The 114,128-nt window shown below is 45.2% G+C and overlaps 1 protein-coding gene across 1 annotated transcript; it reads left to right on the plus strand.

The window, feature by feature from the left end:
- Positions 1-4,400: 4,400 nt before the first annotated feature.
- MGLL (monoglyceride lipase) lies at positions 4,401-91,845 on the plus strand. Its single transcript, XM_065408124.1, has 8 exons — positions 4,401-4,475; positions 5,019-5,157; positions 31,495-31,601; positions 72,958-73,094; positions 75,181-75,291; positions 82,000-82,089; positions 89,600-89,815; positions 91,720-91,845. Exons 1-8 carry the CDS (start codon positions 4,466-4,468, stop codon positions 91,843-91,845), a joined length of 936 nt encoding a protein of 311 aa, XP_065264196.1. The 5' UTR covers positions 4,401-4,465.
- Positions 91,846-114,128: the final 22,283 nt, after the last annotated feature.

A 114,128-nucleotide genomic window follows, 5' to 3' on the forward strand; every position in this document is an offset into this window, starting at 1 on the left:
TATGTTTTTCATGAATATGGCAAGGAGTTAATATAAATATTTTAGGGTCAAAGAAAAGCAGCTCATCCCAACCCCCTTGCCTCTCTCTGTACATGTCTTTCTTATCCTGTAATAACAGTAGTCAAGCTAAAGTAGAAAGCACAAAAGAAGTAAAGCCTGGTGACTAAACTCTGGCTAGGGAGGAATAAAGAATTGGCCAAAGAGAGTGGCAAAACTAAAACAATTATTGCAAATTGATTGCATTTGCTACTTTGTCTTCTTTGCTTTTCTCTTGCATTTTAATTTTTCTTCGTCGTCTTCTTTTCCCCCCATGTGCTCTGTTGGCGTACATTTTCTGTTGCTCTTTCCATCTGCTCTCTGTGTATTGTAACCTATGGCATATCTCATCTTTATAGTTAATTCTTTCATATCCAGATATGTCTTAGTTATGTTTTAATTCTGCTTCCCGAGATCCAATTTTCATCAATCATCATCAGTGAACCTGGCTGTTTTATGATCCTATTCAGCAGAATTGCAAATGGTTTAGCAAAATCTCCAATTAAATCCACTTCTCAAATCAGACTACTCTTTTGCAATTAACGAGGATGTGACAGTCAACTGGAACAGAAGGATCTTATAAAATCTCTTTACCTGTGCATGCTAACAGGAAATAATCCATTAAAAAGTCATTCTGTGACTGGAAGTCTAATAGCAAAGAGAAACTTATGCCCGTCTCTGCTCCAGTGTCACTTTCCCTGCCCTCCATGCGTCCCTTCCTCCATCATCCTTCTCTCCCTCCTAATGTCTTTCAGATCTTCCATCCCCTCCCCTCCATTATCCATTCCTCATTTGTATGTGATGTTTTTCTCTTTCCAGTTCTGGATTCTTTTTCTGTCATTTGCCCTATTTTAGGCCAAATCCATCTCTGTGTACTCACATATGTACAACTGGGGTCAATGGGACTGCTTGCTTCCTGATAGCAAGCAGGGTTTGGCCCTTCCTACACTAAACAACTTTTCTGGATGCACCTCGTAAATCTGAGCTGTTATCAAGTTACTGTAAAGATATAAACGAGCCTAATTCTATTTTGATTAGGAATTTGATTGCGCTTAAAATATATTTCCAAATTATGCCTCACTCTCTAGACTAGAGAAAGCAAACGATGTGACCGTCTGGCAATCACTGCACTCTCACAGCTCCCTTTGTTTTCTCACTGGAGACTAGCCTGCAATAATTGCTGAGCTGGACTCTTCCATGTTGTGTTGATCTCAAACAGGTGGATCCCTCAGTCCCAATCCATGCAATTTTCCCCGGAATAATTTTCTTATTTAGGACTCAGAAGTCAGGAGGAATATCAGACAGACAGATACAGACAGACATCATCTTCCTTTCCAAACAGATACAGACAGACAGTCAGATGCTTCTTTTAATTTCTACAGTTACATCACAAGACAGAAGGTGTGTCTACAAAAGAGAATTATCCCCAAATGCCCCCGGAGGGCCTGATCCTCCATTCCTTGCACACCCAGAGTTCCCAGTGAAGTAGTGGGAATTTGGGAGCATGCAGAGAAGGTAGGATTGGGCCCATAGTGCTGTTGAACTAAATGTCAACTGATCAGACGGTAGCCGTATATATAATAATAATTTACACTTAATGGATCTTGTGACCCAAAAGATCACAAAATGTTTATATACATAAGATTGGTTCATCCACCCCTGAAGTGGAATGCAACAGCTGCTTAACAACACACAGCAACACTTGTAGAGTAGTTGAGCTAAGAAATCATATGCTATTTGAACATACTGTTCTCCAGGCTCTGAGAAGGCCCCCGCCTCACCTGAGTCCTGAATCCTGCTCATTATAAACGTCCATGGATGGATTTCCATATATTAGCGTTTCTGGAACTATATAATTTTGCCTTTGCAGTTTGTAATGAACAAACTCCTTTAAGGGGTTTAATATAAATGACAATAAGATAAAAATGTGCTTTTGATTTCCTCTTTAATATGTATATGTTTTGGCTCAGAGATTGCTGTATTAGTAGTTGATTATATTTTTCTTTCCTTTCCTCAGCCTTTGTTCCCACTGTGGGATTTATTTGGGCATGTTGCCTAGTTTTTAAAAGATATTTTTATAGCTGCTTTTTCTTAAGATGCCAAGAGACTCTTGGACATCCATAGGCCTCCAGAAATTAAAGATTAAATGATGAAGCATAAAAGGCCTGAGTCTGCACTCTTAAGGTAGGCAATACACAAAGTACTCTATAAATGCTAAGTAGGGAGTTTTGCTAGTATTAGAACTGAAGGATCAAGCTCTTAAATTCAGTACCAGTACATTTGCCTTTAAACCCGGGAGATGATTTTCACTCAAGAGAAATTAGCTTTGACTGTTTTCCTAAGCATTTGTTATATACCATAAAGAGGTTATAATTACAGAGGAGCCAACCAAGTGGTGTTGGGATACTGATCTGGACTCCGGGCACTATTCAGGCTTTTGGGTTTGGACTGAGTGGCTCCAAATGTTTTGAGAGCGTTCAGCCCCAAATGGCAGAAATCTCACAAGAACAACTGCACATCTGAACCAGCCCAACAAACTGGGCTGCTTCTAGTTTGGGATCAGACTAGAACCAGAACCCGGGGGTGGGATCAAAGCTGGGGAAATTTAAAAGGGTATTAGATTCATTCTCTCATTTCTCTTCAGATTGTGTATCTTTCAAGTTTCCCGTGCATCTAATGTCTGTCTGCCTGTCCATACCAAGTGCATAGCTCTAGCATTAGAGCACCCATTTCTAGCTATGGAGCCTGATTCTCAGCCAGCAGTAATGGAGGACCTGGCTAATTGCGATGAAAAGCTTCCCACCGGATTTGCTTCTGGGGCAGTTGAATGTTTAAAATGAAATATACACGAGTTAAGAGGGAAGGTACTTTACATCTGGGGTCAGGCTTTGGTTATGGGGGGTACAGGTATGGTTTGCAAGGATGGAAAGATACATACATATCGCATAACCTGCATAGACCCAGATTGGGGTGCAAGGGTTTTTAAAGTGTCAGTGGATAAGTGGGCTCGAGTATGCCACCCATGTACTGAGGCGAAGGAGGTGAGCAATACACCGCGTGGGGATTGCCTCTTTCCTGGGGTTTCCCTGGCTCGCCTCGAAATGAGGTTAGTGATTATTAATTTATTATTGACTGAACGCCAGGCTGGAGGAGACACAGGCTGCCTTGCCGTCTGGATCAGCGACATGACTCAGAGCGCTGCTTGCGCCCTCGGGGAGATCCCGAGTTAAGTACCGGGGTCTGGGTCTCCTAGGACCCTGGGGCCTGGCTGCTGCGGGTCCCTGCCTGGCACTCGTGCACCGGGCAGAGCGACCTGCCCTGAGCCAGGATCCTCGCCGTGCCCGGCAGGCTGCTGCTGCTGCTCCACCCTCCTCTCGGAGCCGGCCCCAGTGCGCCTGCCCTCCTGGGCCCCTGCCAGCCGGGGTTTTCTCGGCACCACCGCTCGGCTCTAGGATTAACTCGGCAGCGGAACCGCCGCGGATGCGTGAATGGAGCGGGGCGCCGGCGCGGAGCCAGCGAGCTGCTCCCGGGGCCATTGACTCCACGGGCAGCTGCGAACACGCCGCGCTTCTCAGCCACGGGTAACGTCCCTTTAAACAGCTCCCTCGCCCTTCACGTGCCGGGAGCCCGGGGCTGGGGGGTGCAAAGGACCCTGGTGCATTGGAAGCCAGGGATGTCTGTTGCATTTGAAACCAGGGCTCCCTGATGCATTTGAAGCCCAGGGGGATTTTATTTTATTTGCCTGTGAAACCTTGGCTCTCTTTGGCATCTGAGCAGATTAAATGTCTCTGAGTTCTTCTTCCTCTGCTCGGTCTCGCTACTAGAGAGAGGCAGCTGGGGACGTTGTGTTTTTCCCCCCACTCGCGATGACTGCAGCAGGGAGCTGAGTGGAGAGCCCCACTTTCTCCCACCCCCAGCCCCCATGCCCCTTCACAGCAAGTGACAGGAAGGAAGTAAAGTTTGCAAGCAACCTGCAGCAACAGTAACTTTCTGTACAAGTCTCCCAGAGCCACACAGCTGCCTGTGCTCAAGGTGCCTTTGATGTGTGTGCAGCAGCTTCTGGAAAGTGGACTGCAGCTTTCCCATCCCCATCCCCTCCCCTCCCACCACCACCTCAGCCCACACATGCGATTTGTTTAAGAAAAGTGATGAAATGAACAAGAAGTGATGAATTACGGGCGAGTTTCCCTAAAGAGAGATTGGAACGAAGAGCTTGGGGGAGCGGATCGCAGCCAGCACAGAAGCTTGCAAGGGGAAGAGATCTCTGTTGCCCTTTTTTTTGCAACGGAAAGGAATTGATCTGGGGCTGGGGGTGCTGAATGTTTGGCTGGGTGTTAATGTATCTTAGCGGCGATATGCAAAAGGCTCTATATGCTTCTATTTGACTTGCAATGCCGGCGTCTCTCTGGGATGCAAACCCTTGCACAGGATGAAAACAGGTTTGCTGCGAATCCTCCTATATGTTTTCCTTTTCAGATGTCAGAAAGGAGCATCATAACCACACAGTGCCACCAGGCACCTCATTATTGCGCACCCTTCGCCGTTCTTTGGAGATGTTAAGAGAGATGAATCTTTTATGCAGCTGTCTCCTTGTATCCATAGTGGTGCTTTACAATTTGCACTTGATTGCAGCTAAATATTCTTTTTAAGAGCTGTTTTCCAAGACGATGTAAAATAAACACAGATGGGAGAAGGGAAAAAAAGCAGTAATGAAGCTGTGTGGTTGGGTTGTTATCTCCCCCCTCTCTAATAATGTGAACATTTTCTCTAAAAAAAATGTGTGTCTTCAGTCTCAGAGCAGTTGCAAGAAGCAGATGAGATTGAGCCCAGTTTTGTGGATCTTTGGTGGAGTGGGAGAAACATTTCCACCACTGTCAGTTGCCTTATTGACTTTCTTGAATGTGTGTACTTAGTAAACCCCTCTGCCAATACCTTTCCTGCTCCTCTTTAAAGTATGTCCTGTTTTTTCCAACACCTTATAGGTCAGTCTTCTAGAATGCCTGAGGAAAATTCCCCAAGACGGAGTCCTCAGAATATCCCTTATCAGGACCTCCCTCATATGGTCAATGCAGATGGACAATATCTTTTCTGCAGATACTGGAAACCAGCCGCAACTCCAAGGTGAGCACTTTCAAATGATGCATTTGTTCTCAATAAATAAGACTCCATTAGCGTAACTTAATTATCTATAGATTATACAGTATCATAGGTGTTCATGGCGCTTTACAGAATCAATAAAAAGGCATATCCCTGCCCCAGAGCGCTTCCAATGTAAAGATTAGAGCCTATAACTCCTTGCTCACCCGAGCAGGCCTTACTACTTGCATAAATGAGGACTACTTACTTGAGTAATGTTTTGCAAGATTTGTACTTACTTTCATTTCATGCTCAGTTGAACAGGGTGACATTTCAGTAGCCTTGGAAATATCATGCATATGATGCATTTCAGCAATAGTAGATATTTTTAATCAGATATCACCAACTTTCAGAAATGTGTGAAATACACAGGCTTTCATTGCCCAGCGTTTGTCATTATTTTTAGTGTTAATAAATCAAACACTAGAGGTCTGATGCAGCTATAACAGCGGTGCTATAAATCCCAGTGCAATGACAGGTTTTTACACACTATATGTAATTTACTTCTTACTAAATTTATAGTTGGAAAATTACTTGGATGGATCTTCCACTTTAAATTGTCTGTGGTTTCAAAGCTGAACTCAGTGATGGAACGTGGACAAATAATCAGATTAAGAAATTTAAGTAATCTCTTATTTATTCATAATCTTTTACTGTAATGGCTTCTGAGTTAGGGTATGTGTTTTTAAAAGTATGAATATAGTAGTGTGGTAGAAAATTGCCTGTGTATTTCTCTAGCTATTTATGATCTCACTTCTACCTGCCAGTCACTGTTACAAGATGCTGGCTTGATGTGTATGAATGCTAGCACTAGCTATACAGATAGCTACATATGAAAAGACATCTGTTCCCCTGTTGTTTGTCTTTTCTGCAATCAAACCGGATTTACATTGCATTGCAGGGATAGACATTTGTGGGAAATGGCTGCCCAAGGAATAGCAGGAAGTTAAACTTTTCTGCCCCAGCTGTCCAACTCCTTTGTCACATTTCTGTTTCAGGATCAATCAGTGGGTCTTGCTGAGTAGTAGAAATATGGCTGAGGTTACCTAGCCTTCTGCTTCAGCTCCCATAACCATTACCAAGCCAGACAGCAGTTATGTGGATGACACAAGTACTCCTGAAGTGCACATGTGGGAAAACCCAGTTTGCTGTCCTTGAAGCAACATCCACTGTTATCCTGTCACCAAACAGGTGAACTTTTGGGGCCTGATCCAAAGCCCATTAAACTCAATCCCATTGATGTCAACAGTTTTAGGATCAGGCTATAACACAACTGTCTTAGCTTAAAATCACCTGGTCCAGGTAGCAACTCAAGCAGTTATTTCTAACCCCACTGTGTCTTCCAAAAACCAGGAGGAAACTTTTTGGAATTGGTTTGTATATAGTTCTGGCACCAGCCTAAAGATTTCCTCTACAGAACAAATTCAGTAGCAAAATGAGTTTCTTCTGTGAAACCAGCCTGTCATGTATTATAATGCTAATTAATCATTAACTGCCCACAGTGTTCTTCACTCAGTTGTGGAATTGCATTCTCTTTTCATGTTTAATTTCTTAGAAAATTAGTGGGGAGCAGATGAGTCTTTGATCAAGAAATGAAAGGATGATGAAGTGGAAGTTAAAACTTGGTGTTTAATTCCTTGCACTAGCTCATCTTTTCAAGGCTCTGCGCACCAAGTAGTTAATTGAGAATGAGGTTGCCCTAGTTTTGTAACAACAAAGTAAACAGGATCAGTGCTGCTCATTTACAAGTGGCTCTTAAGTGTGTGTGGGGGGTGTGTGTGTGTGTGTGTGTTTTAGCTTTGCTTTGTGTGTATGAGAGAGAGAGAGAGTGTGTAAGTAACTGAATAACAATTTACTACCTAGATCCAACTGTCATGAATGCTCTTGGAATGTTTAGATTGAAAGAACAACAGAAAATACATTTATCTCTCTCTTCAAAAGTATTCAAGAGTTTTTCTCTTTTATATGCAGAAGCTCAGTCACTTTTATGCAACTTTAAACATTCAATGAAAATGAGATCAGGAGACCTCAGGGAAGGTTTACAGGCCCGTTATGAATGTATTCTGTTTCAAATATTGATGAGGGCAACTATTGCAATTATTATTTTAGCTACAATAAATGTAGTGTTATTCAACTGCTGACTTGCTTTGGGAACCTTTATATTAACATGTGCTGCTGTAATGCTCAAACAGAACCTTTCATTGACCAAATCCCAGCTAAGGGCTTTAGATAGCTGCACATGTCCAAAGGTTAGCATTGACTTGGGTTCCACTGGTAGAGATTTATTACCCTTGGTCCCTTCCCAGGGGAAAGAAACAGGAAATTTGCCAAAGGTAAAATAAAGTAAAATACATTGGCCAGGGGCCATGCTCTAAATGATGGCTAAATACCCCTGAGAACAGGGCCAGGTGACAGCTACTACCCCTTCTAAAGTGCCCATCTTTTACTCCTAGAAACAGGCACGTTAAGGTGGATAACAGCTGCAGTAGACTGAAGGGCTGCAGCTTTGTGTCAAATGACTTGTCAGGAAAGTGGGGCGTTTATAGGATCTCTTGCTTAGTGGATAGAAATATATAAGGCCTTGTCCTGTATGGCACTGAGCATCCACAGATCCCCTTGGCCCATACTTGTGCATAGGGAATCTTTGTTACAAATGAATGTAGGGAACCGCAAAGGCCAAGGATATAGCAAGTGAACCCCCATCCCCACTAACAGAGCCTCAGCTAGGTCTGTTGTTTTGTTGAGAAGAGAGATTTAGGTAGTTACCTCCTATGAAGCAAAGGCACTCTGATGTCACAGTGATGGGTATGGGATAGATAGATTAGATAATAATGGGGCTAGCGAAGGGAGGTGGTGATCTTTTCCTCTCACTCCTTTAGGGTGGGATGTTATTCCCAATGGTGCAGCTTTGGAGTGGGTGTTTTGTTCTGCTCAGCTCTCTTTGCAAACAGCAAGGCAGGTGCATTTGAGTAACACCTGTAAGTTGTTCAACTTGTTGAACCTGTTTTTTTGTAAATGAAACTTTTGCATTGAAAAATGTAATTCAGAGGCCAAGTTAACACCCAAGGAAATGTTGGGAAAAGAGTAGGGACATGCTAGTGTGGTTAACAAGATTGACTCATTCATCCTAGTGATACAATAGGCATATCTTGTATAGCATGATAATGGTTAACTCTTTCGCATCAGGTGCTAACCAACGCATTGAAAGCTATAACTGGACTGTGGCAGAGCATGTTCAGGACAGGTCAGCAGTGTTTGGAGTATCAGCTAGTCATTAATACCAGGACAGGTTCACTTCTGCCCACATGTAGGACATCATGCAATAAGGGAATCCTACCTTAGGCCTTGTCTACACCATGGGATAAATCGGCACTGCTGCAATCAATTTAGTGGGTCTGGTGAAGACGCTATAAGTCAATGAGAGAGCACTCTCCCATTGACTTAATTAATCCATCTCAATGAGAGGCGGAAGCTATGTCAGTGGGAGAGCGTCTCCCATAGACATAGCGCGACATAGACACTGTAACGTACGTAGCTTAAGTAGCGTAACTCAGATCGACTTACATCACTAGTGTAGACAAGGCCTTAGTTAAAAAATAGTGCTTACAGTAAAAAAAACCATAGCATTGTTAAGTCCCCGACTGGCTGTTTGAATAGAAATGAAGGCAAGGAGTTAAGAAACCCATGTTCTGTTCCCAGCATTCACAGACGTGTGGGCTTGAGCTAGTCCTATAAACTGACACTTTTGAAAGCATCCACAGCAGTGATGGGCAACCGCGGCCACTGGGAACTGCAGGGGGCTGTGCCTGCGGACGGTCAACGTCAGCAAAATGTCTCGCAGCCCGCAACCAGATTACCCTGATGGGCCGCAGGTTGCCCACCACTGAGCCACAGGTTTTGGACGCCATCACATTTGTGTGTACAAACTTGGGCTTTCAGAAGTGCTGAGTGCATGTAGTTCCCAGTGACTTCAGATGGTGGTAAGGGTGCTCAGCACGTCTAAAAAAAATCAGCTCCTGTGCTTGTCAGGTCAGACACCCCAAGCCTGAGACACCCTAAGTTAGAGGACACTTTTGAAAATGTGGATCTTGTACTTCTCAGTGCCTCAGGCTATGTCTACATTTAAACGGCTGTAGCTGCACCACTGTCATGTTTCAACATAGACACTCATGACAGCGATGGGAGGGGTTCCTCCGTCACTGTAGGTAATCCAGCTTCCTGAGAGGCAGAAGCTAGGTCGATGGAAGAATTCTTCTGTCAACTTAGTGCTGCCTACACCCAGGGTTAGGTCAGCTTAACTATCTAACTCAGGAGTGTGCATTTTTCACACCCCTGAGTGATGTAGCTGCGTCCACTTAACTTTTTAGTGTAGACCTAGCCTCAGCTTCCACATCAGTAGAATGGAAATAATAATCTATCTAGCTATCTAATTGCTTATATGCCACGCATGAAGCGTATCCACCTTTGAGACGTGCCTTCCAATCTACAGCTGAAAAAAGAGTTAAATTACTATTAAAAATAACATTTAAAAAAAAAAAACTATTTTTGCATTTAATGTTTCTAGAGCCTTTATCCTTTGTAAAATCCCTTTTAATTCTTTCCAGCTCAACAGCACCAAAGGACCAACCCAATGTTAAAATAAATCCCTCTCCCTCTTGGGCCTTGCCCCTGTGGTGTAGAAATCCAAGCAGGTTTTATTTTGAATGGAGCCTTAAATCATTACATATTGCTTGCTGATTTTGGCAGTTCATTACCAGAATTTCTATAGCATTTCCAGAGAAACAGCCCAGCTCACAGCAAGGCCAAGTAATACGGTTTAATGAAACTTTCAGGCACTTACAAAATGAATAGATAAGCAACTAACCAAAGCAAAAAAAGAAAAAAAGGAAGAATGTGACAGGGTGTATAAATCCCCACCCTAATGAGGAAGGTGCAGGGAAAGCTCCTTGTGCGGCAGTAGCCCTGCCTCCCTAGCCTTTTCAATCATGTATTGGTTAGTTCCAAATTCACACTGTGTTCGCCCTCCCCTTTGCACTGTACAGTTTTCTAATGATGCCGTTTGAGCTGTATGGGGTGGAGGTGACCTTTCAGAGGTTAATGGATCAGATGCTCCTTCCACATGGGTGATACGCTGCGGCTTATTTGGACGATGTAGTCATACATAGCCCAGACCTCCACCATGTTACTCCGGCACTGCAGTAGATTGCCCAAGCAGGCCTGATCACCAACCCGGTAAGAGCAAATCTGGAAATAAAATAACCATGTACCTGGGCTGTACGGTGGGAGGCGGACATATACACACATCTGTGGACAGGGTGCAGGCTTTGACCAACTACTCAATACTCACGCCCAAAAAGCAAGTTAGACAATTTTCAGGGTTGGCTGGATACTCCAGATGCTTTGTCCCTAATTTTGGCACCATTGCAGCCCCACATACATCCGTGACAAGAAACCACACAAAGTGTAGTGGTCAGACAATTGGGATGCAACCTTTAAAATGTTGAAAGAGACGTGTCATGATCCCGCACTCTTCAACCCAGACCGCTAGAAGGAGTTTATACTTCAGACAGACGCATCAGACAGGGGGCAGGGATGCTCTCCTAGATCTCGGAGGGAGAGGAACTCCCCATATTGTATTTAAGTCAAAACCACATGAAAGGACCTTCTCTGTAACAGAAAAGGAAGCCCTGGTCCTGAAGTGGGCCATCGACGCTTTACCTCATGACCTATTAGGGAACCCCTTTTTGCTGCTTGCAGATCATGCACAATGAATGACACAGACGTGAGAATCATGCATTGGAACCTCTACAACCATACCAGTTCCAGGTGCCTCATCGGCCAGGCAAAGCTATAGTAATATAATATAGCACGGACGCTATAATGCACAAGGAAGGCAAACCCACCCCAGAAGGTGACACGCCTGTGTCGTTTTTGGGGGGAGGGTATGTGACAGGGTGCATCGCCATGCTAATGAGGCAGGCACCAGAAAGGCCGTGGGGGAGCGGGGCTAGCCCTGTCTCTCCAGCCCTGTCAGTCATGTACAGTAGAGAGCAGGCCTTTCAAAAGGAGGAGATTGCAGTCATCTAGGGCAATGGTTCCCAAACTGGGGTTCGTGAACCCTTGGGGGGTCACGAAATGTTACAGGGAGTTCTCGGGAAAAAATGGCAGACAGAGCTGTCCCTAGGGACCCCGGGCAGCACGGGGCCAGCAGCCCGGAGCCCCTGGACTTCCAAGAGCTAAGCAGATCAAAGCAAGCATATCTATCACACTGAGGAGATTTAAACTTCAAGACTTCTTATAAGAAATGGAAAGGGAGGTTGATATTTTTTGCTGTTTTTAAAATGAAATAGGCAGCTAGTATTGTTTTAAAAATTATTATGAAGAACAAGTTTAAGCTTTGTTGTAACGTGCGCTGTTTGCCTGGCCTGCTCAAGACCTGAATGCTTGTGTAGGAGGAACGATTTGAGTTGGCTTCTTAAATACCTTCATGCTGTTTCATCTGATACTCCTTGATGAAACATAGGAGCCTTGTCTTATAACAGGCTTATTCAAAGTGATACAAGCTATGAAAGTGAGATCTTGGAAGAGTGTTACCATTTTCATAATGTAATAAAAATACTGTAATTATAAATAATAAATAGTGTGTAATAAGCCTGTCATAAAACAAATTTTATATTTCCAAGATCACTGCTTTTATCATTTATACTCAGGTAAGGGAGAAAATCCCTGGAAATATTCATTTTTAGGAGGGGGTTCGCAAGACTTGACATTTTAGTGAAAGGGGTTCACAAGTTGTTAAAGTTTGGGAACCACTGCTGTACAGGAAAAAGCTACAATGGTATAAGCAGATGTATACTGGTATAACTGTGTCCACAGTGGGAGGGGGAGGGGATTGTGCCATTTGCATATGGTATACAGGTCTGTCTCATCTTACACGGGGGTTCCGTTCCGCGGTTAGCGCGTAAAGCAAAAACCGCGTATAGTCAAAATTACATTGAGTTCAATGGCGGGTGGAATCGCCCGCACTACAGGTACAGTATTAAAATTGTTATTTTTCTCTTGTTTTTGTTTTTGCCAACCGCGTAAAGCTGACATCGCGCATGTTAAATGCGCATAAAATGCGACAGACCTGTAGTTAAAGCACTGCAACTTTGGTGTGTAGAGAAGGCTTATGGATATGTTCTACACTGCAAAAAAAAAAATGTAGTCTTAAATTGGGTTAGCTAACCCATGCTAAAATAGCAGTGAAGACACAGCAATTTGGCTTTGCAGCTTGAGATCAATCCCAAGTTGCTATAAGCTTAAACTCGAACTCAAGTTGAGAACCCCAGTAACCATGTCTTCATCACTACTAGTTCAGCCCAAGTTAAGAACACATTTTTTTTGCAGTGTAGACATACCCTCAGAGTCAAACCCTACTCCCACACTAATAATCCCTGTAATGTGAAATGCACTATTTGCATGAGTGAGGGGAGAAAGGTTTAACCTTAAGTCAGTGGCAGAACCCAGAACAGAACTGAAGTCTCCTGACTCCATGTCCTGCCAATCAACTACACAATCGTCCTTCTTCGCTTCTCATCCTTCCTCCCCTATCAATCTTCACATGGCTGGGGAGCACGAGTCCAAGAATGTGTCAGGCTGGAGGCACCCGGATAGCTAAAATAATTCTGCTTTCATTTCAATTGCCTAAGGGCCAGCTTGGAATCCCATATCTATGGCATTCATCGTGGAGTGCTCCTAAAAGCAGCTCCTGCTCTCATACAGGTGTCCACAGTGCTGCATTGCTTTCATTTTGCATTCAAGAGTGTTGCACACCTGGGCTCAGAAACTGACCCTACTGGTGCAGGTGTCCCAAAGACACAGGCAGGATAATAATAGCTGCTATTCATGAAGCAGCTTGTTTGCCTTTTTTCTTGGGTCCCATTGCAAAACAAAGACAGATTTGTTTATGTGGAATATTCTTGTGGTAACTGGTAAAAAATCAGCCTACTAATGAAGGCGGTTGGAAACATCTACAGCAAGAATAGAAGCAGCCCTTCTGGCTGTCAAAGGGTCCCTCATATTTGAAGCTGGTTTGTTTTTTTCCCTTGGAAATGAAAAAAGAAAAAAAATCATAAAAGGATGTTCCATTTCCAGTTAAGGTAATTCACCATGGTGCAAAGAAAGAATTAGCATTAAGGAGAAGCATAAATGATTGAGATATAGAAGAGGGAAACATTTAGAAATACAGGCAACAACACAACACTATAGTATATAAAGCCCTGAGTGTTGATTTGACAGTGTTAATCTTTAAGCAAAAATATGTTACTTCCTCTATGTGCTGCATATCATGTATGACAGTGGTTTTCAACTGTTTTTCATTTGTGGGCCCATTACAATTTCAAATGGAGGTGCGGACCCCATTGGAAATCTTAGATATAGTCTGCAGAACCCCAGGGGTCTGCAGACCACAGGCTGAAAACCATTGATGTCTGGTAAGGTGAGCTGAGTTCATCCCAGGTGTAACTGCACTGACATCGGCCAGCTTACACCAGGGATGAATTTGGCCCTCACATACTTTAGCTTAGTTAAGTTTCTGTTCTCCCACCCCATCTGTAGAAACAAAACCCTTCCCCTTAGAAAAGTGACCTGTTTGGACGTCTTTAGCACTCGGGTCACCACCTCTTTTAAGAAGCAAAGGACAAAACAAAGGTGCCTAGTTGGTTGTTACCTGACTAATAACAACAAACTCTGCCATTGTAAAAATGAGGAATCTGTTTGTAAACGAGGCCCCTTAGATTTTTCTCCCAGATGTGGGAGACCCTGGCCATGCCAAGTTAGCTACACTGAGTGGCTTACATTGAGGCCCTGCTTTCTTAGTTTTAGCAAGGGAGACCCCGCCGTTTGCGGGCCTTCTTATGTCCCTTCCAGTGGGGGATCAAAAGGAAAATAAATGTTCCAACACACCGGAGAATAACTTCTTCCTGGAGCTAACTCAGAGGGGAAAAGGTCAGCAGTACCTTCTTACTTCAGAACTGTCTGCATAGCGGTTTTCTAGGAGCCCTTCTGGACGGGTAGCTGAATCAGGCTCACTCTGTCACATACCCTGGGAGTTTGTGGCATTCCCTGTAGGGCTGTGGGCGGCCCCCTGTGGCTTCAGGTGTCGCTCCACCCATTGCCTGCTCAGGAAGATCTCTCCCCCTAGATCAGTGGTTCCCAAACTTTAACAACCTGTGAACCCCTTTCACTAAAATGTCAAGTCTCGTGAACCCCCTCCTAAAAATGAATATTTCCAGGGATTTTCTCCTTTACCTGAGTATAAATGATAAAAGCAGTGATCTTGGAAATATAAAATTTGTTTTTATGACATGCTTATTACACACTATTATTTTTTATTATTTATAATTACAGTATTTTTGTTACATTATGAAAATGGCAACACTCTTCCAAGTTTGGGACCCACTGCTGTGCAGGAAAGGTAATAAGGCACCTTTATACCAGGATAACTGCATCCACATTAGGGCTTGTACTAATATAACTACATCAGTAAAAAAGTCACACACTCCCAACTGACATAGTTATAATGGTACAAAAACTGCTCTAGTGCAGGCCTTATTGTGCGACCACCCAGTCACTTAACACCTGATCCTGCACTCCCTTACTGGCGCAGGGCGTCCCCGTGAAATCAATGGAACTGTTATTATTATTGTAAGAAGTTGCTGGTAGTGCTCACAAAAACAACATTTATTTTATAAGGACCTTTCTACACTGAGTAGTCCCATACGACATGAATATTCCCACTGAAACCAAAGAGACTCCTTACTTAATGTAAGTCTGGGGAGCCAGGCTCTTAGTTCTTCAAGCAGGGACTTGTCTTCATACATGTTTGTACAACACCTAGCATAGTGATTGGGGTCTCTGGACACTACCATAAAAAAAGATGATGAAGGCACAAAGCCTCAGAAGCTGAAAAGACAAAACAGACAGTCAACATACAAATAACACGGTCAATACAGTGATCAGCTGTGTCTTAATACAGTGTTTGATATTGTAGTATTCTTGGGTTTATTTTTTGCAAGGACCTTACATGATCAATGGTTTGCAGGAGTGGGCCCTTAATCTCTCCACACCTTAGTTTCCTCATCTATAAAATAGGTGTAATAAGCCTTAGTGGTATTGTAAGGTTAAATTAATTATTTGTAATGTGAGCTGATGTCCTTGATGGAAGGTTCTGGAGAAGAAGGGAAAAATATTACTCAGCATTCCCTGAAGGTGTCTTGTTCCTGATGTCCTGTGATTCAAGGTGTGTACTCTACCTTTCAACTAGGGGGCTGTCTACATTTGCAGCAGTGCTGCTGTAGCACTTAGTGAAGATGCTATCTATGTCAATGGGAGAGCTTCGCCTGTCAGCGTAGTTAATCCACCTCCCCAGGAGGTGGTAGCTATTTTGACAGGAGAAGCCCTCCCATCGAGCTGTCTACACCAGAAGTTACGTCGGTATAACTGCATTGCTCAGGGGTGTGGAAATTCCTAGCCCTGAGCAACGTAGTTATACCGACATAAGTTGGTAGTGTAGACCAAGCCTAGGAATAAGTTGCCCAGATAGTGATCAGATAAAGGAAGAAGAGCAAGAAGGTCAACAGAATTTTAAGGACTTCAGACACTCATAAGGAATAAATCAATACAGTAATTGTGTACTCTATTATTGTGTATAGATTGTACCAGCCAGCTAGATAAAGAGAAGGTGCAGTAAACAAACAACACCGTTTACAAGGAAGAAAGATTAGTATTCTCTTTTCAGGAAACTCACTGACCTGAGCTGAACAAGAGGCTACTGTGTATTATCTCCCTCTTTCCTGTTCAGGCTTGAGACTAAGTGGGTGGAAAAGACTGTCCTATCTGAGAATAGAAAGAAGATTTAATTTGCGGTGTCTGTCAGCTCTCTGCAGCTATACAGATGGGCCTTTTTTTAACGTTTTTACCTTTGTTATTCAATGCCAATTCAGTGAGGTTTCAAACTCACCTGTCAAACTCCGCAGATCTGTGGTGGCTTAATTTGCTGGGCTGAAGGAGTGAGAAGTGATGAGGAAGCAGTAAGTAATTAAGCTCCTCTAGAGATAACATCTAGCTGACTTAGTGGTGAAGCTGTCTTTTTTTTTAATCTGACACGAAAGCTATTTTACAATATTTGGAATATTAAAAAACTGTATTATGAACTTCATTTATAATCTCATTTCATTAAAGGGATATTCAGTAGGTCAACATTTAAACCATCATTCAGGCTGACTATAAGGGATTTTAGCAAGGGACACCATAAACTTAAAAATACCTTCTATTGTAAACAAGTACATTTCCCTTTCTACATTACTAACACCACCATCGGTTATCAAAACAGAAAGACTTATAAAAATATATTTTGCCATTCGCTGTGGCCCAGTGGACAAGGCATTGGACTGGAACTCAGGTGACCTAGAGCGAAATCCTGGTGCCATTGAAGCCAATAGCAACACTCCCATTGACTTTAGTGGGGCCAGGATTTCACCTCTAGATTTTATTTCCATCTGTGCCACTGCTCTACTGTGTGACCATGGGCAAGGCATTTCACTTCTTGTGCTTCAGTTTATCCAGCTGTAAAATGGGAATAACATACTTTCCTCTTTTGTAAAGCACTGTGAGCTCTGTGGATGAAAAACACCATATGGGAGCTAGCTGTTATTATTTATGCTAGTTGTTTACTGGTTGCATGCTCCCAGATAGGGCAATGGAAATCAATGAAGAGTTTCACTTTTGTTTATCTCCAGTTTTATTTTCAGGTTCTTGCAGCAGTGGTTAGGGAATGTTTATTTGTTTAAAAACTGCAGTTTCTGCTTTTACTGCTGCCCACCTTTTGGAGTTTGCATCAGGAAGGAGAGTCATGTCACACAGAGTAGTGATGTCATACAAAACAGCATCACATTGTAATGCAATATTAAGACTGCATAACATTTTGCCAGCCCCAAATCATTTTCAGACTGAGAAAAGTGTCCTGCTTGCCAGACATGGATTGGACAATTCTACAACATTGGAGACAGATGGCAATCCTTTGGCCCTTCCAAACCTGGCGTGAGGCAGACTCCCCAGTGCTATCCCATATACTAACGATGACATCTTGGTATGCTGGCAGTCCAAAAGGAACGCTCCTTCCTTTCACCACAGCACAGAAGCTGGAGCAGAGTCCAGTAGCCGTTGAGTTAACAATCATAGTATTTTGATTGATTGCTTCTGACACTGTTATAGTTTTTAAAATGTGCAAAGATGGGCAGTATATCTCAGTTTCTAATGAAAGAATGCACATAAGACACAGCATTCCCTCAGCAGAATAACAGCTTGCCATTTCAATAAGTGTTGTTATTTCTGCTTTGCTGTAGCTGTGCATGTATGTTTTGGTTCAGTGATTGCCAGATACTGTAAATGAGTATTGATTTCCCTTTCTATTTAAAGCCATACTGCAGTAAATGCATCCAACGTGCCTTTAGCTTTGCTTGCATGTGCCCTAAGTAATTGCAACTCAGGGATTGTCTGCACTGGGCTGTTTCCCCATCATTGCTATCACTAGCTTTAGTTCTACCAGTGGAGCTCTAATGTGGACAGTGCACCATTCAGCTGCTGGTGTTCTAAGCACTGTAGCTAACCCTGTAGAAAGCCGATCTACAAGACCAGTGCTTAAAATGCCAATGGCAACTGGCTCCTTCTTTACTTAGTGTTGCCACCATTGTGACCACAGGTAAAGCTGAAGTGGTGTTAGCAATGGTGGAAATGCTTAAGGGAACAAGTCTACAGTAGCTAGTCTTAGCTAGGTAGATAGCTGTGACCAAGGAATAATGCCGAGCTAGATTTACGTTGCAGTAGGCAAAAGTATGTAAAGTTTTGTTAACTGTAAATCAGCTGTAGCTGGACTGTAATGTCTAATGTGCCAGTAACACAAGCTTTTGTATACCCAAAGCATGCAAAATGACTCAACCCATAAAGCACATGTTCCAGTAATCACTGGCTTAACAGGATTATAAAATGTCACATTTAACTATTTACACTAACATTCTCCTCCTACCTCTGGTTTGTGACAGACATGGAGTATTCAATTAATTGGAACATACCCAGACCTTTGGCACATGCTTTGCTGATGACATTACTAATTTCCCAATAGATCGGTTCCTAATATTGCTTTTGACACAGCGTGTAAAATACCCTTTCACTGCAAAGATTCTTTTCATAGATGACCAGGGCTGACATGCAGTTCTGGAATATGCTGAGAGAGAATTACTCATTTGAAATTACTGTGCTTAACCTCTAGATATTTTAAAAATACATAACTGCCTTACACTTAAGAAATAAATCAGTCCTTCAAGTTCGGTCTCCAAAGCATATGGGATTCCACGACCTTTCCCTATTGCCTCTTTGAAATCAGTCCAGGAGAAATTGGATACATGGGGATTTGTATTACCCTGGAAATCTATAGTTTATAAAAAGTAAATTACCCACCAGGCTTGAAGATAACAGATGAAGATTTGTGTAGCCAGAGAGGACTGCAGACTAAGTTGGATTGGAAGGATAAATGGGAGGATGGATAACTGAGCCTATGCAGGAAATAATCAAGAGTTCTTTTTGCACATTATGATAGAAGTTGCCTAGTTACAAACTGTACTGTTTGGTCCAAGTATTATAGTGAATTACATTTATATGTTCTACTTCAAATAGTTGCCACTGGGTGGGAATTGTGCAATCCTGCTGTATAAAAAAAAATAGATACAGACACTTTTGAAGTTCACAGGGGACAAAAACCTGAAATTCTTACTTGCTCAGAACTCAATAGGACAGCTTGCCTGAGTAAGAACTGAATAAATGACCACAGCAGGTCCAGGGCCGGATTTCCAATTAGGCACAGTAGGCACGTGCCTAGGGGCACCGGTGTTCTGGGGCGCTTTAGCTCTCTAAAACTGTATGTAACACGAAGGTCAGTTGTAGGCAGGGGGGGCACTGAAGATGCTGTGCCTAGGGACGTGTAAGGTGTAAATCCAGCCCTGAGCACGTCCCCTGGACACACTCAACTACTGTGACAACAGGCTGCCTAGCCCTCTTGCCTACTCTCGCTGCACATGTGCATTTCAAGCGCTTTGGCGTGTTAGGACAAACCATTCCAGACAGCTATACTCTCCTGTAGTAGCTCGTCAGTATTGCTTCACCAAAGGGTCAGTGGATGCCATTCACTAGCTGAGATAAATGACAAGCAACTGAGTTCGTGCGCTTTGAACCCCAGCTGTGTGCAAAAAAAAAGTAAGAACCTGTTGATTTTGTAAAATGGTGTTTTTTCAGTAGGCTATAGCTCAGGATCTCCTTGCTTGGATGTCCAAAGTTTGGACCACTAGCCCTACACAGGTTCCCCGTGAGGCACAGAAAATTTCAAGACAATACAATTGCATTTTAGAGCACTTAGAAAAGTCAACCTTTAAACAGAAACCACTGCTCAACCTTAACTGTAATGGACCGAGCGATAGCACTTCAGAATAATTAACCAAGCATTTACAAATTACCAAGTGCTACCATTGGAATGCCTTACTGAGGGATGTGGTGGATTCTCCAGTGTTTGAAGTCTTTAAATTAAGACTGTATGTAGGATGACCAGATAGCAAGTGTGAAAAATCAGGACAGGGGGTGGGAGGTAATAGGAGCTTATATAAGAAAAAGACCCAAAAATCAGGACTGTCCCTATAAAATCAGGACATCTGGTCACCCTAACTGTCAGGGCTGGCTCTAGGTTTTTTGCTGCCCCAAGCAAAAAAAATGTTTGGCTGCCCCCCACCCCAGCCCTGGGCTCCCCCCCCCCCCGCACTCCCCTGCTGCCCCAGCCCTGGGTTCTCCCACCCACACCCCCTGCCGCCCCAGCGCTGGGCTCTCCCCCACAACCTGCACCCTCCTGCTGTCCCAGCCCTGGGTCTCTGGTAACTCGCTCCCAGGGCAGGTCATTCAGCAGGAATTTTGGATGTGCACAGAACACAGACAGGATTGGTTCCCATATGGTTACAGAACTGCAGTAAAGTGGAACAATTTTCAGCTTGTGTGATTGGAGGATATCTGGATGCATATTATAAGACTGTCCTACATAAATGAGGAAAAGTTGAGGTGCCTTTATTATTCTTTTGTTCCACTCTTTCTTTCTATGGGGAATTTGCCAATGCAATATCACTGTCTTCCTTTTAAACAAATAAAACAAAACAAAACAAAGGCAATGGCTGTTGAAAATAGCAATTCCAGTCCTAAAAACCACTGGGAAGCATTTCTTGCTCAATTTTATCCTACTTTTTCTACTGCAAGTTACAGTGGATCAGTATATTTGATTTGGGAGAAATGAAGTAACAGCTGCCTGAATTGAGCACTCCTGAATTTTGAGGTGTTCAAATCTGGAAGGCAGGTGCTAGATTCCCTTCCTGAATATTAGCTATATCTGGAAAGGAAAAGTCAATTTCTGCTTCCATGGCTCAGAAGTGGAAATCCTCCTAAGTGCCTGGTACTGTATCTAAAGCTGCCCAGGTCCAGAGCCTCCCCTCCCTTACTTTTCATTTTAAATTCTAGTGGGATCCACGTACCTCCCTTGCTAGGCTTCAGATAGAGAGGGGCACTGTCCATTTAGTCCACTCAATTCCTTCATTGGGGGCTGCCAGGTGAGGTCACACCAGTATCCCTAATCCAGTCTAGGAAAGTCTTCTGAAGGGGATATCTGGGGCAAAGCCTTCTACTCCTTGGGCACACTTGTTTCCCATTCACAGTGCCACCCCTTTCGACTCACGGCAAGCTGCAGCATGGCTCAGCTACCTCACTCCCTACCCCTCCCTTTCCTGTTGATAGCTGCCAAGGGATTGCTGGGAAATGTAGTTCTTTCCCTGCTCCAGGGCTGGCTCTATAGGCAGGGAGCTAGGCAAGGAACTACAGCTCCCAGGGTCCCGTGGGTTCTCAGCTCCCATGCTGGATCCCCAGCTGCTCCCTGGCTCCGCTTCTGCAGGGTTGTGAGAGGGAAGGAAGTGAGTTTAAAAAAAAAAAAAAAAGGATGGCCCGAATGCTGCCCTCTGCAAATGTGCCGCCTCAAGCACCTGCTTGTTTTGCTGGTGCCTAGACCCAGCCCTGCTAACTGTATGTCTTTCTAAAACATATGCTTTAGCTCAACCAGAAGTTCTGGGCTTGATGCAGGAATCGCTTGGTATAATTATATGGCCTGTTTTATAGGGGAGGTCAAACTGGATGATCAAAATGGTCCCTTCTCGCCTTGAATATACAGTAGGACTGAATACAATCCTGCATTGATTGGAGTTGGGAGTGGACAAGAGGAGCCTGTCTCTTAATTAACCTCGCTTGGTTCCTGTCTGAGCAGCTATAGTGTCTAACTCCCTCACTCACAGCTGTGTTGGCTTTGCAGAGCTATGGGCTAAAAGGAGCAAAAAGGAGTAAAAACTTATTTAGTAAGAAGAGTCAGTAGAAATGGCTCTGAATACGCCCTGCCAGCAGATTGGCTGAGTAAAAAAAGGTCATTTTTACAGTCACTTCTCAGAACAGAACAACACTTTTAAACAGCAAAGCTTTTTGTCTGGTTATTAAACCAACAGGTTTCAATATTGAATTTGATTGGCAAAAAAACAAAATAGCCTTAAATATTAGTGGTGTATTGGCATACAGCTTCTGGCCCTTTAAATGTAGCTTTCTCATGCCCTGAAAACTCAGCCTCTTTCATTGCACTATTCTTACTACTGCCTGGGCATCTACTCAGCTGGCACCCATTGCATTTTGATTTTAAGAATGAACCACTAATAAAGCTGACCCGCTGAACTGCAAGTTCTGTCCTTTCACAAACCCTTCAAGGCTGGGTACAAGCCTCTTAGAAGGAGGCGGAGGGGTTGGGTCAGTTACCTTCTGGCAACTATAGCTTTTACCCATTGCATGTGACAGCTGTTAGCTAGCTCTCACATTAGTCCTTTCCCATGGCATTGTGGCCATGCAGCTACCTTTCATCCATAACAACTTCATTTTAAGTGAAAATGAATGTGGCATAAATGTGATAGAAAGTTGCTTGTCATATTGCCTGGCAGTGGGACTTATGTGCCTCAACCCCTTAGGCATTTTTGAAAATTTCCCCCTACATCTTAGTACTAGTGACAGGTCTCTGGGGAAGTTCAGATCCAGAGCTGGATTTTGCAGGTTGAGCCTATCTTTTACACTTGGTACATATGTAACAAGGTCAGCAGCCACCTCTCACGAGCACCCCCTCTGGTTGGATGTGTCTGCTTTCTTTCAGTTCTGGTGCTTTTGGTGGTTCTCAGGTGGTTTTTTCAGCAACTGGGCCCTTTGGCTGAGTCACACAGAGCCAGAACAGACCCCTTTGGGGGTATACAGTCCACCAGGGCCTGTCTCTCTAGACCTCCCTGGGCTCAGTCTTTAAGTAGTCCCAGTCCTGGTATGGGGCCATATCCCCAGGGCTTCCTCTCTGGAGACACTATCATCCTGTGGCCCTTCCTGGGCTCAGTACCTACTTAGTCCCAGCAGCCAGCGAGGAGCTCCTTCGTTGCTCCCCCAGTCCCTGCTAGCAACTGTCTTAGCTCAGTCCTAGCAGCCAGACAGCATCTCTCTCACTCCCTCAGTCCCTGCCAGCAGACTGTCTTTGGTCCTGTTGCTCTTCCAGCCAGGCACATAGTTTAGGGTTACCATTCGTCCGATTCCCCCGGACATGTCCGGCTTTTCGAGCTAAAAATAGCGTCCGGGGGGAATTTGTAAATGTCCGGACTTCCCCCCCCCCCCAATGCCGAGCGCGCGTGGCTAACAGGGCAGCTGGCCGGATGGTGCCACTTACATGGGGCTCCGACAGCCAGAGAGAGCCCCTCCTCCTCTCCCCTGCAGCTGAGATCACTCCCTCCCTCCCTGCATTCGCAGATCGCCTCCGGCAGTCTGGAGCTCCTCCCCCACTGCTGCCCAGCGTGCCGGGACGAACGGCTCAGGTTGTTCCTAAGCAAGTTCACAGAGACATTAGGCGAAGGCCATCAACAAGGGGGCCAGGGGGTCGGAGAAGGGGCAGGGAGGTTTTGGAGGGAGCAGTCAAGAGATGGGGGGGTCGGGAGTTCGGGGGGGGCTTTCAGGGGGGGTGGAGAAGGTTTTGGGCAGTCAGGGTACAGGTAGGGGGTAGGGTCCTGGGGGGCAGTTAGGGTGGGGGGGTCTTAGGCGGGGGCAGTTAGGGGACAAGGAACAGGGAGGCTTAGGTAGGGGGTGGGGTTCTGGAGGGCAGTTAGGAGCAGGGGTCCCAGGAGGGGACAGTCAGGGGACAAGGAGCGGGGGGGGGGGGTTGGGAGTTCTGGGGGCGGGGCTGTCAGGGGGCAGGGGTGGGGAGAGGGATTGGAGCAGTCAGGGGACAGGGAGCAGAGGGGTTTAGATGGGTCGGGAGTTCTGGGGGGGGCTGTCAGGGGGTGGGGAGTGGTTGGATGGGGTGTGGGAGTCCCAGGGGTCTGTCTGGGGGTGGGGGTGTGGATAAGGGTTGGGGCAGTCAGGGTACAGGTAGGGGGTAGGGTCCTAGGGGGCCAGTTAGGATGGGGGGAGGGTCTCAGGAGGGGGCAGTCAGGGGACAAGAGGCAGGGAGGCTTAGGTAGGGGGTGGAGTCCTGGGGGGCAGTTAGGGGCAGGGGTCCCAGGAGGGGGCAGTAAGGGGACAAGGAGCGGGGGGAGGGTTGGGGGTTCTGAGGGGGGCGGGAAGTGGGAGGGGCAGGGGCGGGGCTAGGGCAGGATGGGGGCGGGGCTAGGGCGGGGCTCCTCCCGTCCTCTTTTTTGCTTGCTGAAATATGGTAACCCTAACATAGTTCTTTCTTTTCCAGCTCCAAGCAGCAACTAACTGTTGTGCTCTTCTGCAGCTCCTTGTATATAGCCCTCCTGGCCCCCAACTGGCCGTTCTAGTAGCCCATCTGATTGGTTGCTTCCCTCCCAACCACTCTAGGCTGCTCGGAGGACCTCTCCCACTGTTCCTTTTTGGGATGGGTGTGGCAGAACCCTGAGGCCTCCCTCAGGGGACCTTTAGGCCTAGTCCAGCCCATCACAAGATATCTATAGCCTCTTCCATCTGAGGCTCTCAGAGTGCTTTACAGATGTCAATGCATTAATCCTTATAGTACTCCTAGGAGATAGGCAAGTACGCGATCCCCATTTTACACACTGGGAGGGGGAGGCTGAGGCACAAAGAGGTGAATTGACCTGCCCAGGGTCACACAACAAGTCTGTAGTAGAGCAAAGAGTAAAACCCAGTACAAAACTGAATCCAGTCTGGTTCATAAATAACCAGATCCTGATGGGGAGGGATGGGTTAGTAGTACTGGTACAAAAAGTTTATATTAATGCACTTCTCAATTGTGTATGACCCGAGCCTGCATTTGTATATTTAGATTTAGGATCCCTGATTCTTCTTTTATTTATTCCAATGAAACTAAGGACTAACCCCATTGCAATCAGTGGAATTACAACAGCATAAAACTGGTGTGAGAGGCATCTCAAGCACAAAGTCTTTTAAAATTCTGTCTATGCTGTCTGCGTTTCCAAAGAGCCCATCCGTCTGCCAGGTTTGGGGCAGTGGACCTTGGAGTCTGTTCTGCTGGGGCAGATCCCACCACCTTGGTGGGGAAATGGTGGAAGGGAGAGTTGGGGAAGACTTTGTGACAGGAGCCTTGTGACCCCTTCGTCTGGGTTTACCCTGGAATGGGATGGGAAGGGAAGATTAGGCCTAGGAATTTTACTTTACAACGCCACGTAATTCACCTCAGACTTAAGCCCAGTGTCTCCTAAAAGATAGTATCCTTTAAACAAAACATCTGTTATTAAAATGTTACATTGCAGAGATCTGCATGGAATCACTCTACTCATTCAGTTGCAGTGTCCAGAGAATCCTTCCACCGTTTGTTTCAGCTCTTTGCATTTTTTAGCTGATCAGTTGTGAGCTATGCACATTGATGTTTTGCATTTTCAAAAGGCCTGATAAATCATACATTCCAAGCTGTTTCTCTGCATTGTTTCATGCTGGCTCTAGATGGATTCCGGTGGAGCCTTTTGTATGGAAATCTATCTGTACTCTGCAATTCTGTCTCAGCTCTATTGATTTATAACAACACCACTTTCTGGTATCGCTGAATAACCTACCGACGTTATTCTACGCTGGCGGTCGTGTCTGCTGTAAAAATCTCATCCCAACACTATGTAGATGAAGGAATTGTTGCAATCCTGGGATCCAATATGATATTAGATCTGCAAACCCTTACTCGTGTGTAGTCCTATGAAAGTCAGAGAAACTGCTCATGTATGTAGAACGTTACACGTGTAGAATTGGGCCTGAAATTTCTATCATGCCAGGGGACTGATCTTGCAGGGTTCCATGTGCCCTCAAAGTCCAATAAATCAAGTGACGCTTCGGGCAGGGAGAGTGTAGCTGCAGCCCTTTGATGGTGGAGTTTGTAGGTTTTTCACATATTCATAAAAATGGCTCTGGGGCATCGTGAGAGGGATTCTGGCTCCAAAACATTTCTTTGGCGAAGCATAGCAGCTAGAGGAGTCTCCCCCTGCCCCACCCCACATAGGAGCTGTGTGGGGATTCCATAGGTGGCCCTATGTTGGCACTCCATAAACTCTAGTGTAGGGGACAGGAGAGTGGGAGGCTGTAGCATCCACTCCTGTGGCCCTTCTGGCTTGCACCACAAGCCAGGGGCAGCAGCAGAGAGCAGCCCCTTCAGACTGCCTAAATTATGCCAAAGGCCATTTCGAGCCCCAGAATCAGAAGGACAAAAAGGTTTAAAGCTACCTTTGTCCCTTCTTCCCTCTGGGCTGTGGCTTGCATGCTGCACTTCCTATAGGTGCAGTACAGACTTGAACTACATTTGCCTGACCCAGGCCTGTGCAAAATGCATATGGAGATGCCTATGAATAAGTAAGCTATTGCCTGTTAACATAAAATCAAATGTTACTTACTCCGATGTAAATCTGGTGTGATTTCATTGGAGCCAGTGAATGACTCCAGAAGTGTACAGATATGAGAGCAGAATTTGGCCCACAGATTAGAATAAAGATTTCAGGGGATAACACTGCAGTATTTCACTAGTTTTGTTTACAATCCATATTCCTAAAATTCCTGTGTCTAGAGCTGCAGGATCATATATGTCAAGATGACACCATGTCAAGGTCAACATTATTTCTGCCCTGTCTGCAGCTGCATGAGGCTATTCAGACACTGCACCACATACGATAAATATATATACACAAACGCTGTCTTAAACAAACGTTTAAGCTTGCACAGCCAAGCACTCAAAAGTTAGGAAATTCCAGAATTGGAAATGCTTGTGCAATCTTAATTCAGCCCCCTATGCATATGCATTATGATACAGTCTTTAAAGACATGATCACATGCCATTTTTGCACAGGCTTCTGTGCACAAAATGGATGGCGCTCACTTAACAAGCAGCTATTTAATATTTTGTTTTATCCTCACTGTTCACTGTATGGCCCCAGGTCTTATTTACTGCGCCCTATTGAAACCCTGCTCCGAACACAGAATTATTAATTTCCTTGTGGGCTTTTCAATGGCACTCATCACTATAGTACCTGAGTGCTTCACAAACATTAATTAATTTATTTGCACAACATCCCTGCAAAGTGAGGGGGTGGTGTTATCCACATTTTACATACGGGGGTTGGGGGGAGCGGGAGGGCTCAGGCACAGAGAGAGTCTGGACAAAAGTATCCACTGATAGTGTGTGCCCAATCTTAGATGCCTAAGATCTGATTTTTTCAGAGTACTTAGGATGTAGTACTTTATATGTTCAAAGCACAGTTCTCATTGAATTCAGCTGCAGCTGTGAGTGCTCAGCACTCTTGCAAGTCAGACCACAAGGTATAAAGTAAGGCACTCATAAAATGAGGAACACACAATTAGTGATCACCTGGAAAGTTTGGTTTAAGTGACCTGGCCAGCATCACATAGAAAATCTGTAGCAGAAGCAGGGATACACTCTAGTTCTCCAGGACAACATTCATCTGCCTTAGCCATGAGACCATCCTTTGTCTTCCTGCAGTCCCCTGCCGCATTCACTACACACCTTCCAACCGGTGCCTCATATGATCAGACCTCCAGGTAGAGTTCTTCTGGGAAGTTCCCACTGACTTCTTAGACAACTTTGAGGAGTGGTGGATGCGGTCAGGGGTTCTCTGCTTGGTGTTCCCCTCTGGATCCTTGATATTCAAGATATGACCTCACTCCTATTCCTTTTTTTCCATCTGTTGCCCCACATACTCAACTGCGGCCTGGCCCTAACTCTTCCTCCCCATTAGTTGAGGGGGTAGGTCTTTAGTCTTGGACAGGCCTAGACCCACCTGTCCGAATCTTGCAAATAAGACATACCTTCCAACCTCTTCAAGAAATGAAGCAGGGGTCCTACAGACAACAGCTTCCTTCACTATACAATCCTAATTTATCCCAGAACAGGTCCATCCCTTGCACTGAATGAGGCAGGGGTCCTTTGGTAAAAACACTATGCGATCATGGAATTAATGACTGTATCACAATGGCTTATGCACCAGGACACTAAATTAAGGCTACCCAGACAACCTCAGTTCTGGCATTTCCTAACTCTTGGGTATTTGACTTTGCAGCCTTAATAATGTTCTTTTAGCATAGCTTTTTTGTGTAATTTTGTAGGTTTGTAAAAAAGCAAACTGAAAAAACAGAAATTCCATCATGTGGCATCATATTGACATCCACCAGGTTCATTGGTCACAAGATAACAGATCTTACAATCACATCATTCTGCTTACAGTCTTGCTTCCCCCCTCCCCCCACCCCATCTAGTTCATACTTGTAGTGGTCTCTATCTTGATAAATAAAATAATACAAGACAGTATATCTCATGGCCCAACTGGACTTGAATCCCAATTTTCTAATGGTATGAAACATTTGTTTCTAGCCTTGGTGGAGGGTAGGGATCACAAGACACCAGCCCTTAAAACAGTGCCAGTCTCTCAGTATAGCTGTGTTTTCTTGGCACTGATCCAGGACTGAATACATTCCCTGCAAACTGCTCTCCTCTGGCACAGGGATCATAGTGTCCTAGACTTGAGACCAGCATAATTTAAATTGCTGGCTAAGAGTAAGAAATAACATATTACAGGATGTGTAATTATAATGGTAAGTATACAAGTGTTCAGAGCGTTGAGAGCTGAGACCTACTTTTGCTGTGATGGCTACAAAAATATGCCAAATAAACATTAATTTATACATTTAAAAAAATTCTTGACCAAACATGCACCAGCTTTCTCTGAGTAATGGCACAATCTTACCACTACCATCCATAATGACCCTGATTCATCAAGGTACTTAAGCACATGTGTAGTCTCATTGATTTCATTGGGACTACATCCATGTTTACAGTTTGGCATCAGTTTAGGTATCTTGCTGAACTGAGTCCAAAATGATGTTTAATCACAAAGTTTAGCAACTACAGATCCCCCATCCAGAGTCATTTGAAGCATCCAAAGCGCCACAAACATTCCTCTGGCTGAGCTCATGGAGCCTACGAAATTAACATGGTTCAGGCATAACTGAGTCTTCAGAAAGGCATTTCAAGCTGTGAGCACTGGCTTCTACCTGAGCCATGTCACTTCCAAATGGTCTTGTGGGCAGAATGACAACAATTGGAGATGAAGGTACATGCTAAGACCAATTTCCTATGAGGCCATCCCTGCCGTTGTTGCTTGCCAGGTCCATAGACACTGCAGTCCTACAAAGTGCTAAAGCCTGCAGTGTATCTGTATTAACTTTAAATGACACCAAAAAAGGAACATTAAGTTAAAAATTGAAAACCGTTTCCTATTTGCTGTATTGTATTTCTTCCTTTTCACAAGCATGATAGGAGGGAGTCCATGGTGATTCCAGAGCCCGGACTCCAGCCTGCATCCGAACATCTACACCGCAGTTCTATAGTCCCAAAACCACAACCCCCCCTGAGCCTGAGTCAGCTGACACAGGCTAGCCATGGGTGTTTATACCCTCAGATGCATTTGAGAATTTTATCCATGATGCTTTGCAGGCAAATAAAAGACAAGGTCCCTGCCACATGACATTTAAGGATCCAATTCTGGAACTCCTATATCCTAGTTCCGTTGCAGTCATCTGGGACTAAGAATTACTTGTGAGTAAAGGCTGCAGGATCAGGCCCTATAGCCTTAATTTTGTGAAGCATTGAACTCCCTCTATTTCCACGTATTTCAGTAAGGTGCTCAGCACCTTAGCTGATCTGGTTCTAAGTCAGTGAGGCTGCATGGGTATGAATGAGAGCAAAATTTAGCCTCCAGTGTAATTGCAAGATAAAGTAGCAATTAATGTCTTCCTACAAGGCTCTCACTTTACCAGCTTGCTCACTTCACGATGGATTTCATACCATGAAGGTCACCTGGTATGTTATTTTAAATGACTTGTCATCTGAGAAACTACATGTTGTGCCTGGAGACTATGGTGAGGGACACCTTGGAAATGCCTTATATAGACAGGCAAAAAATTCTCCTTTTTATTCCTTTACTTTGGTTTGGTGTTCGACTTGTAGACAAGCAAAGCAAGCAGGATCTGAAGCATATGCATTAGTCATCTTGAGTTTGCTTCAGAATTCTCCCCCGCCCTACACCCCTTGTTCTGAAGGCTTAAGATCTCTTAGCTTTTTCTAAGGGAAATGTTAACTCAAGGCATTACTACTGTATGACAGGTCATTTTGGAACCCCTAGTGTGGCCTATCAAATGCTCTCTAACACCATGGGCTAGGGATGCTACATTTCCTGGACTTGTCATTACTGATTAGCGTTAATGAAATGTCAGGGTAACCTTATATAGCTGTTAGAGAATCTACTCTTTGATTCGTGAAGCCTGTCTAGTTCAAATGGATGGTCTGTCAAGTTGCCTAGCATTAGCAATTATTTTGCAATCAGTGTTAATCAAAGAGATGGGGCAGTAATTACTACAGCATCTAGCATCTTCTCTAAGTTTAAATATAACTAAGATCAAAGCAGTTTCTTTGTGTGATTACATCTTTTACAGATGTATCAAAAACCCTTGTAAAAATAGAGTTGAAGATTTCACTAAATGTAAATTGTTGTTACCATTTATTATTAGTTCACCTTGGGATTTTTTATATATCCTGAAAAACTAGAAGTATCAGTCTCTGATCTCTGGTATGGATACAAGTGTTCTGACAACAGATTGCACCTTTAAATGAACAACCCAGATTTGTGACACTAAAATTTAATAGGGGTGAAAAGAGACCTATCAATCAGAGCAAACTTCTAGAGTTTCACTCGGCCATAATTATTTTTACAACAAAATCAACATTCTTCGTAAATGTTGTCCAGTAAAGACACAGGAAAATTTCTCTGAACTCAAACCATTAATTTCATTATTTGATGATATTCCTCTGAACGTGTAAGAAATTTTGTAAAATGTGAGTACTTAGTGATGAGCATTTGTATAGCGCCTTTCACGCAGCAGGATCCTAGAGTGGTTTACACTCTGTGAGCCTAAGGTTGCTGTAACTGTTTAGGAATCACTTCACTCATCTCTGTAATGCAGCTATTTCTGGGTTGAAATTGGAAATGGGTAAAAACATTGATGTTGGGATCAAGTCCAGCATTCCCCAAACTTCGACTCAGGTCCTGGGTTCCGGTTTGCATCCATATTTTTGTTGAAATCCAGTAACCATTTAACAGTGTGTGCAGCAATGTAAGTCAGAACAATTTAAGTCAGAAAGTGAATAATAATATATGTGGGTGAAACTACAGAGAGAGGTCCTAACCTTGATCCCACTGAAGTCAATCACAACACTTCCATTGATTTCCATAGGAGCAAAGTCCAGTCCAGAATGTAATTAGCCTGATAAAAGAGAGTTACAGAGACCCACCTACAATATTGACCTGTAGCTTCCCATTGTGGCAGCCTCGTGCTGAGCCAGGTGGAAAAGTACAGTACATCCATCCAGTGTGCAACTGGCTCACATCTAGCTAAAGGCCTGCCACCATCAAGCCATCTGTTAGAGGTTCGTTTGATGTTATTTCTTCTCATACGCTCCTAGGTCTTTATGGACAATCTGCTCCCTTCCTCACCATGGTACCATCAGCTAAATGCCACTCGCGCCCCACATTTACCTGGCTTGAATTTGTTGACGTCTGAGGTGCTTGTTGATAAAATGATGATGCTGTTTATACCCACAGCTCTGGTGCTTTTCTAGGCTGATTTCCAAGTTAATGCTTTATACCTTGATGCTCCATTTAGGGCCCTCGTGTTTATCGCTCATGGTGCTGGGGAACACTGCGGCCGCTATGATGACTTAGCCCAGATGCTGACAGGACTTAACTTGTTTGTATTTGCTCATGACCATGGTGAGTATTATAAAAGAAACAGCATGTGACGTATAGCAGATCAGGGCCGTAGCAAGGTGAATGGAGTTAAAACTGTTCAGCAGGAAGAAAAAAAGAAAATAAATTAATTATATACCAGCGTAAAAGGGAAAGGATTGATTAATGCATCATGTAGTACTGCCTGTCTAATCTAGCCAATCTATCAAATGGCCACACCGGTTCCTTGGGTTTTCTCAGCCTTGTCCTTATGGAGCCACCATTTACACTATTTTTATCCTCTCCTTATGGGATTGTCACTGTTGCGCCTTGTCTCTGGTTGTGGTGGGGATTTTTGCCCCTCCCTCCTAGGGTCACCATAGCTGCTATCCTGAATCACCCCAAGTTGATGCTGAAATGGCAGTGTGTCTTTCACACTCTCACTGAACCTGAAGGCCTTCCCTCAGGACACAAACAGACAAAGGGTGATAGCAATCCCCAGGAACTGGGACAGCCCAACAATATTTTAAATGATTTGTTTCCTTGTCCTGCAGCGGTCCCCTCCTGCCTTTTCCTGCACTCACAGCTTGCCATTCTCCTGCCCCTTTAAGCCTTTGTTTTGTTTTTATCGTTGCATACAGCTGCCTCTGTGATAGCTGCAATACAAATTAGCAAAATAAATAAATGGGATTGATCAGGGCAGTGGATGAGTGGTGAGGCCAAATTCAGAGATGGGTGGTAGGAGAAGTGGTATGAATCTACGCTGATGTAACTTGGGCCTGGTTTGCACCTAACATTTAGGTTGTCCTAGCTACGTCACTCAGGGCTGTGAAAAATTCAGTGTAGATACTGCTAGGTATCTTTGGCTTTTCTTGACTGAAATCAAGACCATAATTTGGCCTGTAGTCCCCCGCCCCTCTGACACACACTTATTGACGTGTAAATTACATCACTGTACACATTACCTCTGAATTTAGCCTGAGGTGTCTCACCAATCTGACCACTTCAGAGTTTAGGAAATTTGAGATCCAGCAGAGACCCATCTGGTCTTCAAGAACAATGGCAAAACCTCAGCGAGACCCAATATCCACATTCTCCCTTTAGATATGCACTTGAGACTGTCATTGAGTTTCAGCACTGGCATCTCAGAGCAGAAATGGGCCCTAGGTTTCCTTAGGATAGAGATAGTCTGGTAGTCAATTAAATTGTCATATTTTTACAAAGCTGTGATTGTATGAAGAGTGACTGAAACACCACATACAGGGTTGGCTTTAACAACAGGCAAACAGGCAGTTGGCCAGGACAGAAAAATCTTTGCAGACAGTATGGGCCTGTTTCTCCTTTCACTTATACAATTTTAACACCACTGTAACGCCATTAATTTCAATAGACTTCCTTTTGATTTACACCTGCATAAATGGGGCTAGTCAGGCTTTATATATGTAGTTATCCAGGTGGAAAGTGTTTCTTTTTCTCATGTGGCATAAAGTTGATGAGAAAGATCATATAGTGTGTTGAGCAGACTCCCTATTGTATGTGAGGCTGCCTCTGTAGCCACCCAGATTTCTGTTATTATTCCACATAGGAGCTATGCAGAATTTTAGTGCACACCTAAGCGATTTGTTTGAATGCCAGAGCTGTAAAGATCTGGGCACTCTGGACTGTGGGGCTGTTGTTGCTTTTTTACTTTAGTTCCTTATGTTTTCACAAGAAAACTTTTAACAAGATTGAAGTAGCAGATTTAAAAAAATAATATTTAATGGGATGGAAATGGAAACAGCAACAAGACACAGCACTTTATAGTGTAAATTTAGTAGGGAGAGAATGCCACATCTCGAGACGGAAAAGGAGCTTTGAAAGCAAAGGTACCTGTCAGGAGTTATTGCACTATATAAAGAGAAGCGTATTCACTCTGTGTCGCCGTGAATATCTTTTAGGATAGAGAACTGCAAATATTCTTTTATTAACAGAGAACAATTCCATTCTTTTCTTTTCTTACCTTCTTTGAATAGCAGTATCCAAATTAGAGCATCATTATTGACTTCGCAACCGGTAAAGATACTCAGCTTACTATGTTCTGAGACCAAATTTTGTTGGTGATAGAGACAAGCTTTCAAGCCACACTGAGCTCTTCAGAAAAATAAACCCAGAAACTTTGCCATAACATTTTCTATCCATAACAAACAGGTTTATCACATAAAGGACCACAAAAATCAGATACTGGAGACAATGTGGAAAACCTTTCTATATTACAAAGGAACTCTGTTTTTCCTTTTCCTTCAGAAGAGCTCTGTGTAGTTCAAAAGCTTGTCTCTCACCTACAGAAGTTGGTCCAATAAAAGATATTACCTCACCCACCCTGTCTCTTTAATATGGCTACAACAACACTGCAAATAACTGTTCTGAGTCAGGTAATATTATTTGGGCATACTCCCCAGCAGAAGTTTCCAAACACAGTAACAGACTGCTTTAAATGGTAAAAAATGTCCCTTATTGGAAAATTTCCCCAAACTGATGATAACTTAATGCCACAAGAATGCTTAATTCTCCATTACATCTCCCAAAATAGTCAGTCAAAGATTACTTTGTTTTGGGTTGAGCCTATGATAAAGCATGAGAGCATCTGGCAGAAGAAAAACGAAGAGTTCCTTTGTAATATAGAAAGATTTTCTCCATTGTCTCCAGTGTCTGGTTTTTGTGGTCCTTCATGTGATAAACCTGTTTGTTATGGATGGAAAATGTTATTTCAAAGTTTCTTGGTTTACTCAGGGCATCACAACATGGGGCAGAGTTAAGGTTGTTCGGATGACCTTGCTGTGCGTTTCTAGATGTTCATAACATTTGGGTTTCTTTGAAATTTAACCTCTGAATTTAATTTAAATTCTGAATTTCCTGAATTCAGAGTGGTTGGGTTTGGGGGTTGGTTTTTTTGGTAGTTGTTGTTTTTGTTTTTTAATAACTGCAACATTCTTGTAAGGTTTTTAACCCTTACAGTAATGATTTGTGCTCTCAACCTTCCCTCTCACTTCATGAAGTTATTTTCCAAGTCCTGAAAAGTTTTCTGTGTTGCCTTCAGTTTAATTTAAAAAGAGGAAACCTATTTTTTTGTGAAGCTCTGATGATAGTAAAAAAAAAAAAAAAAAAAGAATATGTCTACATTGGTTGTCCTGGAAGGTCTTTGATTTATTGGGGACACACTGAAGAATCACTCATCAGCAACAAATTTATGTTGGAGATATGTTTTCTGTGGATTGGGGCGATTGCTGCCTGTTTTGGAGACATGCTTCAGATAGGATGTGATAGCCTTAGGAATCCATGAAGCTAAGAGCCAAAGAAAATGAAACTGAAGGATAGAGAACCTGGCTTCATTTTCACGTGCAAAGCACTTTAATTTATTAAAGTTCAAAGTGTTCCATCCACTCTCATTGTAGACCCTATCCTGTTTTGTCTGTTGTGGTGAGTTTTATATTTACTTTGATTGTGTTACATGACCACAGCCCAAAAGAACCACTATTTCACTTTTATAGATGGGTATCAACTAATAGCAGTTACCAAGGTGTTTACATTTTTGTAGATAGCAACAGAATCTTGTATTTACTTATCTCTTATCCCTTTTCAGTACATGTTGCAATATTTTTTTCCTTTTACATGGACTTGCTAGTGCTCCTTATGAGTGTAACATAAGTGGCTGTCATTAGGAGGAAGGATGAAATAATCTGCCCCCTCCCTCCATCCCCACTACGGGGAGGTTCCTAGCCACTCGGTTTGCTTAAGCACAATGTCAGTATCCAGTCCCTCGGTGCTTCTCATCTGTGCAGGTATATTCAGAGCTCCCATAAAGTCTCCCCTTTCTGATGCACAGAATGTGTAGACACCTCCCAGTCTTTCACCCTGCTTTGAAACTTAGAGGACTACCAGGTGAATTGCATGCTCTAAATTATCTGTAAAGTCAGATCAAAATGAAGGGAAAGATGTTGCTCTTGTAGCTCATATAGATTCTTTAGATGTTCCCAACTGAAGTACCCTGCTGCTACTTTGTATGTGGTTTGCTTCTGTGGTGAGTTGGAAGTCCCCTCAGACAGAGATCCACTAATGCTTATGCTTTCCATTAATTTTCTCACCAGATTCCAGACTTGATAAAACTCTTACTTTAAAAAGAAGAAACCAGCTGGAGCTGTAGATTTAAACATGCATCAAATGTTTGGGATTTTTCAGCAGGGTCACTGTTTTGTTCTTGCAACTGTTAAAAGACCCTCGTTGGTGAGAACAGAAATCTTCTATTTGTTCATAGCACTGGGAAGGATTGATCTATAAGGAAAGGTTAAAAGGACTAAATACGTACAGGCCGGGGCAGGGGGGCGGAAATGATCGAGTGTCAGCATTAATAAGAGCAAGGATTAGGGCGGTTCTGCATGTGAGAAGCAACAGCTCATGTAATAAAAGGAAAGGAAAATGTCTGGCTAGCAACGTTCCCTAATAATAAGGTCAAGCAGACTCCAGTCTAGTCCCACACAGGGATGGTGGAAGCCTGGGCAGGAGTTTAGAGTTGGTTTGGACAAAGCGCTCAGTTCTGCAAGGAACAATCTTGCTATGGTTGTGGGTGAGCTCAGTGAGCCCTAATGGTCTAGTCTGTCTCTGATTTCTATGACTCAAAGACTGCTCAGTAGAAAGAACAAAAAAAATTGGCTTCTCTGCAGCAGGAACTTAAATTGCCATGAGGCACAGTCCTGTATTCCCTCTGACAGTAGCTACTGTAAGATTTTTCATGGGAGGCTGTGTTGAACTCCAGAATGTTATTTGGACATTGCTGGGGGGGTGGGGAGGAGGAAATGTCTTTGTGATCCCAGCTGGGGACAGCTTGTGCCCAGAACTGTTAGGATTCCTGGTACCCAGTGATTTTATTCTCAACAGCACACCATAGAGGGCAACATTGGCGGTGGGCCAAAAGAGGGGGCACAAGGTCTGCAATTATGCAAATCAAGTGGTCTTAACACAGTGCACAAGTGGCATCAAAGGGCTGTAGACCTTGTGTCCTGATCTCGGGTTGCATTTCCCCCACTATCTCCATGCATTCCATCTGTATACAGTCTAGCTATACACAGGTGAAGTTAATTTCACACCCTGATATTTTTCTTTTAATAACTTTACTAATGATTTGATTCTGGAAGGTCTCCAAGTCTACAGAGTCACAGAACTCATTCTCCTTTGTCAGATAGGGTCTATGGCTGGGTCATTTTCTCCTTACTCTCTTACTTTGAGTTGCTGTCTGCATAGTCTGGTAAGGGAAAAGTCTTCAGAGCTTCAGGTTAGACTTTTCAGTATAGTCCCTGCAGGGAGAAATAATCTTTATTCTTCAAATTACCTAGGCTTGACCGGTCTCTAAATCTTTTATGATCACAGGATCATTTGGGTTGAAAGGGGCTGCTAATGTGTTATTAATCCAGCCCCCGGGATCAAGGCAGGATGGATTTATGAAACCATAAATGTAAATCGTACCTCTTATAGCTGTAAGAACTACAGCGTAGAGAGCTTCTGATCAGAGCAACGGTAATCGGAATATTTCCTCAGCTGCAAAAGCTCTTAGATAATATTTTGAATCTCCAGCCATGTTATTTATTATATGGGAGCCATACAGCTCTCCCTGCAATTCACCACTGCATCTCATCCATCCCCCTCCTTGTAAGTAAAAGAAAGACAGCCAGAAACATTGCCACCCTCTCAAGAGTGCAGCAATGTTGTCTACTAGCTAGGACATAGAATAGGCAGTCATCCCCAGTTTCATTCCAGTTCTGCCACTGATTCATAGTGCAAGCATAACTTCCTTGAGCCTCACTTTCTCCATCTGTAAGATTAAGATAACAATACTGACCTGCCTCACTGGGGGGCATTCTGGATGATATTTAACATATGTAAAGCACTTAGAAATCATGGGACGAAAGGTAAACATGGAAAGCATTATTATCGCATGGCTCTAGACTAGATATTACAATAGATCATGCCATTTCTGGTTTGGAGAGCTAGAGACAAAGGGCCCCTTGGTAATAACCTAGACTAAAATCCCCTGCCATTTGCTAACTCTCAGTTATGGGAACTCAAGCTGTGAAAGCTTAGCAAAGCTTGGAAATCCCCTAGAGCTTGGCTGAAAAGCTCTAAGGGACACATCTTGCCTAGCATGTGGCAAAACCAGCAGCTCCACCCAGGGTCCCTCCCCACCCCCTGCAATAGGGTTTCAAGTGCAGTGTAGAATCCCTATCCAGCAGTTCTCGTAACTGCAAGTGCACCCCTAGCGCAGCTCTGCAGATGCTGACTATTGGATTCCTCCCTCCCTGGCTTGTGTGGAAGCTCTGGGTCTAGCCAAGTGAATGAGGATGGTGGGAGGCAAGGATTTGGCTCTAACTGATTTTGATTACAGTAGAACCTCAGAGTTACAAACTGACCAGTCAATCACACACCTCATTTGGAACCAGAAGTATGCAATCAGGCAGCAGCAGAGACCAAATTAAAAAACAACAACAAACAAACAAAAAAAACAACAAATACAGGACAGTACTGTGTTAAATGTAAACCACTAAAAAAATTAAGGGAAAGTTTTTAAAAAAAGATTTTGACAAGGTAAGGAAACTGTTTCTGTGCTTGTTTCGTTTACATTAAGATGGTTAAAAGCAGGATTTTTCTTCTGCATAGTAAAGTTTCAAAGCTGAATTAAGTCAATGTTCAGTTGTAAACTTTTGAAAGAACCATAACATTTTATTCAGCACTACGAATATTTTTGAGTTACGAACAACCCCCATTCCCGAGGTGTTCGTAACGCTGAGGTTCTACTGTATTTAAATATTAATTTTAAAAGTCTAACTTTAAAGTAGAGAATTGACCATGTCGGAGGTGTAAGAATGTCCTTTTCTCAGAACATAGTAGTAGCAGCTGACAAAATTGAAAAAAATAAAAAATAAAGTTAAATTAACCAAAGATGATTTTGGAAGCCAGTTGCCTACAGCTTATGAGCTCCGGTCAGAACGAAACCGGTCATGCCTATCTCCAGCAGCTCTGGTAAGTGGGGAACTAGGTTTGTTTTGTTTGACCCCCAAGCACAATTTAGAATGGGCTTTTCTGGTACTTTGTACTTCAGCAACTTTGGACAAATAGAATTATTTGTAAATAGCAGAGATGGTCCCAAACAGCCCTCGGATGCCAAGAGAGCCTAGACTTTAGCATTATGTTTCACTTGGCCCAAACCAGGGCCACACTGGCAATTTGTCAGGAGTCCAAGGCCACACCTAGTGCCCAATTCCCATTGACTTCAAGGCCTTTTATTTGAATGAAGTGGAGCATATGGCAGCCACCCTCCTCTTTAATACAGTGGTTCAGCCCATAGAGCCCACAGATCCCAGCATGCATTGGGTCCATCTTTTGTGGACATGGAGGTAGCCTCTCCATGTTGCACTTTTATTAAAGAGGAGGTCATCTGCAGGCCACGTTCTAGACCTGCATACCCAGCTTCTTCTGGAGTACAGTTATCTCAATAGTGAATCTGTCTTTTAGCATGAGCAGTGTATAAGATCTGAATATGACCTATCAGGATCATATAATGCAAATTCCCTGCCTACATAGGATTTGAAGAAGGTTACTGTAAGACAGAAGGAAAATACTTGATGAGTCATGAAAGCAAATACTTACAGCGTTTCTCATGCTGGAAGAGACCACATATTAATACAGAGAAATGCAACTGTGGTTTTTATTTTTGGCTCCGCCCCCTGTGAAGTAAGATGCAACAACATTGTCATACCAGGAACCAGTTGGACCACACTGAACTAAAAACAGACAATGAGACAGCATACAGCTGACACTGCTGGCACAAGCTGCAGTGGAATGCTTACCTTAAAGCATCCAGATTTGGAGCATGGGCATAGATTTACTCAGCATGTTTTGCCCCTCCGTTACTTTAGGGAGTGAAGTGAGGATTCAACTCTGTCCAGCTGTTAGACAAAGGGAGTCCGATTCTCCTCTCACTCTGGTGTAAAACTAGGGTCACTCCATGGACTTCAGTGTAGTTACTCCAGAATTACACAGATGTAAATGAGAGGAGAATCAGTCCCAGGGACTGTTTTTCAGTCCAGAAAGATGCAAAATTGCACACTAAGGTTGCATGCAGCGTTACCACAAATGCACATACAACCAAGGGAGCGGAACATGTCAATTAGACATGTCAATTAAACATTAACATGTTCTTTTTTTAAAAATCAGGAACAAATTTAGACATACTGTCAGATCTGGCTGGCCTGCCCCGGTGTTCATAGTTAATTTACTCTCAATAATGAATAGAGGAAGAAGTGTCACTAGGTTGTTCTATGAGGTGATGTATTTTCTCAAGAGCTGCTCCCTGGACATAATCACCTTGCTGTTGGTGCTCACACAAGGATGGCCAAAGACCGTAATACCAGATACTATTTAAAAAGGGGAAACAACAACAGAAGAAACAAAGCACTGTCTTTTTAAGGCACATACCTTTCATCAGAGAGCCCATGGCTGCTGGCTAACTTCCAGACCACACTTCTCAACCTGCCATTGCCCCAGTAGGGGGCACACTGCGTGACAAAGATCCAGAATGAGGAACACCAAAACATGATTCATGCAGGACACTCAAAAGGATTCCATCTTTCCATGTAAATAACTCCCTTCAACCCCAGCCCCATGATTCTTTATATCTGAGATGAATAACTATCAATCATAAGAGTAAGGGGATACCAAGTTTGTATGGAACACAGGCAACTTTGGGAATAAAATGAGGGAAATTTGAGAGGTGTGGGCCAGAGGGGAACTTGGGCCAAAGGTGAGAGAGCACTGTCAGACTCCGGCAGGCTCGCTCCAGCCAGGGGTAAGCAAAATAAAAGGGAACTAAACAGTTGTAATTTAAAGCCTCTAGTGAGGAGTACAGTCAAAGGCATGTTTCTGTGGTCTTCGTGCCTTCTGGTCAAGGAGTCATCTAGGAGTCTCCTAGCCCTGCTCCCTCCTTCCCCTAGGACACTTCTTTCTCATTTACAGAACTGCTTTGATGAACCAGATGGGAGTCCTCTCTTTCCTGCTGGAGCAAACGCCCTGCTCCGTTCTCTTGGGAGGCAGTTAACTCCATCCCTGCCTGCCACAGTGCGTGGGTACCTACTTCCCAGCATAGTTCTCACAGGCTCAGACAGGTCATGATTCTCAGAGCCAGGGGCTAAGCCTGAAAAGGGCAGAAGCTCCATTCCATGCTATTATACCATGTGTGCAGTCAGGAATTGCTCGTTGAGCAGTGTGCCAGAAGGAACTGCCATGACACCACTCATCATGCTCCTAAGCCTCAAGTGGAGACTTGCAAGTTACAAAACAGAACACTTGACAGCAGCAAAGGATGCTCAATTTTCTTTTCTAGGGGTTGATTTAATAGGCTTTTAAGTGAAATGTTGTTATAATGCAGCCTTCTCCCCTGCCCTGAATTGCAGTACTACCTTGCCAGTGATACAAATCAAAGGCCAGATTCTGATCCCAGTTACTCTGGTGTAAATCCAGAGTAACTCCAGTGAAGTCACTGAGCCTAATTCAGCCTCTCTTACACCAGTGTAACTCTATTGACTTCAGTAAACTTGAGATCAGATTCTGAGTCCAAATATGGGAACCCCAATGTATGTAAATACAGTAGAACCTCAGAGTTTCAAAACATCACAGTCACGGACTGATCAGTCAAACACACACACCACATTTGGAACCAGAAGTACACAATCAGGCAGCAACAGAGACCCCCCTCTCCCCCCCCAAAAAAAGAAAATATAGTACAGTGCTGTGTTAAACAAACTACTAAAAAAAATAAGGGGAAAGCAGCATTTTTCTTCTACATAGTGTGGCAAGGCACCTTCTCAGTCTCCCCAGCCTCCGCTGCTTTTAGCCCTGGTGAGACAGGCTTGGGTAATATATTCCCTCTTGGTAGCACAGGGGAAGTCCATTCCTTCTCTCCACCAGTCTTTTTAGCTTATTTTTCTCCCTTATAGGAGGGAAAGTAGCCTCTCCTCCTAGTGAGGCTCACTGTCTTGCTGCTTCTAACCTCCTGGCAGCAGGACTCCTTCTCTCTCTACTCCTCTCCCTTCTTCCCCCAGGGGAAGGTTTAAAAAGGTCTCAGGCAGTCCTTAGTTGGAATCAGCTGATCCTAATTAACCTCAGGTAGCTCCCTCTCAGCTGATTCTAATTGATACTCTGGTAACCCCTTCTCAGGTGAACCTGATTGACCTGTAGTTACCCCTCCTCAGTTGATAGGGAGGAAGGCCTTTTAACCCTCTGAGACTGATTTCTACACCCCCCCCTTGCAGCTGTCTGTCCTGAGTTTATCACAGTAGTAAAGTTTCAAAGCTGTATTAAGTCAATGTTCAGTTGTAAACTTTTGAAAGAACACCCATAATGTTTTGTTTATAGTTATGAGCATTTCAGAGTTATGAACAACCCTCATTCCTGAGGTGATCGTAATGCTGAGGTTCTACTGTACACTGGCTATGACTCTCCTCTCATGTACAACAATATGAATTAGGTGAAACCTACCACTGAAGACATTGCAGATACACCCACACAAAACTCATGTAAGTGAAAGGAGAAGCAGTTCCATTTAATTTTACAAGTTGTTGGTTTCAGGGAACCTCAACAATGTTGGCTCAAAGAGCTGGGCAAATACCACAGTGTTGTGTTCTGGAGGGACCCCTTCAAGATGTAAATCAATTCCCATAGCAAATGCCAAATTATGCATTCATGTGCACTGGTGCATATCCAGAACAACTCCACCAAAGTGTCACAGAGAGTAGATTTTGGCCCATAATTTGTAACTGTTCCATATTTTACCATTAGCAAAGTACAGTTGACAGCACCTTGTCATTACATTTTCAACAACCCCCTCCCCGCCCCAAAATAAAACTGCACTGCTAGCTTCAGGAATTCATCTGCATGCTCCCATTAGAAGATGGAAATACAAGAGCCAGATGTTTCTGTTACTGGAGCTGCAGATGATTTAACATCACTAATGTCTGCTTCCCTAGGTTACTGTGCAGATGTCAGGTTTGCCATAAATATCAGTCTAAGGGCTGGTGTGAATCAGTGTACCTGTATTGACTCCAATGCAGCTACACCCATTTACAGCAGCTAAAGGTTTGGCTGTAAGAGTTTATTCAGAAGGACCTATAGCTTCAGACTAAAAAGGAAAGAAAAAGTCATAGGGCAAATATGGCATGTGCCCGGTGTAGATTCGCAGATCATTCCAGTAGCTGGCAATAGGCACTTTATTTCCAAATTATATCTGAATATTTGGGGGGTGTAAGGAAGTGAACCCCTTAAAAATAGTCATTGGTTGTACCCATGATCATGGCAGATCCATTTTCAAGGAGCTGTTTTGAACTTGATTTCTTACTCGCTTGGAGTGTGGTATAGAAAGAAAAGTGTATGTGTTTTCACCTTTACCCGGACGATTTTTTCCATAGCAACAGCATTTCATTAACATGATCAACTGACTGGTTTTCCTATTGTTTACTTGTCGGCCGTGTCTAATTTGAAAGGTTGTGTTTTATGAGGCAATTGTGGGTGACTCCTCCCATGTAAATGTATCTTTACACAGATGTTCAGTTTGTCATCTTAACAGGGTAAAACTGGCTGCACTAGTTCCTTCTCTGTGTGTTGCTGAGTATCTCTTGCAGGGCACCGAGTACCCTCAAATCCCGTGGTGGCTGGTGGGAGTTGAGGGAAATCTGAGCGCTTTTTGGATCAGCCCCCCACTTATCAGCAAACTGAGGAGTAAAATTATTAGAGGGTCCCATGAGTGCTCTGTTATTCAATACAAGCAATGGAAAGGGAAGGGCTACTCCATGAAGCAAAGTTAAATGCTTCCCCATTGATTATATGGGCTGCTTTGCTGTTTCATCTCAGTTTACGTTTTTATGGTTATTGTACCCTATGCTGGAACCTAACGGGTAAAACTGTAGGTTTTTCTACAGCTGAACTGAACAACCACCACACTAAGGGAAGGAGAGTCAGGGGCGGGATCACATGTGAAAAAGAAAAATGGAAGATACACCTCTTCCCCGATATAACGCTGTCCTCAGGAGCCCAAAAAAAAAAATCTTACTGCGTTATTGGTGAACCCGCGTTATATCAAACTTGCTTTGATCCGCCGGAGCGTGCAGCCCAGCCCCTCCGGAGCGCTGCTTAGCGCGTTATATCTGAATTCGTGTTATATCGGGTCGCATTATATCGGGGTAGATGTGTATTTTAGATTTCTTTAATTACAAATCAAAAATCTGACCTACCTGCTCCTCAAAATCCAAAACAGGATAAATAACCAACAGTCATAGTTGGAATCAGAACCTCACTAACCTTTAACTCGCTAAGCCCTATGCTTTAGAATTTGTGTAAAAATGTAGCAATCTCACTCACATCACAGCAAGTTTTTAACAGGTGTGTGGTGTGATAAGACTTCAGTGTTTTTTTGCTAAATACATTACAGTACATTAGCCTTATGAAGTGTTATCAGCTGATGAAAACGAAGGCCCCAGCCCTGTATTTGGATCCATGCAGACGGAGTTTCAAACCCCCACAGAGCTCTGTTGACTTCAAACAGGTTCTCTTCTCAGACATAATGGTCTTCCCACACAGATCCGATTGCAGGGTTGGGGCCTGAACTGCAATTGTCAAAATAAATGAACCCAAGCACCCTTTATTCTGCAGTGGCTTTGGGGTCTATTTTTATTGTTTATTGACTTGCTCATTCACAAAATATGACACATAGCTATAGGGCTCCCAGTCCTGAGTCAAATAAGTCAGTTTCTTCTGTAAATAGCAGCCCAGAACTGATTTTCTATAAATAGTAACGTCTGTTAATTGTCATGAGAGCTTTAGATCACTTATTTCAGATTTGCCCCCAAATTGTATTTTTTTTTAAACAAACTTCTACAAACCCTAAAACCAATAGAAATATTTCATATTTTAAAAAACTTGAGACAGTTATTTTAAAAGAAATAAATATCCCCGAGCAGCATCTGCAAGCCAAGCTCTGCACTTTGACCCCCAACCCCTCAAAACATGACCGACAATAAACAAAAGTGAAATTCTTCCATTTTATAATCAGAAGTGAATTCTTCTCTTTTTAATAATCCTGGGTGCTGTTAGTAACACAGAGGACATTCATTTTGTTACAATGTCTAATTTTTAGGTTGACAGTGTCCCTTCCATTACTCAATTACTTTTGACTGTTAAGAAATAGAAATGCCATTTGTTTGTTTTATTAAATGTATTCATTGTTCCTTGGATGAACTTGGGCTTCTGGTTTAGATTGTCATCACAGCTATGAAAGGTTAGAGCAGGGGTCAGCAACCTTTCAGAAGTGGTGTGCCGAGGCTTCATTTATTCACTCTAATTTAAGGTTTCGCGTGCCAGTAATACATTTTAACGTTTTTAGAAGGTCCCTTTCTATAAGTCTATAATATATAACTAACCTATTGTTGTATGTAACATAAATAAGGTTTTTAAAATGTTTAAGAAGTTTCATTTAAATTAAATTAAAATGTAGAGCCCCCCCCCGGACCGGTGGCCAGGACCCGGGCAGTGAGAGTGCCACTGAAAATCAGCTTGTGTGCCGTCTTTGGCACGTGTGCCATAGATTGCCCACCCCTGGGTTAGAGGATGCATTCTAGGCACAGCCCAGCACAAAGACACCAAGAGGCATTCTTCTTCGGAGGGGCTGGCAGCATGCCCTCTCTGAGCTCCCCATGCCTGCCACTACACCTGTTCATGGCATACAGCCTGTGCACTTGCACCTCTCCCTCCTGCCAGCGTATGGAGGTCAGCCATCCCAGGTACTAATATGGCCCCCATGACCATGGTACCTGAGCACTTCAGTGTCTTTGATGCATTTATCCTCAACACCCTGTGGGGCAGGGCTATTATACAGATGGCAAACAGGCACGGGGAGACTACATGATTTACCCAAGGTCACACAGGAAATCTGTGGCAGAGCCGTTACTTGAACCTGTGTCTCCTGAATCCCAGAATGCCACTCAGGTTCATGGCCCTGCCTTCTCTCTTCTCCCCTTGGGGCACCATGTGCCACCTAGGGTATAGAGACAGAGCAGTACCTGCACTCCACTGATCACAGGAACTGTAAATCTGCCTGACCCTTATGCAGACCATGGAAGCGGTAGGAAGGCTCTTTGCACCATCCCCAAGTACCAAGCATGATTCTGGCCCTAAGCGTTTGCCACTCTCCAATTATGAGTGTGGATTTTTGTACACACAGCTCTAACAATCCAGGCCCAAATACTAACAATCTCACTAGTAAACAATGTACATACGCTGTAGACATTTTTAGTAGCAAGTGCCTTGAAGCAAATTCTGCTCTCTTTTAGCGAATTGTAAAGTTCTGGTACCATGAAGTCAGTAGAGCTAGCCTGGTCTTATACATTATGAACAAAAGCAGAGATTGGCCCATCTATTTGAATGTTTCACTTAAAGAATTGTCCATCTCAACTGTCTTACCCTATCCCTCCATCTTATCTTGTCCAAAAACCTGAGACCAGATGATAGGGATGTCACCTGATAAAGCTAATGGCTTGTAAATTTAGAAGAAATAAAAAGAAACACAGTCTCATGCAGCATATGTTCAACTTATGGTACTCACTGCTGCATTCAGTTAGAGTCAATTACCAGTCTGTGGAGGACTGTTTCTGAACATTAATAATATTGGGAAGATGGAAGCTGATAGCCAGGTAGATCAGGAAGGAATTTTTCTGCCCTGCCAACCTTTACACAGTCAGCAGGTGCATTCTGGAAGAGGGTTTTTTGCTTTCCTCCAAATCATTAAGTTTTGAGGATACTGGACTCACTGGACCAATAGCCTTACCCGGGATAACAAAATTTATTTTCCCTAATGCTCTTAAAAACAAATACATTGTCCCCCTTAATTTCCAGAGAGCCTGTTTCTGCCACCCAATTACATCAGGTTGGAGTGTCACCAGACAGTTCAATTTGAGTAGGGGGCAGCCTTTAGTTGCACTGCTGAGGAGCAGGGCAGGAACTAGCTTGCGGCTCTGAGAATCACAATCTGATCTATGCTTGTACCTGTTGCTCCAGGAGGAAGGAATCTGCCCCAGCCCTTTTACTGGTGCAGATTACTTCCCCCACTGTGTCAGATGAGCTGGGCACAGAGGGAGATGGAAGGAGTCAGGGTTCTGCACTCTCCTTGTCTCTGCCTGCTCACATGTATGGGAGGGGGACAGTTACCTGGGGATGGCTGTCTCCCCCTTACATAGGCTCTGTGGCACACACAGGGGAATAAAAAGCCTCTCTATGCTCCTATAATCCCCAGATCAGTTATGTAACCGTGCTCACGATCGAGCCCACTGAGGAGTGGTTTATACCATAAGTAGCCTGTGACGAACTGGGACTGTTCTTACTGTGATCTGTAAGTGCTGACAGGGGAGTGTGGCTAGGATGGTCTCCATTGGGGGATGGGAGAATGACTGAAGGGAAATACCTGAGCCTGTAACATGAGAACCCAGGAGGGGGCTGGGGCGAGGTGACACCTTTGCCCGGGAAACTGAACAAAGGCTGTGGGAGGGGTCGCTGAAGGCAGACTCGGGTGAAGCTGGCTGGTGAGGTGGCTGGAGGCAGGGAGGGCTCTGACCTCTGGAGGGGGGCTGGGGTGCCCGAGGACCCCAAGATGGACCTAACTGAGGGGTATCCTGTTGTCTGTGCCTGCACGACCTGTCTCGGACTGTATTCCCGTCGTCTAAATAAACCTTCTGCTTTACTGGCTGGCTGAGAGTCATGGTGAATCGCAGGGAGCCGGGGGTGCAGGGCCCTGAGTCCCCCCATACTCCGTGACAACTGGTGGTAGCGGTGGGATCTACTGCACCCCGTGGACAGCGCTTCCTGCAGTAAGTGACTGGGGAGAAGTAAAACGAAGGGGGATTGACGGGGACCAGGCGTGCTGAGGAGTCAGAGAGAGACTGTTATCACCCCTGGGAGTGTGTGACCAGCGAGAAGGACTTTTGCAGTAACAGGGTCCCCCGGGGGATCGCAGCGAGTGGTCCCAGGGGCGGAGGAGTCTGCAGCTCGACCCTGGCAGAGAGGTGGTGACCTCGAGAAGGGCTGGCACACTAGGGGTCTCCCTGGAAACTGTGGGGAGCGGTGGGCACACAGGCCTGTGAGTGGCCAGCAGGAAGATGTATGCCAAGCGGCTTAAGAGCGACCTGGTGGAGCTGTGCAAGCAGAGGGGGGTGTGCATTGGGAAGCTCACCAAAGAACAGCTCATTGCCCAGCTGGAGAAGGGAGATCGCGCAAATGAACTGATCCCTGTCTCTGAGGGAAGCAGCCTGGCAGATGCAGCGCAGGCCCCAGTGTCTGTCCCAGCTGGGAGTGGTCAGCCGGCTGCTGAGGGCTTCCCGAGACCCCTCCTTCCTACGCCTAGGGGAAGGGTGGGGAGGAGCCCAGCAAATACCGAGGGCGCAGGGACCCCCCCGGCCAGCAGGGGATCCTCCCGGCAACGCTCGCCGGCCAGCAGGGGATCCTCCCGGCCACGCGCAGCATCCGTGGAGCGGAATGGGCTGGGATGGGAGATAGAGCTAAAACTGAGAGAGCTGGAGGATCGTGAACACCAGAGACAGCATGAACGGGAGGAGAAAGAGAAACTGAGGCAGCATGAACGGGAGGAGAATGAGAGACAGAGGCATCATGAACTGGAGCTGGCGAGGCTGAAGGGCCGCGAGCCCCCGGCTGCGGTGAGTGAGGGGGGACCCAGGACTGCACGGAGCTTTGATAAGTGCATCCTGGCCCCACGTAAGGAGGGGGAGGACATGGATGACTTCCTGGATGCCTTTGAGACGGCCTGCGAGCTGCACCAGGTTGATCCTGCAGACAAACTCCGGGCTCTCACCCCCTTACTGGACCCCAAAGCCTTGGCCTTGTACCGCCAACTAGAAGAGGCGGAAAAAGGGGACTATGAACTATTCAAAAAGGCCCTGCTACGTGAGTTTGGGCTGACGTCTGAGATGTACCGGGAAAGGTTCCGGAGTCAGGATAAAACCCCGGAGATCTCATATCTGCAACTAGCCGTCCACATGGAAGGATACGCCAGCAAGTGGGCTGCTGGGGCCCAGACAAAGGAGGACCTGGTTAAACTGCTGGTACTGGAGCAACTGTATGAGCGGTGCCCATCCAACCTGAGGCTGTGGTTGGTGGACAAAAAGCCAGAGAACCCACGACATGCAGGCCGGCTGGCCGATGAGTTTGTAAAGAGCCGGTCAGGGGCTGGCAGGGAGGAGTCCCAAAGGAACAGTCCCACCTCAACGCAGAGCGAGAGTCACCATGGGCCATCCCAGCGGGAAAATGCGGAGAAACCCCACCAAAGGGGAAGATCCAGCGTCAGGTCCATCCAACCCACTCGAGGGGACCCCTGGGACATGGTCTGCTATCACTGTGACCAAAGAGGTCACATACGGGCCCAGTGCCCCAGGTTCAGGGACAGACTGAGCAGACCAAACCCACAGAGGGTTGACTGGGTAGAGACCCAGCCGGGCGAGAGGCAGCACTCCCAGGGAAGGGGGGCTGACAGAGTACCACCTGCTAAGGAGGGAGGAGAGCTCCAGGCCTGCTCCTCTGCGGGGCGGGATGCTCCAGACTCAGGGTTTTTGGTTTATACGGTGGGCGCGGGGCGGTCCCTCCGGAAAGAGTACCTCGTTCCCCTGGAGGTGGATGGGAGGAAGGTCGATGGATACTGGGATACGGGCGCAGAGGTGACGCTGGCCCGGCCCGAGGTGGTGCCCCCAGATCAGGTGGTGCCCAACACCTACCTGACCCTGACGGGGGTGGGCGGGACACCAGTCAAAGTGCCCGTGGCAAGGGTACACCTGAAGTGGGGGGCCAAGGAGGGCCCCAAGGATGTGGGGGTACACCCGTATTTGCCCACTGAGGTGTTGATGGGGGGGGACCTGGAGGACTGGTCAAGCAACCCACCAAGTGCACTGGTTGTGACCCGCAGTCAGAGCCGGCGAGGGGCACTGCGCCCTGGCCTTGGGGAGGGTGCCTTGCCCGAGGCGCAGGACCCTAACCTGGTGGGGAGGGAACGCCCAGGGACACGGCTCAGGGAGGCTGCGGCTTCAGACCCAGCCGGCAAGAGAGAGCAGGTGGCCATCCCTGTCCCATCTGCTGAGTTCCAGGCCGAGGTGCAGAAAGACCCCTCCTTACGGAAGATAAGGGACCTGGCCGACCTCGGTGCGGTACAGACCATGGGGAGAGGTGGCCGGAAAAGGTTCCTGTGGGAGAAGGGGTTCCTGTACCGAGAATGGGCTCCCCCAGGGAAAATGGAGTCAGGGGGGATCAGGAGGCAGCTGGTGGTACCCCAGAAGTATCGCCGCCAGCTGCTGTACCGGGCCCATGACACCCCCCTCTCAGGGCACCAGGGAACCTGGCATACCCAGCAGAGGCTGCTACGGAGCTTTCCTTGCTGAAAATGGGCTGCTTGCAACATAATGTGCATGAGTGAGGGTGGCTGAATCAGGCTCAGTGGGGTTTTAGTTATGAGATTCCTACTTCGGGGTCATGCAGAGAGTTTGTACTTTCAGGGCCAGAATGGATGAAGGGCACTGATCCACATAACCCTTTAGGAAGCCCCGCAGGTCACCAGTAGATATCGAAGAAGCCTTGAGATCCATATTTGCGCTTAAATTTGATAAATATTTACATTATAAACGCTATAACAATTTCCTTTGTAGGGTTTGGGGTGGTTTGTATTTGATTCACCTAAGTAGGCATTGTTGCTTTCCTAAAAGGTGAAATCCTGATCCACAGAAGTCAAAGGGAGCTTTGCCATTGACTTGAGTAGGGCCAGGATTTGATCCAGGGATTATAATGTCTATTCTGTTATTTAAGAAAATAAGCAAACATACTTCTTTAAAAATGCAGAAAAAATCCTTTATTTCAGTTGACGGAGGTGCACAGGCCGCTTCAAGAAACCAGGTTACGTTTATTTTAAAAGTTGGTTTGATGATTTGGGAGAGAGATTCCTGAAATTTTTTTAAAGTCTAATCTTCATTTTTTAACGCTTTTAACAGTGAGGGCATCTTCATTTGTGAGCCCATTAGTGACACTGAACAGAGCATCTGGTTAGCATCTGGCACACTTTCTAACCACCTGCAAGTTTCCAGCATCACAGCCACATTCTTTCTAGCCTGGTTGTACCTCCCTGTTCTATAGAACAAGGAAGTGAAATTGCGAAAGAAAAACATTTGATCTCACTCAGGCGGTGGCCAGATGTGATAAATCTCATTATGCTGCCCCCCATTATGAAATCTCCCACCAGATCAGCTGTGAGGCTGCCTATTCTGGTGGCGAATTTTGGGAAGTGGAAACCTGTTTGTGAAGTACTGGAATGAGAACTCACCAGCTCATTTCACAAAGGCCACCACTCATCCATCCATCAGATGACAACACTTTTTGGTCAGTCCCAACCAGGGCCAGCCCCAGTCTAATGATTCTGAGGTTGAAAAGCTTCATAACTCATTACTAGTCCTCTCAGTTGCACAAGTAGAACCTTATCCAAAGTCTATTGCAGTGAATGGAAAGATGCTCTTTGACTTTAAAAAAAAAAAAAAAAAAAAAAAAAAACCAAGGAGTCCTTGTGGCATCTTAGATTACAGGTGCCACAGGTTAGAGACTAACAAATTTATTTGGGCATAAGCTTTTGTGGGCTAGAACCCACTTCATCAGATGTATGAAGTGAAAAATACAGGAGCAGGTATAAATACATTAAAGGCTGGGGGTTGTTTTTCCAAGTGTGAGGTCACAAGATAAATCAATTAACAGGATACCAAGGGAGGAAAAATAACTTTTGAAGTGGTAAGAGAATGCCCCATTATAGACAGTTGACAAGAAGGTGTGAGTAACAGTAGGGAGAAGTTAGTATTGGGGGAAATTAAGTTTAGGTTTTGTGATGACCCAACCACTCCCAGTCTTTATTCAGGCCTAATCTGATGGTATCTAGTTTGCAAATTAATTCCAGTTCTGCAGCTTCACGTTGGAGTCTGTTTTTGAAGTTTTGTTGTTGAAGAATTGCCACTTGAGGTCTGTTATTGAGTGACCAGAGAGATTGAAGTGTTCTCCTACTGGTTTTTGAATGTTATGATTCCTGATGTCAGGTTTGTGTCCATTTATTCTTTTGCGTAGAAACTGTCCGGTTTGGCCAATGTACATGGCAGAGGGGCATTGCTGGCACATGATGGCATATATCACATTGGTAGATGTGCAGATGAATGAGCCCCAGATGGTGTAGCTGATGTGGTTAGGTCCTATGATGGTGTCCCTTGAATAGATATGTGGACAGAGTTGGCACCGGGGTTTGTAGCAGGGTTTGGTTGCTGGTTTGGTGTTTTTGTTGTATGGTGTGTAGTTGCTGGTGAGTATTTGCTTCAGGTTGGGGGGCTGTCTGTAAGCGAGGACTGGCCTGTCTCCCAAGGTCTGTGAGAGTGAGGGATCGTCCTTCAGGATAGGTTGTAGATCCTTGATGATGCGCTGGAGAGGTTTTAGTTGGGGGCTGTAGGTGACGGCTAGTGGCGTTCTGTTACTTTCTTTATTGGGCCTATCTTGTAGTAGGTGACTTCTCGGTACCCTTCTGGCTCTGTCAATCTGTTTCTTCACAGAAACAGATTTAAGAACGCTTAAAACTGCAATACCCACCTGGTGAAGTCTAAGTTTCTCCAGCTGTAAAGTGAGGAAAATGATACTGACCCACCTTTGTAAAGAGCTTTGAGATCTATAGATGAAAAGCCCTGAGTAAGTGCTGAGCATGTAGCCTATAGATATGAATGACGTTTCAAAAACCTTAAAACAAGATATGGTGCCTGCCATAAATAGTTTATCGCCTAGGATAAATGAAATACAGATATTTCAAGGATGCAAGAATTACAGTAAAATGTTTAAGAGCATTACTCACAGTGCATCTCAGAACATCTAAACGGTAAGATTTTAAAATAATGTAAGCATGCAACTGCGTGGAAAACATGTAAGCAACTGCATGCCCAACCTGTATGTGTAATTATCCAGATTACAAGAATGCATCAGGTAATTGCATGTACAAATGGTTGGTGAGATGCACAATTGGTTATTTACCTGCATGCCTACCCAGTGTGTGCATATAATTGCACCTCCATGCCCAATTTGTTGCAAACCAGGCACTAAAGTTATTCTGTGTTTTATTTAAAGTGTGTGCTTTGGGCCTGGCTTTCTTGCTCCCATCTTCAGCTTTCTTTCCCCTGGGATAAAATAACTAATATCAATCATTGGGCGCCAGAGGGCAAGATTTCTCAGTGCGTCAAACAGATGTCAAAGAGATGTGCCAACCCATGGCATGAAGGGGTTAATTTATCGAAAGAGACTATCTGCTGATTCAATTCATAGGGAAAAGCTGTTATGCCAACAGCATCTCTAATGCTGTGATTTGTTCAGTGTTTGGCAGCAGTCTGCAATTTGAAAATCCTTGTTCAGCCTGGAAAAAAAAAATTGCTGAATTGTAGATGATACAAAGACTAATGTTACCAGCCGAGATCCCTTAAAACTGACATTCTTTAAGCTGCATTTATTTTCTGGAGCTGAATAAAAAGACAAAGCTTTGGGAAGCCCTGGCATCTTGTATAATACTAAGGTACAGAGGGCCAAGAGCCTCAGCTGTGCCAAATTTATGCTCAGTACAGCTATGAGGAGGGAAGGGGAAGGTGGCTCCATGCCACCTTTCCAGTCCCCAGATCTGGGGCCATAAACAGCTTCTGGTGTAACTTAGAGCAGCCTGAGGGCTGTTCTAAATTGCACTGGCTGAAGCAGTCCATTGGGACCACTGTGACCCCATTCCCCCCTACCCTCGCATGCCTTTTCCCACACCTAGCATACAACCTACTCTGGTGCAGAGAGAGCAGCAAGATGAGGAACCCCCTTTTATGGTTGGTTTAAGGTCTTGTGGCATAGCTCTGGCAGCACCGAACAACATATAGGTCCCTGATCTTTGACGGTTCAAAAGCAGTAAATGTGGATTTTCATGGTGCATTAAAGTACCACCGTTTTGTTAGGTGCTATTCATTCTCTACAACAAACCAACTGTGGTTTTAATTTGAGTTATAGATCAGGGAAAGTTGATAATGTGTCTATTTGAGCCCAACTCTTCCAGTAATTGTATTGCCTGAGCATATGATGAAGTATTCAGAATCACAGGGAAGAGGATTGAAGAGAAAGGAAATCAAATGCTAAAGACTAGAGGGAACAGTAGCAGTGAGATCAATCTGCTATAAGAAAGGAAGACAGTTTTGCTACATGACAAGGTGAATTGAGCTATTTTCTGCCATTCTGGTTCCCCATGTATTTACACAGTGAGAGGGGAATATTTCCAGACACCATTGTCTAATTAATCCAACTGTCTTGTGTACTCAATGAACTTGTGCAAAGTGAATATAAAATGCTACCAGCTCAGAATAGTGGTGTTTTACTTATACCTAATTCCATACTTACTTTGCACAGGTGTAAGTGACAACACAAGGTGCCAGGTAGTAGAGACTCAGGTCCAAAATTCATGAATTTGAAAATGTTGCCCGGTGAACATACTTTTGGTGGGTTAACATATAATATACTTTGCAATGCCCTGCAGCATTTTTTGTTTTAAAAAGCATAAAAATTATTTACTAGTTGTTAAAATACCAACAGTGCTTAAGGCACACAAGATACACTCCCAGCCCCAAGAATCTTACCAGCAAAACAGAATGTACTAGGAGCCCTTGTTCTATATAAGCACATGTGTTTATTTTTTAAAAATAAATAGTGTGGGTGAGTGACAGCTTTTTACTGATGTGGGTTCGTGTTGGGTGGTCTTCATGGAAGGAGAATTTTTTGACGAAGGCTTGAAAGAAGGCCCCTGAGATATTTGCATAGGGAAGGAGTTCCAAGCAGAGAAGGCAGCATCGATGAAGTTATTAAATGTGACTCCAAGTCCTGCTTTCTGTCTCCTCTCCTCTTGGTGCCTGTTCTGAAGCTTTAGCGGAGAAGAATCAGGACTGTCTTTCCTGAGATAAATTGATTTGCATGTTTTCTCACTCAAAAATATTTGACGCCCATTTATGGAGTCTGCGAGATTAATAGAATGCAGAAGGCCTTGCAATGCACTGGGCCGGGCTCCCCCCTCAGAGATCAAAAGGTAGGTCTTTAACTTGCAACTCTATTAGAAGAGGAACAATCAAACAGGTTGTACAGAACTCACAGGCAGGGTGAACGAAACAGTCTTTAAGCAAACAGAAGAGTGAGAAATGAATGGCTTTTGTTGAGGAAAAATGGAAATGTTTTCTAGTTAAACAAGCTGTCATTGAGGACTTAATAGCATGCGCGTGTCGGAAAGCAGATCCACACACCAACAATGGCTGGGAAATAAAGGGGTGGTGGTGATCATGAAGTATAGTGCACAGCTCCACTACAGCTCTATTTTTTTTTTCCAGAGGAAACCCTGGTGTTTTGAGTTAGTACCTCAACTGTTTTTAAAGCACTTTTGTTTGGATTTTGACCAACAAATTAATGCAGGTAGATTTGTTTTCTCCTTATTTATAAATAGAAAAAAAGACATGCACCCAATTATGTTGCATGTAGTTCTAAAGCAACAAAAAAACATGTCCTTTGTGCATTTTTTTCAGGTGCTTTTCTGGCAATCTTTCTAGATTAAAAATAGCAAGGAAATTTTGTTGGCTGCTACAGACAGACATTCATTTTCTCTCCCTGTGGGTGTGAAACTCTCGCGCCCATGAATGGAATCTTAACTCGTGCAGGGAAAACAGAATATATAGACCCCCCTCACTGTTCATAAGAGATCTGCAGCATAGGGGCCAAATTCTGAACTGTTGTACCCAGTATGAAGCCAGAATAACTCCAATAAAATGTTCCTGTGTAACAGAGTAGAAATTGGTCCTTGTCACATGGGACGACAGGGTTCCAATGAAGGTTGCCCCCTCTACTGCAGTCACAACATCTAATGGTATGGGTTCTCAGAGCCACCCTGTCCTTCAGGGCAGCAAGGCCTAGTGGAAAGTGTCCATAGAGCCACCCTTACCTTCAGGGCAGCAAGGCCTAGTGGCAAGTGTTCGAGGCAGTAACACCTCGCATCAACAATCCACGGCTGTTGCGTTTAGTACCAATAGTCTCCAGCAGTAGCATTTAGTGTCAGCAACCGCAGGCAGTAGAACCTAGTACCAATTGTGCCCGGCTGTAGTGCCTACTGTCAGCAACCCCAAGCAATAGCAGCAGTATCAATAGTCCAAAGCAATAGCCCCTAGCACTGACAGTCCCTGGCAGTAGCGCATAGGTGCAGGGAGGGTAGGGGAACCTGGGCCCACTCTACTCCACTAGGTTCCCACCCAGGGCTCTGCAAAACCAGTCCCCCTGATGCAGGGTTTAGGTCTCTGTGTCACCCAATGTGTTCCCTGTGTCGCTTCCTACCCTTATGCCTGTCTCAGGCATCTCCTCAGTTGAGAGTGGCTTGGCATCCCCTTCAGTCCCCCCAGCCAACTGGTTCTCCACAGCACAGTCAGGGTCCCCCGCCTTGGCAATCTGGAATCTTGGCGGTTCTTCCACAGAAGCCTGCAGCAGGTCTAATCTCCTCCTCAGCCAGCCCAAACTGAGCAGAGCTGCTTCCCTTTATATACTCCCTCCACCAGGAGCATGCCCAGGAAGGGCGAGGGGGTGTGGCCTCCTGGGCCCAAAGTAACTAGTGAACTCCTCCCTGCCTATTGCAGGGTTGGTTGGTACACCCCATCACAGTCCTGTGTCATCTTAAAGTTCCCAGGGTGATAAGTCATTGAAGACAAACTGGGGGGGGGGGGGGGGATAGCTCAGTGGTTTGAGCATTGGCTTGCTAAACCCACAGTTGTGAGCTCAATCCTTGAGGGGGCCACTTAAGGATCTGGGGCAAAATCAGTACTTGGTCCTGCTAGTGAAGGCAGGGGGCTGGACTCAATGACCCTTCAGAGTCCCTTCCAGTTCTATGAGATAGGTATATCTCTATATATTATATTATTTGATATTAGCCACTGTCACCCTTCTACCCTGGAGGCAATCAAACACTGTTCAGTTAGGAGGGATAAATCTGTGACATTCTGCTGAAGCAACAGTGAAAAATTGTTACAGGGCCTTTAGTACAACCACTTAATGCCTGGATATATAGCTCCTTAGATTACACCCTAATGAGTGATCGCTGATTATAGATCTTAAATTTATATAGAGATTTTCTTCCCGAGGAACAAAATATTTGATAGGAATCCCTTCACCTACTACTGAAATGCAGCTTCTTTTGGGGTGGAACTCAACAGCTATTTAACCACACGCAGCAGCATTACATAACAGTTTAGGACGACTGATCACAGTTAATCGATAGACTGGGGCATCCATTCCTGTCAGCCTGTTGCCTTAATATGCATGAAGGGAATGGGCTCAGTGCTGGCCTGAGAAACTGCATTTCAAAAGTAGCTGAATAAAGAACTGCATCTCCCATGAATGTGAAGGGATATATTGGAAGGAGATAGAACATCTGCCGTGACCCCTTCACAAGCCATTCAAAACTGTGCAAAGATTTTGCAGTGAATGTCTCAAAGGCAGGGCTGGTACAAGGACTAGCCAGCTAAACGATGCTTTTCACACCACCATTGCATCCCCCATATTACAGTGCATGGCAGGAGTTAGTTTTAATATTTCCAGTTCAGTTGTAGTTCTGTTTGCAAGTGAACTCTTCAAAGAACCTGTTACTTTGCAACATGCTCACTTTGAAGTTTCGCTGTGGGATTATCAATATCTCCTTCCAATAATGTCCTTTAAGAAAACACAACTCAGGGCCGAATCCAGCCTTCCTTTAAGGAGGGACAATTCTACTGAACTCAAAAGAGTGTGCCTGCTTATACCAGAGCTGAATTTGATCCTTAACATTGACAGACATTCAGAACTACAGTTTACCTTGCTGGACTAGCTGTTGGAATTAACAGCTATTCTAATATACTAGGTCATTTTGTTTATCATCTGAGCACAGAAAAGACTTTAAATGGCTTCACAGGAGTTCTCAGATCCCAAGGAATAAGACACTAATAATTTTAGCCTAGAAAATTGCCCGTTTCCAATTATTTTTTTGCCAAGGCAACAAATAATAATGTATATGTGTGCGTGCGCTAGTCTAAAAATATCCTGGCTCTGCAAATGTGTGTCTGATGTGGGAGGAGAAGGCTCACAGTGTACTGCAGTGTTTGTGTGAGGAAGGAGATGGGGAAAAAAACATCCTGTAAATGCTGAAAGAAAATGGATCATCCTGATCCTATAGGGAAAAGCCCACTGTATTATAGAGGATGGATGGGACACATCTTCTATGTTCTATGCAGGTCACAGGCAGGATATCCTTGGTGTGTACTGTCCAGAGGATGAGTGGGATATTCCTAGTGTCTCTCTCCCTCTATGATCTTATAACATGCCCATCATCATAGCATCTGAGAGCACTGTATACATTAGCTATGTGTGTGCAAGTGATAAGCTATACCAGGTGTGTTCTGTGCAGGTGAAAGATGACACCGTTCATTAAAATTGGGCTTTGAGAGACAGTTCAGAACTAGACTGTTCAGTACACTAAGCAAGAAGAAAGGAAGGAAGGAAGGAAGGATGATCCAGTGGTTAGGGTTATAGCCTGGAATTTTGGAGACCTGCATTCAGTTCCCTCCTCTGCCACCGACTTCCTGTGTCACCTTAAGCAAGTCACTTAGTTTCTCTGTGCCTAGGTCCCCCGCCTGTCCAGTGGGGATAATACCTGCCCTACCTCATGTTGTGAGGATAAACACATTGAAGATTGTAAGGTGCTCAAATACTAGGGTAATGGGGGCCATTTAATTACCTAAGCAGACACTGGGGGAATATCTTGCAGGGAACAGTCCTGCCTTGATTGTTGGAAGGTGGATGGAGAACAAGTTCACTTTGTGTTTGTTGCTAAGAGATGGTTCCCAGCGTGAGGAAACTTGTTTTGCAGCTCCCCATCTTTCTGGTGAAGTCTGAGCTGCTTCCTGTGTGTGTTTGTTCTGTGAGTGTAGCCTTTGCTTTGCGTGATATGAAGGATATGGAACAGTCTCTTGACTTTTCCAGATGTTGATTGTCCTGCTTTGATGTTTGTTCCTGCTGCTTTAGTTGTTTGTGTCTGAATGGCAGATGAGGTATGTGACTTGTTAAACAAATGATGAAAACAGCATCAGGAGCTTTATGTTTAATTAATGAACTTTGCTCACTCAATAAAAAGTATCTACTTGATTCATTTTTAAATAGTGTGTTCTGCTCTGTTCTGATGTAATTTCAAATGTTTACTAGTACATTTGGTATTTTTCCACATAAACCTTAAAAAAATAGGAAATCACCAAGTCCTCACACAGCCCTTGCAACCTACATTTATGATTTTGTCTTTTCATTTTCTCACCCACATTCACTACCTGCGTGCCTCCTCCTGCCTCCACACAAAATGTGCAGCCTTAAATCTGATCACGTCATAATTATTTATTAGTTGTATTGCTGTGGCACCTAAGGGCCCCAGTCAGAGTCCAGGTCTCCACCATACTAGGTGCTGCACACACACAAAAGACAGCCGATGCCCTGACAAGCTTTAAATCGAAGTACAGATCATCTAAATACAGACATCAGATACTAAAAATACCCTACTCATAATTCCATTACCTAAATAATTCAACTCCTATGACTTCCAAAACTAACAAACACTTATGCAAACTATTTCCACTGCTATTGACAGTTATCCAGCATGACTCACTTCAGCATAACCATCAGCTAAAAATCTACACACTAACCATCAACTTCAGTACAAAACCAGTTCAACACTGAAAAACCAGAACACCTCAATTTCTAGCCACTCCACCTGGTTGGAGTTGAAAGTCACGTGTTTGGTGTGGAGGTGGAGGGAGAGGCCATGTTTTGGGAGTAGGTGGATGTGGGCAAGGTAAAGTAGAGAAGAGAAAAATAATGGGTGTAGGTTGCAAGAGATGGGTGAGGACTTTACCAGTGATTTCATAGCTTTTTGATGGCTGTGTTGATGCTATGTGTATTTTTTTCATAATTATCGGTAATTCAGTTTCTGTTTGGTATTAGCCTGTCTGACTGCCAGGAGTTAAGTTCAAGGAGGCTGTTAAGGCGGAAGCAAACAGGAAATGAAACAATGGCAAAGATAAGGAAACAAATGGGTTCCCGGAGGAAGCTATTAATTGGGGAACACCTTTACCTGGCTCCCACCAGGCTAGCATAGTTTACTCCTCCCAAGGCTGAAAGCCAAGGAGGATCAAAGGGGCTCCTAAACCTTAAAGATGCTGACCTAGGGAGGAAGGGGGACTGAGTGGCTAGAGATGAGCCTCTGGCAGAGAGAGCAAGACAGAAGCTGCAGAAGGGCAGTCTGATTCACTCATTCCAGAGATGGAGGTATCTGGGCTGAGGAGAACTTCAGAAGCTTGAAAGGTCAAGATTAAGGTGCAGGACTGTAGGTAATACCCATGCATCTAGACCTTCCCTGTTTTTACCCTTTGATCTGGGTGCTATGTACCTTGGGTGAATAAATAATGCTCTGTTTTGAAGAGGCTGTTTTTTAGAGTCAATTTAATCAGCTGCTGCTCACATGTGCCCAGAGGAAACAGCTTATGGGTGGGCCTGTCAGATAAATGCAGTTGGTAAACACAGGGCTGCTGTGCAGAGATCCAGTCTAAGAGTGGTTGGACCACGTGGTTCCACCTAGAGTGAGGTTCAGGAAGCCAGGCCTGTCCCCTGAGGGGGGGCGCTCAAGGGAGCCTCAAAGGGGCAGCACACCCGATAACTGCGACAGCAATTTTAACTGGGTTTTAACCCTGCTTTTTGTTGGGGGGGGGGAATCTAATAAGGATAACGTGCTCCTACCCCCATAGGGTTTGGATATTCATCCACTAGATTACTTTGTAAGAAAAATGTCTCCCTGCTGTTTCTTTGGGTTCCCGCATGGGCTTATTGAGCCGAGAGGCAGTGGGGTAACTAATGAGTCGTACAGTTGGAACTTGGTTTGAGCTCTAATGAAACACCCTCCTTTGCACTACACTGAGAGCGATGGCAGGGTCCTCTGTAATGTACCTGCTGCTACGGCCCAGCTAGTTCTGAAGCAGTAAAACCGCCCTTTCTAGTCTCCAAAAGGCTCTGTTGGGAATTGAAAAGGAGCTTCTCAGCTGCACTCCAGCTTATTAAATCAGCCACACTACTTACTGCTGCATTGAATCTAATTTCTGCCTTGCTGAAGGCCTTGTGGCATAATTAATAAGCATCCCTTATGTGTGGATTCTGCTTTATGGGAGATGCTCTTGACTATGTGGGTGATGACAGAGTTTTCACCTTTAACTACCTTTAAAAAAATCTCTGGATCCAAGCTTCTTTCTTAGTGTCATTTGGATTTAATATTTATTTATGCTCAGAGTGAGAGCTGAGTTCTGGCTACAGGCAAAGCACTGCTTGGGCTGGTAGACTATGATCTTCTCCCTCCCTCCTTCATCTGTTAATAGCTTCCCCTTTGAACTGTAGAAGCGATATGCCTAGAAGTTAGAGAAAGCCTAGTGGGAAATTGTGACCTAGAACATGAGTAAAAGGAGAGACGTATCTTCTTATTCTTTCCCCTTATTTTACAACCTATTGGATCAGGGGGATGTCTACACTGGCAGTGGGGGTGTACTTTCCAACTCAAATAGATGTACCTGCACTCGCTCTATTTTTAGCGCACTAGCAGGATTAAAGTGTAGCGGCAGCAGCATGATCAGCAAGATGGGGGAACCACCCCTCGTAAGATCCTGTGTGAAACCTTAGGTACATATTGGGGTGGCTAGCCCATCACTCACACTGCCATGACTACACTTGTATTTTTAGCAGACTGGCTCAATCAGAGCTAGCATGGGTATGTCTCCTCAAGCTGGAAATTACACCTTCCAGCTCCAATGTAGACATACCCTTAGGGACAGAGCTCCATCAGGGAGCCCTGTGATAATATCCTGCTCCCTGGTCGCTAACCAGCCTTTGTCTTAAGTAAAAATGGATGTAACCCAGACTCCCAGACCTGACCTCCACTGAACTTTGGATCCAGATTCAAACACTGCATCTCAGCTCCTCTCTAGGCTGAAGGTTTTTCACCCCATGCTTCCCAGTCTCATGGTTTTTCAGTGGTAAACTGGGAGTGAAGGGATAAAGGGCAGAATATGCCCAGAACTTCTGATCTCACTGACACCATTTCAAATCTGGAGTGATTCCACTAAATCAACGGATTTACCCCAGCACAACTGAGATCAGTATCTGTCGCTGCATTTTCCCTGACCACTTAATCCTCCTGCAATGAAATGTTCTAGATAAAGCTGTGAAACACGATTCACTAAAAACCAGAGTTAGGCTGCTGCCTTTGTCTTAGAAGGCTTGATTTACAGGAAAGGATTAAAATAAATAAATATGTATGGCTTGTAAGTAATATGTAAAGTGATGATGAAAGTCTACAAATATTTGAGGAGTTTAAGCACCAATGAGGGAGTGTAGCACATAGGAATGCCTTAAGGGAGATAACAGAGGAATAGGATGAAATTATGATCGTGGGATCTTTTGGACTGTGGAATAATCTTCCAAGGGAAGTAGTGGAAGCATCATCATATGAAAAACATTTAAAACTAAAGAGAAAACTAACAGTCGTTTGATAAAGAACAATCCTGCATCGGGGGGAAAGTGGGCTGGTATGGGCCAGTACGGCGTACCGGTAAGAAGCTGGTACGGGCCTGTACCCAGCCGATGTTACAGTGCTGCCGTGGCAGCGCTTTAACGTCATTGCCCCTTTTGCCCCCTCCCGGGCCACCGACAAAGGGGGCAAAAGGGGCAGCTGCCCCAGGGCCAACAATTTTAAAGGGCCTTGGGCTCCTGGCTACTGCGGCAGCGGCTGGAGCCCTGGGCCCTTTTAAATCACCACCGGAGCCCTGGGCGGCGCGGGCCAGGCAGCGCGGATGGGCTGGCTGGGGGAGGCTGACCCCCAGCCCTGCCCCTTCCGCCCGAGGCCCCGCCCCTTCCGGGGGCCCAGAGCTGACCCCCATACCGGTAAAAATTTAATATTACTTTCACCCCCTGTCCTGCATGGACAGGGAGCTGATCTGAAAGACCTAGTGGGATTTTTCCATCAATAATTTACATGATTCCAGGAAGATTGGAGCCTTCCTTCCCCCAGGAAGAGATCACTTTGTGACGTGGAGAAGAAACCAGGTTATAAAAAGCACCAGCGCATTGCCTAGTTCTCTTTACTCCTCTCTAAGTTTGAAATGAAAGCTGCTAGCACCTTTTATAAAAAGCCTTTCAAAGGACCTGGTCTCTCCAGCAAACTCTCCACATCTTGACCTTGATGAGGTTTAAACAGTCTTCACCAACCCTTTAATACATCTGTGAGCTGTGAAATAATGTGACAGAGGCCCTAGGACCTGGGAGAGGCGAAGAGCAGACGCTACCATGATATCCACTGTGGCTAATGCCCTGCTGATCTAATTTACTGTATTTAAAGGCCTGATTTTTCAGCCATGCTGAGAACTGCAGCTCCCATTGACTTCAAGGAGAAGGCATCATGCTATATGTTAATTATCCCCAGGCTGTCACCAGCAGGAGCGTCAGGTGAAGCACATACAGGGTGCCCAGAAAGCAAGTGTGAAAAATCACGACAGGGGATGGGGGGTAATTGGCGCCTATATAAGACAAAGCCCCAAATATCAGGACTGTCCCTATAAAATTGGTCACCCTAAGCACATAGCATGGTTATCATTGTGGGTGATGGGTTAGTTCCTTCAGTGGTGGCAGTGCAGGGCTGTGCAAGTTCCTTGAGCTCACTCATCAAGAAGTGTCAGAACATAAGAATGGCCATACTGGGTCAGACCAAAGGTCCATCTAGCCCAGTATCCTGTCTTCTGACAGTGGCCAATGCCAGGTACCCCAGAGGGAATGAACAGAACAGGTAATCATCAAGTGATCCATCCCTTGTCACTCATTCCCAGCAGGGCTGGCTCTAGGCACCAGCAAAACAAGCAGGTGCTTGGGGCAGCACATTTGCAGGGGGCAGCATTCGGGCCATCCTTTTTTTTTTTTTTTTTTTTTTTTTTTTAAACTCCCTTCCTTCCCTCTCACAACCCTGCAGAAGTGGAGCCAGAGAGCAGCTGGGGATCCAGCATGGGAGCTGAGAACCCACGGGACCCTGGGAGCTGTAGTTCCTTGCCTAGCTCCCTGCCTATAGAGCCAGCCCTGGGGCAGGGAAAGAACTACATTTCCCAGCAATCCCTTGGCAGCTATCAACAGGAAAGGGAGGGGAAGGGAGTGAGGTAGCTGAGCCATGCTGCAGCTTGCCGTGAGTCAAAAGGGGTGGCACTGTGAATGGGAAACAAGTGTGCCCAAGGAGTAGAAGGCTTTGCCCCAGATATCCCCTTCAGAAGACTTTCCCAGACTGGATTAGGGATACTGGTGTGACCTCACCTTGCAGCCCCCAAAGAAGGAATTGAGTGGACTAAATGGTCAGTGCCCCTCTCTATCCTAGCCTAGCAAGGGATCCCACTAGAACAGGGGTCGGCAACCTTTCAGAAGTGGTGTGCCGAGTCTTCATTTATTCACTCTAATTTAAGGTTTTGCGTGCCAGTAAAACATTTTAATGTTTTTGCAAGGTCTCTTTCTATAAGTCTATAATATATAACTAAACTATTGTTGTATATAAAGTAAATAAGGTTTTTAAAATGTTTAAGAAGCTTCATTTAAAATTAAATTAAAATGCAGAGCCCCCCGGACCGGTGGCCAGGACCCGGGCAGTGTGAGTGCCACTGAAAATCAGTCGTGTGCCACCTTCGGCACGCGTGCCATAGGTTGCCTACCCCTGCACTAGAATTTAAAATGAAAAGTAAGGGAGGGGAGGCTCTGGACCTGGGCAGCTTTAGATACAATACCAGGCACTTAGGAGGATTTCAACTTCTGAGCCATGGAAGCAGAAATTGACTTTTCCTTTCCAGATATAGCTAATATTCAGAAAGGGAATCTAGCACCTGCCTTCCAGATTTGAACACCTCAAAATTCAGGAGTGCTCAAGCTTAATTTGGGCAGCTGTTACTTCATTTCTCCCAAATCAAATATACTGATCCACTGTAACTTGCTGTAGAAAAAGTAGGATAAAATTGAGCAAGAAATGCTTCCCAGTGGTTTTTAGGACTGGAATTGCTATTTTCAACAGCCATTGCCTTTTTTTTTTTTTTTTTTAGTTTTATTTGTGTAAAAGGAAGACAGTGATATTGCATTGGCAAATTCCCCATAGAAAGAAAGAGTGGAACAAAAGAATAATAAAGGCACCTCAACTTTTCCTCATTTATGTAGGACAGTCTTATAATATGCATCCAGATATCCTCCAATCACACAAGCTGAAAATTGTTCCACTTTACTGTAGTTCTGTAACCATATGGGAACCAATCCTGTCTGTGTTCTGTGCACATCCAAAATTCCTGCTGAATGACCTGCCCTGGGAGCGAGTTACCAGTGACCTAGGGCTGGGGCGGCAGGAGGGTGCAGGTTGTGTGGGAGAGCCCAGGGCTGGGGCAGCAGGGGGTTGGGGAGAGGGCACTGGTGGGGGGGAAAAGGGGGAGCCCAGCCCTGGGGCGGCAGGGGGTGTGGGTGGGAGAACCCAGGGCTGGGGCAGCAGGGGAGTGCGGGGGGGGGGGGGAGCCCTGGGCTGGGTTGGGGGGCAGCCAAACATTTTTTTTGCTTGGGGCAGCAAAAACCCTATAGCCGGCCCTGATTCCCAGCTACTGGCAAACAAGCTAGGGACACCATCCCTGCCCATCCAGGCTAATAGCCGTCGATGCACCATTCACCCTGTATTAAAGTGTGTAAAGTTACACTGTGCATTTTTGCTGAGCACCTCTGCAAACTTGCCAATGGGTCAAGTCTCCGAAAGAGCATGAACTCATAGCAGCTTGAAGGGCTTTGCTGACTTCACCTTGCAGTCTTTTTTCAAGAGCAAGACTCCATCAAACCCAGGGTTGTGAGTTCAATCCTTGAGGGGGCCATTTAGGGAACTGGGGTAAAAATCTGTCTGGGGATTGGTCCTGCTTTGAGCAGGGGGTTGGACTAGATGACCTCCTGAGGTCCCTCCCAACCCTGATATTCTACGATTCTATGAAAAATCACATCAGGGAGCTGGGGGTCAAAGCAGGCAAGGCACTTGTAGGATGTAGGAGCAAGCAGAACTGCGCAAACAACACAGGCAGGATGAATATTTTAGCAAATCCTTGCTTATATGGTGGTAGCTCGCGCTCTCTCTCTCTCTCTCTCCATACCCCCAAATGCTCCCTCTTCCATCCCCCCACCCCCACCTTCCAGCAAGGCTAGTCAGCAGTTCCCCTTCTGGAAAGATGTGTAACAATGAAGGATCTACACTCCACATAATAGTTTAGGTTCCTGAAAGCTGTAATACTTTGGTCTAATTTTGGTTGTTGGCAGGGCTGTAACCAGGATGGGGCGAGCGGGACACAAAGCTGAAGGGGCAGAAAAAAACGGTAGGGGATGCAAATATGCTTGCTTGCCCCAGGTGCCAAAATGCCTAGTTATGGCTCTGGTTGTTGGGTTTAGTGTGCAGGTGCTGGTAGCCTGTGATATTCTAGGGTTACCATATTAAACAAATAAAAAAAGAGGACCCTCCACGGGGCCCTGGCCCCGCCCATTTCCCACCCCCAGCCCCGCCCCAACCCCGCCCTAACTCCGCCCCCTCCTCCCTCCCACTCCCAGCCATGCGAAAAGGGCTGCCCGAGCGCTACCGGCTTCACGGTTTGCCGGGCAGCCCCCAGACCCTGCGCCCCCGGCCGGCGCTTCCCCAGCGCAGCTGGAGCCCGGGAGGGGAAGCGCCCAGCCGGGGGCGCAGGGTCTGGAGGCTGCCCGGCAAACCGTGAAGCCGGTAGCGCTCGGGCTTCGGGCAGCCCCCATGCCTCCGGACCCTGCGCCCCCGGCCGGGCACTTCCCCGCCCGGGCTCAGGCGGCGCAGGGTCCGGAGGCATGGGGGCTGCCCGAAGCCCGTAGCGCTCGGCTCTTAAACAGAGCCGAAGAGTCAGGGGAGGAGCAGAGCCGCCGCGGCCGGAGGCTCTGCTCCTCCCCCTGACTCTTCGGCTCTGTTTAAGAGCCGAGCTGCCCGAGCGCTACCGGCTTCGGGCAGCCCCCATGCCTCCGGACCCTGCGCCGCCGGAGCCTGGGAGGGGAAGTGCCCGGCCGGCGGCTGGGGTCCGGAGGCAAGGGGGCTGCCTGAAGCCCATAGCGCTCGGCTCTTAAACAGAGCCGAAGAGTCAGGGGAGGAGCAGAGCCGCCGCGGGAGGGGAAGTGCCCAGCCGGCATTTTCCCGGACATGTTCGGCTTTTTGGCAATTCCCCCCGGACGGGGGTTTGATTGCCGAAAAGCCGGACATGTCCGGGAAAAACCGGACGTATGGTAACCCTAGATATTCAGGATGTTGGAGTAGATGACCTGGTGGTCTCTTCTGGCCTTAAACTCCATGGCTATGACTCTTGGCTGAAACTCATGTGCCCAAGGCCCCATTCAGACATGGTTGAGTTTGTCACCCACTCCTCTTGCTGTTTTGGTTTGGACTCTAAGGTATCATTATAATCTGAACAGACTAGGTTAGGGAACAGTCCTGCTCTGGCCATGGGGGAGGATAAAATGGCCTAATGCTTATTTTCCTTTTCTAATGTCAGTGGGCCAAATCCTGCAATCCTCCTTCAGTCCTTACTCAAGCAAAACACCACAACATTTTGCACGGGTGCTTTTGCTGGAGTAAAGAAGGCAGGATTAGACCCTCTCATTTTAGAAATAACAATTTAAAAAAAGAATAGTGGCCTGATTTATTTTAAAAAAAAACACAACATGCATGCAGCTGTACACTGAGTTTGTGCACTTAGTTACAGCCATTGCATTGTCATCTCTCTGGCTATTTGCATATGCAATAGTAGTGGTTGAGTGAGCAAATTAGACACACAATTGTGTAGGCATAATTTGGAAAATCAAGCCCGTGTTATAGAATTTATGTGGTGATTACGTCTCTTCCATTTTCAGCCCCTTCAGCTAAGCGTCTTGAAAGGCTTGTCATTAAAATGGCTGTCTGTCTCTGTACGTTAGACAAAAGTTCTGAGCAAGGTGACTTACTGGATCGTGTATTTTGGTATTTCTCACCTCAAAGACAAGCTGTCCAAATCACAGAGCTTTGGAGCTTGTGGCGTTTCTGCGACCCACTATTGTGCTCCTCGCTTTTGAGCATCACTTGCTTAGTTTCATCCTCCAGACATTTCACAGATGTAGCTTTTTTCTGCACCGACTTTTGTGAAACTGGCTTTTTGGAACCATTAGGCCAGATTCATCCCTTGTGTAACCCCATTGCAGATATTGGGGTTTCATCAGGGATGCATTTGGCCCCTTTACTCTCTCACAGACTCTTCCGAAGTCTGTAATTTTTGAAGGAAAAATATCAGCAGTCTTTACTGTATTGATGTTTGGTTGTGCCACCTCCTTTCATTTAGCTCAGAAGGTCTCAGCTCCCTGCCCTGAGCAGTTGTCAGTTGGGAGATTCTAACTTTTAATGGACTCATTACCGTTCAGAGCAGGTTTGGTTTCTCAGGGAGGAAAAGATAAAAGTGCAGTGACTGCTCTGTTAAAATAAAATGAAGGGGGGAAAAGAATGTCTTAGTGTGATCTACACTGACTCTCTCATTAACACTGCTGGATCGCCAATAATAGTATCAATGCCAAAAATAAAAATATATTAACAGGGGAAGGGGGAGTCTGTTCTCCCTTTATTACACATGCATCACTCCTGTCACAGACAGGGGAAAATCCCCCTAATCGGTTGTTTTATGAGATCTGAGAGAGGAATGCTTGTCTAATGGGTGAAAACAGGGGGAAGGGAATCAGGACTCCTGGGTTCTATTCTTAACTCTGCCATTAAATCACTGTGACAGCTTGCAGAATTCATTGAATCTCCCCATGCCTTTTCCTATCTGTAAAATTGGACATACTGACATGGCTTTTCCCCTCAGAGGTGTTATGAGAGTTCATTCCTAAACATTTGTGAAGTGCTGAGACGTCTTTGGATTTAAAGGTACCATTTCAGTGCAATGTGTTATGACTTTATATGCATCATTAAACAAAATGCCATGCATGCCACTAGATGTGTATGTAGAGGTGAAGATTCTCAGAGGCACAAATGGCAGTGGGGTGTCTAACTTCCTCTGAAAGTCAATGAGCCCTAGACATCTAACTGCCATTTGTGTAGCTGAAAAATCTCCCCATAATGAGCAGTGGCCAGTTAGGGCACGTCTACACTGCAGCGTTATAGCAGCACAGCTACAATACCGTAGCTTGCCACTGTAGCGTAGACACTTCCTACATCAATGGAAGGGGTTTTCTGTTGATGTGGTTAATCCATCTCTCCGAGAGGCAGCAGCTAGGTTGATTAAATCATTCTTCTGTCAACTGCATCTACGCCAGGGGAATCGGTCAACCTAAGGACGGCACTCAGCGCACAAAGTTTTTCACACTCCTGAGCGACATAGCTAGATCAATCTAGTTTTTAAGTATAGACCAGGCCTTAGACCAGGTCTATGCCAGAAAAGGTTTGCCAGTATGGCTATACCAATATATCTAGACCTGTGACCCTCTGAGCATAGACACAGCTTATACCAAAATAGTGCTTTTCTTAGTATAGCTTATGCCACTTCCCTGAGTGAAATATACTATACCAATGTAAGAGTGACTCACTGGCTGGCACGCCCCCCCTTGTGGCTGGGCACGCCATAGCAGGCTCTCCTACTGTAGAGCCCTCGGCAGACAACCAATCTGGCTCTGCTGTGGTGGGCTTTGTCTTGTGACTCGCCAGATCCCCAGCCAGTTGATTTTAGTCCCAGCCCTTCCAGGGTAACAGAGTCCTACAAAACAATAGTCCAGTGATCTTATGCCAGTCGGTCTTCGGCCTGACTTTGGGCTCTGTGGTCCTTACACCCCTTATATCAGGGCTTACATGCCACCTTCCTCACAGCTGGTAGGGAAACCCAGGCCCTCCTTGTCCTCTGGGTTCCTCTCCAAGGACCCTGTAGCAAACAGTGAACATCTGCTGCTTCAGACTCCTTGCTGCCTTCCTCAGCCTGTCTCAAGGTCTTTTTCCCCAGCCCCGACCTGGGCTCACTCATCCACAGACCTTCACCCCTCCCCAGGCTCTGCACAGTTCTTTGCAACTCCTGACCTGAACAGTGTCTTCCAGGGCTTTTGCCGTGGAGACCTGGCTCCTGTCTGCTTCTTCCAAGGCCCTCTGTGCACCTCTCTCTTTCCTCCTGAAATTCAACCTCTGGAGTCTTGTTCTTTTGTCAAAGCTCACCACAGGAGTTCACGTCACCCCCGTGGCTTCCCGGTATCTCTCTCAACCCTTTGCCAAAGCTCCCTTCTTGAGACAGGATCTCAAGGCCTACTCTGTCCCTCAGCCTCCTGATTCCCTTCTACTGCCCAGAAGACCTTCCTTTATTAGTGACCATGGCTCCTCTCAGATGGGACTAATTCAAGCACCCCCACTCTGCTACAGCTGGGCCTAATCTTTAATTGGGCCTGACCCATCCTCCAGGTGTAACTGAGTGCACTAACTGCTCTCTGGCTCCACTGAATTCTTTTTGTATCACTGGGGTATGTACGTCCCATTAGAATCAACAAAAGCATTTTTAAGCTGGCATAACAGCATCTACACTAGGACTTTTGCCAGTATAGAAATGTCATTAAAAAAAATAAGTCACACTCCAAACCAACATTACTATAATGGCAAAAATTTCTAGTGTACACCTGGCCTAAGTGTGGTAGCATGCACCATGTGCAAGGAACTTTCCAAACACAGAATAGAAGATTGTACGCTATTCATGGCAGGATCTATCATAAGAGAAAAAAATCAACTACATATAATAAAGAGGGGACCCTCTGAGGGTCTGAGCCTTCAAAAGCCACCAAGCAATTCAAGAAATTCAACTCTTAGTACTCTTAGTAATGCCAATGAAGTCAGTGGGGCTACAGTACCCACTTAAGTGCTTTCCTGACTCTGAGACCAGGGCAATAAGCACTAAAATCAATAGTGCGTTTGCAGGATCAGCCCACGTGTTGGCAACATGCTAGTATATTACAAATGACATGGTACAGTACATCACTGTGCCATTTGTAGAGACAGTAGCAAGCATTTAGCATATTTCTCCCAAAGTATCTTCCATACATCAGTGGACTGAAAACAGCTTTAAATGACCAATAAATATTAAAGTAAATGCAGAATTTAATCTTTTGTGGAAATGAAGCCATGTATAGAGTTAGTGATAAGATTTATTTTAAACTGATGATTTTAAGAAAGAATATGGAATGCGAGCAAGTGCCTTTCCCAACCTGCTCTACAAACACAGTCCACACACTGTGTGGAAGCCAAACTCACCCTCTGCCTGGTATTTGATTTCAAACACAGAAATTAATAAGATCATATAAAGTGTTGCTCACATCTTTTCCCTAGACTTGGCTACTCCCAGGATTCCTCCTTCTGGCTTGCTCAGCCCACACCTTAGATCCTCTCTTTCTAGAGAACCTCCTCTCCACCTCCCTAACATCCAGGGAGGTAAGAGACACCTGCATCACTGAGTCAGAAGGGCCCACTTAGCATTTCCCAGCAGGAGCAACACCTGCGAAGAGGGTGGGTGTTAGAGGCAGACATGGCCAGCCTGTAACATGGAACCAGTAATTTTTATTTCCCCCAAATCTCCTTAAATGACAAACTACTTTGAACAGAAACAGCAAGGCTCTTTTTTGGGAAAAAATAATTATATTCATTATATATATCACACAATGTGTGTGGTTATGATAATCATCATATATACGCTGTTGTTTCCACAGTGTGGTATACGTTTCTAACCTTGGCATGCTAATAAATGGACTTTGTACAGTGCTTATGGATGTCACTAATCCCTCCCCTACTAAAGATACCATTGTTTCCATAGTAACTAGTGTACTTCAAAGAGGAAAAAAGGCAGAGGAGACTAAAAATTGATCAAAAACAAGACAAATGCTGTGTGTAGCATAAACAGACTGTCTGGGTGGGAGGCTGGGGGTTTGTGTTACCACTTGTTTAGGAGGAGAGCCTTGTTTACCCTCCCCACGCTTGTGGCCCTACAGTAAGCTGACATTTGAACTCAGCTCTCCATCGATGAAGGCTAGTGCACTAACCCATTGCCCCCAAACAGCAGAAGGAGAGGACAAGGCAGGTCTCTCCAAATATAAAAACTGTTTCTGGAACAGACGTGGCAAAATCAAAGACCAGAGTCCCAAGAGCCCCAGAATTCGGGAAAGTTTGTACACAAGTCTGAATTTTGCAGGAGACCTGCTATGCCTATAATAGTCTAATCCAGCGGTTCTCAAACTGTGGGTCGCGACCCCAAAGTGGGTCACAAGTTCGTTTTAATGGGCCTCCAGGGCCATCATTAGACTCCGTGCTGCCCGGGGCTGAAGCCGAAGCCCAATCAACTTAGCTTCGTGTAGCCCCTTGTGGTTTGCGGCCCCAGGAAATTGCCCTGCTTACCGCCCCCTAATGCCAGCCCTGATTCTCGACTCTAGAATCTAGAGTAACACAGGGGACTGGGGTCACGTAGTAATTTTTGTTGTCAGAAGTTGATCACAGTGCAATGACGTTTGAGAACCACTGGTCTAATCCAATATCTAAAATTATCTGTCTCTCTATGTGTATATACTGCACCCCTCACCATGGCATCTGAGTGGCTGCATCTTAACGTCCACAAATTCTGGGCAACTTTGGATCAGGATCAAACTCTGAACTTGGCATCTGCCTTCTGTCTCTATAATAGGCCAATCCAAACTCCCAGAACTGAACAGCCCCTGAACTTGAGAGTAGTCAGAGACTAGATCTGAACTCTGTTAGTCAGGCCTATCTCTAGTGATGGGGAGCCAATGCGTATGTGAAGAATTAACAACGCTCTTAGACAAGACCTAGGCAGCCATAAGCTTGCTTTTCTGTCCTGTGTGTTGTACTGCGTATTTCTACAGGACATTGAAGTTATCCATTATGAGGTATTGGGGAAGGAAGCTGAGTGGGACCGGATTTATGCAATACGCAGTGTGTGTGGGAACTAGAACATTGCTCACCTACTTACCTGTCTATCGCATTTCTGATGCACCCATATCTGGAGTATCTAGGTGCCAAGTAAAATGTTAATATTGTTCTGTGTGATGTAGAAGCAATGTTTTCCTTTCCCCCATACAGTTGGCCATGGGCAGAGCGAAGGTGACCGCATGGTCGTGTCAGATTTCCATGTTTTCATCAGAGACAGCTTGCAGCACATTGAACTCATGAAGAAGGATCACCCAGACATCCCAGTTTTCATTCTGGGGCATTCCATGGTAAGCATGCTACACCGTACACCTTAATAGTCATCATTACATCTGCCACAGCATTATGGATCCCATTCTGGAGGATGGGAATCACACAACCTACTATAAGAAAAGCAAATTAAGAAACAGAAGAACCTCAGAATTACAAACACCAGAGTTACGAAATGACCTGGCAACCACACACCTCATTTGGAACCGGAAATACGCAATCAGCCAGCAGTAGAGACAAAAAAGCTCCCAAGTACAGTACTGTATTAAATGTAAACTATTTAAAAAATAAAGGGAAAGTTTGTTTCTGTGCTTGATTCGTTTAAATTAAGATGGTTAACAGTAGCATTTTTCTTCCACAGAGTAAAGTTTCAAAGCTGTATTAAGTCAATGTTTAGTTGTAAACTTTTGAAAAAACAACCAACACATTTTGTTCAGCATTATGAATATTTCAGAGTTATGAACCACCTCCGTTCCTGAGGTGTTCATAACACTAAGGTTCTACTGTACAAGCTTCCCCTCACTGCCTCACCCCTAGAGGGAACTTCAGTCTCTGTGACCCATTCAGTCCTTGGCCTTTCTGTTGAGATCAGGATGCTAATTAGTGCCATTTACAACAATGGGCTAATTCATGATGCACATCCCTACCAGCCCACTAGGAACCGGACTGAGTTCCTACATTCCTCATGGGGGGGCACTGAACAACTGGCAGATAGTAACTTCTTTCATTCACCAACAACCAGGTTTGTATTTGAACCCGTAACCAGGAGGTAATACACTCTGTGGCCTTGTGAGTGGATTGGGAATAAAACATGGCGACACACTGTAGCCTCATTCAGTTACACAACTGTACTGGACAGTGTTTCAAGGATTAGGGATGAAAAACAAAAGAAGGATTGGTTTTGTGAGCAGATTTTAAGTGGGATTCTGACACCACAGGCCAAATCCCGTGGATTCAGTCAGGCAATATTCCTATTGGTGTCACAGTGATTGTCCCTGCGTACAAAAAATGAATAAGCACTTCAGGATTTAACCCCATGTTCCAATAAACAAGAATTCTGATCTAAAGCACATGGCATGCTTTTAAGAGTTCACTGTGCTCTAAGCCTCTGTAACAAGGAGCTAATTTCCAAGTACCAAGCCAAATAAGGTCATTGAGATTCTTTTTGCTGCTGCTCCATTTAAACAAGCCAGTGGTTCTTCAGCAGCATGTAAGTTCACCAAGCATTTTCCTTAACAACTAATCCTCTGTGATCTTTACTGAGCAAGCGAGCCAAGCACCCCAGTTCCTACAATTCTCACACAGTTTTTGCAATCCTGCCAACACTTGGCTTGAAACTACATGGGAATGCGCCTCTGTTTAACTTGCAGCCCATGAGTAGGTTGTTGATTGTAGAGCTCTGTAACTGTTTGCTCTGGGGGGAAAAAATGAGGAAAGAGACATTTGCAAGAGGATAATTTTGGGCCTACAGTAATTATCCAAACTTCTATGGTTTCCATTCCCAGGTGACAATACTTTGTTACCCATGGATACCAGTATAACTCGGAAATACTGGGTAAAACTACTGCCTGCTTTTTCGCTATCTTTGTGTCCCATTCCTGCTCATCTCCACCCCTTCTGTCATGCAGCCACCTCTCTGCTCCAGTCCCCCAAGTCCCCACTTCTCTTCCTTCATGTCTCATGTGAAATTTATATTACTTCCAAGAGACCTTTAATTTTTAGTCCTCCCCACAGAGGCTTGTTCAAGCCCTGAACCTGCAAACTGTATGCACATGAATAATCCAGTAAATTCCTGGGACTGCTCATGTGCATATAGTTAAGCACATGCATAAGGGTTTGCAGTACTGAAGCCTAGCTCAACAAAATATCCTACCTCCACTCTCCAAAAGCCTCCCCCTCCCAAAAAACAACCAAATCTACCCCTTTGCTTCTAGTTATTCCATCTTTTGCTTGCACAAAGTGTCTAGCTAATTAGAAGCTCCCTGGAGCAGAGAACTTTGTTTTGTACCTGCCAGGAAAGTGCCCGGCACATCACCATGCTGTACAAATAGTGAAGTATGATCATCTGTATTAGTGCTCAGGCTGCCTCTCGCTTTTGTATTGCAGGGAGGAGCCATCTCCATCCTAACTGCCTGCGAGAGACCAAACGAGTTTTCAGGCCTGGTGTTAATTTCTCCTTTAGTTGTAGCAAGCCCAGAGGTAGCGACGCCTATCAAGGTAATAGCAATGGATGTAAAATACACACACACACACACACAGATCCGGCCATCACTTTCTTCCTCCATCAGCCCCTGTTTCTAAGCAAATGCTACTTATTCAAAAAGGAGAATGAATTGTGGCCTCTGGTTCAGAAAGTTGTTTTTTTAATTAGTCAAATCGGAAAAGGGAAGAGTGATTTAAAAATCTAGATGGTTAAATTCTTCCTGCGCTGGAGCGGGAGGAGAGTCTGTGATGAGAACAGAGCATGCAAAGGCAAATGACTGGAGGCCCAATCCTGCCAGGCACTGTGTACCCTCAGCACCCAGTGAAGTCAGCGAGAAAGGAGGGCTCTGGGCTCCCCATAGGACACACAGCACCTTGCACAGTAAAGCTCTAAAACTCTAGATGGAAACAAAGAAAAACAATCAGGTAATTTGTCTGCTCTTCTCCTCAGGAACGGCTGAAAGTCGGTAGCTTTAACAGTGGTGCTTATAGCCCCTTGAGCTGTTATTACTTGTAGTGCCCGAACCTGCTCCCTGGTGACAAAGCAAGGGCCATCACGCTCATCCTCTTGGGGCAAGAAGAGTTTGACATGGCCTAGGTAAATAATGATCAGAGGGAACATAAGAGGGGCCCAGATCCCCCAGACACTGCTGCCGTAGAACAGAGCTTAACCAGCCACAAGCATGTTAGAAGAGGGGTACAGAACAGTACTGCACCCGGGACAGCACCTGGAGGCATTCTGGCTGTGGAGGACAGAGTCAGGCAGAACAGCTCAAGGGGTGCTGGGGGAGCACATGCAGGAGTGGCAGCCACTATGCACTTTAAAAAAATGCAGCCTGTGTTATCCCCGTGTGCCCTATGACTCCCTCAACAGAGAATGAAAGCACCCGGCTACTCATTGCACAAATGCACTTTCCTCCCTTCTTGCTCACCTAGGTAAGAGCAGCCAGAATTTGGCCCTGTGTTTTCAAGCATGTGCAGGATGTAAACAGCAAGAAGGCAAGGGATTATTTCTGGTGGCACGAGGAGATGGAACCAGGGAGAATCATATAGAAGTATGGAAAGAGAAATGTAAGATGAATAATAGAAAGCATGTCCCTAGTAAGCCCTGGAATCTGTTTGCGTCCGAAGGAGGCTGCATTGCATGAAACATTTATACCTGGGTGGAATAAACCCCTAGAAAATGTTCTGTAAGAAACAATCCCGCACTGGCCTCCCAGGAGAGGTTTAGATGGGACCCAATGAGATTTTTCCATCTCTAATTTGTATGACCTGTGTTACAATTCTCCATTCCACTTGGCCTTTACTGACCAGGGCCATTCACTTTTCTTTGTGGCTGGATGTCAGCTGGTCCCAATAAACTTACAACTTCTCTGATCACTCAGGCCTTATTTTCACACAATAAAATTTCACTGGTTTGCTTAACTTTAACTAAATCTGTTTTAAACATGATGTAGTTGAACTGGGGTAAAACCCAGTGTAGATACTCTTATTTTGGCTTAAGAGTGGTTTGTTTCAGTTTAACTTAAACCTGTTCCTAATCAATTTAAGATAAATCAATATAAGACACGTATATATTGGTTTAGGTGTTCCCGCAAAGCCTTTTGCACCAGGTTAACAAAATCAGTTTTAAATCACACTTCTAGTTAAAAACCCATACGGACTGGTGTGTAGCAAGCCCTCAGACTCAAAACACTTTTTTCCATCTCAATCTGGGATCTCTCTCTTACAGACTGGGGTGGAGAAGGGTAAGATTGAATGGTTTGCCATGCCTGAATGGATGTACTGTTCACTTCTCTTTTGTCCCAGACCAAAACTGCCTGATTACCATCTTCTCCATTTTATTGAGTCTGGCCTGCCAACCACTCCCTAAATAATCCATATTGCATCACCTGCTGCTTCAAACCCGTTGGGAGATAAAATCTTCAGCTATCAAATGTGGCTAGGGTGTTTAACAACACAGTATTTTTAATGAAAAGCCCATTGTGTTATAGACCATCACCATGGCCCTCACAAAATCAATGATGCCACATTGGAACCTTTTGACCCTAGAAGCTCAGGTTTATAACGTGAAAGATTATTTTTCCAGTGGCAATGACCTTGGCTCTTAGAATTGTTGAGCTATAAGCTGTATTGACTGATGCCCCCTGCACTAAATTTACAAGGGTAATGTGGCTTTTCACATATATCTGAAATTCCTTATGAGGACGGTGTCCGAGTACCTCCTTATCACTGTCAGTCAGTCATTTTGACCCTAAGATTAGTTATATCTGTGCATGAGTAATATTTGTATATATGCGCACACAGAGGATGTGTGTGTGTGCACATGCACAAACATACATACACTCACGGCCTGATTCTTCTCTCATGCAGTTGTAAATGAGGAGTAACTCCACTAAAGTCAGGGAGCTGCACCAGTGTAAAACTGGAGGTACGTGAGATCAGAACCAGGCCCATTCTAGTTCTGTGCTGGTTTGTTGCTATTGACTCAAGTTGGCGAGGGTTCCGGAAATGTGTGAAAGCTTTGAGAACATGTCCAGAGCATGTACCATCCTCAGGACGGGATGCAGAGATAAAGTTTCTTGACACCTTAAATCACTGCTTCTTGGGCCTGGTCTACACTGGGGGGGGAATCGATCTAAGATACGCAACTTCAGCTACGAGAATAGCGTAGCTGAAGTCGACGTATCTTAGATCGACTTAGATTGACTTACTTCGCGTCCTCGTGGTGCGGGATCGACGGCCGCCGTTCCCCCGTCGACTCCGCTTCCACCTCTCGCCCTGGTGGAGTTCCAGAGTTGACGGGGAGTGCGTTCAGGGATCGATGTATCGCACCTAGACGAGACGCGATACATCGATCCCCGATAGATCGATCACTACCCACTGATCCGGTGGGTAGTGTAGACGTACCCTTGGAGCAGCTAGTCCTGGAACCCACAAGAGGAGAGGCAATTCTTGTTTTAGTCCTAAGTGGAGCACAGGATCAGGTCCAAGAGGTGAATATAGCTGGACCGCTTGGTAATAGTGACCATAATATAATAAAATTTAACATCCCTGTGGCGGGGAAAACACAACAGCGGCCCAACACCGTAGCATTTAATTTCAGAAACGGGAACTACACAAAAATGAGGAGGTTAATTACACAGAAATTAAAAGGTACAGCACCAAAAGTAAAATCCCTACAAGCTGCATGGAAACTTTTTAAAGACACCATAATAGAGGCTCAACTTAAATGTATACCCCAAATAAAAAACATCGTCAGAGAACCAAAAAAGAGCCACTGTGGCTAAACAACAACGTAAAAGAAGCAGTGAGAGGCAAAAAAATATCCTTTAAAAAGTGGAAGTTAAATCCTAGTGAGGAAAATAGAAAGGAGCATAAACTCTGGCAAATGAAGTGTAAAAATATAATTAGGAAGGCCAAAAAAGAATTTGAAGAACAGCTAGCCAAAGACTCAAAAAGTAATAGCAAAATAGTACATCAGAAGCAGGAAGCCTGCTAAACAACCAGTGGGGCCACGGGACGATCGAGATGATAAAGGAGCATTCAAGGACAATAAGGTCGTTGCAGAGAAATTAAATTAATTCTTTGCATCGGTCTTCATGGTTGAGGATGTGAAGGAGATTCCCAAACCTGAGCCATTCTTGTTAGGTGACAAATCTGAGGAACTGTCCCAGATTGAGGTGTCATTAGAGGAGGTTTTGGAACAAACTGATAAACGAAACAGTAATAAGTCACCAGGACCAGATAGTATTCACCCAAGAGTTCTGAAGGAACTCAAATGTGAAATTACAGGACTACTAACTGTAGTCTGTAACCTATCATTTAAATCAGCTTCTGTACCAAATGAGTGGAGGATAGCTAATGTGACACCAATTTTTAAAAAGGGCTCCAGAGGTAACCCCAGCAATTACAGGCCGGTAAGCCTGACTTCAGTACCAGGCAAATTGGTTGAAACTATAGTAAAGAACAAAATTTTCAGACATAGATTAACATAATTTGTTGGGGAATAGTCAACATGGTTTTGGAAATCATGTCTCACCAATCTACTAGAATTCTTTGAGGGGGTCAACAAGCATGTGGACAAGGGGGAGTCCAGTGGATATAGTGTATTTAGATTTTCAGAAAGCCTTTGACAAGGTCCCTCGCCAAAGGCTTTTAAGCAAAGTAAACAGTCATGGGATAAGAAGGAAGGTTCTCTCATGGATTGGTAACTGGTTAAAAGATAGGAAACAAAGGGTAGGAATAAATGGTCAGTTTTCAGAATAGAGAGAGGTAAATAGTGGTTTGCCCCAGGGATCTGTACTGGGCCCAGTCCTATTTAACATATTCTTAAATGATCTGGGAAAAGGGGTAAACAGTGAGGTGGCAAAATTTGCAGATGATACAAAACTACTCAAGATAGTTAAGTCTTAGGCAGGCTGTGAAGAGCTACAAAAGAATCAAAACTGTGTGACTGGGCAACAAAATGGCAGAGGAAATTCAGTGTTGCTAAATGGAAAGTAGTGCACAGTGGAAAACATAATCCCAACTATACATATAAAATGATGGGGCCTAAATTAGCTGTTACCACTCAAGAAAGAGATCTTGGAATAATTGTGGATAGTTCTCTGAAAACATCCACTCAATGTGCAGCGACAGTCAAAAAAGCGAACAGAATGTTGGGAATCATTAAGAAAGGGATAGATAATAAGACAGAAAATATCATATTGCCTCTATATAAAACCATTGTACGCCCACATCTTGAATACTGCATGCAGATGTGGTCGCCCCATCTCAAAAAAGATATACAGTATTAGAATTGGAAAAAGTTCAGAAAAGGGCAACAAAAATGATTAGGGGTCTGGAACGGTTACCATATGAGGGGAGATTAATAAGACAGGGACTTTTCAGCTTGGAAAAGAGATTACTAAGGGAAGATATGATAGAGGTCTGTAAAATCATGACTGGTGTAGAGAAAGTAAATAAGGAAGTGTTATTTACTCCTTCTCATAACACAAGAACTAGGAGCCACCAAATGAAATTAATAGGCAGCAGGTTTAAGACTAACAAAAGGAAGTATTTTTTCACACAATGCACAGTCAACCTGTGGTACTCCTTGCCAGAGGATGTTGTGAAGATCAAGACTATAACAGGGTTCAAAAAAGAACTGGATAAATTCATGGAGGATAGGTCCATCAATGGCTATTAGCCAGCATGGGCAGGGATGGTGTCCCTAGCCTCTGTTTGCCAGAAGCTGGGCATGGGCAACAGGGGAGGGATCATTTGGTGATTGCCTGTTCTGTTCATTCCCTCTGGGGCACCTGGCATTGGGCACTGTCGGAAGACAGGATACTGGGCTAGATGGACCTTTGGTCTGACCCAGTATGGCCGTTCTTATGTTCTAAAGATTAGGTAACCACAAGTATGTGGAGCCATGACAACAAAAAGTGAGCCTCATTAGAGTAGCATGTGCTCACATGTGGGAAAATTCAGATTTACTCTCTCTTTGCAAGACTCCCATCATGAGGGTATAAATAAATACACACACACACAGCAAATAACAATGATTCTTAAATTAAAGAAGGCCAGAGGAAATTTGCTCCATCCCTAGGTAGGAATCTTATCTGAAGTTATGAGCTTGTATTTATACCCATGGTGACAAATTCATTCCTGGTGCAACTTCATTGACCTCAGTGAAGATGAATTTGGCTCATGGGGTTGGAGTACCAATGGGGTATTCAGAGTACAAGGTGAAAGTTACATGATTTACATATCCCCCTAGGAATGGGGTTTCCTTGATATTTACTATGAGCCTTCACTGCTTCCTACTCTTGGAGAACTCTAATTTCAGCCTGGTAATTTTCCTTTGCATAGTATCTTTGATACAAGAGTATCAGACAGTCCTATGTAATGGATTACAGTCTATGCTTTCAAACACAAGCAGAGTATGCAGATTACAAATTAATCTTGCAGGTAGTATCTGTGGATACAGTAAGACAGTACAAAGGCCAATTACACATTGTCATCTTTTCTAAGCGGTGACCACTTAATTAGAAGGCAGTTATCAAAGATCAGAGAAGAATCTTGCATTGGGCGTGGGGATTGAGGAATGTTACTGAAATAAAGGATATCCTTTCTCATGCTAGTGCCTTCAAGCTCAGGCTGCTGAACGCTTTTGTGTTTGATTCCCAGGAGACAAGCGAGCAATAGATTTCCTTAGTCAATGCATACACATTTTACTGTTGTTTATTTGCAGGCTCCCTGGAGAATGTGCTTAGCAAAGAGAGTCCAGCCTAGGCAAGTACTGTAAAGTGCACAGAATATCACTTAAGTGCTGCAGCCTGAAATCAGAACTGAGCGATGGTAGGAAGGGGCAGCAGCAACAGCGATACCGCCAGCTCCATAAAACAATGGCCCTTAGCAGGCTCTTAAGCCAGGCCTTTCCCACTCTGACTTGATCTCTCATCTGCAAGGGGAAGAAATGCAGAGTGTAGCGTCAGGGCAGTTATGAATATTTCATAGTCTTGTGCCCATTCTTGTAAATGATGCCGATGGATATCCAAATTCTTTGGTTTTGTGACAGTTTTGTAACTATAGGGCCAGATCCCTAGCTTGTGTCAAATCAGGACACTCTATTGACTTCATGGTGCTATGTTATGCCAGTTTATGCTAGCTAAGGCTTTGGCTCACATATTTCTTCTCCTTGCTGCCCAGTTAATTTATTTCATTCATTTCCCACAGGTTTTTGCAGCTAAAGTGCTCAACTTTGTTCTACCAAATCTGACGCTGGGAGCTATAGACCCAAATGTGGTTTCCCGGAACAAAAAGGAGGTGAGGATGTTAATATCATTTTAAGTCACTGCGGGCCCTCTGTAATGGTGTAAACACCTCGAGCCAAATTCTCTGCTAGTGGAAATGGGTGAAATGCCCTTACAGTCAATATCTGTGCCCAACAGAAAATTTGGCTTATAAGCTGACTAGTCCAGTCTGGAACCATTCAGTCACCAGTTCAGTGCACGCTGCATCCATGTCCTGTTCTGGGAAGGAGATCTAAGATCTGGGCTGTGTGATGGTCACTATGGCAAAAAAAATGGGACCCATAATTCACCACCAAGCAGCTCCAATGGGGCAGCAGCGATAGAAGCTGTAGTTTAGGCAGGGCTCAGATACTTTGAAGACCATATTGTCTAAATCTGCTTTTCACACAAATACAGTAGCAAAGACGCTTGAGTCTCATCTACACTTACTATTATTTGTATAGTACTGAGATAGTGGCTAGGAACTCCAGTCATAGAGCAGGACCCCATGGTGCTAGGTGCTGTACAAAGATGGTCCCCGCCCCATCGTTTAACCACTGTAACTAACTAATTAGAGCTTCTACCATTGTGAATTGTAGGCCCCCATTTTTGCCAGTCTAGACAAGGCTTGTGGGACCAGGCTGCTGTGTGGAAAAACAACACCCCTTCTCCTGCTTATAGACAGCCTGGTTCGGCAATACTGGTAAAACCAGATGTCTTGACAACTGCTGCAGCAGCACAACTAAAAAGGCTCCCACATCTTTCAGTACAAAACAGCCACATGTAGGCTTAGGTTTGTATTTGCACTGCTGAGGAGGAAAAAAAGTGAATGAAACAGCTGTGTCTGGGAAGGGATCACAAATCAGGATTTTAGTTTTATTTCTAAGATCAACTGGAATGACAGAAGATGGCACCCAAGGGTCTCTAAAAAGCAGGAGCGCTTTGTAAGTGTACTGAATGCTTACTTCTGTGGCAGCCCACGTGCCCCCGAGGCGTGCTGTAATTTTTCAATGTCTCTGACTGGCTAGATGAGCTGGATTCTTATTTTAAATAGATGCTAATGCATTCCCCAGCTGTGGGTGGCTAGGCGGGTCCCTGTCCATGCTGACATCAGAATGCAGGCTGACTAGATAAGGAGCAAAGAGGGTGTTAATACATATTTAAAGTACAGTACACTTAACTTTTGTTTGCACATTCAACTTGCCAAATTGCCCTTTAGGTAAATTGGAAGGAAGACTGGTCTTGTGGATAAACCACATGGACGCCTGGGTTCTGTACCTGGCTCTGACACAGATTTTCTGGTCAAGTGACTTATTCTTTCCGTGCCTCAGTTTCCTTGTCCCGTAAAAGGGGATTAATACTTCACGGGGTTAAAAACATCACAATTGAAAAGCCCTTTGAGATTTTTCAGCTAGAGAAGAGAGAATTAGATAGGGCAAATGCAGCGATTCCATAATACTGGACACAGTATAAGAACCAACATAGAAAGCATTAGTATACATCCACTTTGTAATGTATATGTCCTCAAATATTTTGGTAAGCCTTATCATAACAAAAATGTACAAAACATACTTAGATAAATAAATAAATAAATAAATAAATAAATACGGTCAGATTCCATTATTATAGGAACACCATCATACTCGCTAGTGTTCCATCATATGGAAGGTGTTACCAATAATTCTCTGTGTAAGTAATAACAGAGGAGAGAAAAGGTACAATAAAATCATATGAAGGAAGAATTATATTCCTAGGTTGTAAAGGATAAGTGATACCAGGTTTAGAAAGTAAAAGGTCTATCAAAGCCACACCCTATATATTAGGAGACAGTGTGCCTTGGCTGTTACAGCAGGGACTCCTGGGTTTCCCTGCCTGGTTCTGCCACTGACTTATTATGTAACTACTTAAACTCACTGTGCCAAAGTGTATCCATCTGTTAAATGGTTGTAAAAATACCTACCTTGAAGGGGTTTGTCCTCAGATGGAAGATGCTAAGAACATGCTAAATATTGTTACAGCATGCTTAGTATTGTGCAAGATGGAAAGGAAAGATGCAGCCCCTGCCCAGAAGAAGAGCTTACAGTCTAAATAGATGGGCAACACCAAATGCACCAGGAGACCTGGTGGATGGTTCTATCTTGAAGAGAATCTTTTAAAAAAAAGAGTTGGCAGTTGTGATGGATTCTACAGACCCCACTCCTAGCCAGGGCTGGAAAGGATCAATGGACTGAACCGGATCCAAATATTTAGACCAGATCCACTATGCAGACACTGTCCAAGGTATCTATCCTGGAAAGCAGGGCCCTGCTAGCTGTAACTAAGAACGAAGGAAGAACAGGAAACAGAGGAAGGAGGCAGAGGTGACCCAGGGTTTCCTAAACAGAGAATGCAGACATGAGAGTAGGAGAAGGCACAAAGGAAGAGATGAGTCAGGATTCGCTGGCAGAGCGAAGGTGGACAAGGGGGGAGTGTTAAGAAACAAGAGCAGAGATTGAGGTGGACAGAGTGATGTGGAGCCTGGAAGGTCACCCCAGTTTCTCTTATCCCTCCCTACAACTAATACTCAGCACACCCAGCGTTCTAGAGAACATTTCTTTAAACCTCATCCCCTACCCCATTACAAGTTGCCCTGCTGCACAGCGGAAGGGTTTCCCTTTTTCTCTACCTTCTTTTGAAGGCTCAAGATAAAGCCTTCTCCCTTTTTTCCTCCTCCTTTCACCAAGACTTGCCCTGTGCAGTGCGTTCGCCCCATGCACAGATCATTAACTTTCCGATAAGGATTGTTTTTCATTAGCTGTTTTTATCCCTCTCACAATGTCGATCATTCTCAAAGATCCCCCCACCCCCCATCTACACAAAAGATTTGTCTGCTGTTCAGTAGCTAAAAATTCCTTGTTTGGGGGGGGGGAGAAAAAGAAGAAAGAAACCCATTAGGCCATCTCTTGGCATTTATGGCACTACACGGGGGCGGGGAAGGGGGCAGCTCATATGAATTAATCTACATTATTTTACTCCATGGGAAGGCAACGTCTGTCAATCCAGCCACCCACCCCTCTTGATTTTTTTCCCGGAGTCCTTCATCTGTTGCTTTCAGTAAAAAAACAAAACCCCTCAAAGCTGTGTTGCCTTAGTGCAGTGCTGTGACACAGCTCCAAACAAATAACTCCCAGATTAGGCGGAAGCCAGTTGCTAAGTAGCCAGAGGAACCCTGTGCTTTTGTTTAAATTGCAGATGAAAAGTCAGTGGGTTTGGGTGAAAATGTCAGGTTACCAGCTGCTAAAGCGAGAGTTGACAAAATTAGCTGCACTGGGTGTTCCAGCAGCCAGAGTGTAACTTTTTCCATGAGCCCGTTCACAGGCAGGGCGGTTCCTTCTCATGAAAGGCAGCCTCTTGGGATCGAGACAGTTTACAGAACAGGACAGATATTTAAAACGAGCAGGGCTGTATCTCACGAGAGTATAGTTCCACTGAAAAAGGCTGCCTGCCTGTAGGGGATGCAGAGGAGGTTAGAGGTACCTACAGCAGCCATGGTGCCACCTCAGAGCTGTTCTAGAGAAGACTTCCAGGCACTGAAGAGTCTATGTGGATACTGAATGAGGGCCAGATGTTGGGAGGTGCTCAGCTCCTATTGACTTCTCTGGGAGTCGAGGATGCTTACCGCCTCCTCGGATCAGGCCCTGACAGCTCAACCTCAGCCAGCATTTCACCTCCCCAGTGGGATCTTCCAAGCATTTCCCAGGGGCTAGATCTCAGACCCTCAGGGTGGGTGTGTCATCAGGATGAGGGGAGCCATACTGCATTTGTCTCCCCTCCAGTAACTGCCCCTCACTTTGGGGTCCACTCCAGCATGCCCATAACTTGAGTTTCCAGTAATGGGGATTATGGACCTGCCATGGCAGGGGAAATAGACTAGAGCCCTGCACAGGATGAGTGTAGAGCCCTGCAGCGGGTCTGGAATCCTATGGGTCTTGCAGGACTCGCTGCCATAATAGCGGGAGCGGGATTAAAAAATAGTCCTGTGCGGGGCTCTAAAAGAGACCCTTTGCTGCCTCCAGCAGAGTATGCTGTTTGAAAGAAGTTTAAGTGATTCCAGAGGAGAAGCCAAACTGCACCAACATGGTCAGGAAAAGGATCCCATACTACCAGTAAAGTCACACGGATGCTGGCGCTCTTCATTAATCCCATCAGAGGCTCGCCTCTGGGACAACCAGGGACAACATTCACAAGTAAATGGGCAGGGACCTCGCGGTCTGACTGATTCGCTCTCGTTTCCTATAACCCATCAGGACAGTTGCAATGTGGGTCACTCTTCTCAGTTCCTGGGGCTGAGCTCTCCAACCTCTGCAGCATGGATGTCTCAGTGGCAGGACCATTCCTATGAAGCCTGCTCCCTGCAAGGGTCACCCAGAGCCCAAGTTTGGTGAGCTTCAGGGCTCCGAGTGAGACTTATCTCTCTGGCCAATCACCCTCCAGACCATCAGCACAGCAGAGAATGAGGGTTCTTCTTAGGCTGTGTCTACACTGCATACCTTACAGTGGCATAGCTGTGCCGCTGTAAGGTCTCCCGGGTAGCCACTCTTTGCCAGCAGGAGAGAGCTCTCATGGCAGCAAAATAAAAACACCCCCAATGAGTGGCAGTAGCTTTGTCGGCGGGAGAGGGTCTCCCACCAACAAAGCGCGGTCCACTCCAGTGCTTTTCATCAGTAAACTTTTGTCGGTTGGGGGGTATTTTTTCACACCCCGGATTGACAAAAGTTTTACTGACAAAAGTGCAGTGTAGACATAGCCTTAGACTGTTTAGTTCGTGAGAACTCAGCTAGGGGAAGGAAAGGAAAAGAATCACCCTGCTAAAATAATCTATGGAATTAGGCTCAGTCTGCGAATAAAAAGAGGAGCTGCTCCTGAGTTGGACACTGATGGCAGATTCTCTCCTGCACTTGGGCCAGCCAAGCAGGGGGCATCAGGTAGCTAATTACAACTCCCCAATTCTCTGGGCCAGCCCTGGCAAAGATTAGCACAGCCTAAAGGCCATTCTAACTTGTGCCTGCTGGCTATGCTCCTCTAAGGACCATCCATCAACTAGGGATTGCTGGAGTGCATTGTGTCCTAGCCATTCTGTCCCTTCCCCAATGCATCTCTTGTGCTAAGAGTGGTGGGGAGGGAGGCTGGCTCTACATCCACTGGGGACTCCCCCCACACATGGGCAGTATCCAGAACAAGGGTGATGGTTTCCACTCCCTTTGTGCCACCTGAGGCCGTCAAAGAGACCGGATTGGGGCAGAGAGTCGATCTCTGAGCCTTCTAATGCTCGGATGTGGTGTCTGTGTAAGCACAGTAAGGAGGGAGTTTAGACTAACCTGGGTGCTCCTTGGAATTCGTGCAGGGTGCAATGGGCACATTTTAAAACACTTCATCGGTTAGCATAACTATCTTTGTAATTGACTGACTTTACGAGGGGCGTGTCAGCTGCCAAAGAATTCATTGTACTTTGGTGTCTATTGAACTGTTACCATAGGAGGCTGCTGTGCAGGGCGGGGGGTTATTTTTGAATGGTCTCGTACTAATCCAGGCCTGGTGCAGAGAGGAGAGGAGGCCAAGGGTGTACAAAAGCAAGCCTGCCCCACACAGAGCCCACAGCGACGGTTCCTGCCCCACAGGGCTGGGTGCAGCTCCCTGCTGAGAGCATGGCAACCTGGCACATTGCAGCATCACTCAGTTTGGCCCGGCTGCCCTTTCGTCATGGAGGGGCAGCCGTGCGAAACCCGAGTGGCGCTGCGACCTCATGCACTAGGTCTCAACGCCCAGAGTGGGGAGCGATGCCCAGCCCCGCAGGGCAGGCGCTATCGGTGCGGGGTGAGAGCAAGGCAGGCTTGCTTTCGAACCCCCTCCCCCCCCATTGGGGTCTCCCCTCCGCACCGAGCTAGGAGAAGTGTATGTTTGCTTTGGGCCATGGCCCGGTGACTGGTTAATCCAGCCCTGGATGTGGCGACCCATCTAGAAACTTCCTGCGACCCACTGGTGGCTCAGGACCCACCATGTGGGAAACGCTGCCTTAGAGAAGAAAAATTAGGCTTCCTTCAGCCAACCTACAAATAAATGATGATTTGTTTTTTTTTAAAACCGCGTCAGACTTTAGAGGAATCGGCGGCTGTGCCAGGGATCCACCTATAATCAAAACGCTCTGGCAAAGATTGAGCTGGTAAAGCCTGCGTAGGCTGCCAGCGCTCGTTTCTCTACATACAGCATACAAATATTTACTGTAGATATGCCTGATGCAGTAACTACCCGTTCCTAGCTCCCAGACCCTGTGCTGATTAGTCCAGTGCCTTGTTTTCAGCACTCTCATCACTTCAGGTTTTTCGTGCTGACTCTCTGCTCTTAGCCAGCTTGTAAGAGAAGGATACAAATTTGCAAGTGAAATGTTGGGGTATGTGGTTTTCTGGGTTTGGGGGGTTTTTTTGGTTTTTTTTTGGGGGGGGGGGGGTGGCTCCTGGCACTTTATGTCATAGTTTAAACTAAGGAAAACTTTGCCCGATCAGGAGCTCAAGGCCCATACATAGTGAGCGCATAAAGTGTTCAGATTGAAGTTACCTTCGTCTTTAATACAGAGGGGTGGCCCATGGAGACTACAGGCCCCAAGAGGCAATGCTCCAGCTTGAGCAGAGCAGCCTCCATTGGGCTCAAGGCAGCACGACTTGTCGAGACCCATCATCTTTGCAGGCACCATCTCCACATACACACTTAACACCAGCACAGAGCTCCTCAGCTTAGTAGTGCTTTGGAAGCAGGAGCTAATCAGTACCTTCAACCCTCCTGCAAGACAAGTAAATATCTTTATCCCCATTTTGCAGATGGGGAAACTGAGGGAAAGAGAAATAAAGTGACTCATGGCAGGGCCACTCAGCACCAGAGACAGAACTGGTACTCAGGAATTGTTTGTATCAATATCATCTTTGCAATAAAGCAGAATGAAAAACTGCCTATGGGGGGAAAAAAGGCTGCCACCTTTGAGTGGTAGGAGACCAGGGCAGAGCATGAATAAGTGCAAAAAGGAGCTCCCTTGGGCAAAGTCATTGACTGATGCTGCTTGTTTGCCTGCCCCAGCATTTTTGACTCATGAACATTTTTCAGTGGTGTAAGTGAGGAGCTTGGAGTAGCCCAGTTTCCAGTTGCACAAGAGGTGATGGGCCCTGGCTGCTAATGGGGGTTATCATTCTAGGTGCAGGGGTAGTCAATAGGCAGACCCTGGGCCAAATCCAGACCACCAGGCACTTTTGAATGGACCTCAAAATCTATTTATTTATTATTATTTTTATTATTTTCTCTGGAGTCTGGACCTTGACTATACCTTGACCAAGAAATTTGGACCTTGACAAAAAATAATTGACTACCCCGATCGAGGGTGAAATGGCACAGGAGCCCACTGAGGGTGGGAAATGGGTAGCCTAAGCAATAGACGGTAACAGACTCATCACACATGAAGGGCTCTGCCTTGCATTTTCAGAACAGACTGTTGCTGACAATGATTTTCCCCCCCCCAATAGGTTGAATCTTACACCTCAGACCCCCTGGTCTACCATGGGGGCATGAAGATCTCCTTTGTCATCCAGCTGATGAATGCCGTTGCCAAAATAGAGCGATCCCTGCCTAAATTGACTCTGCCAATCCTGGTGCTACATGGTTTGCCCGACAAGCTCTGCGACATCAAAGGTTCCTACTTACTGATGGACACCGTGCAGAGTCAGGACAAAACACTCAAGGTCACCTTGCTTCTTGTATTTGAAGGGTGTAATGTTGTGCAGATTAGCCTCTGCTTTGCTCAGTGTAGGCTTAAGGATTTGACTGAGTCACTGTCAGAGCAGGTGCCAGGTGCTGTTGACAGAGTGCAGAGCATGGGAAAGTGTCCGATTCTGGGAGGTGCTGAACATCCAAGGGAATTGAAAGAACTTGGCACATTCCAGGATTGGGCTCCTAACCAGGTAACCCAGTGCCCCCAGACTCTGCGACAGAGCAGGCTGCTTTCACGCCAAGCCCACCTCACGGCGTAAAGGTACAGCGAGAACGTTCCAAAAGCAACTGAACAAAAGCCATTCCACATCTGCTCATTTGGAGAGAGCACACAGCTGATTAACCAATTGTTAGCACATGAATGAGCTTGAAAGGGAGACGGGGAGACCAAGCAAAAGCTTTTGTGGTCAGAAAAATAACTATCTATACCAGGCATCAAAAGAGTGAAATTACACATGGGGTTGTGGGAACGCCTCCCGTTGCGTTTACACGCCAAGAGTGTGATTAATATTTCCTGCCTTTCGTTGGGTTGCAAGCTTGATATGCTACAGTTGGCTCACTGGATACACAGACTGGGAAGGCGGGTGTGAGACTCTGAGGGAATGGTTGTATCCACTGCTTAAGTGCATGGTTGTATCCACTGCTTAAGTGCATGAAAGCAGCCCTCGCAAGAGACTTGTGCTTCTCAGCATACACACTGTATAGGGATTAAAATAAGAGCGACAATGGATCTGCATGGCTTTGATTCCCTTACTAGAGGGCACTAGGCAAAGGAATGGTCTGCCTGGGCACGGCGGGTCTAGGTTTGATAACATCACTGCCATCTCCAGAGTTTGCACTATTAAACTCCCCTTGCAACAGAGGGTGTGGAGCAGCATGGGGCACTCTCTCCTCTTGAAGCTCTTCCACTATGGATAAATAATCAAAGGGAATGATGGGAGCAGGGGGACTGGAGCCTGGCTCTCCCCTCTCCCAGATGGGTGCCCTAATCACTGGACTACAGAGTTATTCTCACGGTCTCTCTCTGGCCCAATGACTATAAAAGTATTTATCCACAATGGAACAATCATTGGGCCAGAGAAAGAGAGGGGAGGGGGGGAATGACTCTGAGGTCCAGTGGTTAGGTCACCTACCTAGGCGGTGGGAGACTCAGGATCCAGTGCTCAGAGGCCGCCTACAGGGTCAGGTCCTGCATGCGACTTAGACAGCCAAACACCCACCTTCCCCCAGTTTGTGAGTTGCTCCGGGGCTCAGGCAGGAGCTAGGTGGATGGACGCCTAGCGTGAGACAGCAGTGCAAATGCCCAGAGGCCAAAGCCTAAGCACAGAGGGAACTTGTACCTGGAAACTTAAGCACCAAATGAGTTTGTGTCTAAACACTTTTGTGGCTCTGGGCCCTGGAGCCTGGTTTTTCAAAGGTGATGAGCTCTCCCAACTCCAGCTGAAGTCAGTCAGTGCTTCGGGTGCTCAGCATTGCTGAAGAAAGGTGTCTCAAATCAGGAACCCAAAATCAGAGGCCATACATGTGAACGTGTGATCATATGTCACATTCTCCTGGTGGTGGGTCTTCCCCGCATGGCGAGGGGAGCGGAAAGAACTGCAGGAGGAGAAGGAATTGTGATTGCAACACCGCAAACGCATGCAGGGAGGACAGGTGTGAAACAGGATTTCCCAGGTTAACTCCCTTGTTGAAACAGACTAGATCTCAAGTTGGTGGCGTCCCTTAATTTTCATAATTCACCATATCTAAGAAATACAGGAAGACCGACGAGACATGTGCAGGGCATGTCAGGATTGCGGGCACCGGCGAGTGGGACCTAAGGGCTGCTTTGTTCTTGGGGGTTTTGTCTGAACCTGTGTTCTTTCTCTGATTGCAGGTGTATGACGAGGCCTATCATGCTCTCCATAAAGAGCTGCCTGAGGTCAGCACTGCTGTGTTTAAGGAAATACTAACATGGATTGGTCAGAAGGTCTCAGCAGCTGGAGGACCCAGCCACACTTAAGCCGCCTTGTTACCTTCTCAATGGTCTTCTGGGGATGGAAGTTTTTGTTTTTGTTTTGTTTTGTTTTTAAGTCTCTCTGGAAAAGATTTAACTTAGAGGGACTCTTAGGATACTTTGCTGTGAATAGACATTCCTGTCACATAGGAGGGAGACACCACTCAATCATTTAAAGAGGCCATTGCCCTAAAGCAGGAAAGGGGGTTATGGCAGCAGAAGTTGTCACTGAAAACTTTCCAGGTTGGTTATTGTACTACAAGGCTCCTTTCAGAAAAGCCCCTCCGCCACCTCCCATGTTCTTTGTTTTCTCTGGAATTCCTGATGTGCCAAGGCTGTTTTTATTCTGCAATAATCTTTGGAATGTTCAGTAGTTCTGCATCTTTCATTTCATTCCGTTTCTACTCCTGCAGAGTATGGTCCCCTTCCCTGCTCCCGCAGTTGCAGAACATACTGTATAAGAAGTCTTTATCCTTGAGAAGGGAACATTAGAGAGAGTTAGCAAAGAGAGCTTGGGGATGGGGAGAGAGGAATAATTCCATACTTGAAGGTGAAAAGCTAATTCTCTAGGTCAAACCAATATGAAGCAACCTCTTTTAGCACATGAGGCCTGAAGGGTAGGGTCCTACCCTACCAGTTTGCACTCTAGAAAGACATGTTGTTTAACAGCTGTTTAATTCCCAGCACCAGAGCAGAGTTCACAGAGGAGAAGGACTAATGTAGAATAAGATACTTAAAACCTACTAAGCACACACAAACTGTGTGACTTCCAGATACCAAACCCTCTCCCCTCGGCAAGATGAGCTACTCTGTAAATATTCCTAGGGGCTGCTTTTTAAAAAAAATTACTTGTGCTACTGATACTTAAGATGTAAAGTCAAAATTTTATTTAAGAGGAAATATTAATATACTATATGATGTCTATCTCGGCGGCTCAGAGAGCTGTCACTGAGGAAGGGAGCAGAGTCTGAAGAAGGAGCTAACTGTCCTCACCCCTGCACTGTGGTAGCCATGGCAAGGTTGTCCCACCATGGTCCATTCCTCTCATAACTACTCTACAGCAATCATTTGGCCTTTTCCCCTCATCAGCTGGAGATGGCCAGAAATGCTAGTCAAGCTCAGAACATCTAGTGAAGGGAAGGGCATTGAGATAGATGACATGTACCCTCACAGTCCACTTATTTACTAAGAGCCTCATAATGTTATTAGGTTCTCCTGCAAGCACTTCCGATTCTGTGAAATGGTCATTTCTTGGGTGATTCTCCTAGACTTAGCAGCTGTGTCTTAGCTGGGTGGCAATGAAGGATCACACTTGCTTCTCAGAGGTAGGTGGGCAGTTAAAAGCAGATCATAGAGCACACTAGGTAGCCAAACATCTGTATCTGAATATTGGGGCTACATAGAACAAGCTGTACGGAAGGATATTAATGAACTACCACGAGGACAGCTGCCACCAGAAAGTTTGTAAATCCAGCAGATTCTGATATTGGTTGGAAGCTACAGATCCAAATGCCAGAGCTGACTGGTCTTTCATACCAGCAAGGCTAGAGGAAGACTTCTAGGAGAACTTTCCATGTGAAAACTCACTCACATGGCAAGTGAGCTTGCATCAACCTGTTAGCCTGTCTTCTGGTAGTTGTGTTACAGCTCGTCTACACGGGGAAATCTACTGCCAGAACTATACGGTTATACCACTGTGGTTATGCCAGTGTAAACTCCCTGTGTGGACATACAAGTGTCCACACAGTTATACCAGTGGACACTCTTAAATCAGTTATACTGGTATAATTATACCAGGCAATGCCCCATGCAGACATGACCTTAGTAACAGGCCTCTGCCCACATGCAGGAGGGAGTTTAGCTTTTTCCTCCCACTCCCTTACGTGTTCCAACAATAAGTCCATCAAAGTTCTGCAGAGGGTGGGGGAAGCATTTCACCACAGAGAAAAGCAAGTATCCTCCATGGCTCCCATTGTAGAGGGGGCATATACAGGCATTATACAGCAGCTGGAGCTATCACAGGTCCTCGCTGCTCCCTTTCCAACTCTGCCCTGGAGGAGAATAGGGCAGTATTCCCATCACGAGAGATTGCTGCTGCTTCAGTGGCTTGTAAGGCAATGTACCACTATTACACCAATATTTCACTTCCCCTTGAAACCCGTTCTGGCAGGACTCAGGAAAGGTAACCTTGTGCAATAACAATAAGCATCAGAGACTGACTTTCATGAGCTCAGACCTGTTCTCTAATAAGGGTTTGAGAAGTTAATGGAAGTCATCCTTGTGCTTGCAACGGTGTAGTGCATCTAATCAGAAATGCTGTTCTTTACCGATTGGCTCTGGCATTTGTACAGCTCTGGCTTCCTGGCTGCAATCTGAGAAATCATTACAGATCTCAGGAGTTCAGCTGGACTTGAATTGAAAACCCTGTTCCAGCCAATCAACTGCTACCACCACCAACTGTAAACCCCCTACAATGGCTTTTGGGTATCAACACAAGGTGAAGCTCAGGCACTGCAGGCTCGGGAGCTTCCAGTGAGCTGGCTTGTTGCAACATTGTTCTCCTATAGGTCGGTCCCTCCCTCCCTCCCTCCCTCACACACTAACCATGAGCTGGGGAGAGATAGGGAGCATGGAGACATTACAGTGATGGGAGACCCTGCCTACCTCTTAGGCCTCGAGCATGCATTAGGGTAGATGTAATCATACAGGGATGTGTGCTATGGTAACAGGGGGAGTACTAGAAGTACTTATTTTATCAATAAAAAGAGGTGATTAGACGGTATGATTTTCAAAAGCACCCAATGTTGTCCTGAGTCTGCTACCATTGACTTAAAGTGGAGCAGAATTAGTTGAGTGCTGAGCTCTTTTGGGGGGAGAAGAGAGAATCCTAAATGAACAAGCACTGGAGAAAAAGAACGAACCCTACAGCGTGATGGGCACAGCCCTGCTGCTCCCTAGAACCTGTATGTGGCCATAGGCAGGCCTGGGGTCAGTGCCTTTGATCAGTTCTGTTCTTTAGCCTGAGAGAGAGCTGCTTTCCTCCTGAGCTTGGAAGCAGTATACAAGAAGAAAAGGAGTATGATGAAAGGAAAACCTGTCCTTCTGTCCAGCTAAGCTCAGCGAGGTCACACAGGCAGGGGAAACTGTGTTTGAAAATAAAGTGTTCAGATGACATTTGGCACAGCTGAGCTTGCTGCTGCTTTCAGGCAATTTTCTGAAGCACTATCTTTTGGGAAATTGGGCCTCGGGAAGACCTAGCTGAGAAATTGAGGGCCAGTTTCTAATAGACTTGAACAGAATTCAAATCTCACTGTTTAATATAGAAACAGAGCCAGACCCTCAGCTGGTGTAAATCAACATAGCTCTAGTGAGGTCATTTGTGCTACACTGATTGACAGCAATTAGGGATCCGCCCCACATTTAAACTCTTGCTGCTATAGTTCATCCATTGCCACAGGTCCAAACTGGCTTAAACGGGCACATTTAGTCTCCACCATGTCCTAGTGGAAATCCTTTCTTGAGCAACTTCATTAGCAGCAGGCAGATCTGCCACCAGTGGAAATGTAATTAAAAACTTTATTTTCAAATACCATGGACACTTTAGGGGGAGCACTGCTGGCCTTATGAACTTCCAGATTGCTCTGCTGAGACAAATGGGAATAGTTTCCCTCTGAGAATAGAATGCATTTATGACAGAGCAATAGTATGTAACTACTGTATATATCACCACATGTACCAAGCATAGCATCAAAAGACCATACTCATAATGTGTAATGCACACAGTTTTCTATTTAGCCTGCTCTTTTTATATTGGTCACCCTAGCACTCCGTCAACATAAACCTGTAGAGATCACTTATTTTTCCAAGTAATTTCTGAGCCTGTCATTCCATTGTGCTCCAGTTTAATACAATATATACACATGTGCATACATGTATTTTCAGTGGGAAAAGTGTGTACAAGTTTAGGATTCTTTAAAGAAATACAATGTATATTGCAACTAATAATAAAGTTATGTTTTCTGAATGTGGTGTATTTGGGAGCATTATTTGCTGCTGTCAGCAGATTATATTGAAAGAACAGTAGAAAGAAGGGGGGTTATTAAAACACTTCAGCTTTGGGGGGGAAATAGCGGAGCCACAGATATATTGCTGAACAGCAATCTCCAGTGTAGCAACATAGCAGGTGCAACCAACCTTACCACTTGTCATCTTGTCCTAAACCTGCAATGTAAAGGCCAGTTTACACTTGGGGTGGGAAAGTCTGCACCAGTGTAGCTATACCACAGTAAACCTAGGGACTTGGCTACACTTACGAGTGACAGCGCATTAAGGAGCCCTGGGCGCACTAGCTCACTCCCCGTCCACACTGGCAAGGTGTTGCGTTACTGTGCTCTGATTGGCCTCCAGAAACGTCCCATAATCCCCTTAAGTCAAGTGGCCACTCTTGTCATTGTTTTGAACTCGCTGTAGGAATGTGGATATACCCTTTCAAAGCTCCATTTCTGACAGCCCGCTGCTTATCTGCTCCGGGACAAAGGAACCATTACTGAGGAATGCTGCTTGCTTTGAGTGAGTGAGAGAGAGGCGTGGGGTGGGGAGGGAGGTCTGCTGCTGTCTGAACTTACAAGACAGCATGCTGACATGCTCTCAGCCCCCCAAAACCCCACTCTCTCTCCCCCCACATACACACAACACACTCCCTGTCACACTCCACCCCACCCCCATTTGAAAAGCACGTTGCAGCCACTTGCACACTGGGATAGCTACCACAATGCACTGCTCTTTGTGGCGTTGCAGGAGCTGCTAATGTGGCCACGCCAGTGCGCTTCCAGCTGAGAGTGTAAACACTCGGCAGCGTTTTCCCTGCTGCGGTCTCCAAAGGCTGGTTTAACTCCCAGCGCTCTACAACTGCAAGTGTAGCCATGCCCTAGGCCTGGTCTATACCTAAAACTTAGACTGACCTAGCTACATCGCTCAGGGGTATGAAAAATTCACACCCTTGAGAGAAGTAGTTAAGTCAGCCTAAACCCCAGTATAGACACCACTAGGTTGACCGTCAGCCTAACGATTGCCTCTCGAAAGGGCAGATCTACTGTTGACAGAAAAACCCCTTCCATCACTGTAGTAAGTGTCTACACTACAGCGGCTGTGCCACTATAGCATGGGCATACCCTCAGGTTTGGATCAGAGACGCTTCACTGATGCAAGGAATCCATGTGTAAACAAGCCCTGAGCATTCCAGGGCAGGGCCTGTCCTTTTGTTACATGTTTGCACAACCCCTAGCACCATGGGGACTGGATCCTGATTTTGTCCCTGCCACTACTGTAATCCAATAACCTGCCCTAATGCCTTCACTACACAGCAGTAACCCTCACTGGAAGGGACTGCTCATCTTTCCCTACAGGCCAGTTTTCAAGGGTTTATAAAAAGCTTTAAAAATATGACTTGGGCTGAAATTTACCAAACTAGTTTTTAACCCCATGGGAGCTGTTATTCTACCAATACTGAAAGCAACCCAGAAGAGTTTGTAACATTACAGTCTTAGAAATATTTTAAACACTACCTTTGGCCATGTCTGGAACTCAGAACCATACTTTGGAGACCAGGGTTCTCCTTTGAAACAAAGTTTAGGAGGCTGGAAGTTCCCAAGTTGAGATTCACTTGGCCCCTTGTATTTGTTTACATTCCAGGGGCACCCTCAGAGCGTTAGGGGCTGCCCTCACACATGAAGATACAAGCCTTTCCCCAAAGGCCCTACCCATCTACTTGAGCGCCTCCTTTTGATAACAAAACCCTTTATAAACTAGGGCCCCAATCCTGGAACTGGCTCTGCACGTGCAAACCTGCTGTGCCAGATACAGCCTGCTGAAGTCACTGGGGCTCTATAAAGGCCAAGAGATCCAGCCACATGAAGAGAGCTGTAGGATCAGGGCCCTACATACATAGCTGCACAACTTCGGGCAGAGAGGTGGATTATGGCCAAGAACACAAGAAATATTTTCCTCTCGTGCTCCAGCCCCGTTTACAAACAGCACTAGAGGATCTTTGTCCAAGGAGAGCAGGGAGTCGCCCAGTTTGAAGAGGCTTCCGTGCTAGCCCCACACACACACACACACACACACACACGACTCACTTTACATACATGCTTGCTACATGTTATTACTATGGTGGCCAGGTGTCCGGTTTTCAAGTCTGGTTGAAAAGAGGACCTGATGGTGTCCAGTCAGATTTACTGACTGGACACCCAAAATCCAGTTACTGCAGGCAGAGGAGGCGGGGAAGCACTGAGTCATCACCCATGCCATACCCTACTCAGCCAGGGTCACCTCCTACTGCATCAGGTGGCTGCAGCTCCCAGCCCTGGCTCTGCAGGCGAGTCCCTCCCGCCCCACACAGGGAGGGGGTGGAGAGGGGAAAAGCAGTGAGCAACGGAGGAAGGGGGGAAAGAGGAGCGAAGGGGGGGCGGGGCAGCAGGGGGAAAGGGTGGGGCAGGGGAGGTTCTGGCTCTCCTGCTGGAATGTCTGGTTCTTAAATATTACAAAGTTGGCAACCCTAGTTATTATTGCTGCTACTGTAGAAAGAGAAGTGCTGAATCCGCATTCCTAAGAATTCAAGGCTCTGGTTTGAGTAGTCGAAATATTTCAAACCTGATTTGTGACCGGGAACAAGTCATTGAACAGTTCTGGGCCTCAGTCCCCAATCTGTTAAATCAGGACACTCCTGTTCCCTTTCCCCAGCCCCTTGGTCAGTTTGATGGGATGCCAGCCTCTGCAGGACAGATACAATGGTTCATTGTGCAGCACCAAGGGTAGGAGAGGCCCGGCCAAGATCCAGACCATAGGCACTACTAGCCTACGAAGAAATAATTAATAATAATAATAGACCTTCACGTTCGCAATGACCATAGATCATAGAATCATAGACTTTAAGGTCAGAAGGGACCATTATGATCACCTAGTCTGACCTCCTGCACAACGCAGGCCACAGAATCTCACCCACCCACTCCTGTATCAAACCTGTGTCTGAGCCATTGAAGTCCTCAAATCATGGTTTAAAGACTTCAAGATGCAGAGAATCTTCCAGCAAGTGATCCGTGCCCCACGCTGCAGAGGAAGGCGAAAACCCCCTAGGGCCTCTGCCAATCTGCCCTGGAGGAAAATTCCTTCCCGACCCCAAATATGGCAATCAGCTAAACCCTGAGCATGTGGGCAAGACTCACCAGCCAGACACCCAGGAAAGAATTCTCTGTAGTAACTCAGATCCCACCCCATCTAACATCCCATCACAAGCCATTGGGCATATTTACCGCGAATAGTCAAAGACCAATTAATTGCCAAAATTAGGCTATCCCATTATACCATTCCCTCCATAAACTTATCAAGCTTAGTCTTGAAGCCAGATATGTCTTTTGCCTCCACTACTCCCCTTGGCAGGCTGTTACAGAGCTTCACTCCTCTGATGGTTAGAAACCTTCGTCTAATTTCAAGTCTAAACTTCCTGATGGCCAGTTTATATCCATTTGTTCTTGTGTCCACATTGGTACTGAGCTTAAATAATTCCTCTCCCTCCCTGGTATTTATTCCTCTGATATATTTATAGAGAGCAATCATATCTCCCCTCAGCCTTCTTTTGGTTAGGCTAAACAAGCCAAGCTTTTTGAGTCTCCTTTCATAAGACAGGTTTTCCATTCCTTGGATCATCCTAGTAGCCCTTCTCTGTACCTGTTCCAGTTTGAATTCATCCTTCTTAAACATGGGAGACCAGAACTGCACACAATATTCCAGATGAGGTCTCACCGGTGCCTTGTATAATGGTACTAACACCTCCTTATCTCTACTGGAAATACCTCGCTTGATGCATCCCAAGACCGCATTAGCTTTTTTCACGGCCATATCACATTGGCGGCTCATAGTCATCCTGTGATCAACCAATACTCCAAGGTCCTTCTCCTCCTCTGTTACTTCCAACTGATGCGTCCCCAGCTTATAACAATAATTCTTGTTATTAATCCCTAAATGCATGACCTTGCACTTTTCACTATTAAATTTCATCCTATTACTATTACTCCAGTTTACAAGGTCATCCAGATCTTCCTGTATGATATCCTGGTCCTTCTCTGTACTGGCAATACCTCCCAGCTTTGTGTCATCCGCAAACTTTATTCCCACTTTTTGTGCCAAGGTCAGTAATAAAAAGATTAAATAAGATTGGTTCCAAAACCGATCCCTGAGGAACTCCACTAGTAACCTCCCTCCAGCCTGACAGTTCACCTTTCAGTACGACCCGTTGTAGTCTCCCCTTTAACCAGTTCCTTATCCACCTTTCAATTTTCATATTGATCCCCATTTTTTCCAATTTAGCTAACAATTCCCCATATGGAACCATATCAAATGCCTTACTGAAATCAAGGTAAATTAGATCCACTGCGTTTCCTTTGGGTACGTCTATACTTACCACCGGGTCCGGCGGTAAGCAATCGATCTTCTGGGATTGATTTATCGCGTCTTGTCTAGACGTGATAAATCGATCCCGGATCGATCCCGGAAGTGCTCGCCGTCGACGCCGGTACTCCTGCTCCGCGAGAGGAGTACGCGGAGTCGACGGGGGAGCCTGCCTGCCGCGTGTGGACCCGCGGTAAGTTCGAACTAAGATAGTTCGACTTCAGCTACGTGAATAACGTAGCTGAAGTTGCGTATCTTAGTTCGAAGTGGGGGGTTAGTGTGGACCAGCCCTTAGTCTAAAAAAAATTGTTACCTTCTCAAAGAAGGAGATCAGGTTGGTTTGGCACGATCTACCTTTTGTAAAACCATGTTGTATTTTGTCCCAATTACCATTGATCTCAATGTCCTTAACTACTTTCTCCTTCAAATTTTTCCCCAAGACCTTGCATACTACAGATGTCAAACTAACAGGCCTGTAGTTGCCCGGATCACATTTTTTCCCTTTCTTAAAGATAGGAACTATGTTAGCAATTCTCCAGTCATATGGTACAACCCCTGAGTTTACAGATTCATTAAAAATTCTTGCTAATGGGCTTGCAATTTCATGTGCCAGTTCCTTTAATATTCGTGGATGAAGATTATCTGGGCCCCCCGATTTAGTCCCATTAAGCTGTTCGAGTTTGGCTTTTACCTCAGATGTGGTAATATCTACCTCCGTATCCTCATTCCCATTTGTCATTGTACCAAGTTGTTAACATTTGAAAATTGCCCTTCTGCCCACGTGCAGCATTGTCCTGACATTAATAGAGGCATTAAGATCCTGACAGTTTCACAAAGGAGAATTAGGGCTCAATCTTCAGCTGGTGTCTGTCAGCATAGCTCCATTGTGCTGATGGAGACTAGAGGAGGAGCCATTGTGGGTGATTAGGCACATCATATGCATTTCAGTGTTTGAAGTCAGATGTTCAGACTTGCGTAAGAGATGAGACTAGACCTCTGAGGCTAGAAGGAGTGAGCACCCTTTAATACATACCAGAAGAGAAATTCACCCATAAAATGCTATAAGAAGGGAACATAAGTGTGCTAGGCTCAAGGAGTTTAGAGTAAAGGCAAATGCTTCTTCCTGAACACTTCACGTAAGGCCTTGGCAGGAGGACAAAAGGGAAAAGGCCTTTAGCTAATGGGAGATCACCGGAGGGAAAGCGACATGCAGACTCAGCAGGCACCAGGCCAACATCCTTTTAAACTTTGTGAGGAGCTAAAAGCAATACTTTTTTTTTAAGCCAGTGACCATCACTGCACATAGATTTGGAGATTTGGACTACCTAGCAGGGCAGGGTGTTAGCATCCCTGCTTATTGAAGCAATAATGTAAAAGCAAAGGCTTGCACCATATATCCACACGCCTGGGTTGTGCTGTGTGTGGCAAAGTGTCTGCTAGTCAGTTTTCCTGTGAAACTGTCCTGCCTGTTTCTGTAACACATTTATGAAAAATGTCTACACCTCAGGCGACCTCGCTTCTGTTCCCAGCTCTGTCCTGACTTGTGATCTTGGGCAAGTCCCATCACCTCTTTGCCTCCATTGGAAGAAGGAGAATAATGATGCTGACACAGCTTGACAAAGCACATGAAGAGGCTCAGCTGAAAGGTGGCATAAGCACTAAGTGGTATTATTGCACATTCAGGATCTGGGACACCAAGTCAGTTGCCTCTTTACACAATGCTCAATGATCAGAGTCTCCCAACGTTTATTCCCATCTAGCAGATACAGTCAGACCTAGCTAACAGAAGTCAGTTTGCAAATTTCCAGTTTTACAGAGCCTAGGGAAAAGCCAACTCTTTACTGATGCATTCAATTGCAACCCGATGTGAGCAGGAGGATTGGAGAATAGCTCAGAGTCCTGACATCACGCATCTCTGGCCTGCACAGCACACACCTGGAGGAGACGTACAATCATTTAACAAAGCTCTCTGAAGCCAGGTAGGAAGTATCAGAATCATAAACTAACCTCTAAGTGCATGGGCTTCTTACCATCAGCGAATCCCCCATTCCTTCCCTAAAGTTGTCATTATGCTTTTTCTTCACCTTGTGTATTTTCCCCATCAAAGCGTCACAGCACAGAATATGACCCATCTTATTCGTCACAGCTTGGGCCTAAACACAAGAGTACAGTAATTAGCTGACAAATGTGCACAGTGGAGTGGGAGTGGGGAAAAACTGCTTTTCAACTGCAGTGACAAGGAGGGCACTGGTTGTAGTGATCTCAGCTGCAGGGGGTTACAGCTTTGCATGCTAGAGTAGGGCAGCAAAGAAAGACATTAAAATCCAAGCCTGCTCGCACCACCAGAGTATCACCCCACTCAGTAACCCATGTGTGCTAAATGTACTGACCAACATAAGAGGAAGCGCCTCATTCATTGAAGGGCAGAGGCTGGGGAACACCTTGAAAATGAAACCAAGTTCAGGGCCTCACCTGGGATAACAGTGTCCAGGCGTCTAAGCTGGTTTCAGAACACACATCACAAAAGGTGTGTTGAGGTCCTTTTGGTTTTGGATTATGTCCAGCAAAACCCTTTGTTTGGCTGGTGGGTGAGGGGGAATCTACCTGTAAAATGCTGTCAGGAACCCGGTATGGTCTCTTGTGTTGGTGAAGGCTGGAGAGAGACTGGGAAGAGAGTTTAGGGGGGGAAAGGGTCAACCCAGTAAAATGTCTGGGATCTGTAAGGCATTCAGAGCCATTTTCTATCTCGCCTTTGCTAGTGAGGCAGCCCCCTGCATTCCAGTAAAAGCCCTTTCAGACCCCACTGAGAAGTCATGATGCGGAGTTTCACTGAACTCGCCAGGTTCAAAGAGAAGATGGGCTGAGAGAGAGCTAGCCCACATTTTGTGTGTGTGTGTGGGCGTGCGGGAGGGGGAGGAGGACACTGCTGCGAAGGAAATGTTGTGTCTCAAGGCAAATGGTGCACATGGGATAGCTGTTGTGTGATCCCCACTGAGGCAAAGCCGGAAGAGTCCTGACAGGTTCCACTAGGAACCATGTAGCACTAGAAGGTCAATCAACCTGACTCCTCAGTGAAGAGATCAAAACTGAGAGCAAGTAGAGTGGGTGATTTCTATGGTTTCTGGATACTCACTACTTAAAGGACTAGATTGTGACCTTAGACACACCCCTGGGAAAAGGGGAGCTGCATCACACCTCGGGGTATTGTGAGTCTGACTCACTCCTCTCTCACTTCCTCCTTACTCTAAGGAGGAACTATTTGCAGATGGTTTATATCACATTACAACCCGCCCCACCCATGCTGACTCAGTTACGCTGGCCAGAAGTAGCAAGAGTCAGGTCATAGGTTCTACATTCCCCGAGCACGTTTCAGGGAGCAAGCAGGCAGGTTGTGAAGCACCTCTTACTTCTGTACCCAGACCCAAGGTCCTCGCCACCCACACAGGGGTACAATGTGCACGGGGGCAGTTCTGACTCTGCTGCACAAGTGTCTAGTCCAAGTAAGAAGCTTGCTCTCCATGAGAAGCAAATGGACAGATACTGAAATCTGGTAAATCCAACCCCTTATGTCATCAGCCTGTCTAAAAAAAGCCACAGAAACTCCCCAAGGCCTGAGTCCAGGAGAGAATCCCTGAGCGAGCCAGATTCCAATTGATTATGCTCATGTAAACCTGTGGAAACTGGAATCAAGGCAGGATCCAGATCAGACCTTGGCAGAATCCACACCACCATCTGAAGTAGATGCTCTCTAATAAATAAAAATTATAAATATGGAGATATACCTACCTCATAGAACTGGAAAGGACCCTGAAAGATCATTGAGTCCAGCCTCCTGCCTTCACTAGCAGGACCAAGTACTGATTTTGCCCCAGATCCCTAAGTGACCCCCTCAAGGTTTGAATTCACAACCCTGGGTTTAGCAGGCCAATACTCAAACCACTGAGCTATCCCTCCCCCCAAAGGGCTATGCAAGGTCAACTGCTGTGTGGTCCTCTTCTATAATAATCTCTAGTACTGGTGCAGTGTCCGTGTGGGCAGGGAGTGTTAGTGTAATAGGCACAGTGGCACGAACTGCCCTTCTGTCCCACCACACAGCAGGCACCGCTTAGGTGCCGGTCTGGTCTGTTTTCTCCACTCTATGCTGCACATGCTATTGAGCTCAGTTGCGTGCTATTTTCTCAGCATCCACAGAACTGCCCTGCAATGAACTCCTTCAGTGGCCAGCGTGAGCATCTTGCTGGAGCAGGGTGTCACTTGGTTCAATAAGCATTACGGGGGGGCGGGGGGGAGGAGAAATCAAGGGCAGTGTGAGGACACTGCGTGAGCTCTGAGCTCACTGCAGCCAGACAGAACCGGAGGGGCTGCTCCCTCTTCTGTAATCTTAGAAATCTAAACAAGAAACAAGTGGCTCTCAGCCAATAGCCTTCTCTATAAACACGTGAGCTTGCACACCTGCCCCCCACAAGTAGGCATATGTAGAAGCCGCACTCTCAGAGAGGAAAAATAAGTTCCTGATAATTGTCCAAGAATTAGAAAGGACAGGACAGGAGCAGCATGCACATGCAAAAGCCTTTTGTGCTTTGCAGTTTTTCCAGCAGGCAGGCATGACACCATCACCACCTGGGGCTGTGCAATCTGTCACCTAATTAACCCTAGTTTTTTCCCCCCCAGCCTTTCTAATCTGATCACTGAGCCTTGATGCTTAACAAAAAAACCAAAAAAAACACTATTTTCTCTTATTATTTTGATACATATTTTCTCTTTAGGTTCCTACAGTTAAAACAGCAGCGGCAATACAGAGCAGTTAAGTGTTGTGCCACTTGATATTAGACTATAAATCTTTGCACTACTATAGCACCAATCTTTGAACTGCCTTATACATATACATTAAACCTTTCTATGAGGTGGGGAATAGGTTTTCCCTCAATCTTACTTATAGGACTATTGAATCAGACCCCTAGTCTGTGTCCTGAAGGTGGCTTGATCAGCACAAGATCAGGTCATAAGCATCTTGCCCAAAGTCACACACCACATAGAACCCACAGACTCTGCCAGAGAACTGCTCTGATCACTAGACAAATATTTTTTTCCCTGTCACAGGTGGCTTCTTTGTTTACCACACCCTTCTGAAGCACAATGAAGCTCTCCAGCGTATGGCTAATGGAAGCTCGATGTTACCCATTTCCAAATGGACGCAGAGCATTTGACCGTCTACAACATTTCAGATTGCTTTGAAAAGAAGGATTGCCTCACGTGTTGTGTGGGGCAAGGCACTGCTCCTGGGCACAGGTGGAAGAGAAGAGAAGAGAGCTCAGAGACACCTATTAACCCTTCCATTGCATACTGGAGTAGGGTTCTTCTGTCAGAGGAAATGCAAACTACACAAGCAGCTGCCTAATTATTTTGAAATTAGCTTCAGATTCCAATTACAGGCACAATTCTGTGATGGTAAACAAATTAGCAGGTTCTCCAGGGTCACTGGCTCTCACTTCCCAAATGAGGTTTTTAAATACACAGTAGCAGGCGAGTTACGCATGCAAGTTCATTGACACAGCTCAAGGCTGCCCACTGGAGCCCCCAAAGCAGAAAAAAGGCAACGCACCACTGTCACTGGTATGCCTGGCTCTGCTTTCCCACTTTCACTACCCAGACAGCATGCACTGTTGCACATACCACACAGGGCCTGGCTCTCTACTTCCACAGGCAGAAGGAGCAGGAGCGTTCAGGGGCAGGGTTGCCCAGAGGATTCAGGGGGCCTGGGGCAAAGATATTTCGGGGGCCCCCCATAAAAAAAAGTTGCAATACTATAGAATACTATATTCTCATGGGGGCCCCTGTGGCAGGGCCGGCTCCAGGGTTTTGGCCGCCCCAAGCAGCCAAAAAACAAAACAAACAAACAAAAAAAGCCGCGATTGCGATCGCAATCTGCGGCAGCAATTCGGCGGGAGGTCCTTCGCTTCGAGCAGGAGTGAGGGACCGTCCGCCGAATTGCCGCCGAATAGCTGGACGTGCCGCCCCTCTCCGAAGTGGCCGCCCCAAGAACCTGCTTGGTAAGCTGGTGCCTGGAGCCGGCCCTGCCCTCTGGGGCCTGGGGCAAATTGCCCTACTTGCCCCTCCCTCTGGACGGCCCTGAATCAAGGGACTAGCAATTGAAGAGAATTTGCCAAATTTTCCCAGGGCAACAGTGACAGAGTCATTGCCTAGGGACAGCTGTCAGGGGGCCTACATGAAGTGCTCTCTGTGCGGTTCTTTGCGGGACATCTGCCCAAATCACAGAAAGTTTCCCCCACAAGCGATACCTTTATTGGCAGCCAAAGCAGCTGGGCAAATGAATGAATGGGCCAGAGAGAGTAAACAGCTATCTGGTGCCTACCAGTGATGGGGGTGTATCTGCTGTGAAGGACACTTGTACTCATACCGTGTGCACTAGTTGGTACTTATCCGCGGATAATAGACAGCTGGCATGCTCCAGGAGGAACCTGCACAGAGGAAGAGGGGTTTCTGCAACTGTGGAGTCTTTTTTCTGGGCCCTTGTCCATTTACACACCTGGGCAGAGTTCCACTGGATGGCATCTCCTGACTCCTTGGACACCTTGCAGCAGTGGGCCTTGTCTGAGGTTTTCTGCTCCATGACCCCTCCTGGTTCCCTCATTTTGATCCTGAGACTTGCACCCCCTCATTGTCTATACTTTTTTGTCTGCCATGATCTGTTGATATCTGGGTTCTGTGGCCCCTCACTCACCATGGGGGAATGTCATTGATTTGGTGGGCTCCACTGACCAGTCCCAGTCAAAGAGACTGGCACTTTGGGGGAGCATTACAAGTGTGCCATTAGAGGGGGGAGAGAAACTCCCCTACAGAAGTTCAATTCTATAAACGGTATCGCATGCACCTTATTGCCTATTTAAAAAAAATTCCCAGCAGCTTCTAACCCTCACTAAAAAGCATTTTAGTTTTCATGGTGTTCTCTCACCCCTGTACTTCCCCCGCCCATTAATTAAAGTCTGAACTCTGCCCACAGCTCCCAAGAGGAGTCCTGGGACAGAAGAGAAACAGAGGGAGAGCTAGACTTTGTTCACCTTCCTCTAACGGGCAATTTATTAGAAAACTAAGGCAGCCTGGAAAGTCAGTCAGGGCTTTCTATAACGGCTAAGGGTTTCTGAAAGCCACACCCCACAGCTCTAGGGGTAGGGACAGCATCTGTAGATCTCACAGGCTGTTCACTTTGGAGCCCAGAGAACATAGCATACCCCCATGAAGGGTCATATCCATATTATAATTAGGGCTGTCAAGCAATTAAAAAAATTAATCGCGATTAATCGAGCTCTTAATAATAGAATACCATTTATTTAAATATTTTGGATGTTTTCTACATTTTCAAATATATTGATTTCTATTACAACACAGACTACAAAGTGTACAGTGCTCATTTTATATTTATTTTTTATTACAAATATTTGCACTGTAAAAATAATAAAAGAAATAGTATTTTTCAATTCATCTTATACAAGTACTGTAGTGCAATCTCTATCATGAAAGTGAAACTTACAAATGTAGATTTTTTTTTGTTACATAACTGCACTCAAAAACAAACCGATGTAAAACTTTAGAGCCTACAAGTCCACTCAGTCCTACTTCTTGTTCAGCCAATCGCTCAAACAAGTTTGGTTACTATTTGCAGGAGATAATGCTGCCCCCTTCTTGTTTACAATGTCACCTGAAAGTGAGAACAGGCATTCACATGGCACTGTTGTAACCAGTGTCGCAAGATATTTATGTGCCAGATGCGCTAAAGATTCATATGTCCCTTCATTCTTCAACCTCCATTCCAGAGGACAGGCGTCCATGCTGATAATGGGTTCTGCTCGATAACGATCCAAAGCAGAGCGGACCGACGCATGTCCATTTTCGTCATCTGAGTCAGATTCCACCAGCAGAAGATTGATTTTCTTTTTTGAGGGTTTGGGTTCTGTAGTTTCTGCATCTGAGTGTTGCTCTTTTAAGACTTCTAAAAGCATGCCCCATACCTCGTCCCTCTCAGATTTTGGACGGCACTTCAGATTCTTAAACCTTGATCGAGTGCTGTAGCTACTTTTAGAAATCTCACATTGGTACTTCCTTTACATACTTTGCTGTGAAAGTGTTCTTAAAACAAACATGTGCCGGGTCATTATCCGAAACTGCTATAACAGGACATATATGGCAGAATGTGGGTAAAACAGAACAGGAGACATACAATTCTCCCCCAAGAAGTCCAGTCACAAACTTTTTTTTTTTTTTTAATGAGCATCATCAGCATGGAAGAATGTCCTCTGGAATGGTGACTGAAGCATGAAGGGGCATACATACGTTTAGCATATCTGACACGTAAATACCTTGCAACGCTGGCTACAAAAGTGCCATACAAATGCCTGTTCTCACTTTCTAGTGACATTGTAAATAAGAAGCAAGCAGCAGTATCTCCCATAAATGTAAACAAACTTGTTTGTTTTAGTGACTGGCTGAACAAGAAGTAGGACTGAGTGGACTTGTAGGCTCTAAAGTTTTACAATGTTTTGTTTTTGAGTGCAGTTATGTAATAAAAAGAATCTACATTTGTAAGTTGCACTTTCACAATAAAGAGATTGCACTACAGTACTTGTATGACGTGAATTGAAAAATACTATTTCTTTTGTTTATCACTTTTACAGTGCAAAATTTGCAATAAAAATAATATAAAGTGAGCACTGTACACTTTGTATTCTGTGTTGTAATAGAAATCAATATATTTGAAAATGTAGAAAAACATCCAAAAATATTTAATAAATTTCAATTGATAGTCTATTGTTTAACAGTGAGATTAATCGGATTAATTTTTTAATCGCAGTTACTTTTTTTTGAGTTAATCACATGAGTTAACTGTGATTAATCGACAGCCCTAAATATTACTGTGTCTCTTTTGCTTATGTTTTTCCATTCTAAGCACCCAAAGGGTACTGGCATTTTTTAAATTTACCTGGAATTCCAAGGGTGTTTCTTTGTTATTTATCCTCACATAGGAAAGGAAAATAGGAAGGAAAGGTTAAAAAAAAAAAAAAAAAAAAAAAAAAAAAAAGATAGCGTTACATCCCTTCCCCCATTTATTTACATTGTAAGCCCCGTAGGGCAGGGCCTGGTCTCACCTGTCATAAAGCACCATGTGCACCTGTAGTGTTGTAATAAACAAGCAAGCAAATCTCTTTGATGCTGAAAAGCACAGTGGAGATGTTAACTAGGACCACCACACTGCTGTGGGGACCCAGTGCTTAGCTCAGTTGCTCGGTGAAGATCCTCTTTGTAAATTCTATCCTCCAGTTTCATTACTAGCCAGATCTAAAATGAGAGCAAATGGCATCTTTGGTCCATAAGCGAGAGTTTGCTTGACAGGTTGTCAAGCATGCGACATGGGGAGAGGGGTGACAAGAGACTGACAAAGTAAAGGACAAGAGGAAGGATGATCCATTGATTAGAGCACTTGCCTAGTACTTGGGAGATCTGGGTTCAAATCAGCCTCTCTGTGCTTCAGTTCCCCGTCTATAAAATGGGGATGCCTCAGAGGGGTGCATACATTCATGATTGTGAAACATTCAGATACTATGGTAATGGAGGCCATATAAGTACCTAAGAGAGGCAGCCTGGTGAAAGGTCTGAATTGCCACCACCTTTAAACATTGATGGAGCATTTTAATCTAGAAGATTCACTTATCATGTGATATAAACCAATAACACTATACAGCAGCAAATTGTTTTATATATAGATATTAGGGCTGTCAATTAACTGCCATTAATGTGTGTGATTAATGCACAGCACAATTAACACGTTAATTTTTTTAACACATGTTAAATCGCAGACCCTCTGGGCGGGAGGGCAGCATGAGCTGCTCCGGAGAACCTATGTCTGGTCAGGCACAGTAACTCAAGCCACCACTGGAAAGAAGAGGCTAGAGAAAGACGTGGTTCTCATCCCAGCTCCAGCAGAGAAGTAGAGATCTTGACACACGCACACCCCAGGGTGACCATATTTTTTAAAGTAAAAACAGGACGGCCAGGAGCTCGCCCAAGCTGCCCCCTGCCTTGCAGGGCTCGTCCAAGCCGCCCTCCCCATGCCTCCTGGGGGTGGGGTTGACCCCCCTAGCCCTGTGCCGCCCGCAGCTAGGGTTGACCCCTTCCCCCCCCCATGCTGCCTGAGATTGGCCCCCCCGAGCTCAGGGGCTGACCCCCACCCCCGAGCCGCCCACAGCTAGGGCCACCCCCACAGCTCCATACTTCCCACGGCTGGGGTTCAGTCTACAGAGGAGAAAGTATGGAGGGGCAGGGGAGAAGATTTAGTGAGGCAGCTAAGGCTACAATAAGATAGAACTGTCAGGACAATGGCCAATACTATTCCTTAAGTATTTTCAAGTTTTCAGAAAGTTTCCCTAAATAAGAGAGAATAAAACAAGACTCAATCACTCAAAGGCTATGGACCAAATGCTGGTATCCTGAGTCAAAGTTACCGATCAAGTCAATGGAACTTTAGGTTTACTGAGAACAGCAAGATTTGGCTCTATATTTCTTTCCACAATTCTTGTTTTTAATTTGAAAACTGTCTTTTCCTCTAGAAAATGGTGAGACCTGCACAGCTTTTCTAAAACCAAAGAAGCACTCTGAATAAGACTTCCAATTAGGAATGGATTACGTACCAGATGCAAGCTCACATTACAAATATATTATCATTTGAAGAAGTTAGTGCTTCGTTCACTTTGGATTACAGGGTTGGTTTTCTGGCAGGAAGCTTCTCACCACCGCTAACACCAATGGAGCTGCGCCTTCCTTAACAACATTGGGATCCCTAATGGAGATAACCTCCACCACTCACTGACGTTTTTACCACTGGCTTCTAACCCTGCTCAAAGCAGGTGTATGAGACATGGTGTTAATGTCACTGGCTGCAGGAGCTTAGTCTGCACCGGTGCTCACACAACTTCAGGGGGGCTGGAACAATTTTTCATAGTGGGGAGGCTGAGAGCTATTGAACCAAACTATAAACCTTGTATAGAATGGAAACCACTTCAAGCCAGGGGTGTGGCAACACCCACCACCCACCCCTAGTTCTAGCTCCTACGCACAGCACTCACCTGTAGGGGGGTACTGCACCAATGGGAATTTTTTTCCAAACCCCCCTAGTGGAGACAAGGCCTTACCCACCAAGTTCTGAGTTCAAGATTCTTACTGAGAGCACGATCACCACTTTGCAGCAGAGTAGGGGAGAAATCATTTTCTAATTCTGTTCCTTCGGAAGTAGAACATGACAACTGTTTAGCTAGCAGCATACACCATCACTACAAAGCAAGTTAGGTCAGGGAGCGAGGAATGCTGTGCCTACTTGACCCTCTGTGGGGAATTCAGGGACACACAAGAGTTACCCAAGTTAAAACTTGTCCAGGACACCAAGCTCAATACACTCATCTCTTGCAAAAAGCATTCTAAAAATCTTCAATTACCACAAATAATCAGGATCTGAAAAGCAAGAGCCCGTCTGAAAGACTCTCCTGTCCATCTTGTATTGTGTTCTCAGTTTCTCAGCAATAGTGTTTTTGAGAAGAGGGGAAAGGAAACAAGGCCACTGATAAGTTAGGTCTTAAAACTACTTGGTCAAGTTCTTCTGGTGTGGGGGCGGTAATCAATTCTAGAGCAGCAGAATGCTGGCTCCACTGTTATGGAAGCATTTTAAATTAAATTAATAGAAATATTAGTTTTTGTGCTGTTCTGTGCCTAGATTATATTAGAATGCTCACTTCTTCAGATGTTAGTTATGGGAGATCAAAGCTGATCTTTCCAGTAAGGGCTAAGATGATCCTACCATTCTGTCTAGAATGAAATCCTCTGCTCACAGTATTACTTTATTTGCCTGAAGTGCAGATTTCTCTGTGTACAGATTCTCTCTCTCAGTTGATCAGTGTCACTTTTCATGCAATTCCCTGTCACTAACCATAATGGCATCAGGATGCTCCTGTCCACCCAAAACAATGGGATAAGAGACCCTCTTCATCCCGTCCTTTAACAGGGTGATTTTTACACCCTAACAACACAGACCAGCTCCCCTAAATACACAATGATACAAATCCCATTTCTTCAATACAAGAATACATACAGTCCAAATAAAACTTATTCAAGTATTTCCTACAAGTCTTACCTCCCAGGGTCTTCTCAGCCCAGCAGACAGCACTCTTCCTGGGTGCAGTTCTTCCAAGCACTAGCTGAGAAGGAGAGGAGCCTGAATTATAAAGGCCCAAGACTCCTCCCCTTTCCCAGCATGCCTAGCAAGAGGAGCACAATGGCCAGGCCTCCCTTCCCCCACTCTCTTATAAGAGTGATTCAGACAGCCTCACCTGGCTTTCTCCTCTCTCTTTCCAGTGAAGAGCGCCTGTTTTGAACCATGGCTTGAGATCAATGTGAAAAGAGCCTGTAGCTTTCCCTGGACTTGCTTCTTGATCTTTTCCAGTCCTGGAGCCTAGTCAGCCAACACTGGGGGGAAAGGGCAGCTCTCTCTTACACTCCCTCCTCTCAGAGCTTGTCTCAGGAACCTGGCAAACAGACCCTTGGGAACATGGCTAGCTCATTAGCTGGCATTGAAGTCCCTTCCTCGAGTCCCCTTCTTTATTCTCCAGCAATTGCTTGCTGTCACACTCCCTTCAAGTCTTACTAACCTCAGTGTGTTATAGAAGTGCCTCATCAAAAAAAGCATGTGTAATACTGCAGGGCTTCCCCCCCCAAAAAAATGTTGATCTCTCTAGGCACCTCTTTGATTTCTAAGCTTAATTTTTCATGTGCATTTAATGCTCATGAAAGGTACTGGATTGACAGTCCTGGAAACCAAAGTCCCTTTTAACTGCCAAAGAAGTAGAGTATGGCCAGGTAGGTATAGCCAAGATCTTTCTCTCTCACACACTTCCAAGTGTCTCTATTTGACTCTTGCTTTTCTTCCAAGACAAAGAAACAGTTTGGAAAAGTGTAGACTCCTTGTTTAAACTGTGGTTCTACTCTGACAAGTGGGTCCCAGTGCGGACTCTGTCTCTTAACTCCATGTCAGATTTGTTTTGCTTCCAAGAACGGCTCTAACTGCCAGCCCCCCAAACTCCCTCTGGAATCTGGGAGTCAGAGCTCCTTCTGCCTTTAACTTCATCATTGCAGACTCCGCAACTAGAGTACGTACATCATTCACTGAACTGTTAACTACGTTTAACCAAAAACTGAATCCCGCTCCCAGAAATTTGTGGACTTTGCAGTGCAAACAGGAGCAAGATATAGAGAAAACTTCCTTTCAGTCAATAGACAGAGCGGAGGAATCTGTCAGCACACAGTGAATGAGATCTGTTAAGTGAGAACGTGCCATTTTTAGAATCTGGCCATAAATGCACCAACACAAACTACTCGAGCAGGTAAAAGATCATCCAATCCATGGCTTTTATTCCTGGGTCTCAGCAAGTTCCACTTTCCCCCATGAATAGCCTTCTTAAACACTGTTGTCCTGCTGGTACAAATCACAAACTGAAGACTGATCACTGTCTGAACTTTTCAAAACTAGGTCCCTTCTGTCAGTTTCAAGTCATTCAAAGGCTTCTGTGCTTCTCCCAGGAATACTGTATGTTCTTACATAGAACTACCTAGCATGCTCTTGGGTCTTTACTTCTAGGCGCTGGGTACCCACAACTCTCACTGAAGTAAATGGGAGCTGTAGGTGTTCAGCACCTTTACAAGTCAGGTCACTACCGTTTGCTACAGAAACAACATTCTAGCCATCTAGCTGCACATGGGGTCTGAATGGGAGACAAAAGTTTGATCTATTC

The sequence above is a fragment of the Emys orbicularis genome, chromosome 7 (assembly GCF_028017835.1).
Source record: "Emys orbicularis isolate rEmyOrb1 chromosome 7, rEmyOrb1.hap1, whole genome shotgun sequence".
NCBI classification, from domain to species: Eukaryota; Metazoa; Chordata; order Testudines; family Emydidae; genus Emys; species Emys orbicularis.

Bases quoted from the DNA above. Each gene is read 5' to 3' on its own strand.
- MGLL (XM_065408124.1), top strand. The intron at 31,602-72,957 runs GTGAGTATTATA...TCCCCCATACAG, and splicing joins TGTATTTGCTCATGACCATG to TTGGCCATGGGCAGAGCGAA. The intron at 89,816-91,719 runs GTCACCTTGCTT...CTCTGATTGCAG, and splicing joins GTCAGGACAAAACACTCAAG to GTGTATGACGAGGCCTATCA.